This window comes from Phacochoerus africanus, chromosome 9 (genome assembly GCF_016906955.1).
Source record: "Phacochoerus africanus isolate WHEZ1 chromosome 9, ROS_Pafr_v1, whole genome shotgun sequence".
Classification (NCBI taxonomy): Eukaryota; Metazoa; Chordata; class Mammalia; order Artiodactyla; family Suidae; genus Phacochoerus; species Phacochoerus africanus.
In genome coordinates, this window is record NC_062552.1 from 75,828,433 (window position 1) to 75,929,395 (window position 100,963).

General features: G+C 45.5%; 4 protein-coding genes and 2 pseudogenes across 4 annotated transcripts; 2 read left to right on the forward strand and 4 right to left on the reverse strand.

Annotated features, from left to right (window-relative positions):
* The first annotated feature begins 3,342 nt into the window (after positions 1-3,342).
* Positions 3,343-7,239, forward strand: LOC125136510 (cathepsin G-like). Its single transcript, XM_047797358.1, has 5 exons — positions 3,343-4,615; positions 5,341-5,488; positions 5,953-6,088; positions 6,254-6,508; positions 6,955-7,239. The coding sequence occupies exons 1-5, from the start codon at positions 4,345-4,347 to the stop codon at positions 7,126-7,128; spliced, it is 984 nt and encodes a 327-aa protein (XP_047653314.1). The 5' UTR covers positions 3,343-4,344; the 3' UTR covers positions 7,129-7,239.
* An 11,314-nt stretch (positions 7,240-18,553) lies between these two features.
* On the reverse strand, positions 18,554-21,478 carry LOC125135551 (cathepsin G-like). The gene is made up of 5 exons (XM_047795809.1): positions 21,177-21,478; positions 20,304-20,451; positions 19,710-19,845; positions 19,290-19,544; positions 18,554-18,843 (listed from the first exon to the last, which is right to left on the reverse strand). The coding sequence occupies exons 1-5, from the start codon at positions 21,445-21,447 to the stop codon at positions 18,670-18,672; spliced, it is 984 nt and encodes a 327-aa protein (XP_047651765.1). The 5' UTR covers positions 21,448-21,478; the 3' UTR covers positions 18,554-18,669.
* Positions 21,479-27,229: 5,751 nt separating this feature from the next.
* LOC125136645 (uncharacterized) lies at positions 27,230-31,751 on the reverse strand. The gene is made up of 3 exons (XM_047797478.1): positions 31,558-31,751; positions 28,748-29,004; positions 27,230-27,898 (listed from the first exon to the last, which is right to left on the reverse strand). The coding sequence occupies exons 1-3, from the start codon at positions 31,749-31,751 to the stop codon at positions 27,705-27,707; spliced, it is 645 nt and encodes a 214-aa protein (XP_047653434.1). The 3' UTR covers positions 27,230-27,704.
* Positions 31,752-32,002: 251 nt separating this feature from the next.
* On the reverse strand, positions 32,003-35,085 carry LOC125135627 (mast cell protease 3-like). The gene is made up of 5 exons (XM_047795928.1): positions 34,928-35,085; positions 33,656-33,803; positions 33,053-33,188; positions 32,611-32,865; positions 32,003-32,280 (listed from the first exon to the last, which is right to left on the reverse strand). The coding sequence occupies exons 1-5, from the start codon at positions 34,980-34,982 to the stop codon at positions 32,119-32,121; spliced, it is 756 nt and encodes a 251-aa protein (XP_047651884.1). The 5' UTR covers positions 34,983-35,085; the 3' UTR covers positions 32,003-32,118.
* Positions 35,086-38,962: 3,877 nt separating this feature from the next.
* Positions 38,963-72,322, reverse strand: LOC125136646 (coagulation factor IX-like; annotated as a pseudogene).
* LOC125137055 (uncharacterized) lies at positions 67,582-67,691 on the forward strand (annotated as a pseudogene).
* Positions 72,323-100,963: the final 28,641 nt, after the last annotated feature.

Consider the following 100,963-nt stretch of genomic DNA (forward strand, 5'->3'; position numbering starts at 1 on the left):
CACAGTGCCAAAGGGGAGGGGGAGGGAGTGGGATGGATGGAGAGTTTGAGGTTAGTAGATACAAACTATTACATTTAGAATGGATAAGCAATGAGGTCCTATTGTATAGCACAGGGAACTATGTCCAGTCTCTTGGGATAGACCGTGATGGAAGATAATATAAGAAAGGGAATGTGTGTATATGTATGACTGCGTCACTTTGCTGTTCAGCAGAAATTGGCACAACATTATAAATCAACCATAATTTTTTAAAAATATGTATGCTTTTCCTTTTAATGGCCACACATGTGGCTTATGCAAGTTCCTCGGCCAGGGGTCAGATTGGAGCTGCAGCTGCAATCTGCACCACAGCCACAGCAACACCCCATCCTTAACCCACTGAGCGATGCCAGGGATGGAACCCATATCCTCACAGAAACATCAGGTCCTTAACCCACTGAGCCATAACGGGAACTCCTCTTTTAACATTTTGTTAAAATGCTGAAAATTAATCCTAGGAGCTCTATTGAGGATGCAGCTGTGTCCTTCAAGAAGCCAGTGACTCCTCAGGACAGTTCTTATCTCCACTTGAGAGATGAGGAAACTCAGGTTCTTTCTTGCCTGTGGCTGCATAATGTCCGTTTGTCCTGTGGCAGGTGTAGGATTTTTCTCCCCAAACCAGGACCTCTGCAACCTTCCTCTGTCACTTCCAGACCTTTGCTCCAGCTGTGTCTGGACCGGGAATAACTTTCCTCTGTCCCACCTGGTCTTTCTGGCTAAGCCCACTTCCATGTGAAGATTCTAAGTACTAGAGAAACAGTGTTAGACTTGATTTTGAGAGTGCCTTTGTAATTTTTGATGGTTAGTACTTTTATATCTTAAAATTTTTTCCCAATGGTAATTTTATAAAGATATTCCCATCTTCTGATTTCTTCCTTTAATTAATTTGTTATAGCATTAAATAATCATTTCATCTTTATTCATATTTACCCAACAAATGTTATGAAAAGTTATATTATTAAAAGTTATATTATTAATTTTGTACTCAATTTTTATTTCCATTATGACTTTTATTTTGACTCATTATTTACAGTTGAGCCTTGAACAATGCAACGTTAAGAGCATCAATCCTTTACTTAGTAGAAAATCCAAGGAAAACATAGAATTAGTCCTCCTGTTCTGTGGTTTTGCAACCAACCATGGAGAGTTTAGTACCGTAGAACTTACTACTGAAAAAAGACTGCCTATAAGTGGACCCTTGCAGTTCAAACTCATGTCATTCAAGGGTCAATTGTATTTAGGAGTCTATTTCTGAAGTTTTAAAAATATAAGGATATTCTGCTCATATTCTTTTGATGAGTTTCTAGCTTAAACTCACTGTGGCCTACAAAAAATAATGCATCATTTTAATCCTTTAAATATTTCTGACACCCAATACATGACTTCATCTGTAGTCAGCATCCACATGTTCTTGTAAAATGCGTAATCTACCTTTGTTAGCCAAGATGTTCTATTTATGTTCCCTTTTTCCATCAGCTATGCCTAACTTCTATGTCAGTACAAATCAATTTATTTTTATATTTAATTTTTTATTTTATTTTCCCACTGAGTACAAATCAATTTATAAGACGTGTTTTAAAATCTTCCCAAATGATAATGAAGATATTTCTTCCTGGGTAGCATCCACTCACTGCTGCTGTTGAGAATTCAGCCTTGGATCTGCTGTTCATTTGAAAGTAATCCTTCTTTCTGCAGGTGCTCATAACTTTTCTGGCTATGGATATTTGATTTCTCACTATGGATTTCCTTCTATTATTTTGCTTGAGATTTTTTTTTTTTTTTTGCTTTTTGCTTTTTAGGGCTGCACCTGTAGCACATCGGAGTTCCCAGGCTAGGGGTTGAATTGGAGCTACAGCTGCAGGCCTACACCACAGCAATGCCAGATCTGAGTTGCATCTGCGACCTACACCACAGCTCACGGCAATGCCGGATCCTTAACCCACTGAGCGAGGCTGGAGATCAAACCTGCAACTTTATGGATCCTAGTCGGGTTCATTAACCACTTAACCACGAAGGGAACTCTTCTAATTTTTAACTTCTGATTAAATGTTTTTCATCAGTTATACAAAAATCTCAGCCACTATCTCCAATACATTGTCTTTTTCTCATTCCCTCTCTTCTAGAATTTTAACTCAACATATGTTCAACTTTCTAATTCTGCTTTTTTCTATGTTTTTATCTTTATGCCTGTCTGTGCTTCCTGCATGACACTTCTTTCTGAGCTATTTCAGGTTAGAAATTCTCTTTTCATCTTTTTCTAATCTATTATTAATTCCATTTACTGAGACTTTAATTTTGCTTTTTCCATATTTTTCACTTTCAGAAGTTGTTTTAGTTCTCTTTCAAAAGTTATGTCATTTTTTTAAGGTTCATGCACCCTGGCGTACTTTTAAGGTATGTTTTTACTATTGTTATAATTGTTTTCCAACCTATATTTTGTTAATACTATACTAATAAAGGTTTTTAATCTCATCAATTTGTTTCTTAGTCATGGTATCTTATGTCTTTGAATGTTGAACTGTTTATATTTGATTATAAGCTTGTCATTATACTTGAAAAAGAATAGCTGGATGTAATTCAAATTCTGGAGTTAAGTGAATTTCCTCGAGATTTGCATTTGATTCTGCCAGGTACTTTGGGAAACAGTCCATAATCACATTAGTGGAAGTTCAAGGTATGAGAGTCCATAAAAAGACCAGGTAATTACAATCTTTCATCAACTTATTTGCAAGAATTCGCCCAATACCTCTTTGGTGTTATGCTGAGGGTGCAGACTCTGCAGTTCCCAGCTGATTGTGGGGAGGGCCTGGGGGACCTGCTTGTGTGGCCCCTGGTCTTTGACTTCTCCACCCACCTCTTCTCTGCTCATCCAAACAGAAGCGTGCATCTTGTGTGTTCAGCAAACTCCCTCCGAAAAATAGTTCTGTGCATCTGGATTCCCACAAGTCCTCCCATTTTTTTTTATCAGATCACCTCTCCTGCATTGGCAGTTCATCAAAGCTTTCAAGGTTTTCAGACATTCTAAACAGGTTTCTTTTGATCCTTTTTAGTGGGACGATTGGAACGAAATCTAGTCACTGTTAATGAAAGCCCCTCTCCACGTCTCTGTTAGGATCATTGGGGGCCTATAGCTTATTCCAATTTTTTCTATATGGACAGTCTGTTTTTTATGCTTTCCCCTTTGTTTAAGTGAGAGTAACATTTTAAAAACAAAATAAAGGTTTAAAAATTTAAGGAACAATAAATTGCCATTATCCAAATGCCCAGGCACTGGTACAGCGGTTACACCATTTTCTCCTTTTCCCCCGTTTTCTGCATATTACTTCTCAAGTGCACGAAGACCTGCCATGACGATGCAATCACAAAGCACACGGTAGAGAAAGGAACTGAGCTCCTTGCAGCTCTGAAAATAAGCGGTACCCTGTGTATGTTTAAGCACAGGGAGATGATCCTTAACTGTCACTAGACTTTCAGGTGGGTTATCACACCCATAAAAGATTGAGAATTGTATTCGTTCTCAAGTCGGACATTTCCGCAAAAGTCTGACTGCACTGTCATGCTTTCTGGGCCAACACTAGTCCCACAGGTATTTCTAAGCGCCTCTACCAGCCCGGTGTTGCTCTGCAGGACTCTGCCTGCGTTTCCCTCCGTGACTAACGCAGCTCACCTTCCTCACGGGTCACAGGCAGCACAGCAGTGATGTGCCTCCTTCTTGGCCCCCACGCCCGGGGCAGAGGTGGGGTTAGGTTGATGGGTCTCACACATCACAGATGCATGGGGCCTGTGGTGTCTGGCCACCAGGGTCTGACTGCTCTCCACAAAAGCAAGTCCCTGGGCCTTTTCTCCACGCAGGGCCGCTCCTGGGACCCAAACGTCTTCGCCTTGAGTAGGAAGCAGGACCCTAGAAGTCATCCATCTCGTTGTGATCTCCACTGAGAGTTTGTTGGGGCTCACGAGGGAGAGTAACAGGCGGTGGCAGAGCTGTGTTCCTCCCTCGACCTTCTCTGGCCGTGCCCTCCACCCACGCAAGAGAGAGCCGCTCAGTCCACTTGACAAATTCTAGAAAGAAGTGGGAGCAGCAAGGGTCTCAGCCGAGGGCCAGGGGCCACAGGGCGGGGACGGGCAGGCTCCCACCTCGCAGGGAGAGGAGATGAGGAAGTAGCTGCCAGCTTGGATGCTTGTAGGGATATTATTGAACCTGGTGGGACAGGTTTCGGGGACACAGCGCCCCAGTCCCCGGCCCTGCTGCCGGGGCCCCCTTTTCTGCCGCGCACTGACTCAGCAGCAGTGCGGGCTGTTGAACGGATGGCTTGGGTGCCTCTCTTTCCCGGATCACTGGCAGTTGGTGGGGAAGCCCCTTGGGCAGCCGTGGGTGATGAAACCTATCACAGCAGCAGGAGAATGGGACTGACCGCGAACTCTCCAGCCCCCCACGCCCTCCCCTTCCTTCCTCTCCCAGGGCCTCAAAGGCTGGCAGGAGGAAGCACAGGCAGCAACCGACTGGGCAGCCCTCCCGGGAACATGCAGCCACTCCTGCTTCTGGTGGCCTTGCTCCTGCCACCCGGGGCTCGGGCAGGTGAGTGACCGTCCCCACCCTCTCAGGCCCACCCCATCCCTGAGCCTCTGGAGCCAGACCACCCACGCACTTCAGGCGTCACTGAGCAGCTCCTAGGAGTCCCCAGTTCTCAGCTTTCTCATCTATAAAGCAGGAATGATATCAGTGCCGTCCTCATGGCCTCGAGAGGGGACTTCAGTTACTTAGTGCCCATACAAGTCCTGGACCTGCCCGGCAGGGAGCACTTCTCCATAAACGTGCTCTCTCAGCTCCTTCTGCAGCTCACGTGGCAGGGCCTAGGAGGTGAAGATGCAGCAGTAGCTGCCCCATCTGCTCAGCCCTAGACCCGTAAGGGTCATGCACTGGCCATGGCTGGACTCAGAGGGGCCGGGACAGTGGCTGAGGAAGAAAGCACATGGGACTTCAGGGAGGGGCCCCTGCAGAGGGCTCAGGATTGCCATCCCCACAGCAGAGACAGCCTCCTCCTTATGGAGGCTGCAGCTGGCCTTGCCTTTTGGGGGTGGTGGGGGGAAGCGGAAGCTGGGATGGGGAGCTGGCAGCGCATCCTGCAGAACCAGGGAGCCCTCTCCCAGTGCTGGGGCCCTGTGGACCTGGCTCTCACCGCCAGCTTTTCCTGGCCCTGCATCATCTCTCCTGCCTCCCTAGCTTCCAGCCTTTCTGGTGGCACCCAGCTGATGCCCACATCCCCGCCAGGGCTGAGCTAAGTGCCTGATGCTTGCTTCCAGGGGAGATCATCGGAGGCCAAGAGGCCAGGCCCCATTCCCGCCCCTACATGGCGTATATGCGTATCCAAAGTGCACAGGGTCATAAAACTTGTGGAGGGTTCCTGGTGCGAAAAGACTTTGTGATGACAGCAGCTCACTGCTTCGGAAGGTGAGAAACCAAGGAGCTTCTGGGCACCACTAGAGCAGGATCAGCAGAGTTTACCAGAGCAGCCATCTGAACACAGGGTGCTAGCAATGAAGGGGAGAGAAAGGACCAGGTAGGCCCGGGGGGTGGGCAGGGGACAGGACAGTGTAAATGAGGAGTAAGGAGGATGTGATCAAATCAGGGGAGATGGAAGGCTCGCACTGGGGCTCAAGATGTGTCTCCAAGGCCTTTCTCAATTTCTTCCGGGGGCGGGGGGGGGGGGGGGGCAACAGCTAAGGTCACCATGTCCCCCCCAACTCTCTGCTCAAGGCAGGGGAGATGGAGGACACAGCCCAGCCCCAGAGCCCTCTCATCCCTCAGAGGCCCCAGCAGCAGTCCTGCTGCCCTGGGCTGTCCCTCTGACCTGCAGACCCGGGGACCACAGACCCTGTAGCTCATACTACCTCCAGGCTCCCTTTCCTTTGCAGGCAAACAGTTGTCATCTTGGGAGCCCATAACATCAGGAGGTTTGAACGGACCCAGCAGCGCATACCTGTGCTCAGAGCCATCCCCCACCCCAGATACAATCCGCAAAATAACCTGAACGATATCATGTTACTTCAGGTACCGACCCTGTGGGTCTTCAGCCCAGGCGGCTCCCTCCCCGCTTGAGGGTCAGTGCCCTGGGCCCAGGGAGGAGAGAGCTGGGGGGACTCCTAGGGTGCTGGGGGGCTGGGTGGGGGTGAGCAGAGCACAGACAGTCCCTGAGGCCTGCACACTCCCCACCAGCTGGCAAACAGAGCCAGACAAAATCGATTCGTCAGGCCAGTGGCTCTGCCTCGGACCCAAGCCAGGCTGAGTCCTGGGGCCCGGTGCACTGTGGACGGCTGGGGCCTGGTGAACCTGAGCAGGAGAACAGACACACTCCAGGAAGTGCGGCTCACAGTGCAGAGGGATGGGGAGTGCCGCCGACGCTTCAGATCCTACAATGGCTGGACCCAGATGTGTGTGGGGGATCCAAGGGAGAGAAAGTCCGCCTTCTTCGTAAGACCACGGGCATCTACCAACTTTCCCGAGACAGAGGGGCCTGATAGGCGGGGCAGTACACACAGACCGCATCCCCATTGCCTCAGTCTGGGTCCAGGACCAGAGTGAGCGGGGCTTTTCCCCACCCATCCATTCTCTGGGGGAGCAGAGGGAGCAGCAGACACACGTGACATGCCTGGGCAGTGTTTTCCGGGGGAAGGTGAAGGCACCTTGAGCTGGGTGGGGCTGGACAGGCACCCATAGCCAGGGCTGGAGCCCAGTGATGGAACAATCCAGAAGCTTGACTTCTGCACCCTCTCCCACCCTCCCATCCCTCACACCCCCACCAATAGAAGGGCACCCCAACCCTGCCTTCTCTGAGGGCCAGGCCTTAGGGCAGCAGAAGTGGGGAGGCCTGGAGAAGGGAGGCCCGGCTTAGTGTCCCTTCCTCTGTCTGCCCACAGGGGGACTCCGGAGGGCCCCTCGTGTGTGGCCGGGTGGCCCAGGGCATTGTCTCCTATGGAAACAGACAGGGGACACCCCCAGCAGTCTTCACCAGGGTTTCCAGCTTCCTGCCCTGGATAAGGAGAACAATGAGTCGCTTTCAACAGCGGGGCCAGGCTGAGATCCCCCTGTGATTGACCGTCCTTCTCTGGGGCAGAGGCCGGCTCCAGGGCACTTCCAGAGGCTTAATAAATGTCCACATCTAGAGTGGAATATCTGATCTCTCGTTTGTTCATTAAACATGATTCGGTACACAACCAGCGTATGCCAGGCCACGTGTGAGCTCCTCCAGGGAAATGGGGTCACTTCCCCAGGACATGGAAACCCCTGTCCCCACCGTCTTGGGGGTTAGAATGAGCTTCTTCCCTCCTCTGAGCCATCCCTGCTTTGTTCCCCCTCCACCCACAGGCTGGAGAGTGATGGAAGGACAGCTCCTCCCCAGCGCAAAGTACCTCACTCTCCACTCTTCCAGAAACTCCTCGCTAGGTTTTTTGTTTTTTTGGTTTTTTTGGTTTTTGTTTTGTCTTTTGTCTTTTTAGGGCCACACCCTCGGCATATGGAGGTTCCCAGGCTAGGGGTCTAATCGGAGCTACAGCTGCTGACCTACGCCACAGCCATAGCAATGCCAGATCCAAGCTGTGCCTGCAACCTACACCATGGCTCACGGCAACACCGCATCCTTAACCCACTGAGCAAGGCCAGGGATCAAATCCCCAACCTCATGGTTCCCAGTCCTATTCATTCCCATTGCACCACGATGGGAACTCCTCCTCGCCGGGTATTAAAGTGCACCCCAAAACCGGGTGCCAATGGGTAGGACAGTCAGTCCAAAGGGACAGAATTGACATACTGTATGAGACCCAATTTAATAGATGGTAAAGAGGCAATTCGAATCATGGGAGACCATGGACTTTTAACACCTGCCATTGAAACAAATGGTCATTTGGGAAAAAAAAGATAAGGTTGGATCCAGGCTTCTCATCATCATCCAAAATAACACTCAAATGGGGTCAAAGATGTAAATGTAAAAAAATCAAACCATACAAGAAGAAGGGGAAAAGGAGATATACTTTCTTTAAAACAACTGACAAAACTTGTGTTGAAAGCCATGCTATACTCAATGGCCCAGAAATGGGAACATCCCAAGTATCTATTTACAGTCAGAGTCTTTCTCCTAAACCCTTACCCACAACAACACTCACTGTATAAAAACCAATATTCTCATTATCAATGCAATGAGGATTTCCTTCTGGCTTTGTTACATTAAAATTATACAAAACTCCACATGACATGTTAGCTAAAATAACTTGACTTTTACACTAAAGATCAGCCTATGACTAAATATATCAATATTATATTCAAATAAAAGATTTCTGGAGTTCCCTTCATGGCTCAGCAGTTAACGAACCCAACAAGAATCCATGAAAATGTCAGTTCAATCCCTGGCCTTGCTCAGTGGGTTAAGGATCCAGCATTGTGGAGAGCTGTGGTGCACCTTGCAGACGTGGCTCAGACCCAGAGTTGCTGTGGCTGTGGTGTGGACCAGCAGCTATAGCTGTGATTTGACCCCTAGCCTGGGAACCTCCATATGCCACGGGTGCAGCCCTAAAAAAATATTTAAAAAATAAAAGATTTCTGAAGTCACATCATTTAAAACCATGCTTTTAACACTTCAAGGTAACTGTGAAGAATCAGCTGGGAGGTTCTTCTATATCCATCAAAATGCTAACTACCCACAGTGACTTTTACCACCTGAATTTTTATAGTTTTCCCAATCTTCAATGGAATGATCCATAAACACAGAACAAATCCAACTGGCTATACACATACATGCTTTGGGAGTTTGTCCCTGATTTTATGTGTACTTGTCAGGAAGTCTTTTGCCCAGTATTCATTATAAGGATTTTGCAACACTCTTTTACTCAACAATAAATCTGTGACAATACTCAGTAATTCCTTCCTGTATTTGCTACCACCTGCCCATAGGAACTATCTCTTACTCATATGCTCACAGGGATAACAGTCTCATTATTAAAAGTTTGCACTAGACGATGGACAGAACGCTTGAAGGCGGAAAGGGGAGGAGAGAGCATGGAGGAGCCCCCATCCAGCCCCTCATCTCTGTGACATTTCCTTAGAGCCCAGAGCACCACCCAGGTCAGGACTTGGTCCCAGGAAACGGCTGGGACAGACCCATCTCTCCTCCACATCGTTCCCTGCCACTCAGCACGTCCAAGGCAGCTCTCTGCCTCCAGTGGCCCTGCTGGGAAGGTTCCTACAGACCTCACCTGCTCACCTCCAGAGCACAGTGCCCTTCATGACCATCCCAGGAGCCTGGCCAACACCTCTCACAGCTCGGCACCCTTCCCTATGAAGCAGAAGAGCTTTGGCAAGAAAGCAGTTTGCAGGGAGTTCCCACTGTGGCCCAGGGGGTTATGAACCCGACTAAGTATCCATGGGGATGCAGGTTTGATCCCTGGCCTCACTCACTGGGCTAAAGGATCCAGCATTGCTGCAAAGCTGTGGTGTAGGTCGAAGATGTGGCTCGGATCCTGCATTGCCATGGCTGTGGTATAGGAAGGCAGCTACAGCTCGGATTTGACCCCTAGCCTGGGAACCTCCACATGCTTCAGGTGGGCCCCTAAAAAGACAAAACAAACAAACACGCATTTTGCACCCTGAAAACTAGCACAAAGGGATACAATTCCTCTCACTTGCTTTCTCTACTTTCAACCTCTGTGCTTTGGAAGCTCTGCTGACTTGACCGGAAAGTCATAAAACCGTGACAAGCTCATGGACAGAAACCCCACCAGGGACTTCCCTCCTGGCCCAGTAGCCAGTAGCTAAGGCAGGCTTCCCATCCACAGAAGCCTGGTGCCTGTGCCCTGGGGCAGAGCATGGAGTTAGGAGGAGCTAGACACTGGCGATTCATCCTAACTAGAGCAGAATCACTGAAGGGAGGGCTGGTGACCCCGATAACAGTGGTCTGTGTTTGTCTGGGAAAAGCGGGTGTCCCAGGAGAAAGCCACCTCCACCCTGAGACACAGAAGAGGGGGGCAGCCCAGGGCCAGGCCCAAGAGCTCAAAGGAAATGTCTTCTTACACACACGTGAAACACTCTCCGAAGTCCACAAAATCTGCCAAGTACATTTGGAATCATTTCAAGATTTTAGGTGGCATAACCCCAAGAACAACTACAAGCTCTATTAGATTGATACCCTATCGTGCTTACGCTTTCCATTTTTCATTGAATTTTCAGAAGTTCCATTTTCTGGAGTTCCTGTTGTGGTGCAGCAGAAATGAATCTGACTAGGTACCATGAGGTTGTGGGTTCGATCCCTGGCCTCACTCAGTGGGTTAAGGATCCAGTGTTGCCATGAGCTCTGGTGTATGTAGGTTGCAGATGCCGCTGGGATCCTGAGTTGCTGTGCCTGTGGTGTAGGCCGGCAGCTGTAGCTCCCATTCAACTCCTAGCCTGGGAACCTCCATATGCGGTGGGTACGGCCTAAAAAAAAGGAAAGGAAAGAAAGAAGTTTAATTTTCCCAAGGTACATTATGAGTCAATGTTTTGTGTATAGGAAAGTACTATATCATTTCAACCATCCACAAATTTCGCCTTGTTAGTGTTTGAATATGCAATTACTATGCTGACTGTTAGAATGGGTTCAGTGGTAGTCAAGCTCTGATACAGCCTTAATGACCTCATCTTCTGGTAGTCACACTGGAGAGTGAAAGAAATTCCCGAGGCAAGGAAGGACCAGAATGACAAATAAAATCCAGGATGAATTGCAGCCACCTCACCTTTTCTACCATGAAGACGCGTCCACCACGGTGCCCAAAACATCACGGAGTAGGAGAATACCCACAGCAAATTCCATGGGCAATTACTTTCATTTTGTTTGCACATTACTTTTTTGTTCTGTTGTACAGAAAATGACCAAACCATTTCAACATCTGGAAATTGAACAGGCATCTCTCCACACACCCCACTCCAGAATCCCATACTCACTGTGCTCTGGCCCAAGCAGATCAGATGGTTCCTCTGATTAGCCATTGGCTCTCAGAAACCGTCCTGAGTTACAAGCCCTGAGATAGTATTAGGGGTTCCCAGAAAGACAAGACTCTTTTGTGCTCCTCACCTTCCATCACAGTGAGCCACCGTCAACATGAAGTTGTCTCCTACCAGGAATCTCCTGCACGCGCTCCAGCCTTGTGTGTTGTCAGGGCAACATACAGATGTCCTATAGGGCCTACAGTGTAGTCTGGACTCCGTTGCATTTGATGCCCCTGAAAGAAACAATTTCCCTGGATCTCTGTATTCATAAGAAACAGAGGATGGGCACAGCCTAGTGGCCTAAAACAATGGGATGTTCAGAGGAGGGGGAGTCTGCAGTGCTCACCCTGCACGATGAGATGGGGCTCCAGGCTTCCCTGGGCAGCCTGGTGGGCTTGCAGCAGGACCTGTTTCCTTGCTTAGCTCTGATCTCGCAATAGAGATGAGCTCAGCCCTTGTTCTGGAGCACTTCAAATATATGTCAAGAGGAAGGGGTCTGTCTTCAGGATATACCATCTAGAAGAGCTGGAAATTACTCCCTCTTATCTGCCCTGGTTACCTCTTTACCTCTGAGCTTTTCAGAGCCTCTGTGTCCCACTTACTTCCTGGAGGAGGCTGTTTTCTAAGGCCTGAGATTCCTGAGTTCCTAGAGCAGAATACTCTGGCTCCTTTCTCTCTCATCATGAGTCAGGCACATAGTAAATGTCCCACAGATGCTTGTTCATATGAGAATGAACAGCCCCCCAAATGGCTTTGCTCAGTCGCTAGGGAGGAGCAGTCCTCAAGCAGTCTGAACCGCAGCACAGACGTAGCTTTGTAAGGAATTTAGCCATCAAGGTAAAGACAGACAAGTGCAAAGGATTAGAAATCAGAGTGCGATGGAGAAACGGGAGGAGGGGGCCTGGGTGGGAGCCAGTCTCTTAGGGCCACGGGATCAGTGGTGAGGCGACACTGAGAGGCTCCCTTAGATTTTCAGCAGAGTGGCTCAAGAAGGCGGGGACAGCGAGAGGGTTACATCTCCGAAGCTGAGTGTAAGATAAGCTTTCATTCCTGGTCTAGACCGCAGCTCTTAGAACAGAGCAACCCACTCTTAGCTGTGGAGAATGGGAGTTAGACCCCTCATTTTCAGCTTGCCCTCTCCACCAGGATCCTGGGCCATCCTCATTATAAATAACTTTCCACGTGCAAAGGTGTAACCTATGGAAGGGAGCAGACCCACCAGCTCTCCATGAGAGAAGGTTTCTGTGATCTGCACAATTACGTATCCGGAGACGGACCTGGGGTTTAGCACATTGCTGGGAATGGACTGAGACAAGGAATGATCACAGTGGTAGTCTCATGGGGGCACTGTGGAAGTGTCACTGCTGGGGTAAGCCAGGCCTCTAAGGAAAGGGACAGTCACTTACCTCCCTCAGCCCTGGAGGTGAGAGATAGGCCGATAAGAACGGGAGCAGCGGCATCTTCTCTGTAAAGCTGACCAGGTCTGAAGTGGTGGGTGATGTCTCCTTCCAGGCTTTTTCAATCCTGTATTGAAAGGGCGGGTTCAGAGACCAATTTACTCCTGCTTCTATTGATTCTCAAGGCAGGAGCTTTCATCGCATCCCTCTTCTCCTCACACAGAAAGGTCTGTGCGGTGAGGGTGTTGCAAGAACCACGTTCTTAGGCCACCAGTAGTTCGCATGACCACATTCACCTAGAGAAAATCCTGGGCTCGCTGAATGGAGGAAGGGGCTTTGTGGGTTTTGGCATTAGCCAGAAATGGTGTCCCCCTTCCCCTAAGTCTGATCCTCCAAGACCATAAATATGACCCCACCATGCTTGAATTTGTCATTAGGTAACTGTCTACTTCCTTAAAAAAAAAAAAAAAAAGTGCATCCATTGGATTATAGTTTCTGCAGAGCTTCTTTTTTGGTGGCAGGTGGGTGGGAATAGCTGAGAGGTTTTTTGTTGTTATCATAAATGCAAGAGCACCAAGCACCAATCTTTCCTAAAACCCACTAGCCAGGAGTCTAGTCATCCATCAACTTTTCGGTCATTTCAGGCAGCTGCAAATGCTGAAGAATGGGGCAGAGGAACAGAGGTAGGAGAAGTGGAGACAGGGTGTTGATGAGAGTAACAGGAAGGTAAGGTAAGGAAAGAATAGGGGAATTTAAGAAGAGTGATTTGACAAACAAATACACCTGCATTTATTGTGTGGCCCAGTCCCCTGCAGCCCTTATAGAGCCAATATTATTCTCAACTTGTGGATATTTCAAAGATTTAAAAGGCCCCAATATTAAAGCAGTTCAGAGGCATGCAGGTAGAGACTGAAAGAGGATAAGCATATCTTTGCCACTCATTCTAAGTTTTCCAAGTCATTCCCGTCCCACCTGGCCCAAGTAATCTGGGCCCCAGGGAAGACCATGATGTGGGCAAAGTTTCTGCCCCCAGAGGCTCCTTGCCCCTGGTGAGGAACCAGGCATATTTTCTCATGCAGTTCTCTGCACACAAGTGGGTTGTCAGCCTTTGGAAGGGCAAATTCCAAGTTATGATTCTACTTAGAATACAGGCGATCAGCCTGCCAATTTGGATGACTTCCATCTGTTCTTTTATAATTTAATCTAGACCTGAGAAGATTTCTGGACCCTTATCACGAACAGGACATAATGTGTATGCTGCTTTTGCATCTGTTGGATTACCCACAAGGTGGAACATACAAAGTGTCTCATTTTCATTCTCTGCCCTGGGCGTGACAGTTCCTTTAAGGGGATCTATTGCCTCTTATTTTTGATGATTTACCTCTCCTCCCCAACCCCAATCTGCAAACCACAAGTATGTTCAGCAATATTGTAGTAATTTATTAAACATTCATGTTGATACATTGGGCTTAAATGTACCTATAAAATATTATTTATAATGTTTTGGAACTGTAGCAAATCAAAGATGATTGACTCTAATTTTAGCCCAAAGCAGGTGTTTATCATTTTAATGAATCTTCTCACACAGGATCACAAGAGTTTTCACAATTTCTGTAGCTGGTTTCATGTGCATTTGGCAATACTATCGCATCTTTCTGACAGATAGTTTTCCTCTGAGCTGTTTGGACTCTACTTGGATCCTACACATGGCTCAGGGCTCCCTTCTCCCAAGATTCCCCCAGATCCAGATAACACAGACATGTCTCTGGCTCTCCTTCCACTCCCCTCTGCCTCCCGTCTCACATGAACCACATCTAGCTCTGCTGCTCTGACCAAGGACAGAAGACACCTGTGCCTTAGCTTAGCCATTGTTCCAGGAGAGCAGCTAGCTTGTTTTGTGAAGTTATCACTAACAAATTTGTCATTGCAGGAGTTCCCATTGTGGCTCAGCAATAAAGAACCTGACTACTATGCATGAGGATGTGGGTTTGAACCCTGACCTAGCTCAGTAGGTTAAGGATCCGGCGTTGCTGTGAGCTGTGGTGTAGGTCACAGACGAGGCTCAGATCTGGTGTTGCTGTGGCTGTGGCGTAGGACGGCAGCTCTGTTTCGACCCCTAGCCTGGGAATTTAGGGCCGTGGGTATATCCCTAAGAAGAAGAAAAAATTGCCATTGCTTTAGGATGTTCAGTGACTAGAAATTAAAAAGGAAGACGGAAAATGAAAAGGGTGTTAGAATTGTGTGGGACACTACATGCAACACACCTGTAAGGGGAGACCCAGAAGGAGGGCAGAGAAAGAAGTAAAAAAATATTTGATTAAATAACAGGTGAAAAGTTCAAAATATGGATAAAAACCCAGACCATTGATCCCAAAGCCAAGAAGCTCAGTGAACTCCAAGTAGGAGAAAGTATCATAGCTGAATGGGCAAGATTTCCCCTATGCCTCCATCCCTTCCATCCTAGATCTCATCATCTCATTGCCAGCCCAGCCTCTCTTCAAATGGCACCCCTGGTTCGTTCTCTCCCACAAAATCTTCTGTGTTATGTTCACAAGCGGGAAATGCTGAGATGGAACTACTTCTGGCGTCTATGACATCATTCAGACATGATGCTTCTTTTTTTTTAACGTAGAAACCTAAGTGCTCGAAAAGGCAAAGTAATGCCAACACTGCTGCACATGTGCACGGGAGGTAGCTGCCCACCTTCTCCAAATAACATCATCTACATGAGAGCTTTTTTATTGCATTGTAAGTGATTCTCTTTTTTTTTTTTTTTTTTTTTTTGAACTTGATGGCCACACTCGTGGCATATGGCATATGGAAGTTCCCGGGCCAGGGATTAAATTCTAGCCACAGCTTTGGCAACGCCAGATCCTTTAACCCACTGTGCTGGGCCAGGGATAAAACCTGCACCTCTGCAGGGACCAGAACTGCTGCAGTCAGACTCTTAACCCACCGGTCCAGGGTGGAAACTCCAACAAGCGACTCTTTTTTCAATTAGTTTTAAATTGTGATAAGAATATACATAATGTAAAATTTTACCTATGAAATAATTTTAAATGTACAGTTCAGTGGCCTTAAGTCCATTCACACTGTTGTGCTCTTTTCCACCTTAAATTTTCATCTTCCCAAATTGAAACTCTGAACTCATTAAACAGTACCTCCTAATTACCCCTTTCCTCCAGCCCTGAGGAGTCACCATCATACTTTGTGTCTGTGAATTTGCAAGAGATTCTTACATAAATGCAAAAGCCTGAAGCATGGTCGTTTCTTCAGCCTTATACCTCATTTTTTACTTACCTTAATAAGGAGGCAAACCCCAGCAAAGAGAGACTGTAAGAAAAGTGGGAGGGATGAAGGGCTTGCTGGGGAGGGGGTAAGTCATCACAAATAAACCCACCTGAATTTTGTTCTGGGGGTTATGCCACCTAAAATCTTGAAATGATTCCAATGTACTTGGCAGATTTTGTGGACTTCGGAGAGTGTTTCACGTGTGTGTAAGAAGACATTTCCTTTGAGCTCTTGGGCCTGGCCCTGGGCTGCCCCCCTCTTCTGTGTCTCAGGGTGGAGGTGGCTTTCTCCTGGGACACCCGCTTTTCCCAGACAAACACAGACCACTGTTATCGGGGTCACCAGCCCTCCCTTCAGTGATTCTGCTCTAGTTAGGATGAATCGCCAGTGTCTAGCTCCTCCTGACTCCATGCTCTGCCCCAGGGCACAGGCACCAGGCTTCTGTGGATGGGAAGCCTGCCTTAGCTACTGGCTACTGGGCCAGGAGGGAAGTCCCTGGTGGGGTTTCTGTCCATGAGCTTGTCACGGTTTTATGACTTTCCGGTCAAGTCAGCAGAGCTTCCAAAGCACAGAGGTTGAAAGTAGAGAAAGCAAGTGAGAGGAATTGTATCCCTTTGTGCTAGTTTTCAGGGTGCAAAATGCGTGTTTGTTTGTTTTGTCTTTTTAGGGGCCCACCTGAAGCATGTGGAGGTTTCCAGGCTAGGGGTCAAATCCGAGCTGTAGCCCCTGTGGCCGGGGGCTATTGCTGCAACCTGTGGTGTAGTTTGTAGACATGGCTCAGATCTGGCATTGCTGTGGCTGTGGCACAGGCCGGCGGCTACAGCTCCAATTAGACCCCTAGCCTGGGAACCTCCATATGCCGAGGGTGTGGCCCTAAAAAAAAAGACAAATAAAAAAATAATGAACCTGTTATCCCTTCGAGAATATGAGTAAGAGATAGTTCCTATGGGCAGGTGGTAGGAAGAAATTACTGAGTATTATCAAAGATTTATTGTTGAGTAAAACAGTGTTGCAAAATCCTTATAATGAATATTAGGCAAAAGACTTCCTGACAACAAGTACCCATAAAGTCAGGGAAAAACTTACCAAAGCATATCTGTGTATAGCCAGTTGGATTTGCTATGTGTTTGTGGATATTTCTATTGAAGATTGTGAAAATTGTAAAAATTCAGGTGGTAAAAGGCACTGTGAGGGAGTTTCCGTGGTGGCTCAGTGGTTAATGAATCTGACTAGGAACCATGAGGTTGCGGGTTCAATCCTTGGCCTTACTCAGTAGGTTAAGGATCTGGCATTGCTGTGAGCTGTGGTATAGGTTGCAGATGCAGCTCAGATCCCGTGTTGCTGTGGCTCTGGTGTAGGCCGGCAGCTACAGCTCCAATTCAACTCCTAGCCTGGGAACCTTCATATGCCACAGGAGCGGCCCTAGAAAAGGCAAAAAGACAAAAAAAAAAAGTCACTGTGAGTAGTTCACATTTTGATGGATGTAGAAGAACCTCCCAGCTGATTCTTCACTGTTACCTTAAGGTGTTTTAACATAGTTTTAAATGATGTGACTTCAGAAAATTTATTTGAATATAATATGGATGTATTAGTCATGTGCTAATCTTTAGTGTAAAAATCATGTTATTTTAGCTAACATATTCTGTGGAGTTTTTTCTAATTTCAGGATAACAAAACCAGAAGGAGACCCTTGTCATATTGAAAATGAGAACAGTGGGGAGTTCCTGATGTGGTGCAGTGGGTTAAGGACCTGACATTTCTGCAGCTGTGGCATAGGTCACAGCTGTGGCTCAGATTCAATTCCTTCTGTGAGTACAAAAAAAAAAGAGAGAGAGAACATGAGATCATTTGTCTATACTAGAGTGAGATGCTCGTGGGTACGGGTTCAGGAGAAAGACTCTGGCTGTACATGGACATGTGGGTTGCTCCCATCTCTGGGCCACTGTAAACAGCACAGCTTTCAGTAAGGGTTTTGTTGGATGTTTTTAAGAAATTAAATACTTCTTTTTTTTTCTTCTAGTACTTGTATGACCTGATTTTTTACATTTACATCTTTGACCCCATTTGAGTGTTATTTTGGATGATGATGAGAAGCCTGGATCCAACCTTATCTTTTTTTTCCCAAATGACCATTTGTTTCAATGGCAGGTGTTAAAAGTCCATGGTCTCCCATGATTCGAATTGCCTCTTTACCATCTATTAAATTGGGTCTCATACAGTATGTCAATTCTGTCCCTTTGGACTGACTGTCCTACCCATTGGCACCCGGTTTTGGGGTGCACTTTAATACCCGGCGAGGAGGAGTTCCCATCGTGGTGCAATGGGAATGAATAGGACTGGGAACCATGAGGTTGGGGATTTGATCCCTGGCCTTGCTCAGTGGGTTAAGGATGCGGTGTTGCCGTGAGCCATGGTGTAGGTTGCAGGCACAGCTTGGATCTGGCATTGCTATGGCTGTGGCGTAGGTCAGCAGCTGTAGCTCCGATTAGACCCCTAGCCTGGGAACCTCCATATGCCGAGGGTGTGGCCCTAAAAAGACAAAAGACAAAACAAAAACCAAAAAAACCAAAAAAACAAAAAACCTAGCGAGGAGTTTCTGGAAGAGTGGAGAGTGAGGTACTTTGCGCTGGGGAGGAGCTGTCCTTCCATCACTCTCCAGCCTGTGGGTGGAGGGGGAACAAAGCAGGGATGGCTCAGAGGAGGGAAGAAGCTCATTCTAACCCCCAAGATGGTGGGGACAGGGGTTTCCATGTCCTGGGGAAGTGACCCCATTTCCCTGGAGGAGCTCACACGTGGCCTGGCATACACTGGTTGTGTACCGAATCATGTTTAATGAACAAACGAGAGATCAGATATTCCACTCTAGATGTGGACATTTATTAAGCCTCTGGAAGTGCCCTGGAGCCGGCCTCTGCCCCAGAGAAGGACGGTCAATCACAGGGGGATCTCAGCCTGGCCCCGCTGTTGAAAGCGACTCATTGTTCTCCTTATCCAGGGCAGGAAGCTGGAAACCCTGGTGAAGACTTCTGGGGGTGTCCCCTGTCTGTTTCCATAGGAGACAATGCCCTGGGCCACCCGGCCACACACGAGGGGCCCTCCGGAGTCCCCCTGTGGGCAGACAGAGGAAGGGACACTAAGCCGGGCCTCCCTTCTCCAGGCCTCCCCACTTCTGCTGCCCTAAGGCCTGGCCCTCAGAGAAGGCAGGGTTGGGGTGCCCTTCTATTGGTGGGGGTGTGAGGGATGGGAGGGTGGGAGAGGGTGCAGAAGTCAAGCTTCTGGATTGTTCCATCACTGGGCTCCAGCCCTGGCTATGGGTGCCTGTCCAGCCCCACCCAGCTCAAGGTGCCTTCACCTTCCCCCGGAAAACACTGCCCAGGCATGTCACGTGTGTCTGCTGCTCCCTCTGCTCCCCCAGAGAATGGATGGGTGGGGAAAAGCCCCGCTCACTCTGGTCCTGGACCCAGACTGAGGCAATGGGGATGCGGTCTGTGTGTACTGCCCCGCCTATCAGGCCCCTCTGTCTCGGGAAAGTTGGTAGATGCCCGTGGTCTTACGGAGAAGGCGGACTTTCTCTCCCTTGGATCCCCCACACACATCTGGGTCCAGCCATTGTAGGATCTGAAGCATCGGTGGCACTCCCCATCCCTCTGCACTGTGAGCCGCACTTCCTGGAGTGTGTCTGTTCTCCTGCTCAGGTTCACCAGGCCCCAGCCATCCACAGTGCACCGGGCCCCAGGACTCAGCCTGGCTTGGGTCCGAGGCAGAGCCACTGGCCTGACGAATCGATTTTGTCTGGCTCTGTTTGCCAGCTGGTGGGGAGTGTGCAGGCCTCAGGGACTGTCTGTGCTCTGCTCACCCCCACCCAGCCCCCCAGCACCCTAGGAGTCCCCCCAGCTCTCTCCTCCCTGGGCCCAGGGCACTGACCCTCAAGCGGGGAGGGAGCCGCCTGGGCTGAAGACCCACAGGGTCGGTACCTGAAGTAACATGATATCGTTCAGGTTATTTTGCGGATTGTGTCTGGGGTGGGGGATGGCTCTGAGCACAGGTATGCGCTGCTGGGTCCGTTCAAACCTCCTGATGTTATGGGCTCCCAAGATGACAACTGTTTGCCTGCAAAGGAAAGGGAGCCTGGAGGTAGTATGAGCTACAGGGTCTGTGGTCCCTGGGTCTGCAGGTCAGAGGGCAGCCCAGGGCAGCAGGACTGCTGCTGGGGCCTCTGAGGGATGAGAGGGCTCTGGGGCTGGGCTGTGTCCTCCATCTCCCCTGCCTTGAGCAGAGAGTTGGGGGGGACATGGTGACCTTAGCTGTTGCCCCCCCCCCCGCCCCCGGAAGAAATTGAGAAAGGCCTTGGAGACACATCTTGAGCCCCAGTGCGAGCCTTCCATCTCCCCTGATTTGATCACATCCTCCTTACTCCTCATTTACACTGTCCTGTCCCCTGCCCACCCCCCGGGCCTACCTGGTCCTTTCTCTCCCCTTCATTGCTAGCACCCTGTGTTCAGATGGCTGCTCTGGTAAACTCTGCTGATCCTGCTCTAGTGGTGCCCAGAAGCTCCTTGGTTTCTCACCTTCCGAAGCAGTGAGCTGCTGTCATCACAAAGTCTTTTCGCACCAGGAACCCTCCACAAGTATTATGACCCTGTGCACTTTGGATATGCATATACGCCATGTAGGGGCGGGAATGGGGCCTGGCCTCTTGGCCTCCGATGATCTCCCCTGGAAGCAAGCATCAGGCACTTAGCTCAGCCCTGGCGGGGATGTGGGCATCAGCTGGGTGCCACCAGAAAGGCTGGAAGCTAGGGAGGCAGGAGAGATGATGCAGGGCCAGGAAAAGCTGGCGGTGAGAGCCAGGTCCACAGGGCCCCAGCACTGGGAGAGGGCTCCCTGGTTCTGCAGGATGCGCTGCCAGCTCCCCATCCCAGCCTCCGCTTCCCCCCACCATCCCCAAAAGGCAAGGCCAGCTGCAGCCTCCATAAGGAGGAGGCTGTCTCTGCTGTGGGGATGGCAATCCTGAGCCCTCTGCAGGGGCCCCTCCCTGAAGTCCCATGTGCTTTCTTCCTCAGCCACTGTCCTGGCCCCTCTGAGTCCAGCCATGGCCAGTGCATGACCCTTACGGGTCTAGGGCTGAGCAGATGGGGCAGCTACTGCTGCATCTTCACCTCCTAGGCCCTGCCACGTGAGCTGCAGAAGGAGCTGAGAGAGCACGTTTATGGAGAAGTGCTCCCTGCCGGGCAGGTCCAGGACTTGTATGGGCACTAAGTAACTGAAGTCCCCTCTCGAGGCCATGAGGACGGCACTGATATCATTCCTGCTTTATAGATGAGAAAGCTGAGAACTGGGGACTCCTAGGAGCTGCTCAGTGACGCCTGAAGTGCGTGGGTGGTCTGGCTCCAGAGGCTCAGGGATGGGGTGGGCCTGAGAGGGTGGGGACGGTCACTCACCTGCCCGAGCCCCGGGTGGCAGGAGCAAGGCCATCAGGAGCAGGAGTGGCTGCATGTTCTCGGGAGGGCTGCCCAGTCGGTTGCTGCCTGTGCTTCCTCCTGCCAGCCTTTGAGGCCCTGGGAGAGGAAGGAAGGGGAGGGCGTGGGGGGCTGGAGAGTTCGCGGTCAGTCCCATTCTCCTGCTGCTGTGATAGGTTTCATCACCCACGGCTGCCCAAGGGGCTTCCCCACCAACTGCCAGTGATCCGGGAAAGAGAGGCACCCAAGCCATCCGTTCAACAGCCCGCACTGCTGCTGAGTCAGTGCGTGGCAGAAAAGGGGGCCCCGGCAGCAGGGCCGGGGACTGGGGCGCTGTGTCCCCGAAACCTGTCCCACCAGGTTCAGTAATATCCCTACAAGCATCCAAGCTGGCAGCTACTTCCTCATCTCCTCTCCCTGCGAGGTGGGAGCCTGCCCGTCCCCGCCCTGTGGCCCCTGGCCCTCGGCTGAGACCCTTGCTGCTCCCACTTCTTTCTAGAATTTGTCAAGTGGACTGAGCGGCTCTCTCTTGCGTGGGTGGAGGGCACGGCCAGAGAAGGTCGAGGGAGGAACACAGCTCTGCCACCGCCTGTTACTCTCCCTCGTGAGCCCCAACAAACTCTCAGTGGAGATCACAACGAGATGGATGACTTCTAGGGTCCTGCTTCCTACTCAAGGCGAAGACCTTTGGGTCCCAGGAGCGGCCCTGCGTGGAGAAAAGGCCCAGGGACTTGCTTTTGTGGAGAGCAGTCAGACCCTGGTGGCCAGACACCACAGGCCCCATGCATCTGTGATGTGTGAGACCCATCAACCTAACCCCACCTCTGCCCCGGGCGTGGGGGCCAAGAAGGAGGCACATCACTGCTGTGCTGCCTGTGACCCGTGAGGAAGGTGGCTGCGTTAGTCACGGAGGGAAACGCAGGCAGAGTCCTGCAGAGCAACACCGGGCTGGTAGAGGCGCTTAGAAATACCTGTGGGACTAGTGTTGGCCCAGAAAGCATGACAGTGCAGTCAGACTTTTGCGGAAATGTCCGACTTGAGAACGAATACAATTCTCAATCTTTTATGGGTGTGATAACCCACCTGAAAGTCTAGTGACAGTTAAGGATCATCTCCCTGTGCTTAAACATACACAGGGTACCGCTTATTTTCAGAGCTGCAAGGAGCTCAGTTCCTTTCTCTACCGTGTGCTTTGTGATTGCATCGTCATGGCAGGTCTTCGTGCACTTGAGAAGTAATATGCAGAAAACGGGGGAAAAGGAGAAAATGGTGTAACCGCTGTACCAGTGCCTGGGCATTTGGATAATGGCAATTTATTGTTCCTTAAATTTTTAAACCTTTATTTTGTTTTTAAAATGTTACTCTCACTTAAACAAAGGGGAAAGCATAAAAAACAGACTGTCCATATAGAAAAAATTGGAATAAGCTATAGGCCCCCAATGATCCTAACAGAGACGTGGAGAGGGGCTTTCATTAACAGTGACTAGATTTCGTTCCAATCGTCCCACTAAAAAGGATCAAAAGAAACCTGTTTAGAATGTCTGAAAACCTTGAAAGCTTTGATGAACTGCCAATGCAGGAGAGGTGATCTGATAAAAAAAAATGGGAGGACTTGTGGGAATCCAGATGCACAGAACTATTTTTCGGAGGGAGTTTGCTGAACACACAAGATGCACGCTTCTGTTTGGATGAGCAGAGAAGAGGTGGGTGGAGAAGTCAAAGACCAGGCGCCACACAAGCAGGTCCCACAGGCCCTCCCCACAATCAGCTGGGAACTGCAGAGTCTGCACCCTCAGCATAACACCAAAGAGGTATTGGGCGAATTCTTGCAAATAAGTTGATGAAAGATTGTAATTACCTGGTCTTTTTATGGACTCTCATACCTTGAACTTCCACTAATGTGATTATGGACTGTTTCCCAAAGTACCTGGCAGAATCAAATGCAAATCTCGAGGAAATTCACTTAACTCCAGAATTTGAATTACATCCAGCTATTCTTTTTCAAGTATAATGACAAGCTTATAATCAAATATAAACAGTTCAACATGCAAACAAAGATATAAGACACCATGACTGAGGAAAAAATACATCATACACACGGAGAAAAGACTTTAGCTATTGGGATAATATTATTAGTATAATGAAATACAGATTATAAAACAATAATGCTGAAATTAAAACAAGATTTAAAGGAGCACCAGAGAATATGAACCTTTAAAAAAGTGACATAACATCTGAAAAAGTGCTAAATACAACTTCTAAAATTAAAAAATATGAAAATCCAAAATCAAATAGTTAATAACAGATTAGAAAAAGATAAAAAGAGAATTTCTAACCTGAAATAGCTCAGAAAGAAGTGTCATGCAGGAAGCACAGACAGGCATAAAGATAAAAACATAGAAAAAAGCAGAATTAGAAAGTTGAACATATGTTGAACTAAAGTTCTAGAAGATGAGCAAGAGAAACTGGGGGAAAAGGTAATATATATTAAGGTAGTGGCTGAGATTTTTGTTTTTTAAAATTGATGGCAAAAATAATGGTAGAGATTTGAAAAGCCAACAAATCTCAAGCAAAATAATAAAAGGAAATCCATTTCATAAGTGACAGAAACCTTAAGAGCACCTAGAGAAAGAAAGATTACTTTCAAATGAATGGCAAATCCAAGGCTGGATTCTCAACAGCAGCAGTGAATGGAATGCTGCAGCAGTGAAAGGAAGAAACATCTTTATAAGTCATTTGGGAAGATTTTAAAACACATTTATAAATTGATTAGTACTGGTATAGAAGTTATGAATAGCTGATGAAAAAAATGAACATATATAGAACAGCTTACCCAACAAATGCAGAGTACGTATTTTTACAAGCGCATATAGATGTTGGCCATAGATTAGGTTTTACATTAGGTCTCAAAAATGTTTAAAGGCAGGAGTTCCCATCGTGGCTCAGTGGTTAACGAATCCGACTAGGAACCATGAGGTTGAGGGTTTGATCCCTGGCCTTGCTCAGTGGGTTAAGGATCCTGCATTGCCATAAGCTGTGGTGTAGGTTGCAGACATGGCTCAGATCCTGCATTGCTGTGGCTGTGGCGTAGGCTGGCGGCTACAGCTCCGATTCGACCCCTAGCCTGGGAACCCCCATATGCCGCGGGAAGCGGTCCAAGAAATGGTAAAAAGACAAAAAAAATATTTAAAGGATTAAAATGATACATCATTTGTTATATGACACATTGAGTTCAAACTAGAATGTCACAACAAGAATATGAGCAGAATATCCATATATATATGTATGTGTATATATATGTGTGTGTGTATACATATATATATATATATATATATATTTTTTTTTTTTTTTTTTTTTAGGGCTACACCTGCAGCATATGGAGGTTCCCAGGCTAGGGGTCGAATCGGAGCTGTAGCCACTGGCCTACACCACAGCAACGCCAGATCCGAGCTGCAGAGCTGCATCTGCAACCTATACCACAGCTCACGGCAATGCAGGATCTTTAACCCACTGAGCGAGGCAAGGGACCGAACCTGCATCCTCATGGATACCAGTCAGATTTGTTTTCACTGAGCCACAACAGGAACTCCTATCCTTATATTTTTAAAATTAAAGAAATAGGAGTTCCCTGGTGACTCATCAGGTTAAGGATCCTGTGCTGTCACTGCAGCAGCTTGGATAGCTGCTGTGGCACAAATTCAATCCCTGGCCTGGGAACTTCTGTATGCCGTGGGTGTTGCAAAACAGGAAGAGAAAGAAAGAGAGAAAGAGAGAAAGAAAGAGAGACAGGCAACAGCATTTTGAAGTGGACAATCCACTTACACACAGATTTTTTTTTTCAGTAGTAAGACTACAATACTACACTATCCATGGCTGGTTGCAGAACGAAAGGGCTGACTCTAAGCTATACATGGACTTTCCACTAGGTGGATAGTCAATGCCCCTAGCCCCATGCTATTCAAGGGTCAACTGTAAATCATGAGTAAGATCATAATGGAAATAAAAAATGAATTCAAAATGTTTAATAATGATAGAAAATAATTTATAGTAAAATTTGTTGTGTAGGAGCTCCCTGGTGACCTAGCAGTTAAGGAGCCAGCATTGTCACTAGTGTGGCTTGGGTTTCATCCCTGGCCCAGGAATTCTGCATGCTGTTGGCACAGCCAAAAAAATAATTTTTGTGTATATACGAATAAAGATGAAACTTAACCATTTAATACTAGATCCCAAATTAATATAAAGGTAAAAATCCAAAATTTTGAAGACACAATTTCTTTATACACTTAACTTTGGGAAAACAATTTTATACAAGATATAAAAAGCACTAACCACAGGAAACTATATTCAATATCCTACAATAGGCCATAATGGGAAAAAATATGAAAAAATAAAAGCACTGACCATCAATAATAATGGATAAATTGATCTATAGTAAAAATTTGTTGGGTATATATAAAGATGAAAATTCTAATTACCAAAGGCACTACTGAGATAGTTAAATGTAAAACCACAGGGTTGGAGTCATTTACAATAACTAGGAAAGGGTTTGTATCTGGAGAATATATGTTTATATCTGGAATATCTATATTATAGGTCACCAGGAAGATAATATTTTGAAAATCTACATGGATATGACAAATCCCTAGAAAATATAACAATGAAACATACTCAGAAAGTTTGAATTTTCCTATAAACATTAAATTGATTCAGTTTTCAAAAATATTCCATCAAGGATAAGCTTATATGGCTTCACTGGAAATCTGTAAAAATATTCAAAGAACATATGGGAGTTCCTGTTGTGGATCAGTGGATTAAGAATCTGACATAGAGTCTGTGAGGATGCGGGTTCAATACCTGACCTTGCTCAGTGGGTAAAGGATCCAGCATTGCCAGAGCTACAGTGTAGGTTGCAGACACAGCTTGGATCTGGCACTGCTGTGGCTGTGGTGTAGGCCTGCAGCTACAGCTAGGATTCAACTCCTAGCATGGGAACTTCCATATGCTGTAGGTGTGGCCCTAAAAAGAAAAAAAAAGAACACTATATGATTTCTCCTGGAGAACAGATGCTACCCAACTCCTTTATGAGACTAGAGAAATTTGATGCTAAACCCAATGAAGACAATATGGGAAAAGAACATTGCAGGCTAATATTATTTGAATATTGATGTAAGCCAAATCAGTCAATAAACAAAAATATTACATTATTTCTAATTTGTGTTTATCCTAGGATGGATGCCTTTTCATTCAAAACTCAATTGTTATAATACAACATACTGATGAAAGAAGAAACACCGTATGATAATTCAATTAAAGCAAAAAAAAAAAAAGCATATGTCAAAATTTACCCTCATTCATTTCAAAAAAATTATTAGCAAACAAGGAGTAGAAAAGAGTGCCTTTATTCTGATAAAAGGTCTCTGCAAATATCCCACAGAAATCATCATACTTAATGATGAAATGTAGAATGTTTTTTTGTTTGAGAGTAAAAGAACACAAGGCCATGTGGATAAACAAAATCATCATTTCTCTTTAACATTATACTGAAGATTTTAGCCAGTACAGTTAAGAAGGAAATAGAAGAAAGAGGTATAAGGACAGAGAAAGCAGAAATAAAACTGTGAATATTTGAGATACCATAGTGTCCATAGAGAATGCCTAAAACCTGCAGATAAATTTCTACAACCAATAAGACAGTTTGACAATTTGCTGGGCATAACATCAATTTAAACATTAGTCATGTTAGGATGGGGTTCCCTTCGTGGCTCAGGGGTTAACAGGAACCATGAGGTTGTGCGTTCAATCCCTGGCCTTGCTCAATGGGTTAAGGATCTGGCGTTGCTGTGAGCTGTGGTGCAGGCCAGCAACAACAGCTCCAATTAGACCCCTAGCCTGGGAACCTCCATATGCTGCAGGAGCGGCCCTAGAAAAGGCAAAAAGACAAAAAATAAAAAAATAAACATTAGTCGTATTAACCAAATAACTAAATAAAAGTCTTAAAAAAGATGTGCAAGACATCTTTTTGCACATCTTTTTTTTTTTTATAACAAAAGTTACAACATGGTATTAAGAAACATTTAAGACCTAAACATAAAGAGATATTTCATGCTGGTGTTTGGAAGAGAAAAAAATTTGTAAATGTCAATTCTCCAAAAAGTGATCTATAGATTCATTGCACCCAAGAGGTGTTTCATAGAACTTGAGATTCTAAATAGACGTGGAAAAACCAGTGGCCAACCATAGCCAAGACAGTCTTGAAGAACGGGAATAAAGTGGGAGGTCTTGCTTTAGCAAATGAAGTCAGTAATTATAATGAAGATAGTGTGGTGCTGATGGGGGCATAGAGACACACACTAGTGGACCAGACATAGAAGATCCCACACACATTTGGACACTGATAGGCACATAGTGATCACTTGATTTATGATGGAGGTTTCATGGCAGAGAGTGGGGGAAAAATGATTCTCTTTTTTTTCTCAATAAGTGGTGCTAGAATAATGTGTCTACGATGTCCTATAATGACACAGACCTCCTACGTGGAAAATAATCTTGACCCTGCTGTGTTCTCTCCAGCTTCTTGATGTTGTGGGCCCCCAGGGTGAAGTTGATTGAGCTGCAGAGAGCAGAGGCGGGTGTGGGGAGCATGGAGTTGCAGGAGATACAGCCCAGGAGCTGTGAAGGGCAGGTGACACAGGGCAGGGCTGCAGCTGAGGGGAAATTGAGGTGACAGATGGTCCTGGGGCTGAGTGACTCTGTGGCCTGTGCTTCTCAGTGACTGAGGGAAGGGCTTCTGGGAGCTTTCTCAGGCAATACGTGAAATTAACTGAGTTTGCATTGTGAGCTCATGGAGTTGGGTTTTCTAAAATCCTCCCCTCCTAGGGCCTAATACATCCTAGGATCTCAGGTAACATCTTTTGGTGCATGAGTGAATGGCCTCTGATTTGCTTTGCGCTGAGGTTTGGTGAGGATGGCGCTGGTGGGATTCAAGGCCACGGGCATGGGGGAGGGCACTGCCAGAGACAGTGGAGCAGCTGAGGGCCTGGGAGGCAGGGCCAGTGGCGCTCAAAGTGGGCTACTTGGGGCCTGGGGGCAGAGCCGAGGCACCCGGAGAGCTTTGGGTGCTGTCATCTAGCCTCTTCTGAGCAGCACCCCAGGCCCTGGGCTCCTCTCCTGGGCAGCACTGAGAGGTAGAGGACATGGAGAAATGCCACTGGTGCTTGAGCTCGGTCCACTGACAACCCCCACACTGTAGTGGGTCCACCTGAGCCGCCCTTTCCTGGGTTGGAAGGAGGGGTTTTAGTAGCTTGTTTCGGTAGCTTCCCATCCTCTGCCAAGCGCACAGCCCACCTTCCCAGAGGTCCCAGGCTAAGAGCCACCAAAGCGCTGGTGAAGCCCTGTCCTTCCTGCCATCCATCCCCGCTGAGTGTCTCTGCAGCTTGGAACTTGGGGTTTGGGATGGGAGCTGGGGGCAGAAATCGGAGTGGAGCGGAGGGGTCAGGAGTACAGGGGGGTTGGTGAGAGGGGCTCAGGCCTCAGGAATGGGGATTGTCACTTACCCGTCCCAGCCCGGGGGACAGAAGAAAGGCCAATGAGAGCAGGACTGGCTGCATGTTCCCTGAAGGTCCGCCCAGGTCCGAGCTGCTGGTGTTGCTTCCTCCCAGACACGGAGCCCAGGGGAACGAAGGAGGGGAGGCTGGGTGCCTCCCAGCCCTGTGCTCCCCTCGAGGAGGGTGTCCGCGTGCAACGTGGTTGTTCCCTTCTCTGCCATGGGTTAGGTGAGAACAGCACTGTCACCACACTGGCACTCCCACTGCTGTCACAAAGCAAGAAGAAAAGAACCTGAAGGCGAGGGCTGTGGTGCAGCCAGTGTTACCAAGTCCAAGCTCATACTGCTCCCTGCAGGACAGGCAGGTCGAGAGATGCATTGTTGGGGCAAAGAATCGGGAAAACCAGCAGCCCAAGAAGATGAGAGACTGGTGCCCCAAAGAACCATCTTGCCTGCATCAGAATTCAGGCTTCTTTCATACTAAAAGGAGAGGGCATAAAGTCAAGCATTTCCTGGTTCCCACCAGCCTTGGGGGTGGGGGTGGGGGGTGTTAATTTCTCCCTCCCTGAAGTCCCTCACAGGTGGACCCCATCAGGAAGTTTCCTGCAAGCTAAACACAGGTATTTTAGCTCAAGGCATATTACTTGGGAGGCAGGGTTCCCAGAGGTGGGCCATTATGTATAATTAAAACTTACAGGCAACACTCCTTTAGTGATTAAGTTCTAAGAGCATAAAAATGTTCTTCCCAATCACACCAGCAGAGGGCTTGGATCCCCAGCAGCCCCCTCCATGACTAAATTAAGAGTATCTCCATTTCTCCACTCCTGGCCCTTTTTCAATTCTGATGGAATCATGAATAACTATTTCATCGGCTAGGTTCAGGGATATGAGAGACACAGCCTGAGAAGTTGATGGTCAGCTGGATCAGACCTGGAATCTGTGGTTAGAGGACAAGAACGTAAGGATGAAGGTGAGGGGCCCTACTTGGTGCCCTTAGAGGTGAACTTGCTTTAGGAGTAGGCAGACTGGGCGCAGCCCCCAACAGCATACTCCGAACAGCAACTCCGTTGCCTGTCTTGCCACCAATCCAGCCTCATATTTTTGGAATATTTAGAATTGCCTCTTTACAGAGTTTTTCTTATCCCACAGTTTTTTGTTTTGTTTTGTTTTTTGTTTTTTTAGGGCCACACTGGAGGGATATGGAAGTTCCCAGGCTAGGGGTCAAATCAGAGCTACAGCCTCTGGCCTATACCACAGCCACAGCATCACAGGGTCTGAGCCACATCTGAGACCTATACCACAGCTCACGGCAAAGCCGGATCCCTGACGCACTGAGTGAGGCCAGGGATTGAACTTGTGTCCTCATGGATACTAGTCGGGTTCATTTCCACTCCACAACGGGATCTCCTCTTACCCCACAATTTTGAACAAAAGTCCTGGACTTATTTTCACTGGACCAAAACAAACCATCAATGGAGAGGCCTGGCTGTGCTGTGCTGAGGTATTTAGCACCCCTGGAGCTGAGGTGGGGGCTCTCCCACCCAAATCCTGGTGCCCCTGACTGGGGAGGGGCTTCCCCTCGAGCAGTGCTGCTCAGTCTGGTGCAGCATTGGGGGAAACAGAGGCCCATCATCCTACCAATGACTGCCCTGAGTCTTCTCTGTCCAGTGTCCAGAGAGCCACGTGTCTGGTGTCGCTGGGCCCAGCAGGCATACGCGTTTGCAGATTATCCCAACACTGTCACCAGGGTGAGGACAGAAGAAAGGGAGGGAAGGGAAGGCAGGAGGAGTTCTAAACAACCCAATCCCAGTGCAGCTGAAGAAACAGCATCTCATGAATAAATAGAAAAAGAGTAGAAGGAAACATGCTTAAGCATTAATGATAATGATCTCAGGGTGGTGGAATTCTTGGCAGCTTTAATTTTTTATTTCTATATACTATTTAGCCATCTTTCTATGAGGAATATGTGTTACTTTTATAACCCAAACTCACTTTCCCATAGTTGAAGCTCATTCATCAAATGCAAACATTCTGCAAACCACTCCTTTTCTTCAGCCTAGCCTTCTCCAAAGTTCATGTTTTTAAAATGAGGTTACTTTTCGGAATACATTCTAGTATTTTAAAAATTCAGAGACTGTTGAAAAATAGAAGTAAAATGTTTACTCAATAAGCTATAGGCTAAAAGACATTTTGAAATATTAAGATAAGGAGTTCCTATTGTGGCACAGTGGAAATGAATCCAATTAGTATCCATGAGGATGCTGGTTTGATCCCAGGCCTTGCTCAGTGGATTAAGGATCCGGCGTTGCCATGAGCTGTGATGTAGGCTGAAGACGTGGCTCAGATCCCACATTGCTGTGACTGTGGTGTAGGCCGGCAGCTATAGCTCCGATTGACCCCAAGCCTGGGAACTTCCATATGCCATGGGTGTGACCCTAAAAAAAGGGAAAAAAAGAAATATTAGGATAGCTTTGAGACCAATACTTTTCATTACAATGAGTTTCCTTTGAAGATAAATATATTTACACACACACTAATGCAGATACAGACACACACACACACGCAAGGGAACAGTGGAGGTGGGGAGAGGCTGGCTCAGACCAAGATCAAGAGCACCCTCAAGGTCACTTGGGCTGAAGGAGGATGTGCTGTCAGGTCACCAGAGGCTGCACAGGCCCCTGGGCCTTAGACTCCAAGACAGAGCTGGGACAGGCCCTCGAGTGGAGCCCGGGAATACTGAAGGCCTCCCTGAACCTCGCTCAGGCTTCCGAGCTCTGGCTGCTCTGATGTGGGGAGGGAGGGCTGCGTAGGGTGAGTTACATCGTTCCAAACCCTCCCCCCATTTCTGTTAGGGTGGAGAAGTGCCCCCCAAAACCCCAGAGCTTCTCAGGTGATCCTCCTTCCCGGTGTGGGTTCTCGTCTGTCGCCCTATGGGCACTGGATGGGGTGGGGTGGGGGTGTGGACCAGGAGGAGGGTGCTGTGCAGGTAAGAGGGTCCTCTCGAAGACGGTCATTTTCCCTGAGGAGGTGTCTCCCTTTTCTGATGACGCTCACAGTCAGCCTGGCAGCAGGAGTGGGCATTGGGGACGAGTGACTGGAGGGAGCTGGCTTTCAATGCAGCCTGATTTTTTTTTTTAATTCCAGATGTGGAAAGTGGGGTATGCTGGAGGGGAAGCCCGTAACAGACCAGAAATATGAACAGAAGGTTGCCAGACCCAGTAGGTACCTAACCCCTGTGTTAAGGTGAAGAAGGAAGAATCAGTGATTTCTGCTCCAGAGATGAAAGTTTATTAAGTCTGAGTCAGGCCCCCCACCGCCCTTGCCCAGTGCCATTCTGGCCTCTGCCCCAGAGAAGACAGAAGGACCCATCCTGGGGGCACCTCAGTCTGGCCCCTGCTGTGTATGGTTTCTCATTGTTTTTTTTATCCAGGGCAGAAAGCTCGAAATTTTGGTGTAGACATTTGGAGGACTTCCATCCTTTTTTCCAAAGGAGACAATGCCCTGGGCCACACCTTGGCACACAAGGGGACCCCCAGAGTCACCCTGAGGGCAGAGAGAGGAAGAGAGAGGAAGGGCTAAGCTGGACCTTCTTCTGGTCTGGCCCTCCCTGCCAGCGAGGGGGTAGGTGGTCTCAGCTAGGAAGCCCTAGCTGAGATCAAGGCCTTGATGGTCCTGAGGTTTCAGCCAGGCCTTGACAAACCCCCTTCTCCCCAGGAAGCCACCCATGTGTGGCTGTGGGACAGTCTCCATCCCCCCAGGGAGACAGGACCGGAGACTGGATATGTGGAAAGGCTAGGACACAGCCCACTGCCCCAGATCCTCACAGCTTGGCTGTGCCCAGGACTTTGCCTGCATAATGCTGGGGAATCTCACCAAAAAAGAATTATTCATCTTTATTGGGCTCCCGGCACATATCTGGGTAGTGGAGTTATACTTGAAGCGGCCACTGCATTGCTCATCCCTTTGGACTTGAACGTCTGTCTCCCGTAGTGTTGTTGCAAGGGGGCTGTTGACGCTGAGGCGGCCCCAGCCAGCCACGCTGCAAACTGTCCCTGGCATCACCAGTTCCCTGTACCTGGGCAGCTTAAGTACTCCCACAGCAGGACCCAGCTTGGCCGCCCACATCAGCTGAAAGAAGAGGAAAGAATTCTGACTTACTGACAGTCCGTGAAGACTCCAGGGACCATCATGGGGTTGCCCTCTTCTCAGCTCTGGGACAACTGAAAGGGTCATACTGGAAGCAGGGATAGGAACGAGGTCATGGGGGATGCAAAACCCTGGGATTAGAGTGTGCAAGGACTAGCACGTGCCCTACCTGCAGTAACATGATGTCGTTGGCATAGCTTTCATTATCATAGTCTGGGTGGCAGATGGCATTTTTCACCGGGATCACCTGCTGAGTCTCCTCCTTCTTTCGGATGTTGTGGCCTCCCAGGGTGAGTTTGATTGAGCTGCACAGACAGCAGAGGAGGAAGTGGAGTCACAGGGGTTACAGCCCAAGAGCCGTGAAGGAAAGCGCACAGCTCAGGGCTGGAGGGAAAGAATTCCAGGCGATGGGGTCCTGGCGCTGAGCATCTCTGCTGTCTGCTTCCTGGCCACCTGGGCTGGGTGACAGTTCCTGAAGCCCATTTAGAGTGTTCAGTCCTGCACAGAGGTTGACTCTCTCTAGGCAGAACCGTGGCCTTTTCACAGTTGCACTCTGCGCTCCAGGGCACAACCTCGGCTTCCTTCCATCCCACCTTTGATTGGTTCCTTCTCTCCATGGGCCACTCGCATTGACCTGTCCCTCTCTCCCCCAAGCTTACCTGTCCTCTGCAAGGCTCTTCTATATTATTAGGTGGCCAAGGTCTGCAGCCCCTGAGAAGCAGTTTCCCTGGGAGATGTCCACAGGGGGTGGAGGCCCAGTGCTTCTCCTTACCTTCCCCAACAATGGGCTGCTGTCAGAACAAAGTTTGTGCTCACAAGGAAACCCCCACAGACTGATGTCCTCCCTGAAGTCTTGAACTCAAAATATGCCATGTAGGGACGAGAATGAGGTGTGACTTCATGGCCTCCAATGATTTTCCCTGAAAGAAAAAGATTCCAGCCTGCCCAGTGCTCACAGAGCCAAAGGCTGGAGAGGGAAGGCAGGGACAAACTACAGCAGGGAAGGAAGGACATGGGTGGCAGACAGTGGGTCTGTAATTTGCCAGCAGCAACCAAGCTGGAGGTCCTAGGGCAGCATATCTGGCCCAGTGACCCACAGGCTAGATCTGCTTCTGACAAAGAGAACAGCAATCCTTGTTCCTTCATCCTCCTGCACACACATGTCAGCAGGTAGGATTTGTGTTGGGACCAAGCAGCGAAGTCCCTGTACATCCTGGAAAATCCTTTCCTTGACGACCCCTTGGTCCTCTCTCCTTTCTTGTTTCTAAAAATTCACTGAGCTGATGCAGGTTTTTAATTTTCAGGACATGAGCTGAAGATGCTGGGTTGTGTTTGATCTCTATCCTCTAGCACCTGACACATAATGGATGTCCAGGAAATGTCTTGGCTGCATGAATGAATAGTTCCAAACTGGCCTCTGGATGAGGGTTGGAGTTCTGGTTGGGGTTCAGCAGAGAAGATGTAACTGGCCAGAGCCATTGTGCCCATTGTACTGAAATATTACCCTAGAGAACTTGAGATTGAACCATCCATGCATGAATGTTAAGTGCACCAGGATGCCACCAACTACTCTGTGATCACCTGGATTCTCAGCTTCTTTCCTGGGCATCAAGGGAATGACAGACCTTAGAGAAGAGAGTGAAGATTGAGGGTATGTTGTATGGCATGGAGTTAGAAAGGGAGTGGGCCTTACTTTGAGTATAGAAGCCAGCCCCTTTATCCAAGTTGCCCTGACCTGAGAATTAATTACATCTCCTTCCTAGTTTTCATCTTCCTTCCAGATGCCTTTGTAAGAATTCTCTCTCCAGATGATAGGGCAGTAGAGAATAATACCCACAGAACCTTAAGGAGAAGAGCATCTACCTTCCATTCCTGCTGAGTTTTCATCCAGCATCAGATTAGCTGGTCAAAAAGGGAGTTGGCCTGAGTTCAGACAGTTCCTGGGGTTGGACCAGGGCCAGCACGTTTAAGAGTGTGGCATCTGAGCAGGTCTGTGCCAGTGGGGAATGGGACTGGGCCTCTGATGGTGGGGACAGTCACTCACCTGCCTCCCCAGGGGGGGATGGAAGAAGGGCCACTAGGAGCAAGAGGAGGAACATCTCTCCAGGAAGGCTGCCCAGATCTGAGCTGCTGGTGCTTCCTTCTGGTCTTTTACCCCTGAGTGTCTCCTCCTGTGTTGTGATCTTTATCACACGAGACTTCTCTGAAATCCTCACAGCACTTTTTATCAACTTCTTAGGTCTGAGTTGAGTAAGATGCTAGCAAAAGCTTCTGATAAGTTATCAGTGGGGTGGTTGGGGATGTTTCATCAGCCAGGCTCAGGTCCCTTACCCCCAAAAACCTGGATCTCATGATGAGAGATCAAAGAACATCCTCATTTCCGTGGTTCTCTTTACATCGCTAGGGCGATAGTTTAGGGAGGCCCCTTGTTCTGGAAGACTGTGGAAGACACTGGAGATGAGATGCCTTGATTCTGGTGGAGACAAAACCATCAGTGATCAGACAAGGATGGTAAGATCCCTAGTGTGGGATGGACGGAATGGTGTGAGAGTGATGCTGAAGAGTTTCCAGCTCCTAAAGAACTGAGTGGTTCAAAACAACATTGCTTTTACCTGTGAACCTGCACTGTGGTCAGGGTACAGTGTGGATAGCTCCCCTCTACCCTCACTGGTGTCAGAAAGGCTTGACGCCTGGAGGCTGAATCACCTGCAGACTCACTCACACACACCCCATGGTTGGTGCTGGCTGTCCACTGGGCACAATGGTTCTTTGCATGGAGGCCCCTCAAGTAGTCTCAGTCTGTGGGGTTGTTTGGCTCCCTTAAAACATGGCAGTCAGCTTCCCCAGAGTGAGACTCTCCTAAAAAGCGAGCCAGGCAGAAGCTGGGTTTGATCCCTGGTCCAAGGAAATTTTGCAAGCAAAAAAAAAAAAATTAAATTAAAAGGAAACCCATAGGCTTCACATATATAAACAACAACCAGCTTAAAGACATGATTAAAAAGAAAATTTCTTATAGTAGCAAAACAAAATGTAAGATGCTTGGCCCTCCCCAGCCACACTGCGACCTGACTCTTCTAGTGGGTCTGAGGGGAAAGAGGGAAGGGGATGGGATGGGGAAGAGGCATTTGGTGAGTAGAGGCATTTCCTTGGAGGTCATTACAGACAAATATTCTTTTTTTTTTAATTTTTTATTTCCATTACAGAGATCTTGAAGCCAGGGGAAGAGTCTTTCCTTGAAGGTGGGGACAGAGGATACTTCCACAGACAAGAAGACGTGAAGGAATGGCCATGTTTAAGGTGCTGGCCGCCTCCGTCCGAATGTGCCCGTGAGCAGACAGGCCAGCTCACCAGGAAGGCACCGTGAATACTTGTTGGGGAATGGCTGCTGGGGGAGCCAGAGGCTTGGTGTCCAGGGAGGTAGGTGTCTGAGCCGAGGCTGCCATCTTGTCCAGGGATGCCAGGAAGTCATCCCACGGTGGGGTCAGAAAACATGGAAGACTTCTGCTGGCCTGGCTCAGTCCAGGCTCTGTCCTAACCCCATGGTGCCTCTGGTCAGTCACTCCCCCTCTGAGACCTGTCTCCCGCATCTGTCAAAGGAGGATGAGGGTTTGCAGCAAAGACTCCCAAACTTCTTTTAAACCTCAGGACCATTTTCTCATAGTAATTGTTATACTCAAGCTGAATATGTATGTGTCTGGCCAACTTTTTAAAATACTATTTTTGTTTTACTTTCTGCATTTTCCTTTTTGTGTTTCTCAATCAAGAAGCTAGGTCCTCAGTATGTCTTAGATACAGGATAATTTTCCTGCTCCAAATCAGAAGCTCAGGGACGTCATTGCTCTTGCCTTATACAGTGCTCAAGATCATTAAGAGATTGTGCTGCTGCATGCTTCATGCACAGGATGTGAAAAGGCATGCCTTTGAGGGTTATGCGATCCAAGAGTATTGACCCCATGCCAGTTAAGAGCATAGTGGTATGCTGGAGGCAGGACAAAACCAATGCAGAGCTGGAATTCAAGCTCAGCTCCCAGGCACTGCGCCACAGTAGTTCAAGACCTTGGAGAGATGGCTGCTGACAGTGTCTAGAGAGGCGAGTCCAGCCCAGGGAGATCCTTGCTCAGCAAAATCACACACTCATTAAGTGGCCTCCAAGCCAAGAACTTCCCAAGGCTGAAAAGTCGAGGTCGTCTTGGACTGTTTGGATGCAGTGACCCTAGTGGCCTAAAGAGCAGAGAGGTTTCTCCATCTTTCCAGACACGTTGGCCTCCCCGATTCGAGACTGATTCTGAACAGGGACATGCACTAATGACAGGGATCATGTTTCTGGCGCATCCTCCCGGATGGGTGTTGAGAGACAGATTCTCATGGCCTTCCAGCAAACATGTCGTATGGGTTTTCCTACCATTTGAATCTATGCAATGACATTTACACCTGCTACTTTTGTGATTTTTCTTTTTCTTTTTCAACATTTCCTGGGGAATATATACAATGTCTTATTCGCTTCAGGTTTACAGCACAGAGAATCAGCTATAGATACACATATATCCGTTCTTTTTCCCCATGTAGGTTATTACAGGACATTGAGTCGACCTCCCTGTGCTGGGCAGCAGGTCCGTGTTAGTTATCTATTGTATATACAGTAGTGTGGACGTGTTAATTCTATCCTCCTATGGACCCCCCCACACACACACACCCGCTAGTTTTGGAGTAAATGAAACAAGGCTGCCCTCCCTGCCTTCCCCCTCCCTCCAGGGGACAAGGATGTGCCAGTGAGCAGAGCAGTATCTTCATGTCTAGAAACTGGACGACTGCTATTCTGGAGTCACATGTAATAACACCCCCACGGAGGGTAACCAGCAGTAAATATGCACACCAATGCTTTATCCCTGTGGCTTCCCACAGACATCTGGCCACACAGGTGGACTCAGGTGCAGCAGGGAAGGGAGCAAGACCATTTGGATAAAAGTCGACTCTGTCCGTTTCACCTGGATTCAGACGATGCAACCTGCATTGTGCCCACTGTCCAACCTCAATGTGGATCCTTGGTAGGTGCTCCATGGGCTCTTGTGTAGACTGATGCAAAGGCTGTGCTCTTCAGCCCTCCTGGAGAGAGGAGCCCTTCCTAATGCAAAAGGCCCCAGGTGGCCAGCCAGGAGGCTTAGCCTAGAGGCCAGCAGCGACAGAAGGGACAAGCTGAAAGGGCCTCAGGCGACTGAGTGACCAGGTGGTCAGTGGAGCCTGAGCACATGGGGGACCCTGGGCCAGATGGGAGGGGTTGAGCTGCCCCTGCCAGGTGAGAGATGGGACCAAGGGATCCAGAGAGACAGCCATCCATGGGCGCCCCCTGGTGCCAGCACAGGCCTGGTTCCTCGGATTCCCCTGCTGCCAAGACAAGAGCGGGGCTGGCATCTCGGTGGTGAGTCCCTGTGGGAACCACATGGGGCGGGGGGAGTCCTGCGTGGGGGGATATGAGGCGGTGGTCTGCTCAGAGTCCTGTGGTCTGGAGGGGGCTGGTGTTGGTGGCCTCTGAGCTGCGCAGCAGTGCGCAGAGATGGAGGAGGAAGGGCAGCCAGGACCCTGGAGGCAGAGCTGAGCTCTGAGCGTGGAGGAGGGCAGGGAAGGACCCTCAGCCTAGGTGAGATGTGGGGCTTCTCATCTCAGGAGACCCCCCTGCCCTGTGCCAGCTTCCCAGCTGTGCAAGAGAAAAAGTCGGCTCAGGAAGGCCCTGCCCTGCCCAGCTGCCAGGGGGTGGGACTCTGTCCTGAGCTGCCACCCAGCCTGTGCCTGCTTGGTGTCCAGGTCCCATGTGTGATCCCATCGCTGTCATATAACACAGGGCAAGGAGGGGAGAAGCTCCCCTGAGCCCAGGACCAGAGAGGCACCTGTTTTCTCCTGATGGTGCTCCGCTTCAGGTGTGGGTAACAGGGACGTGGGGAATGGCTCTGCAGGGGGTTTAGGGGACAAGATGGAGGGAGGGGAAAGAGGAGGAAGCAGAAAACAGCAGAAAGGTGTCATTGGCTGGCCAGGCACAGAGAGGGTGCCTGCCAGTGAGGGTCAATGAATAACAAGAAAGCAGTGCTTAGTGCTCAGCTAAGAGACATTTATTCAGCAGCCGGCACCCCAAGCCCCCGAGTGTGACTCTGGATCAGCTCCAGGCAGGACAGCTGGTCCCTGCAGTTAGAGGCTTTTCATGATTTTCTTTATCCAGGGCAGGAAACTTGAGACTTTGGTGCAGGCTCGTGGAGGTGTTCCATCCTTTCTTCCATAGGAGACAATGCCCTGGGCCACACTGTTACACACGAGGGGCCCTGGAGTCCCCCTGAGGACAGAGAAGGGGAAGGACTGAGCCAGCCCCCCTCTTGGTCCTGCCCCACCCTCCCTGCCATCCCCCCCCCCAAGTTGGCCACCCTGCATGGAGTCAGAGGGCAGGGCAGGCCCCCATGGGCCCCTCAGCTACCAAGCCCTGACCCAGATATTGTCACAGCTTAATTTCATGAAGGTGGCAGCTCCCTCTCCTCCCGCATGTCCCGGATCCTCTCCCTGTGAGGGTTCTGTGGGACTGATGGCTTCAGGCTGCTGTGTAGGGACACAGAAGCAGGGGGGTGGGGCTGACGCTCAGCATGAGAATGAGCCCATTAACCAAGACAGATTTCCTGCCACAGCAGCAAGTAACCAGACAGAAGCACCAGGGTGGGCTCCTTCCTGTGCATCAAGAGCTGTTCTATCCCTGGACTCTGGATTTGGAGCTAGTGTCTTGCTGCCCTCAGCAGGACCGACCCTCTCTAGTCTGTGCCTCCCCACAAATGCTGGGCATTGTTGATGTCACACAGACTACTGTGGTTTGCGGGCAGCCGTTTGTGGCTGTTGTTCGTGCAAAACGTGTGATGCTCTTTCCTCTAATCGGCCCCCTGTATCTGTTGTGCAGAAGTGAGTGAGGGATGATCTCTACATCTCAGATCGAAGCCCCACAGATGGTAGATCTTCTCTTATCAAGGTGGTCTGGGAGGAGGGCCCAGTGCAACGCCAACTGCCTCTCTAAGGCGGGCGTCTACACCCCTGCTTCCCAACCCAGGGTCATTCCTGCCCAACAGCTTCACGCCACATGCTCCCACTCCCCCCAGGGACACTAGCAATGCCTGGGGACGGTTGTGGTTCATCGCTGGTGGTGGAGAGGGGGCTGTGGCCCCTGGCATCTAGTGGGGGAGGTCAGGGATGCTGTGAACATCCTTCCGTTCACAGTGTTCTCTGTGATTCTGGTCAGTCAGAATTGATGTCGCGTGGACGATGAAGGCAGGCAAGGGTCTGGTGTAATTTCTTGTCGAAGTTGGAAATATGGGTCCTGGCTCACCGAGGAATCCCTTTCTCTTCTTTCTTTCCCTATTTTTCTTCATTATTTCCTCTGCACGTCTGTCTCTCTCTTGAGACACACACACACCACACATGCACCCCCGACAAGGCTTATGGAGTGCCCGATGCTGCGAGGAGAGAGCAGCGGAGAGAGGAGACACACACTCAGTCTGGAGGCCCAGTCTTTCCTGAGAATTACTGGGATTTCTGCGATCTGGAGGAGCCTTCTTGAAGCTTAGGGACCTGGCGGGACATCAGCAGGACCCGGAGGCAGATCCAGAGTGAGTGGCAGGAGAACCGACTCAAGTCCAGTGGTAGGTCTCCGCTCAGGCTGGCCCAGGCTCCAGGTTAATTCTCCTTCAGGACCTTCGCAGTCCAGGGCCCGTAATGGGAGATCCGGGTGAAGACAGCAGGGGGCTTTGCATCCGACGGCCCATAGGAGACACCCCAGAGCACAGAAGAGGCCCCCGAGTCTCCCTGTGGGGCACAGAGGGAGAGGGAGAGAAGTGAGCCAGGGACACCACACACTCCTTCCCACGGCCCCAACTCTGAGCTGATCAGACCCAGCATCCGACCTGGGAGCCCTCATTCCTCATGGGGTCCTGTGTCTCTGTCTGATGCTGCTCCTGCCCCTCCTTCCTGTCATCCCATGAGCCCCATGCCGCAGCCTGGGTGGGGTGGTCAGAGACTGCATCGGGCCGCAGGAGGCCAGTCTGCAGAGGCACAGACAGTTCCAGCTCCTCAGTCCTCACTGGCTGATACGCTTCTGACTCCGTCTCCTTCCAGGAGATCTCTGAACCCTGAACAGGGATTTGTGCAGGAGACCCTCGTCTGAGGATCACCGTCAGTGCAGGTTTGGTCTTCTGGGGATTGCCCACGCACAGCTGGAGACTGTAGTCAAAAGCAGTGAAGTGTCTACAGGCCTGGGGCTCCACAAGTCTCAGCTTCCCTCCTGCAGAGTGCGGGAGGCCGATTCCTCCCCAGTTGTTCTTCCCCAGCCAGCCCCCAGCACAGTCTCCCAGGTGGGACGATGCTGAATTGGGGTGGAAGGGGGAGCGTCCCCATGGCCAGGGTCAGGGTGGCTTTCTCCTTCAACTGGGAAGGAAACGAGAGCTGTCAGTGCTACAAGTGGGCTTTGGGGCAGTTGGAAGTACTCATGGAGGGACAGGGCAAGTGCTTCTCGTTAGAGCCATGTCCAGAGGGGTGAGCTGCGGGGGAGGCAGGTTGGGGAAACGTCAGGGCAGTGGGACCTGAAGGCGAAGCCCTGGAGAAGAGGAAGTGGAGAAGGGGAAGGAGAATGTGTACCCTCAGTACCATGCTGTCATGGTCAACAGTGGCATCATGTTTTGGGTGAGGGAACTGTTTTACAACCTCAAGCTTCGGCCATGTGTCTTCTTTCTTTTTTATGGTATGGGCTCCAAGGGTGACTGTCACAGACCTTTGTGAGGGAGAAGGAGGACAGGGAGAAACAGGGACCGTTTGGGTTTTTCCTGAGACACACCCATTCTGAGAAAAAGGGATGGAGTCTCTCCCAGGGTCAGTGGTCTCTACCTGCCCCCTCCCCACGTTTTGTGGGCGATTGTTTTGGAGGGGCTAAGGTTTTACTCAGGAAGGAGCTTTGAGGGAACAGAGAGAAGTTCCAGGGCTCCTGGGACTTGCTGGAGACTGAGCAGGCCATGGAGGACCCAGGGGACAGGGTTGGTACTTCCTAATCAAGGCACCCTGATGAGAGAAAGCCCTGTGGAGGAGTTCCCGTCGTGGCTCCGTGGCTCATGAACCCGACTAGTATCCATGAGGACTAGGGTTTGATCCCTGGCCTCGCTCAGTGGGTTAAGGATCCGGCGTTGCCGTGAGCTGTGGTGTAGGTCACAGGTGCAGCTCAGATCCCACCTGCTGGTGTAGGCTGGCAGCTGTGACTCTGATTCCATCCCTAGCCTGGGAACTTCCATATGCCACTGGTGTGGCCCTAAAAAAGAACAAAAAAACCCCACAAAGCTCTCTGGAGCCAGAGGTGCCAGAGGAAAGGGGGGAGTGGTGAGGTCTCAGGTAACCCTGTTCGCGGCCTCTCATGGAGAGGATGGGTTCAGGTCCCTGAGACTTAAAGCTTAATGTCCTTGAAAAGGGTCTAGAGGAGGTGGCCCAGAGAACTGGGGAGGACCCTGAAGAGTGAGGCCACATCCCACAGTGTTGCGGTCAGGGAGAGGGGGCTACTTCTAGAAGAGGGATCCTGGGATGGGGCTCCTTTCCTTTGTAGGGGAGCTGAGCTCACAGTGAGTGAGGGTCAGGCTGTGTTCAGCTGAGTTCTTTCTCCTCAAGGCTTGCCTCTCCTTAAAGAGACCCAGGCCCAGGAGCCTCCCTCAGGCCCTGCTGGGGTGTCCCTGGTGGCTCCCATTTGGAGAGAAACAGGCCCTTGTTGTCTCACCTTCCTGCACAGTGAGCAGCTGTCTGCACGAAGCCCCTTCTTATCAGGAAACCACCACGAGCCAGCAGCTTATCCTGGGGAGTGACAGTTTCCAGGTGGGCCATGCAGGGGCGAGAATGTGGCTTGCTCTCTGTGCCCCCGATGAGTCCCCTGGAACAGAGAACCCCAGGGCGTGAACACCGAAGGCATAAGCTGGGTTAAAACTGGGGGAGGCTTTTTTTGACTCCACCCTCAGCCTGTGTTCTACCCATCTTCCCTCTCGGTTGGCTCTGGATTCTGCTTTCCCCACCGGCAGCCCCCACAGAAGTTCTCATTCCTTCTCCCAGACAAGGCAGCCAGCTTGGCCTCAGACGCCATGCTGTCACTTTTCACCATGGATTTCCCCCAGTCCATGCTGGCCTTGCTCAGCCCTCCTCTGTCACATGCAGGACAAGCTCTCCAGGTTCCTGTCTCGACCGTCTCCATATCCGTGAGCACTCACACATCAGCCAGATTACAAGGACTATAAGCGGAGGGTCACACATGATTTGAGGAGCAGACACCCTCTTCCTCCCACCTGCTCTGGGCTTTCCCCCATCAATGTGGGGTGCCTCGTTCCTGGGAACTACCATAGGCTGCAGAGAATGGGGGCGGGGGGCAAAGTCCAAGTGGAAACTACACTCGGGGCTCTTGGGGAGAGATCCTCAGGTTCTGTTTATGAGTCAGCTGTCTTCAGACCAAGCTTTTTCTTTTCTTTTCTTTTTTGGCCACCCCGCAGCATATGGAGTTCCCTGGCCAAGGATCAGATCTGAGCCTCAGGTTCAACCTACAGCAGCTGCGGCAATGCCAGATCCTTAACCACTGTGCTGGGCCAGGGCCTCAACCAGTGTCCCAGCACTGCCAAGATGCCACCGAACCCACGGCGCCATAGTGGGAACTCAGTCTTCAGACTAAACTTTGTTTTAGGGGCTGGTCCTGCATCTTGCAGTGGGAAGGATCCCGAGACTCACCAGCTTTAGCTCTGGGGCATAGAAGGAAGAGCAGCAGGGGGAGAGGAAGACAACACATCTTGTCAGAGAGGCTGCCCAGGGCAGGGGCTGCTTCTCTTTTCCAGGCTTGGGTTTATAACTCCCAACAAGCGAGGGCAGGGCAGGGCTGGTAACCACAGGAACTACGTGGTCACATTTTCCTCCCTCGTGCTGGGCTGGCCGTCTTCCTGATCAGAAATTCCCCCCCAAAGATGCCGTCTGATTGACTAGGGGTGAAGCTGAGTTCTGAAGGCCCAAGCCTTGGCTTCAGGGATGAGCTCTCAGCCACGGTGCCTCGTCTGTGCTGGGCGATGGAGGATCTGTCTCTCCCAGGTAGAGCAGCTAATTACGGTCCCATGAGGGACATGGGTCGGGGAGAGCCTTTACACTGAGCATTCAGAAGCATATGTGCTTTTATGGCCACAGCCCGCAGTAGGAAACACATGTTGCAGAAAGACCCAATGCACATACCTATGGATGTGTGAGTACACGAGCACCCACTTACACACGGGCAAAGGAATCAAAAGTTTCAGGAGACAGTATTTATCCTTGTCATGTGCAGTGCTCTCTGTTAGTTCCCACTCCATTCCATTCCACTTGATTCCACTCCATCATGAGACGGAAGCCACACTCCACTTAAAGGGTGATTGCCATAACTTGACGAACATTCTCCTGGATCCCCCTCTTCCCCTGAAGAGTCACTGGCCAAAGAGAGTGATCCAAGGAGGGTAGATGGGGAAAGGGATCAAACCCTATACTTGGACTTCACATACATTATCAAAAGAGCAAATGGCACTGGAAATTACCAGTGTTGAGAGCCTGTGCATATATCATTTATTGCTACACTGTTAGATTCAGTATTATTTTCACAACAATCCTGCGAAATAGGTACTGTTATCTCAGTTTTATGAATCTGGCTATTCAGGCTTATGGCTCAGAATTACACTTTCCTCATTTCTAATCAAGGGCCCTTTCTGCTCTACCACCAGAGACAAGCAGAGAACAGGAATGTAGATGTAGAAGGATGGTTTGCTCTAGGGCTGTTGGGGTTTCCTACTCTCACATTAGGAATCAAGTTTGTTTGACTGAAACAGAACATACAGAGATATCATATCTTTTTTCTCACCACACTCATGGGTATTAATTACTGTCATCTTACAAATTTAGAATTGAGACTCAGACACATTAATGTAATTCAGAGCACACAACTCATAACTATCATAACTGACCTTTCAAGCACATCTGTTTCTTTCTAGACTTGAGATTTCTAAAAAAAAAAAAAAAAAAAAAAAAAAAAGCAAAACCAATGTCTAACTTTGTGGTGGCTTGCACCATGTTTTGAATTGTCTGGCTGGCAAGATCTCTCATATAAAGTTAAGGCATTATTTGGGACTCTGAAAATTGGTCCCAAATATACTTTGGCAGATTGGTGAGAATATACTTGAGCAGATTCTGACGAAGCTGGAACCTTGAACTCCTAACTTCTTCCAGCCCTCCTATGCAGTAACAGCAGTCCATCTTCTCCAGTTTGAGATTAGTCTTTCCTTATAGTGGGATCCCCTAAGGTAGTCACTTTGGAGGTTGCTGATAGCTTGCTTAAGAGACTAATAAATTTGTCAGTAGTGATCATGTTTAAAACCTTGAAATGCTGCCAGTCTATCAGCAATCAGTATCAGTCAGCCAACAACAGACAGTTCTGCACATCTTAGAACCAAATCTGTCAATGGTGATCTTCTCATATATGGTGGACTGTTGGAGGAAGCCTGCATTGTTCTTTTCATGTGCTCCCACAAAGATTGTTTCATTATGGTTCCTGCCAGAGATGGAGTCAGGCAGTTGCTTTGAGCAAGTGTGGCAAGAGTCAGAGGGCCTAGACTCAGAGTATCTTTTAGGCTCTCCCATCTGCTGAGTTAATGGAGGGGATGTTATGCGGGACGCTTCATTCAGCCCTTCAGGATGTGAAATCAATGCTTTCTCAGGTGATGATTCTTCCTTTTAGTTGCTCCTGATTCCTGCATTTCCTTATCTCTTAACACAACCAACCAGGAATAGCTTTCTCTTTCTCCTACACACCACATGTGATTGATATAATTGTGGACATCTGGCTGGTCTGTTGATGCCTCCATGTAGAGGGATCTAAGCACCAAGATCTCTCTGAAGGGCTAATGTTTCAGTTCTTGTAAGAGCAATGTTAAAGGGAGAGGAGAGGATTGGATCTCCTAGGACAAATATCTAAAAAGCAAAGATCGCATTGTCAAGGCCTGGCAAAGGGCTATCCTTTTCTTACAGAACCCTTATTCAGACCATGCATTTGGGAGCTAGGTGGATTAAGAGCATAGTTAAGAGCTCAGGATCGAGCTGCATTGGAATCCCAGTAGGATCCCTTACCCGCTTTGTGTTTGGGGCAAATTTCTTCACCTCTCTTAGATCCCCTCTCCCATTCACCTGTCAAATGGGCACAAGAATGGCGAGGCTTAAATAAGAGATGGGGGTGTGAAGTATCAGGTATAGTAAGTATTCAAAGTTTACCCATTATTAGTACAGGCATTTTATTAGCCCCCAAGATCATGTACCTCTTCCAACAGTTTGTGAACCAGAATTGTCTTCCCTTAAGTTGTATCAAAACTCTAAAAAGCCAAAAGAAATAAAAAGCCCTTTCTAGCACTTGGAACAGCCTCCAGCCTGTCCCAATCCTCTGACAGTATCTGAGGGATTCTGGGACCCTTCACTCTGTTCCCAGAGCAGTGGTAGTTCTGTGCCCTGGGGTTTCCTAGCCCTGTGAGAATGCCATCCTGCCATTTTCATTATGCTCTGGGAGCTGAGGGCTGCAATGGTCAGTCCCATCTTCATTTTGTATTCCAGGATGTCACAAGCCATCATTTCGGTATATTCTTCCAGTTGTTTAACTCCCCATCCTGATTTCAAGGCCTTTTCTATCCAGTCAGAATGAATCCCTTGTTAATCACGAGACACATGATTGTAACTATCTCCTCCAGTTCTGTACCTTTTCTCATATGAGTGCTTTCAGTGACAATGCTTGTTGTCTATCTGGGTATCAAAATTACCTATTCCTCTCAGTCTCCAGGTTTCTGGATAAACTGCCACTCACTCACTTTATCACTCAAGAGTAGTTTGATGGGCACTTACTAGGTGCCAGACCCTGGTGATAGAAGATCATAGACTGCCAGCTCATAATCACTTTACCAATAGCAAAGTGCTGAAATGGAGAGAGAGATGTGGGTGGTAAGAGAAGCTGTCAAGTCTGTCCTGAGAAGGCAGCGACAGCTTCATTTGAACTGAGATCTCAAGGGCAGGTTATATTCCATCACTGGACAAACTGAGACAGGGCTTTATGAGCATAAGCAGCTATACATCCAAAAAGGGCAGAAGAAAGGATGGTGCTTGGGGAACGCCAAGTCATTCAGCATTACCAAAGCATAAATTCAAGAGACATCTGTTTTCTGTTTCAACAGCCTTTTCTCTTGCCTTCATTATTTCAATCATTCTACTTTGGTTTAATTAGTATACTATTTCTAACATGGTGGATATAGGTAATAAAATTGTATTGACTTTTCAGCTTTTTTTGGTAACAAATGAAATACAAAAATGTAAATTTTCCTCTTGGTATGGTTAGCTGTTTGGTTTTGAGGTGATATACTTTTACTACTACTAATTTCAATTTTTTTTCTAAATTTTTGTTGATTTTCTTTTTGACCCAAAGATTATTTACTGTTTATTTTCAACACATCGGTTATTTTCAGTTATCCTTTTTTATTATTATTTCTAACTGAATTCCACTGTGGTCAGAGCAATAAATACTCTATGAATTTGATACTTTTGAATTTTACAACTTGTCCTTCACTTAGCATATATTTAATGCTGATGAATGTTCCATATACACTTGAAAAGATCATAGATTTTACATTGTTTGGGTGCAATGTTTTATACATGTCAGTCAGGTCAAGTTTGCTGGTTACATTGTACAAATATTCTATATTCTTAGTGTATTAGTCTCAAAAGCAGAGTCTGAAACAGTTTGCGTGCAGATATTTTATTTTGGAAAGTAATTCCAAAGAACAGGAATTGGGAGCTGGGAGAAATGAAAAGGGAAAGAAAGAATAAATGACAATGCAATGGAATATGATTCAACTGTCCACTTCTATGAGCACAGGCTGCTCAGTTTCACTGGAAATCCTCTGGTAATCTGTTTAAGATATATCTTAGAATTGTGCACTTGAAATAGAAATAAAAAAACAAATAAACAAATGGCACCTAATCAAACTTACAAGTTTTGCACAGCAAAGGAAACCATAAAAAAAAAAAAGACAACCTATGGAATGGGAGAAAATAGTTGCAAAGGATGCAACCAACAAGGGTTTAACCTCCAAAACACAAAAACAACTCATACAACTCAACAATAAACAAACAAACAATCCAATTAAAAAAATGGACAGAAGACTTAAATAAACATTTCTCCAAAGAAGACACATGGATGGCCAGTAGGCACATGAAAAAATGCTCATCATTGGAGTTCCTGTTGTTGCACAGCAGAAATGAATCCAACTAGTATCCATGAAGATGCAGGTTCAATCCCTGGCCTTGCTCAGTGGGTCAGGGAATCCAGCATTGCTGTGGCTGTGATGTAGGCCAGAAGCTGCAGCTCTGATTCAACCCCTAGCCTGGGAACCTCAATATGCTGCCAGTGCAGCCCAAAAAAGCAAAAAAAAATGAAAGAAAAGAAAAGAAGAGAAAAAGAAAAAAATGCTCAACATCACTAATTATTACAGAAATGCAAATCAAAACTATAATGAGGAACAACCACACACTGGTCATAATGGCCATCATTAATAAGTCTACAAATAACAAATGCTGGAGAGGGTGTGGAGAAAAGGGAATCATCCTACACTATTGATGGGAATGTTAATTGGTACAACCACCATGAAGAACAGTATGGAGGTTCCTCAGAAAACTAAATATAGAAATACCATTTAATCCAGCAATCCCATGCCTTTGTATATATATCCAGACAAAACTGTAATTCAAAAAGATACATGCACCTGCAGGTTCAGAACAGTACTTCACAATAGTCAGACATGGAAACAACCTAAACGTCCATCAACAGATGAATGGATTAAGAAGATGTGGTATATATACACAATGGAATACTAATCATCCATAAAAAATAATAAGATAATGCCATTTGCAGCAACATGAATGCAACTAGAAATTCTCATACTAAGTGAAGTAAGTCAGAAAGAGAAAGACAAATACCATATGATGTCACTTATATGTGGAATCTAAAGTATGGCACAAATTAACTGACCTACAAAACAGAAACAGACTCACAGACATAGAGAACAGAACTGTGGTTGCCAGGGGGCAGGGGGGGTGGACTGGGAGTTTGGGGTTAATATATGCAAACTATCATATTTAGAATTGATAAGCAATGAAGTCCTACTGTATAGCACAGGGAACTATATCCTGTCTCTTGAGATAAACCATGATGGAAGATAAAATAAGAAAGGGTGTGGGTGTATGTGGGTGTGTCGGGGGGGTGGTGTGTGTGAGAGAGAGAGACTGGGTCACTTTGCAGAAATTGACACAACATTGTAAACCAACTATAATAAAAAAAATTTTTGAAAAAGAATTGTGCACTTGAGATACAGGAGAATAATTATCGACTGGCTCCTGTCTTTATTGGTTGAGGGCTGCCCTGAGTGGCATTAATTCACTTGGCATATAACAAAATGATTGAGCAAATTCTTGTAAGGGTTCCATGTATAGGTAGCAGTGAAACTCCAGGGAAGAAACGAAGAGATACATGATGCAGTTGTGACAAGGAGTTGTCCAGTTACACCTGTGTAGAGCTGACTGATACGGCAATAACTGCAGTAAAAATATGGGCCAAGAGATGGAAGACAGGGTACAAGAGGTGTCCAATAAAGGTACAGATATTTTCGTCTGCCTGTTCTATCAGGCACCCCTAAAAACAGAGATGTATTTAATTGTCCCACCGTGACTGCGGATGTTTCTATTCTTTCAGCTTTGTCAATTTTTTGTTTTATACATTTTGAAGTCACATTATTATGACTTGAGACAAACCATATGTGTATATATGGTTTAGGATTATTAAAACTTCCCAATGAATTGATCTTTTAGCATTATATAATGTCTTTTTTAATATCTAGTAATACTATTATCTTTAAAGTTTGCTTTGTTTTTTATTAGTACAGTTAGAGCAGCTTTTCTTTTCTATTTTAGTGTTTGCAAGCCACATCTACTTTCAACTTGAAAGAGCTGGAAAGGAAATTTTCAATATTTCTATGTTGTTATATTTAATAAGAGGCTTCCCTTGTAAGCAGTGTATAGTTTTAAAAATCCATTCTGATAATTCTGTCTTTTAATTACACTAACTGTGGGTACATTTTAGGTAGTAATTGACATTTTTTTTTATGGCCGCACCCACAGCATATAGAAGTTCCCAGGCTAGAGATTAAATCAGAGCTGCTGCAGTCTACACCACAGCCATGACAACACCAGATCCGAGCCGCATCTGTGACCTATGCCACAGCTTTGCGGCAATGCCAGATCCTTAACCTACTGAGTGAAGCCAAGGATCGAACCTGCATCCTCACAGAGATACTGTCAGAACCTTAACCTGCTGAGCCACAACAGGAACTCCAACTTTAGGTTTATCACCCTACTACACGTTTTCCATTGTTTCACCTGTTTCATGTTATTTTTCTTTCCATTCTTGCCATCTTTTAGATTAATGAAGTATTTTTTAAAAATCCATTAGCTCATCTTTCAGCCGGTTAGTTATACATTATTTTTCTAATCTTCTAATTGTTACTCTAGAGAATAAATAATAAAAGTACCGCTATATTAAATGTAATATAAGTTAGTAGTTTTACCCCTTCTGGACAATTCAAGGACTTTAGAAAATTTAACTCCAGGCCAAAGTGTGTCCGTCTGGGCCAGGAAGGAAGGAGGGCACAGGGTACCACTGTCCAGTTTTCCCAGCACCACTTACTTGACAGAGACAAGACTATGGCATAGAAGGACTCGGGCTCACCTCCTCTCACAAAAAAAGCCAAAATTACAACTAACTTTTGAATAGCCAAAACACACTGGAAGCTACCAAAAAAAGATATCCTTTACCCAAAGACAAAGTTGTCACATCAAGAAGGTAGGAGGGGTGTTTTCATGATATAAGCAATCCCATAACCATTGGGTGGGTGACCCACAGACTGGAAAATAACTATATGGCAGAGGCTCTCCCACATGAGTGAGAGTTTGGGGCTCCACATCAGGTTCCCACGCCTGGGGGTCTGGCACTGGGAGGAGGAGCCCCTGAAGCATTTGGCGTTGAAAGCCAGTGAGGCTTGAGCACAGGAGCTCCACAGGACTGGAGGGAACAGATTCCACCATTGGACGGCACACAAAGGGTTTCTCATGCACCGGGTTCCAGGGCAAAGCGGGGACTCCATAAGAATTTGGATCAGGCCTACCTGTGGGTCTTAGAGGGTCTCCAGGGAGAGCAGGGGGTGGCTGTGGCTCACTGTGGGGACAGGACAATGGACACAGAGGTCCCAGGAATAATCATCAATGTGAGCTCCCCTGGAGGTTGCCGTTTTGGAAAAATCTGGCCCCACCCATCAGGGCTGAGAAGCCCCAGGCGAAGCAACAAACAGGGTGGGAACAAAGCTCTGCACATCAGCAAACAGGCTGCCTAAGGTCCTCCCAGGTACACAGCTGCCTCAAATCACACCCAGAAACAAAGCCCCACCCACCAGAGGGACAAGACTCAGCTCCACCTACCAGTTGGCAGGCACCAGTCCCTTCCATCAGGAAGCCCACCACAAGCCCCTGTATTAACTTCACTCACAAGGAGACAGACATTAGAAGAAGAGAGGCTACAACCCTTACAGCCTGCAAAAAATGAGACCACACAAAAAGCTATACAAAATGAAAAGTCAGAGAAAGATGAGCAAGATGAAGGAAAAAGACAAAACTCAAGAAGAATAGCTAAGTGAAGTGGAGATAAGAAACCTACCTGAAAAAGACTTCAGAGTAATGTTCGTAAGGATGATCCAAGATCTTGGCAACAAACTAGAAGCAAATATCAACAAATTAGAAGAAACCTTTAAAAAAGGCAGAGAAGATTTTTTTGATACCATATATTTTAATATATAGAAATATTTAACTGGGTGGCATATAACTCTCTCCTCAATATTCTGTAAACCAAATCAGACAATTTTAAAAAATTAACTTTTTTTTAATCAATTCATATTGAGGCAGGAAAGATAGGGCTGGGCCCAAGAACAGCCTCCTTATCTATAGGCAGTACATAAAAAGGTAAGGCCACCTCCTTGTTTTATACTTAATGAGATTACAAAGCATGCAGGAACAGTTTCAGGAACATAAGTTAGAATTTTACTAAACTTTTTGACAACTGAATAGTATGAACAGGAAATTGGCACTTCGTTCTGCCCTTTAAAAAAGGCAGAGAAGATTTAAAGATTCAACAAGCAGAGATGAAGAACACAATAACCAAAATTAAAAATTCACCAGAAGGAACCAATAGCATAATACAGGAGGCAGAACAACAAAAAAAGCGAGGTGGAAGAAGGACTGGTGGAAATCACTGACATGGAACAGAATAAAGAAAAAAGAATGAAAAGAATTGAGGACAGTCTAAGAGAATTCTGGAACAACTTTAAACACAAGAACATTTGCATTATAGAGCAATCAACAATCTTCTTGTGATCTGGACTAGATTGTAGGAGGTTGGGAGGTGATAAGCAGGAATCATAATATCATTCCTGAAGTCTTTAGGAAATTAATACGGCTGGTGGGGAGTGTGACCTACATTTTACCAAGCTCAGGAGATAGGAAGAAACTGAAACAACAGGATGGAGGGTACAGAACAAGGGAATAGAGATACAGTAATGCTTTAGAAACCAGACCCCAATGCTCCAAAAGAGTATCCAGAATTGCTAGGGGAAAGAGATAATGACACAGAAATAGACAAGGGTCCTGCCCTTCAGGGACCCTGTGCATATCAGGTCTTAGGAAAAAGAAGGTTTTGTGAAGACTCAGGTAGAGTTGGGTGTTGGGGTAAATCAATTAACTACTATCCTCCTTTTCTTCTTTTTATTTCTGGGACTCCACCAGATAAATTCAAATACTCTTTAAGCATTTTCTCCCTAGCAGGTGAGGGTGGGTAGTAAGGTCTGGATTTTTTTTTTTAAATCTTTTTAGGTCTGTACCTAAACACCTTGGCCTGGCAGTTGGGAGAGCAGGGTTCCAATTGTGACTCTGGGGCAAACTCTCAGAATGGCCCCATGTGGCCACTTGCCTTTCTTTGCCTCAGTTTCTTCACATTTCAGAGGAAGCTGTTCTAAAGTGGGTTTCAATTTTTTTCCTTTTTAAGACCAGGTATAATTTCGTTCAAGGGAAACTTTGTAACTACCCCTACCTAAAACAGATAATGTGTTTTTCTAATTGAAGACAGGGACTAGAGATCTGAGAATACTTCATTTATTGCCCTTGTCTCAACTGTTTCCTGCAACCTTATTATAACCGCCTGTTAGTTCCATCAGGGTATTTTTTCTCAGTTTTGTCAGATTTTCTATGTAGATGGTCACATCATTTGCAAATAAAGACAGTTTTTTATTCCTTCCTGATCCATACACACTTTATTTCCCTTTCTTGTCTTATTACATCAGCTAAAACATCAGGTGAAAAGGAGTGGTGAGAGAGGACATCCTTGCCTTATGCTTGATCTCAATGGGAAAACTTTGTTTCTCACCATCACATATGATATTAGCTCTAGGTTTTTTGTAGATATTCTTTATCAAGGTGAGGCTGTTTCCTTCTATTTCTAGTTTTCTGAGAGTTTTTGTTATAAGTGTTAGATTTGTCAAATGCATTTTCTACATCTTTTGCTAGGATTATGTAATTATGCTTTTAACCTGATGATGTGATGGATTATTTTAATTTATTTTTTCACGTTGAACCAGCCTTGCTTGCACACTAGAGCTAAATCTACTTAGTTGGCATATATAATTTTTAAAGATATACTTTTGGATTCAAATTGATGCTCTGCTGAGTATTTCCGTATCTATGTTCATAGGGGGTAATGTTTGGTGGGTTTTTTGTTTTTTGTTTTTGGTACTAGGGTAATGCTGGCCTCTTAGAATGAGTTAAGAAGTAGTCCCTCTGCTTCTATCCTCTAAAAGATATTTCAGAGAATTGGCATAATTTCTGCCTTAAATGTTTGAGAGAACTTATTAGTGAACCTATCTGGTGACGGTGCTTTTCTGTTTTGGAAGGTTATCAATTATTGGTAACTTCCTTAACAGATATAGGCCTATTTAGATTTTCTATTTTGTCTTGCTTGAGTTTTGACAAATTCTGTCTTTCAAGAAATTTATCCAGTATTCTTTAATTATCCTGATTGACCGGATGCTCACGTGTTCATTTCAGATATTAGTAATTTATATCCTTTTTTTCTTGATTAGCTAGAGACTGATTGATGTCATCCATCTTTTCAAAGAACCAGGCTTTGGTTTCATTGATTTTTCTCTATTGATTTTGTTTTCAGTTTCATTGATTTCTGCTCTAGTTCTCATTATTTCTTCTCTTCCGCCTTCTTTGGTTTACATTTACTTTTTCTAGTTTCATAAGGTGAAAACTTACGATTATTTATTTTAATATTTCTTCTTTTCCAATATATGCATCACTGGCTCTAAATTTCCCTCTAAGCATTGCTTTAATTACATCCCATGGTTTTTATACGTTGAATCTTCTTTTCGTTCAAAATACTGTAAAAAATTTTGACCCATGCATCATTTAGAAGTGTGTTGTTTAATCTCCACATATTTTGGACTTCTCCACTTATCTTTCTGTTATTGATTTCTAGTTTATTTGTGGTCTGCGAGCAGACATTGTATAATTTCTATTCTTTTAGATTTGTTGAGGGGATAAAGTAGTCTATCGATGTCTATTACATACAGTTGATTCATGGTGTTACTGAGTTCAGCTATGTACTTATTGATTCTACCTATTGGATGTCTCCATTTTGGAAAGAGCTGTGCTGAAATCTCCAGCTATGATAGTGGAGTCTCTTTGCAATTCTATTAACTTTTTCATCATATAGTTTGATGCTCCTGTGGTTAGGCACATACACATTAAACTTATTACATCTTCATGGAGAAATGGCCCCTTTATCATTATGTAATGCCCTTCTTTATTCCTGATAACTTTCCTTGCTTTGAAGTCTTTCTTAAATTAACTACGTCTGCTTTCTTTTGTTAGTATTTAACACAGTATGTGTTTTCCCATCCATTACCTTTTAATCTACATATTTGTTTGTTTGTTGCTTGTTCTGTCTTTTTCAGGGCTGCACCTGCAGCATATGGAGGTTCCCAAGCAAGGAGTCGAATTGGAGCTATAGCCGCTGGCCTAAGCCATGGCCACAACGCCAGATCCGAACCATGTCTGCAACCTACACCACAGCTCATGGCAACCCAATAAGGAGGGCCAGGGATGGAACCTGCATCCTCATGGATACTAGTCAGATTCATTTCTGCTGAGCAATGATGGGAAGTCTTGTTTTTATATTAAAAGTAGGTTTCTCAGAGAAAACATAAGTTGAGTCTTATTTTTTTAATAGACTGACAATCTCTGTGTTTTATTTGGTGCATTCATTTAGACGACTAACATTTGAAATGAGTATTTATAGTGGGATTACTATCTACCATACTGTTACTGTTTTCTATTTGTTGCTCTTGTTCTTTGTTTCTATTCTGTCTTTAACTTTTCTGCTTTTTGTAGTTTTAATTGAGCATTTTATATGATTCCATTTTCTCTCCTTTCTTAGCATATCAACTACACTTCTTTTTTTAACGGTTGTTCAAGAGTTTGCAGTATATTTACAACTAATCCAAGTCCCCTTTCAAATATAACTATATCACTTCATGGACTGTGTGAATACGTTATGAAAACAGAACGATCCTAATTTCTCCATTTCATTCCTTGTATCATTGCTGTGATTACTTCACTTTTTTTTTCCTTTTTACAGCCACACCTATGGCATACAGAAGTTACTGGGCTAAGGGTTGAATTGCAGCTGCAGCTGAAGACTATGCCACAACCACAACACCACCAGATCCAAGCCACATCTGCAACATATGCTGCAGCTCACAGCAACATTAGATTCTTAACCCATTCAGTGAGACCAGGGGTAGAACCCATACCCTCATGGAGACCACGCTGGGCCCTTAACTTGAGCCACAATGGGAACTCCCTATTTTATATAATCTTATATTATATAATGTATATAATACTCAGCTGTCTATGCTTATGTACATATAATATACATATCATGTATATATATGTATATACACAATACATCTATAGATATTGTGTATATACATATATATACATGGGATCCCACTACAGATCCCAAAGATATTAAAAGGATAATCAAGGAATACTATGAGCAATTCTACATCCACAAATTTGATAACCTAGATGGAATGAACCAATTATTCAAAAGATACAATTTGCCAGAAATGTGTGTAACTGAATGCATTATATCCATTTTGCCATAATTTGCCAAAAGCGTGTGTGTGTGTGTGTAACAGAATGCCCATTTTATTGGGCAAACTGCTTTCTGTCAGTACAATTAATAAGAAAGATAGAAAGGTTTTTGTTTTATTTTTACTATTCCTTCTTCAATGTCTTTTCTTTATTCATGTAGATCTGCATTTCTGATTTACTTTCCTTCTTTCTAAAGAACTTTAACATTTTTCGCAAGGCTGGCCTAGTGGCAACAAGTTCCCTCAATTGTGTTTGTTTTAGAAAGTATTTCTCCTTCACTTTTGAAAGATAATTTCACAGGGTACAGAATTCTAGGATGGTGGCTTTTTTTCTTAATGCTTTAAACATTTCCCTTCATTTTCTCCTTGCTTGCATGGCTTCTGAGGAGAAGTTGGATTTCATTCTCGTCCTTGTTCCTCTATAGGTAAGGCTTTTTTTTTCCCCCTTGGGTTTCTTAAAAATTTTTTCTTTTTCTTTGATTTTCTATAGTCTGAAAAGAATATACTTAGGTGTGGTTGGTGAAGGGTGAGGGTGTGATTTATCCTGCTTGGTGTTCTCTGAACTTCCTGGACCTATGACTTCATGTCTGGCATTAATTTGGATAAATTCTCAGTAATTATTGTTTCAAATATTTTCTTTCTTCAGCCACACCCCCAGCATATGGAAGTTCTCAGGCCAGAGATCAAATCCAAGCCACAGGTGAAGCAATGCCAGATCCTTAACCCACTGTGCCTGGCTGAGGATTGAACCTTCACAGCTGAAGAAACAATGCCAGATCTTTAACACACTGTGGCACAGCAGGAACTCCTCAAACGTTGCTTCTATTCCTTTCTTTCTACTTTTTCTAGTATTTCCGCTTCTCATGTTACACCTATGTAGTTGTGCACCTTTGTTTGTAGCTGTCCCACAGTCCGTGGATATTCTGGTTTTTTTTTTCAGTCTTGGTTCTCTTTGCTTTTCAGTTTGGGAGGTTTCTACTGAGATATCCCTAAGCACTGAACTTCTTTCCTCCACTGTGTCCAGTCCACTAATGCGCTCATCAAAGGCACTCTTCATTTCTATTGTTTTGATTGGTAGCACTTCTTTTTGACTCTTTCTTAGTAGTTCCATTACTCTTCTTACATTGCCCATTAGTCTTGCACACTACTTTACACATTAAAGCCCACAGCATATTAATTATAATTGTTTTAAATTCGTGATCTGAAATTTCAATATCTTTGCCATGTCTAGTTTTTTGATGCTCACTCTGTCTCATAATTATGGCCTTTTGCTTTTTAGCATACCTTGCAATTTTTTTTCTTCTTGATAGCTGGACCTAATACACTAGGTAAAAGGAACTGGAACAGGTTTTCAGTAATGTGGTGGTGCTGAGGTGTGGGTGTGGAGGGGGGAATTCTCTATGGCCCTGTGATTAGGTCTCAATCTTTGAGTGAGCCTATGCCTCCGTATTGTGAACTTCACATGTGCTTCTCAGGTCCCCCCCCAACCCTGTCCCCTGGGTGGGACAAGATAGCTAGAGGTGGCTGGAGTTAGGAATTTTTCCCCCTGTTGGTTAGACTCTGATAATACCCCAGCAGGTTAGGTTCTGGTTAACTAGGTTTTTCCTGAGGGCAGGCCTTGTAAAGAACAGTGTTCTGTTATATTTCAAAATGGTTCCTTTTCACTTCTTCTGCCAGAGCAGGAGGGGGATGTTCCTATGATATTTACTGTGAAAACCTGTTTGAACTCCTGGCAGAAAATCTCCCAAACACCAGTCAGTGTTTGAGACCACTCCCCATCTCCTGCCTCTGCAAGTACCAGCAATGGCCACCCTTGCCATGTTCAGATACCATGCCAGGGTCCAGCTGGCTCTGTTCCCTACAACTGTGCATTCAGCCACCACAGCCCTAACCCCAATGTGGAGCTGCGCTGTGAAATACATGGGACTTGCATATACCTTAAGTATGGATTAAAGGAGGTAAGCATATAATTATCTTGAGATGCTGAAAAATAATTTGATAAAATGTAATATTAAGATTTCTAAAAATGTTTGTAAACCAGGATTATAAGAAAATTTCCTTAATACAATAAACATATAACAAGTATTAATAAAACATTTCATCTGCTAAAAAAAAAAAGGAATGCATGGGACTTGAACAGATACTTCACTCTAGCTGAGACATGGGCTGGGGCAGTTGCAGGAAATGGGCCAGAGTCCTGGTAGTTTCGATATGCTTCCTCTGCCTTGTTTTGGGAGTAGGCAAGATCTTTATGAGTGGAGTCTAAGGTTTCTTACAGCCCTGCTGTCACTCCCACTGGCTTTCAAGTCAGATAAGGGACTCATCCTCCTGGTGTCAGATCTCAGGGTTGGGGCATGCCCAGCATGTGGTTTGTACTGCTCACTCACCAGGGAGCATCCCTCTCCTCTCCTGTGTCCTCTCTAGGGGTGCAAGCTCAATCAATTTTCTTCCCTTCCGACCTGATTTTCTGTGGATCTTTCTCACAGCCTTGGCAGAATAAGAGTCTTCCTGTCGGTCTCCCATTTATTTTCAGTGAGAATTTCTCTACATGCGGATGCATTTTTGACGTACTCGTGGGGGGAGGTGACCTCTGTATACTCCTACTCTGCCATCTTGATCTCCATTCATAAATAAGTATCCTTAATTGTACTATATTGTGTAGCTGACTTCCTATAAACAAAGCTCCAGATTCAGAAGGCTTCACTGGCGAATTCTACTAAACATTTAAAGATCGAATAATACCACTTCTACCAAACCTTCTTAGAAAATAGAAGAGGAGGACACATTTCCCAACATATTCTTTGAGGCTGGTATCACCCTCAAAGAATATCGAAGAATATCAAAACAAGACAAACACATTACAATCAAAGGAAACCATGGACAAATATCCCCCATGAATACTGTATTATCTATTGCTGCATATCAAATTACCCTAAAACTTAGTAATTTAAAACATAATTTCTGTGAGTTGGGACCCCAAGTGTTACTTAGCTAAGTCTTACTGGTCCACTTTCACCTATGAGGTTAGGTTGCTGAATGGGGCTGCAATCTCATCTGAAGATTCAACTGGAACTAAAGAAGATTCTAAGCTCACTCATGTGGTTGCTGACTGGCTTTGGTTTTACACAGCTAGGGGCCTCAGTTCCTCATAATCTATGGAACTGAGAGCCTCAGTCCATCACCACACTGTGTGGGCAGCCAACAAGGTTATGCACAACATGCCATTTTGCTTCTCCCAGTGCAAAGGAGCAAGGAAGAAGACAAAAAGTCCTCACTAAAGAAGCCACGTTCTTTAGCAACCTAATCTTGAAAGTGGCATCCTATCATTTCTAGGATATTCTATTAATTAACAATGAGTCAGTCAGTCTGAGCCATACTCAAAGAGAACAGATTACACAACTGCATAAGCACCAAGAGGCATGGATCATGGAGGGCCATCTTAGAGACTGCCCATTGCAATAACAGGTGCAAAAATTCTTAACGAAATTTTAGTAAATCAAATATAACACCCATAAAAAGGAACAATGCATCATAATCAAGTGAAGTTTATCTTGAGGTTGTAAAGTTAAACATTTAAAACTCAGTATAATTCACCATACTAACAGACTAAAAATGAAAAACCGTAAGATCATTGTAATCAATGCAGGAAAGTCTTTTTGTTTATTTTTGACTTCTAAAGCTAGTTTCTTTTTTACTGAAGTATAGTTGATTCATAATATTATATTAGTTTCAGGTGTTCAGCATAGCGATTCTATTTTGGTAGATTATACTCCATTATAAGTTATTATAAAATAATGGATATAAGCCCCTGTACAAACGATATGCCCTTGTTGCTTATCTATTTTGTACACAGTAGTTTGTATCTCTTAATTCCATACCCCTAATTTGTCCCTCCCCACGTCCCTCTTCTTTTTGGTAACCACAAGTTTGTTTTCTACGTCTGTGAGCCTGTTTCTGTTTTACATTTACATTCACTTGTATTATCTTTTAGTTTCCACATAAGTGATGTCATACAATATCTGTCTTTCTCTGATGTATTTCACTAGGCATAATATTCTCTAGGTACATCCACATTGCTGCAGAGGTTTCTTTTTTTAATAACTGGGTAATACTGCATATATTTAATGTACCCATATATATATCATGTATTTATCTGTTCACCTGTTGATAGGCACTTGGGTTGCTTCCACAGCTATTGTAAATACTGTTCCTAGAAACACTGGGGCACATTTATCTTTTCAAATTAGTGTTTTTGTTTTTTATGGATATATAGCCAGGAGTGGAACTGCTGAATCACACTGCAGTTTCATTTTTAGTTTGAGAAACTTTCATACTGTTTCCTATAGTGGCTGCACCAAATTTATGTTCCCACCAACAGTGTACGAGGACTCCCTTTTATCCATGTCCTTTCCAACATTTGTTATTTGCAGACTTTTTGATAATAGTCATTCTGACAGGTGTGAGGTCATGCTGCAGTTCTTATTTTCATTTATTCAATAATTAGTTATGTTGAGCATATTTTAATGTACCATTAGCCATCTGCACGTCTTTGTTGGAAAAATTCTATTCAGGCCTTCTGCCCATTTTTTGATTGGATTGCTTGGTTTTTTTATATTGATTTGTATGAACTGTTTATATATTTTGGATATTATCCCCTTGTCAGTCACATCCTTTGCAAATATTTTCTCCCACCCTGTAGTTTGTCTTTTTGTTTGTTGATGGTTTCCTTTGCTGTGCAAAAGGCTTTAAGTTCAATTATTTTTGCTTTAATTTATTTTGCCTTACTGCTAACAACCTTAAAGGACAAATCAACAATAACACAATAATAGTGGGGGACTTTAACACCCCACTTACAGCAATGGACAGATCATCCAGACAGAAAAATCAATAAGGAAACACAAGCCCTGAATAAAGCATTAAACCAGATGGACTTAAAAGATATTTATAGGACATTCCATCCAAAAGCAACAGAATACACTTTCTTTTCAAGTGTACATGAAACATTCTCTAAGATTTATCACATCCTGGGCTACAAATCCAACCTCAGTAACTTTAAGAAAATTGAAATCATATCAAGCATCTTTTCTGACCACAACACTATACGACTGAAAATCAACAAGAAAAAAACTGCAAAAAACACAAACACGTGGAGACTAAACAACATGCTACTAAACAACCAATGGATCACTGAAGAAATAAAAGAGGAAATTAAAAAATACCTAGTAGCAAATGACAACAAAGACACAACACTCCAAAACCTATGGGATGCAGCAAAAGCCATTGTAAGAGGAATGTTTATAGCAATACAAGCCTACCTCAGGAAACAAGAAAAAGCTCAAATGAATGAACTAACTTTACATGTAAAGCAGCTCAAGAGAGAAGAACAGATAAGACCTAAAGTTAGCAGAAGGAAAGAAATCATAAAGATCATAGCAGAAATCAATGAAATAGAAACGAAGAAAACCATAGAAAAGATCAATGAAACAAAAAGCTGGTTCTTTGAAAAGATCAAGAAAATTGATAAACCCTTAGCCAGACTTATCAAGAAAAAAAGAGAGAGGACTCAAATCAATAAAATTAGAAATGAAAAATGAGAATTAACAATGGACATCACAGAAATACAAAGTATTATAAGAGACTACAATATGCAACTATACCCAATAAAACGGAAAACCTAGAAGAAATAGCAAATGCTTAGAAAAGTACAATCTTCCAAGACTAAACCAAGATGAAACAGAAAAGATGAATGGACCCATCACAAGAACTGAAATTGAAACTGTGATGAAAAAACTTCCAACAAACAAAAGTCCAGGACCAGACGGCTTCACAGGCAAATTCTATCAAACATTTAGTGAAGAGCTAACACCTCTCCTTCTGAAACTATTTCAAAAAACTGCAGAGGAAGGGATACTCCCAAACTCATTCTATGAGGCCATCATCACCCTGATACCAAAACCAGACAAAGATACCACAAAAAAAGAAAATTACAGGCCAATTTCACTGATGAACATCGATGCAAAAATCCTCAACAAAATACTAGAAAACCATATCCAAAAATATATTAAAAGAATTGTACATCATGATCAAGTGGGATTTATCCCAGGGATGCAAGGGTTCTTCAATATCTGCAAATCCATCAGTGTGATACACCACATTAACAAACTGAAGAATAAAAACCCTATGATCCTCTCAATAGATGTGGAAAAAGCCTTTGACAAAATCCAACACCCACTTCTGATAAAAACCCTTCAGAAAGTGGGCATAATGGGAACCTACCTCAACATGATAAAGGCCATATATGACAAACCCACAGCTAACATCATTCTCAATGGTGAAAAGCTGAAAGAGTTCCCACTGAGATCAGGAACAAGACAAGGTTGTCTGCTCTCACCACTACTCTTCAACATAGTTTTGGAAGTCCTAGCCACAGCAATCAGAGAAGTAAAAGAAATAAAAGGAATCCGAGGAAAGGAAGAAGTAAAACTATCACTATTTGCAGATGACATGATACTATACCTAGAGAATCCTAAAGACTCTACCAGAAAACTGTTAGAATTCATCCATGAATTTGGCAGTCACAGGATACAAAATTAATACACAGAAATCGATGGCATTTCTATACACTAACAATGAAAGAGCAGAAAGAGAAATTAGGGAAGCAATCCCATTTACCATCATATCCAAAAGAATAAAATACCTAGGAGTAAACCTACCTAAAGAGACAAAAGACTTTTACTCTGATAACTATAAGACACTGATGAAAGAAATCAAAGATGACACAAATAGATGGAAAGACATACCATGCTCTTGGATTGGAAGAGTCAATAATTATCAAAATGACTATACTACCTAAGGCAATCTACAGATTCAATGCAATCCCTATCAAATTACCAAGGACATTTTTCACAGAACTGGAACAAAGTATTTTAAAGTTTGTTTGGAAGCACAAAAGACCCAGATTAGCCAAAGACATCCTGAAAAAGATAAATGGAGCTGGAGGAATCAGGCTCCCAGACTTCAGACTATACTACAGAGCAGCAATCATCAAAACCATACAGTACTGGCACAAAGACACAAATACAGATCAGTGGAACAGGATAGAAAGCCCAGAATTAAACCCATGCACCTACAGCCAACGAATCTGTGACAAAGGAGGCAAGAATATACCATGGAGAAAGGACAGCTTGTTCAATAAGTGGTGCTGGGAAAACTGGACAACCACATGGAGAAGAAGGAAATTAGAACACTCCCTAACACCATACACAAAAATAAACTCAAAATGGATTAAAGACCTAGATATAAGACCAGATAGTATCAAACTCCTAGAGGAAAATATAGGCCAAACACTCTCTGACATAAACGACAGCAACATCATCTCAGATCCACCTCTCAGAGTAATGACAGTAAAAACAAAAATAAACAAGTGGGACCTAATCAAACTTAAAAGTTTCTGCACAGCAAAGGAAACCCTAAACAACACAAAAAGACAACCCACAGAGTGATTGCAAATGAATCAACTGACAAGGGATTAATCTCCAAAATTTATAAACACCTTCTGCAGCTCAATACCAAAAAAATAAACAGCCCCATCAAAAAATGGGCAGAAGATCTAAAAAGACAATTCTCCAAAGAAGACATACAGATGGCAGAGAAACACATGAAAAGATGTTCAACATCACTCATTATTAGAGAAATGCAAATCAAAACCACTAGGAGGTACCACCTTACACCAGCCAGAGTGGCCATCATCCAAAAGTCTACAAACAATAAGTGCTGGAGAGGCTGTAGAGAAAAAGGAACCCTAGTACACTGTTGGTGGGATTGTAAATTGGTGCGACCACTGTGGAGAACAGTATGGAGATGCCTCAGAAAACTAAACATAGAACTGCTATTTGACCCAGCAATCCCACTCCTGGGCATCTATCCAGAGAAAACCATGACTCCCAAAGACACATGTACTCCGATGTTCATTGCAGCACTCTTTTCAATAGCCAAGACATGAAAACAACCTAAATGTCCATCGACAGAGGAGTGGATCAAGAAGACGTGGTGTATATACACAATGGAATATTACTCAGCCATTAAAAGGAATGAAATACCAACATTTTTAGCAACATGGATGGACCTAGAAATTATCATGCTAAGTGAAGTCAGCCATACAATGAGAAATCAACATCAAATGCTTTCACTGACATGTGGAATCTGAAAAAAGGACAGACTGAACTTCTTTGCAGAGCAGATGCTGACTCACAGACTTTGAAAAACTTATGGTCTCCAGAAGAGACAGTTTGGGGGGTAGGGGGATGTGCTTGGGTTGTGGGATGGAAATCCTGTGAAATCAGATTGTTATGATCATTATACAACTACAGATGTGATAAATTCATTGAGTAATTAAAAAAAAGAGACAAAAAAAACTTCTTTTGCCTTAAGAGACAGGTCCAGAAAAAGAATTGCTACAATTTATGTCACAGGGACTTCTGTCTATGTTCTCTTCTAGGAGTTTTATGGTTTCAGGTCTTACCTTTAGGTCTTTAACCACTTTGAGTTTATTTCTGTAATGGTGTGAGGAAGTGTTCCAATCTTATTGCTTAACATGTACCTGTTCAATTTTCCTAGCATCATTGCATATTCTTTTCTTCATTGCATATTCTTTTTTCTTTTTCTTTTTTTTTTTTTTTTTTTTTTTTTTTTGCTTTTTAGGGCCACACCCACGGCATGTGGAGGTTCCCAGGCTAGGGGTCTAATTGTAGCTACAGCTGCTGGCCTACACCATAGCCACAGCAATGCGGGATCTGAGCTTCGCCTGTGACCTACACAACAGCTCATGGCAACACCAGATCCTTAACCTACTGAGTGAGGTCAGGAGTCAAACCCAAGTCCTCATGGATACTAGTTGGGCTCATGAACCACTGAGCCATGACAGGAACTCCCACATATTCTGAACTTCTTTGTCACAGATCAATGGACTGTGGGTGCCGTGAGTTTATTTATGAGCTCTCTATTCCTTTCCATTGATCTATGTGTCTGTCTTTGTGCCAGTACCATATTGTTTTGATTACTGTAGTTTTGTAATAGAGCCTGAAGTATGGGAGGTTATACCTCCGGCTTTGTTCTTTTTTCTCAAGATTGCTTTGGCAATTAAGGGTCCTCCAGGATTCTGTATGGATTTTAGGATTATTTGTTCTAGTTCTCTGAAAAATTTCCTGGGTATTTTGATAGGGACTGCATTAAATCCAGAGATTGCTTTGGGTAGTATGGCCGTTTTAACAATATGAATTCTTCCAATCCAAGAGCACTAAATATCTTTCCATTTCTTTGTGGCATCTTCAATTTCTCCATCAATATTTTACATTTTTCAGAGTATAGATCCTTCACTTCCCTGATTAAATTTATTCTTAGATAGTTTATTCAACTAAGGCTTCAGGAGAATGCCCATATATTTCAGTTCTGCGACACTATGACCAATCAGCCCAAGTCAAAGACCTCTATTTGTCAACCTCTCTTGAGTTCAACCTCAACTCTGATACCCATTACAGTAACCAAAACCCATCTTATCGGTGGTGGCCAGGCTTCTCCTACCCTGGGATCCTATCATCACCTTGGACCTTAGGGATCTCAGTTTAATAGCAGTTCCCAGCATCATTCCAGGCCTGCAGCAAATATCCACTACACTGCTCTTCAAGGATGCCAATGCTGCCCCCCAATGTATTTTTCTTTTTTTTTTTAATCTTTTTTTTTAATTTATTATCAAATCATGTTTTTGTTTTTTGTTTTGTCTTTTTGCCATTTCTTGAACCGCTCCTGTGGCATATGGAGGTTCCCAGGCTAGGGGTCGAATCGGAGCTGTAGCTGCCAGCCTACGCCACAGCCACAGCAACACAGGATCCGAGCCGCGTCTGCGACCTACACCACTGAGCAAGGGCAACGCCGGAACCTTGACCCACTGAGCAAGGGCAGGGATCGAACCCGCAACCTCATGGTTCCTAGTCGGATTCGTTAACCACTGCACCACAACGGGAACTCCCCCCAATGTATTTTCAAAGTTAGTGGAAGTAGTGTTCTCGCACTCTCCTAAGACATACTTATGCCTCACTTAACAACCCTACTTATCAACCCTACTTTTGATTTCCCTAAGCTTCGGATACCTTCCTGTACAAGTATAACAAAGGAGTTCTGGTATCTCAACTTCACTTAGTATAGGCCATTTTTATGTCTATACCTAACAAACTAGGCAAACAGTTGACACCATTTTGATATGCTTGATCTAATATACTGACATTACAATCTCAACTTAATGCATCCTATCAACAAAGAAAGCCTACCCCATATAAGTATATAAGTACTACACTTCTTATATCATACATGGACACCCTTAAGATCCATTCCCGTTCCTGTCTCTGTTGATGTAAATTAGCAATAATCTTGCAGTAGTTTTGGTATATACTGCAATTACTCATAAGTCACAATCACCTCTGAGATCTACAGGGACTTGGGTCTAGTTATAGATCTAGAAGCAATATAAGGCAGTGCGAGGAGGTTAACAGTTCCCTGCAAAGTAACTAACTCAGGGAATCCCATTACAAGGAAAGACTAATCTCCCACTGGAGAAGATTAGTCTTCTGTTACTGCAAAGTAGGACTGGAGGAAGTTAGGAGTTCAAGGTTCCAGCTTCGTCAGAATCTGCCCAAATACATTCCAATTCCAATTTTCAGAATCCCAACTAATACCTTAACTTATTTAAGAGACTCTGCCAGGTTGGAAATTCAATATGTGCTATAAGTCACCCACAGGATTTACATGTTGACTTGGTTGTTAGAAATCTCAGACATGAGTTTATTAAGTTTCTTTTATGGCGGTCACAGAAGATTTGGCAAATGTAAGCTTGCAAGGTAAAGCTCATCATTGTCTCTTCCTAAGTTCTTTAGTGCACTCAGAAGCAATTGATTAACCTTATTATACTCCTTATTTCCACTACTATATTCTACAGCAGCAAGTACTTGGTCATCTAAAGTCTTACCACTGAGTACAGATTATCTACTGGGAATAAATTAAGTAACGGATTTGCTGCCGTATGCCATAAATGATCATTTATAACTTATAACTAATATCTATAATCACTTACAACAGGGCACGTGTTACCTTTAAATATATCAAATTACAGAACAGACAACCCGGGCCAAGTTTCAAAACCTAAGTTTAGGTTCCCCTGGATCCCCTTCAGAGAAAATATCTCTTTTATTTTAGTGTTCAGTCATGGAAGCAGAAGCACTATGAGTGATGTACAATAAGTGATTTATTCTAAAAATTGTATCTTAGGGTGTGCTCAGGAGACCTCTGTTTACAACACACACAACAGAACTTTGGGTTCACTGTGACAAGGGGCACAAAACTCATGGCCTTCTTAGGAATAAATATCCAGCATGTGTCCCCCTGCACCTCCACATGGCTACTGGGAAGGGCCAGGGGGATGGGGCTATTAAAAGAAAAGCTGCAGCATTTGGTGGGGTAGTTTGCCACCTAGATCCTGTCCAGTCTATGCATGGGTGGGCCAAGAGTGGTCTTACAGACATAAAGGCTTTGAACCTCTCTTTTCAAGGAAAAAAAAAAATAGGTTCCCCCTATATGCCATTCTGGAAAAGGCAAAATTATGGAAACAGTAAAAAGATCAATGGTTGCTAGGAGTCTGGAGGAGAGGGGAAATGAATATTCACAGAATATAGAAGTTTTTTAGAGCGATGAATATACCTTGTATGACATTAAAATTGTTATGTTCAACCTTGGTTTAAAAAAAAGGGAAAAAAGGGGGAGCACTCTGGTGAATGATGCTGATAATGGCCTTGCATGTGTGGGGAGGGGATATATGGGGAATTTCTGTCCTTCCTGGCAATTTTGTTGTAAACCTAAAACTGCTTCCAAAAAAAAAAAAAAAAAACTCTTAAAATAAAAAAAAAAAAAGAACACTCAGGGGTAGACATTTTTGGGGAAAAAAAATGTATCTTATAAAATTATGGTAACCATGGAGTTCCCGTCGTGGCGCAGTGGTTAACGAATCCGACTAGGAACCATGAGGTTGCGGGTTCGGTCCCTGCGCTTGCTCAGTGGGTTAACGATCTGGCGTTGCCGTGAGCTGTGGTGTAGGTCGCAGACGCAGCTCGGATCCCGCGTTGCTGTGGCTCTGGCGTAGGCCGGAGACTACAGCTCCGATTAGACCCCTAGCCTAGAAACCTCCATATGCCACGGGAGCGGCCCAAGAAATAGCAAAAAAGACAAAAAAAAAAATTATGGTAACCAGTGAAATCCTCTCTAGATACTTCTTGATATTGTTTTCTTTTGGTTTATTTTTACAGTCCAGGAAAGCCAGATGTTATATGGAAGATTATGTGATTGCAGTCAAACAGATATGGGTTTGACACCTACTTCTAATATTTACTGGCTTTGAAGTCTTGTCAAGTAACTCAAATTCTCTGAGCTTCAGTTTCCCCTTCCATAAAATGAAAACACTATTTCTCAGGGTTGATGTTGGGGTGAATGCATCCATGTGCAATACCACATTTTCTTGATTCCAAGATACACAATATTTCACCTTTTAACCTCTTTACAACAAGAACAAATCTTGTAATCAATGGCATGTTATTGTCTAATTAAGAACAGTTTTGGGGAGTTCCCATTATTTGGCGCAGTAGTTAACGAATCCGACTAGGAACCATGAGGTTGTGGGTTCGATCCCTGGCCTTGCTCAGTAGGTTAAGGATCCAGCGTTGCCGTGAGCTGTAGTGTAGGTTGCAGACACAGCTCGGATCTGGAGTTGCTGTGGCTCTGGCATAGGCCGGTAGCTACAGCTCTGACTAGACCCCTAGCCTGGGAATCTCCATATGCTGCGGGAGCGGCCCTAAAAGAGGCAAAAAGACAAAATAAATAAATAAGAACAGTTTTGGAGTTCCCATCATGGCTCAGTGATTAACGAATCCGACTGGGAACCATGAGGTTGCAGGCTCAATCCCTGGCCTCGCTGAGTTAGTTAAGGATCCAGCGTTGCCATGAGCTGTGGTGTAGGTCGCAGACACGACTTGGATCCTGCACTGCTGTGGCTCTGGTGTAGCTGCTGCTACAGCTCCGATTAGACCCCCAGCCTGGGAACCTCCACATGCAGCAAGTGTGGCCCTAAAAGGACAAAAGACAAAAGACAAAACAACAACAACAACAACAACAGTTTTTCCCCTTTCTCAGTGGCACATAAAATAATGAAAGTCCAGAGTAACATCTCAAATGATAACAGGTGCAGGAATCATTTTATTATCACACCAAGTGTGACCCTCAGTGCGTAAGTGGAAAACCCCAAGACCCCCTAAAGAACGTAAGTGTTTTCCTCTATACATTGCATTCCTTTCCCCACTCATTGGATTAGCCCTTCATCTCATATTCCTTATTATTCAGATTAGTGGAATGGAAAATAGGAGTTTCAGAATCTGACATATTAAATGTTAGATCCTACTGCTATGTGACATTCTGAGCTTCAGTTGAGTGCTCTCTAATTATGTATAATAATACTTACCCAAAAGGACTGTTACAAAGATTAAATGAGATGATGCATTTAAAGTCCTATCAGTGCCAACTATATTGTGGGTAGTCAATAAATTCTCCCTTATTCCTTCCTTCTCTCACTGCTACCATCTATTCTCCTACTAATTATTCGGACTAAAGGAAAGGTTGATCTTCTAGATCAGGGGATACAGAACTATGGCCCTCAGGTCAAATCAGCTTACCACCTGTTTTTGTAAGTAAAATTATATTGAAACACAGTCACACTTATTTGTTTATATATTGTCTATGGCTGTTTTTTGCTATAACAGCAGAGGGGAATAGCTGCTAGAAAGACAGGATGGCTCAAAGATGAAAACACCATCTGGCTATATACAGAAAAAGTCTGCTCATCCCTATTCTAGATCCCTACAGCATCTAAAAATTCTACCTCCCCTCCCTCTGCATTACTATTCTGGCTCTAGGGAGCTGTATTAGATGAAAAAGGTGAATGCCTCATTCAAGGAGTCAGGATTCTTAGGCTCTAACTAAAGCAGAATGGAAAGTTGTGAGAACTGCTGATGAGGAAGATAACCAGGCCAGAGTGAAGGGCAAAAATGTGACTATGTCATTTCTGTGGTTTGCAGCCCTCCCCCTTCCTTTTAAGTCTAGAGTTATAAAAGCAGGGCAAGGGAGAGGGTGACAGAAGCAGCTAACAACAGGCAGCATCACTGGGAAAATGCAAACCCTACACCTTCTACTGGTTGTTCTCTTGCCTCCTTAAGCTAGAGCTGGTGAATCTAGGGTGGAACTCTCTGTCCGCTGGGTCATCAGCTCCTATTCTTAACTTACTGAGCTGAATCAAAAAGGACCCTAAATTAATACTGCAAGACCCCACTGCAAGTGTTCCAGGGGGAAACCTCTGTCTGGGAGTCACACTCTTTCCCTGCAGTTGATAAAAGTGTCCCAGGGATGAGAAGTCTTGGAAGAATCAGAAAACTGGCTTTGGAAGTTCCTCTTGACCTTGCCACAAAATATCCCCAATTCTGATTCATGGTCCTTCTCTGAGCTTGCTCTAGTGTGGAAGAGGTCAGGGGACATGAAGAGATGTTTCATGGCAACTCAGAATCAAGACTAGTCACTGTGTTCTTAAAAGGAAGATGAGGATTGACAGGGTGGATCAGGGAACGTAAAGCCAACAAAATAACACATGGAGGGGTCTGAGCTACTTTCGAGGTAAAGGTGAGGCTGGAGGGGGTGGTCATTCATCGTTCGCCTCACTTTTCTGATGTAATGCTCTGTCTGAAGGCTCAGTGAAACTGTGTTTGAGCACCTGGGATTCCCTGTTTCAGAGAGTATCAGTGGCATTAAGACGAAGCCACACTCCCACCCCTACATGACCCATCTGGAAATCATGACTGACAAGGGGTATGTTGCCAACTGTGGTGGGTTTCTCATAAGTCAAGAATTTGTGCTGACAGCTGCTCACTGCAAAGGAAGGTAAGAAAACTTTGGACTAGTTCTCTTCTCATCTGAGGAGCTGTAGGAACGAGAGTTATACATGACAAAGGAGGGATTCTTCTGCCTGCTCATCTCAGGGTAATGAGTGCTATACATTGGGAGGAATCAGGCCAGTTTCATTTATCATCCCTACCTCTACAGGCTGGGACAGAATTCAGGGCAGCCCAGGCTAAGGCAGGCCAAGCCTGCCCCCTTGTCCTGGTGCTGGCAGAGCCCTATCAGTCTGTGTAGCTGCCCAGAACTGGCCCTTCCTGAAACGGCTATGATCCCTGGGGTTGGGGGCCGGGTGGGGGGAAGGCTTTTGTCCTGAGCAAGATCTGAGTTCCTCAGGTAGCCCTGCACCTTTTCCTGTTTCTCTCCTCCCTCTCAATAGGAACTTTAGTGTCACTCGGAGTGAAACATAAACAAACAGAAAGAATCCACATGGCAGAAGCTGGACGTCAAAGAACAAATCATCCGCCCAGAATACAGCTTTTCCACCAGCCTCAATGACATCATGTTACTGAAGTTGCCTTATCTTCCTCATCCTCTACATGCCAACCTAATTCCTTCAGGCCCCCTTCACTCCATTTATTGGGGAACAGCTCCAGGCTCGGCCCAGGGACCCTCTACCACACCACTTGCTCCACTCTCCCTGGGACTGGCAATCCATCTGCTCTCCCTCCCTCACAGCTACAATATGAGAGCCAAGCTGACCCATGCCATGGGCAGAGTCCCCCTGCCTTAGCCCATCCACTTTTATTCTCCCTGGGAGGATGTGCCGTGTGGCTGGCTTGGGGGGACAACAGTGACAGAGTCAGTGCCGTATACTCTTGAGGGAGGTGAAGCTGAGACTCATGGATGACAAGGCCTGCAACCACTTTCTTTTCTATAGTCGTAACCTCCACATCTGTGTGGACAATCCCAGGAAGAGAAGCTCAATGTACCTATACTTCCTCCTCACAACTCAGTCCCTGGAAGACAGCATCCTCCTGGAAGGGGCTGGGGTTCAGAAAGTCCCCAAGTACAGTGAGCATGTCTGCGGTCAGGGGTTTCTAGGTCCATGGAATGGGACTCCTCCTTTTGGGTGCCGTCCTTGCACAGCCACATCCTGCCTTGAACCTTCCCATCAAGCCTTCCCTAGAGGGCTCCAGGAGAAAAGTAAAGAAAATGGAGGGAACAGGATCTAGACTTGTGGTTCCATGCCAGAGAGAGAAAGACGACAATAAACCTCCGGCTTAGGATTCTATGAGGAGCCGGGATCCCTGGCCAGACTCTGGGGTCTCTTAAGGATAGCTAGGGTGCTAACAAAACCAGGATGAGGTCACAGTAGAGAAAGAAGGACGGTCCCTGCTCAGGATCTGCCTTCTCTAACCCGCAGGGCAATTCTGGGGGCCCCCTTCTATGTGCAGGGGTGGCCCAAGGTATTGTGTCTTATGGACGTACAGATGCAAAGCCTCCTGGTATCTTCACTCAAATCTCCCCTTTCGTGCTCTAGATTCATAAAGTCCTAAACGGCAAGTAGCTGCCACAGCCTGGCCAGCCTGAGGGAGAATCCCAAAGCCAGAGCCCTCCCTGGGTAGCCCCTGGATTCCACAGGAGCCTGACCCTGCCAGAGCCTAGGAAGGCTCTCAGAGGCACACAAAGCCCTGCTGGTTGTATCCCAGCAAACTTCAATAAAGATGCAACCTCCAGTGTGAGTGTGAGGCTCTTCTCTCTCCCCCAGAGCTGGTCTGCTCTGCAGGGAGGGGTCCAGATGCTCCTTTCTAGCTTGAACGAAGACTAGCACTGGGCCCCTTTCTTGCCAGATTAATAAACTTGTCTACCAATTCCCTGTCCATTATGTGGTATTATGAATTATTAGAGACAATATTTTCACCTGCACAACAGGATTTAACATCAAGAGTAATACTAGCACTGACTTGTTTCTTTCTTTCTCTACTGCCCTCTCTTCCTCCATCTCCTGCCCCTCCTCCTCCTCCTCCCATTCCTCCTCTTCATACAAACCTTGTGCCTCATCCACCACAATTCAGGGCATAGATCTGCCAAGCAACCTCCCCATGACTATGTCTGGAGATGGTCCCAGGCCTGGGCTGTTGATACATTTCATCCTTACACTCATCTCTGCCCCATCACTACCATCCCCCTCAATAATGTATCTGCAGGTCAAGGGGCATCTGCCAAGCAAGAAAGAGGAAAATTTCCCACGCGTAAGAGGTCAGGATGGGGAACGGGGGGGAGGGACGAGGCCTGGAAGTCCTCAGGATGGTTTATCAACTGCAGCAGTCACAATGAAGCAGGGCCATTCAAGTGCAGAAGAGAGTATCCCAATCATGTCAGAGTGAGTCTGGCCCCCAAACTTCAAAGCCAACCAGTTCAACTGTCAACTTCCTGCAAAAATGGCACGGTGTCTCTAGGTCTTCCAAAATAGAAGTATGAGTTAGGTCAAGTTCTCCAAAATTTCCTCCTCCAAGTGATCTGCAAGGCTCTGAATCCCGTGCCCACCAGCACCTGATGAGTGCACTCACAGCCATACACACCTAAATGCAAAGGAAATGGGGCATAAACTCCAGCTAACTCTCAGGAGCCTGCCATTAAAGGGCCCTCATACAGGTTTTACCACAGTCTCTACAAGGCCTAAGAAGATAGGCCTGACCCCATGCAAGAAAGAGCTACTACTGCTGCCCCCAGACCAGAGACCCATAGCTCCATCTTCCCCAGTTCCCGTCAGCCTACAGATATGGGTTCCAGCTCTGCCACTGATCAATGTAGATACAGAAATCATGATAAACACATCTGATTATAAACTCTAATTCTATTTTTTTTTGGGGGGGGGCACATCCACGGCATATGGAGGTTCCCAGGCTAGGCGTCAAATCAGAGCTGTAGCCACTGGCCTACGCCACAGCCACAGTCACGCCAGATCCTTAAACCACTGAGCAAAGCCAGGGATCAAACCCACGTCCTCATGGATACTAGTCAAGTTCATTAACCACTGAGCCACAACAGGAATTCCTAAAAACTCTAATTTTATGTGAAAAATAAACATATGTACAAAATTTAAAAAAAAAAAACTTGGATCTCAAAAATAAAAGAACTTATGCTGGAATGATAATAAAATGATCTTTTTTTATTTTGCCCTTTCATTTTATATTTGTATAATTAAACAAGAGTTTTAAAATGCAAAATATAAGAAGCAGAGGTTCTATGTATAATGTTTGCTTGGGAGACCAATGTGTACACTGAGCTCAGGCCCCATACACTCTTGACCCCAGACCCTGAGGAGAGCACCTCCACAAGGCAGCCCTTCTTTCCAGGGAGCTGGACAACTAGAGACACAGAGAAAGCAATCAGCCTACCCTGCCAGCCTGGCCCCTAAGAAGTGGTGGGGAGTTCCTGTCGTGGCTCAGTGGTTAACAAATCTGACTAGGAACCATGAGGTTGCAGGTTCAATCCCTGGCCTCGCTCAGTGGGTTAAGGATCCAGTGTTGCCGTGAGCTGTGGTGTAGGTCGCAGATGCAGCTGGGATCCCGTGTTGCTGTGGCTCTGGTGAGGCCGGCAGCTATAGCTCCGATTAGACCCCTAGCCTGGGGACCTCCATATGATGTGGGAGCATCCCCAGAAAAAGCAAAAAGACATAAAAAAAAAGAAGAAGAAGAAGAAGTGGTGGAGCCAGTGGAGACTGGGGAGCTGGGCTGGGCCCACAGGATGAATTGGACCCCAAGTGGTTAACAGGCACTGACTCCAACTTGACCACTACTGCAGATCAAACAAGTACCACATGGATCCCTAATGTGGAAAGAGCAGTTGGTGGCCCAGCCTCCCAGAGAGGATAAGCACATCAGCATCGCCATTTATTCTGCAATGCAGAGGATAGAGTTCATGGAAGGGCCCACCTGACCAACACTGAGAACAATAAGAGAGTCTCAATATCACAGGGTCAGAAGGAGCAACAGTCTAGGTAAGACAGCTTTGCCCAAACTCAGGGAAGAGGGCCTCTGGACAGCTGATGGTGGCACACAGGAAAGTGCTAAAGAGCCAGTTCCTCCTGGGGTCAGAGTTGTCAGGGCGCAGGTCATAAAGTCCAACAGGAAAACATCAGCTCATCCCCACCCCAATGTTCACCCCTTCCTTGGGAACCTGGGGATTGTGTCTCCCATACCCACAGTTCCTCTGACAACTTTTACATTCACAAGGTCATGCCCTGTGTGGTGGCTAGGCATGTGGGTGCACTGAAAGAGCAGTCACAGTTACACTGTGCCCTTCCAAAAATACAGAGATTGAAGTCCCAACCCCTAGTTGTACAGAATATGAACTTATATGTAAACAGAGTCATTGTGAATGCAATTAATTAAGATGCAGTCTTACCGGAGTAGGATGGGCCCTTTATCCAGTATGGCTGGTGTCCTTCAAAGAAGAGGCGAGAGAAACACACGGGGAGAAGGCCATGTGAAGACAAAGGCAGAGACTAAGTGAGGCATCTGTAAGCCTCAGAATACCAAGGACTCGCAGCTATAAACAAAACATAGGGAACAGGCGTGGGACAGATTCTTCCTCATAGCCCTCAGAAGAAACCAACACCTTGATCTCAGACTAGCCTCCAGAACTGCAAAAGGATAAATTTCTGTTGTTTTACGTCATCTAGTTTATGGTACTTTGTTATAGTGACTTTTGGAATCTTATATAGGAGTCAAGGCAGGCTTCAAGGAATTTTAAGATTTTTTCCAAAAACTGCCATTTATTTTAATAAATGTTTTATATTAAGAGTAGGCTTTAAATTCATAAAAAGCTTTGCCAGTCAAACATATCAAGTAAAGAATCTGGGATGAGTGGGGTAAAGAGTCATTAAAACTGCATTTATAGGGTGTAACTCTAGCTTGCTTCAGAATAACAGGTCTGGGACTTTACACTTGCCTTGTCCTCACAATCCACTGCTCCCTGCCCCTGAGCCCACCCCATGGGCTGCTCCATCGCCAAGACCTTTCTCTGCAAGAAACCACCTCCCTGCTGGAAAGCTGACTCAGAGTTAGGCAGGAAAGACACCTGCATGTGACCTGAAAATCACAAAGCTGACAAATTACGTATCCAGAATATTTCAGTAATACATTAAGTACTGAAAAAAACTCAATTAAAATATGAGCAAAATACATAAACAGACACTTCACCAAAAAAGAATTTACAGGTAGAAAATAAGCACATGAAAATATGTCAACTTTATCAGTCATTAGGAAAATGGAAATTAAAAACACAGTGAAATACCACTATACCTCTATTAGAATGGCTAAAACTAAAAGTACTGAAAATACCAAGGGCTTGCATGTTTGTAAACCAACTAGAACTCTCATACCTTGCTGGGAGAAATGCAAAACAGTACAACTAACTTTAGAAAATAGTTTGGCAGTTTCTTACAAAATTAAACATACATTTATTACATAACCTAGACAACTATCCCTAGATGTTTACCATATATAAAGGAAAACTTCAGTTCACACTAAACCTGTACACAAATGTTAACAGCAGTTCTATTCATGATTACAAAAATCTGCAAACAACTCAAACGTCTTTCAATAGGTGAAGGGATAAACAACCTGTGACACATGCATACAATGGAATATTATTCGGCACTAAAAAGAAGCAAACTTCTATTCATGCAACAACTTGGATGTACATTAAAGGCGTTATGCTGAGTTTAAGAAGCCAGCCTCAGTAAGTCACACATTGTATGACTCCATTTACATGGCATTGCCAAAAAGACAAAACTATAGTGATGGATAACAGATCCTGCCTGTGCTATCTGGACTATTCATTTGAATATTCAAGGCATGCAGCAATCAAAAGTGCAAAGAATTTGAATGTTACAATTAAATAAGCCTGTGTTTGAATCTAGACTCTTCAGTTTGTGCCTTTAAGAGCCCAATTTCCTCATCCATAAAATGACAGTGAACTACTGTGAGAAATTTTTTAAATTATTATCATTTTTAGGCATTCCTGTCATGTCTCAGCAGAAACGAATCTGACTAGCATCCATGAGGATGTAGGTTCGATCCCTGGCCTTACTCAGTGGGTTAAGGATCCAGCATTGCTGTGAGCTGTGGTGTAAGTCACAGACACAGCTCAGATCTGGCATTGCGGTGGCTGTGGTGTAGGCTGGTGGCTTCAGCTCTGATTCGACCCCTAGCCTGGGAACCTCCATATGCTGCAGGTGTGGCCCTAAAAAGCAATAAAAGAAAAAAAAGAAATTATCATCATTTTTAAATTATGACTTCTTTTGGTGTACAGTGCTATGAGCTTTAACACATATTCATGTAACCTCCATACTGAAATACTCAACAGTCTCATCACCTCCCCCAAACTCCCTCATGCTATTCTTTTATAGTCATATCTCCCCACCCTCAACCCTTGTGTAAAAGAACTTCAGGTTTGAGGATAGAGAAAGGAAGTAATGGAAGGAAGGAGAGGGAGCATAAAAGAGAAAGGAAGCAGGAGAGAGAAGTTCAGAGAGAAGCTTTTCTTAGCAGAAGTTCATGTAACACACAATGAGATACAAGGTTATGTATACATCTCTCCCTGACCACCTGACACATGCTACCTATTCTGGAGCTGCAGTTCCACCCTCCACACCTCTGCCAGTTGCCAACCCATTCTCTCTGAACAACTTGGCTTTGGCCCCCAGGAAAAGAAAGGCTTGTCAGGAGTGGGAATGCTGGATCCTGGACATATATTCAGACAAAACATTCACTGAAAAAGATACATGTACCCCTACGTTCACTGCAGCAATATTCACAATAGCCAAGATATGAAAACAACTTAAGTGTCCTTCAACAGATAAATGGATTAAGAAGATGTGGTATATACACAATGGAACACTATTCAGCCATAAAAAAGAACAAAATAATGCCATTTGCAGCAACATGGATGGAACTAGAGACTTGTACTAAGTGAAGTTAGAAAGAGAAAGACAAATACCACATGATATCACTTATATCTGGAATCTACTATGTGGCACAGATGAAACTACCTACGGAAAAGAAACGAACTCATGGACTTGGAGAACAGACTTATGGTTGCCAAGGGGGAGAAGGAGGGAGTAGGACAGACTGGGAGTTTGAGGTTGGTAGATGCAAAATATTGCATTTGGAGTGAATAGGCAATGAGATCCTGCTGTATAGCACAAGGAACTATATCTAATCACTTGTGATGGAACATGATGGAAGGTAATGTGAGAAAAAAAAAAATATATATATATATGACTGGGCCACTTTGCTGTACAGCAGAAATTGACAGAACACTGTAAACCACCTGTAATAGAAAAAATAATTTTTTTAAATGAAAGGCTTATCACTATCCAGAGTCCTGATTTCCTCCCTCTACCCTTCTCCAAATGTGGTTAGACAAAAGTTCTATTTTTAAAAATCCCTAAACATACAAACAACTTATACAACTCAACAGCAAAAAAGCCAACAACACAATGGAAAAATGGGCCAAAGACCTGAATAGATATTTCTCTGAAGCAGATATACAGATGGCCAATAAGCAGATGAAAAAATGCTCAACATCCCTGATTAATAATTAGAGAAATGCAAATCAAAACTACTATGAGGTACCATCTCACACACCAGTCAGAATGGCCATCATTAATAAGTCCACAAATAACAAATGCTGGAGGGGGTGTGGAGAAAAGGGAACCCTCCTGAACTATTGGTGGGAATGTAAACTGGTACAACCACTATGGAGAACAGTATGGAGGTATCTTAGAAAACTATACATAGAACTACCATATGACCCAGCAATCCCACTCCTGGGCATATATCCGGACAAAACTTTCCTTGAAAAAGACACATGCGCTCGCATGTTCACTGCAGCATTGTTCACAATAGCCAAGACATGGAAACAACCTAAATGTCCACTGACAGATGACTGGATTAGGAAGATATGGTATATATACACAATGGAATACTACTCAGCCATAAAAAAGAACGACATAATGTCATTTGCAGCAACATGGATGGAACTAGAGACTCTCATACTGAGTGAAGTAAGTCAGAAAGACAAAGACAAATACCATACGATATCACTTGTATCTAGAATCTAATATACAGCAGAAATGAACCTTTCCACAGAAAAGAAAATCATGGACATGGAGAACAGACTTGTGGTTGCCAAGAGGGAGGGGGAGGGAGTGGGATGGACTGGGAATGTGGGGTTAAAAGATGCAAGCTATAGCCTTTGGAATGGATAAGCAATGAGATCCTGATGTATAGCACTGGGAACTATATCTGGTCACTTATCATGGAGCATGATAATGTTAAAAAAAAGAATTATACATGTATGTGTGACTGGGTCACCTTGCTGTACAGTACAAAATTGACAGAACACTGTAATGGAAAAAATTAAAATTATAGAGGAAAAAATAAATAAAAATCCCTAAATGACACCCAGAGAGTTGGCCTGACCCTCTGATTATTGCAAATGAACACTACCTGACTGATTAGTCTTACCCAAGTTGCCCCAACAGCCCTACCAAAATCATATCTGCAGTTGAGCAGCATTTGCCATTCTAGAAACAAAAGAAATTCTTTGCAACCAAAGATGTAGGATGTGGAGAAAAGATTAGACAAAGAAGTCATCCTCATAAGGCCTTAATCCAAGTAGGAGCACAGCAATCCCAGCAGAAGAAAGATAACAGGCCATTCTAGGACCATCGAGAGGACAAGTCTCTCCCAATCCAGGGAAATCCCATGTTCCCTGAGCTTGGCCCATAAGAAGCAGGACTATAGACTGTAAGCAGTAGGACTGAGCCTGAAACAACCACTGGCAACAAGCACAGATTTTAAAGTCATGTGGATCCCTGGAATGGAAATAAGAGTTGACGCCTCACCAGTATCGCCTATAGTCCATGCAAGAAAGCTAAGACCATCATAGCTACAGTGTGTATAATTCTGAGGTGCAGAAGACAACAGCCCACGGAGTGGGTCTGCTTGACTGATAGTAAGAACATTAAGGGGAGTGGTAGCATCACACAGTCTATAGGAGGAGCCCGACACTTTCCTTTCCACTAACTGTGAATCTTAAACAAGACTCCATCCAGCTTCTACTTGAATTATCTTCATCAATGGGGAAATCACCTTTCCTGACCACACATTCATGTTGTAACAATTTATTATTAGTAAAGTCTCCCTTCAACATAGTCAACATCTGCTTCCTAATATGCTACAGAATAGGACCTAGAGACTACCTAACCAGAAACAACACCCCAACTCCACCATGAGACTATTTGCCAAAGGTCTCACTACTGGTTGGCTTGACCCAGGCATTGTAGGCAGCACCAGACAGCTGAGTCATAACTAATTCTTCCCCTCAAAGCCAGACTTATGAATCTGATTGCAGTGGCCTGGGTTGCTGCAGAGGTGCGAGTTTGATCCTAGCCGGGCACAGTGGGTTAAAGGATTCAGCATTGCCACAGCTGCGGCGTAGTCCACATATGAGGCTCAGATTTGATCTCCGGCCCAGGAACTTCCATATGGGCCTAGCCTGGGAACTTCCATGTGCTGCATATGAGGCCCTTAAAAAAAATTTTTTTTAAAGTGGTAGATAGTGCAGGGCCCAGATTTGAAATGAGGAAAGTGTAATTCTGAGCCATAAGCCTGAATAGCCAGATTCATAAAACTGAGATAACAGTACCTATTTCGCAGGATTGTTGTGAAAATAATACTGAATGTAGTGTAGCAATAAATGATATATGCACAGGCTCTCAACACTGGTAATTCCAATGCCATTTGCTCTTTTGATAATGTATGTGAAGTCCAAGTATAGGGTTTGATCCCTTTCCCCATCTACCCTCCTTGGATCACTCTCTTTGGCCAGTGACTCTTCAGGGGAAGAGGGGGATCCAGGAGAATGTTCGTCAAGTTATGGCAATCACCCTTTAAGTGGAGAGTGGCTTCCGTCTCATGATGGAGTGGAATCAAGTGGAATGGAATGGAGTGGGAACTAACAGAGAGCACTGCACATGACAAGGATAAATACTGTCTCCTGAAACTTTTGATTCCTTTGCCCGTGTGTAAGTGGGTGCTCGTGTACTCACACATCCATAGGTATGTGCATTGGGTCTTTCTGCAACATGTGTTTCCTACTGCGGGCTGTGGCCATAAAAGCACATATGCTTCTGAATGCTCAGTGTAAAGGCTCTCCCCGACCCATGTCCCTCATGGACCGTAATTAGCTGCTCTACCTGGGAGAGACAGATCCTCCATCGCCCAGCACAGACGAGGCACCGTGGCTGAGAGCTCATCCCTGAAGCCAAGGCTTGGGCCTTCAGAACTCAGCTTCACCCCTAGTCAATCAGACGGCATCTTTGGGGGGGAATTTCTGATCAGGAAGACGGCCAGCCCAGCACGAGGGAGGAAAATGTGACCACGTAGTTCCTGTGGTTACCAGCCCTGCCCTGCCCTCGCTTGTTGGGAGTTATAAACCCAAGCCTGGAAAAGAGAAGCAGCCCCTGCCCTGGGCAGCCTCTCTGACAAGATGTGTTGTCTTCCTCTCCCCCTGCTGCTCTTCCTTCTATGCCCCAGAGCTAAAGCTGGTGAGTCTCGGGATCCTTCCCACTGCAAGATGCAGGACCAGCCCCTAAAACAAAGTTTAGTCTGAAGACTGAGTTCCCACTATGGCGCCGTGGGTTCGGTGGCATCTTGGCAGTGCTGGGACACTGGTTGAGGCCCTGGCCCAGCACAGTGGTTAAGGATCTGGCATTGCCGCAGCTGCTGTAGGTTGAACCTGAGGCTCAGATCTGATCCTTGGCCAGGGAACTCCATATGCTGCGGGGTGGCCAAAAAAGAAAAGAAAAGAAAAAGCTTGGTCTGAAGACAGCTGACTCATAAACAGAACCTGAGGATCTCTCCCCAAGAGCCCCGAGTGTAGTTTCCACTTGGACTTTGCCCCCCGCCCCCATTCTCTGCAGCCTATGGTAGTTCCCAGGAACGAGGCACCCCACATTGATGGGGGAAAGCCCAGAGCAGGTGGGAGGAAGAGGGTGTCTGCTCCTCAAATCATGTGTGACCCTCCGCTTATAGTCCTTGTAATCTGGCTGATGTGTGAGTGCTCACGGATATGGAGACGGTCGAGACAGGAACCTGGAGAGCTTGTCCTGCATGTGACAGAGGAGGGCTGAGCAAGGCCAGCATGGACTGGGGGAAATCCATGGTGAAAAGTGACAGCATGGCGTCTGAGGCCAAGCTGGCTGCCTTGTCTGGGAGAAGGAATGAGAACTTCTGTGGGGGCTGCCGGTGGGGAAAGCAGAATCCAGAGCCAACCGAGAGGGAAGATGGGTAGAACACAGGCTGAGGGTGGAGTCAAAAAAAGCCTCCCCCAGTTTTAACCCAGCTTATGCCTTCGGTGTTCACGCCCTGGGGTTCTCTGTTCCAGGGGACTCATCGGGGGCACAGAGAGCAAGCCACATTCTCGCCCCTGCATGGCCCACCTGGAAACTGTCACTCCCCAGGATAAGCTGCTGGCTCGTGGTGGTTTCCTGATAAGAAGGGGCTTCGTGCAGACAGCTGCTCACTGTGCAGGAAGGTGAGACAACAAGGGCCTGTTTCTCTCCAAATGGGAGCCACCAGGGACACCCCAGCAGGGCCTGAGGGAGGCTCCTGGGCCTGGGTCTCTTTAAGGAGAGGCAAGCCTTGAGGAAAAAGAACTCAGCTGAACACAGCCTGACCCTCACTCACTGTGAGCTCAGCTCCCCTACAAAGGAAAGGAGCCCCATCCCAGGATCCCTCTTCTAGAAGTAGCCCCCTCTCCCTGACCGCAACACTGTGGGATGTGGCCTCACTCTTCAGGGTCCTCCCCAGTTCTCTGGGCCACCTCCTCTAGACCCTTTTCAAGGACATTAAGCTTTAAGTCTCAGGGACCTGAACCCATCCTCTCCATGAGAGGCCGCGAACAGGGTTACCTGAGACCTCACCACTCCCCCCTTTCCTCTGGCACCTCTGGCTCCAGAGAGCTTTGTGGGGTTTTTTTGTTCTTTTTTAGGGCCACACCAGTGGCATATGGAAGTTCCCAGGCTAGGGATGGAATCAGAGTCACAGCTGCCAGCCTACACCAGCAGGTGGGATCTGAGCTGCACCTGTGACCTACACCACAGCTCACGGCAACGCCGGATCCTTAACCCACTGAGCGAGGCCAGGGATCAAACCCTAGTCCTCATGGATACTAGTCGGGTTCATGAGCCACGGAGCCACGACGGGAACTCCTCCACAGGGCTTTCTCTCATCAGGGTGCCTTGATTAGGAAGTACCAACCCTGTCCCCTGGGTCCTCCATGGCCTGCTCAGTCTCCAGCAAGTCCCAGGAGCCCTGGAACTTCTCTCTGTTCCCTCAAAGCTCCTTCCTGAGTAAAACCTTAGCCCCTCCAAAACAATCGCCCACAAAACGTGGGGAGGGGGCAGGTAGAGACCACTGACCCTGGGAGAGACTCCATCCCCTTTTTCTCAGAATGGGTGTGTCTCAGGAAAAACCCAAACGGTCCCTGTTTCTCCCTGTCCTCCTTCTCCCTCACAAAGGTCTGTGACAGTCACCCTTGGAGCCCATACCATAAAAAAGAAAGAAGACACATGGCCGAAGCTTGAGGTTGTAAAACAGTTCCCTCACCCAAAACATGATGCCACTGTTGACCATGACAGCGTGGTACTGAGGGTACACATTCTCCTTCCCCTTCTCCACTTCCTCTTCTCCAGGGCTTCGCCTTCAGGTCCCACTGCCCTGACGTTTCCCCAACCTGCCTCCCCCGCAGCTCACCCCTCTGGACATGGCTCTAACGAGAAGCACTTGCCCTGTCCCTCCATGAGTACTTCCAACTGCCCCAAAGCCCACTTGTAGCACTGACAGCTCTCGTTTCCTTCCCAGTTGAAGGAGAAAGCCACCCTGACCCTGGCCATGGGGACGCTCCCCCTTCCACCCCAATTCAGCATCGTCCCACCTGGGAGACTGTGCTGGGGGCTGGCTGGGGAAGAACAACTGGGGAGGAATCGGCCTCCTGCACTCTGCAGGAGGGAAGCTGAGACTTGTGGAGCCCCAGGCCTGTAGACACTTCACTGCTTTTGACTACAGTCTCCAGCTGTGCGTGGGCAATCCCCAGAAGACCAAACCTGCACTGACGGTGATCCTCAGACGAGGGTCTCCTGCACAAATCCCTGTTCAGGGTTCAGAGATCTCCTGGAAGGAGACGGAGTCAGAAGCGTGTCAGCCAGTGACAGAGTTTGAGATCACAGGACTGAGGAGCTGGAACTGTCTGTGCCTCTGCAGACTGGCCTCCTGCGGCCCGATGCAGTCTCTGACCACCCCACCCAGGCTGCGGCATGGGGCTCATGGGATGACAGGAAGGAGGGGCAGGAGCAGCATCAGACAGAGACACAGGACCCCATGAGGAATGAGGGCTCCCAGGTCGGATGCTGGGTCTGATCAGCTCAGAGTTGGGGCCGTGGGAAGGAGTGTGTGGTGTCCCTGGCTCACTTCTCTCCCTCTCCCTCTGTGCCCCACAGGGAGACTCGGGGGCCTCTTCTGTGCTCTGGGGTGTCTCCTATGGGCCGTCGGATGCAAAGCCCCCTGCTGTCTTCACCCGGATCTCCCATTACGGGCCCTGGACTGCGAAGGTCCTGAAGGAGAATTAACCTGGAGCCTGGGCCAGCCTGAGCGGAGACCTACCACTGGACTTGAGTCGGTTCTCCTGCCACTCACTCTGGATCTGCCTCCGGGTCCTGCTGATGTCCCGCCAGGTCCCTAAGCTTCAAGAAGGCTCCTCCAGATCACAGAAATCCCAGTAATTCTCAGGAAAGACTGGGCCTCCAGACCGAGTGTGTGTCTCCTCTCTCCGCTGCTCTCTCCTCGCAGCATCGGGCACTCCATAAGCCTTGTCGGGGGTGCATGTGTGGTGTGTGTGTGTCTCAAGAGAGAGACAGACGTGCAGAGGAAATAATGAAGAAAAATAGGGAAAGAAAGAAGAGAAAGGGATTCCTCGGTGAGCCAGGACCCATATTTCCAACTTCGACAAGAAATTACACCAGACCCTTGCCTGCCTTCATCGTCCACGCGACATCAATTCTGACTGACCAGAATCACGGAGAACACTGTGAACGGAAGGATGTTCACAGCATCCCTGACCTCCCCCACTAGATGCCAGGGGCCACAGCCCCCTCTCCACCACCAGCGATGAACCACAACCGTCCCCAGGCATTGCTAGTGTCCCTCGGGGGAGTGGGAGCATGTGGCGTGAAGCTGTTGGGCAGGAATGACCCTGGGTTGGGAAGCAGGGGTGTAGACGCCCGCCTTAGAGAGGCAGTTGGCGTTGCACTGGGCCCTCCTCCCAGACCACCTTGATAAGAGAAGATCTACCATCTGTGGGGCTTCGATCTGAGATGTAGAGATCATCCCTCACTCACTTCTGCACAACAGATACAGGGGGCCGATTAGAGGAAAGAGCATCACACGTTTTGCACGAACAACAGCCACAAACGGCTGCCCCCAAACCAGCAGGAAGTTGAAGGCCTAGAGCCTGCTCGGGGACCCAACTCTTGCTGGTTGAGCGACTGGTTGGAGGAGAGAAAAAGGGCAGCACAGGGACAGACACAACAGGAGCCTGCAGCCAATACACTCCTCACTTCTGAGGTCACAGTGATTCCCTTCAATTAAATGAACTCTTTCTAAAAATCCATCTCTAATGAATAATCAGAAAAATACACAAAAGTTCATGAACAAAGATTCTTTGGAGAGTGGCTTAAACACAGAAATTTATTTCTCACAATTCCTTTTTTTAATTTTTTGTTTTTTGGCCACCCCAGAATAAAGATTTTTAATCTCAGCATTTTTAATAGCAGAAAAACTGGAATCCCAGCCATGGAACAAAGTTTAAATAGTAAATTCATGTCATTGAACATTTTGAATTCACTAAAAATTTCAAAACATTGAATCTATACAGGAATATTCAATGTAATGTAATGCTTTTCAAAAGCAATATAAAAAAATCTCCCTACAGTAGAATCTCAATTTTATAATTACGTGTTTCATGTATGCATAGAAAAAAACTGGAAGTAATTACATTGACATAATTATGGTGGCTATGATAGAGGTAAGGATCAATAGCTATATATCTTTATTTCACTTATTTCTGATTCCAAAGCCCAGATAATTTAACTGCTGCTGGCTCAGCACCATGTATCTATCTACCAGTAGAAAAGCACATATACCCATTCATTCACCACTGGTCAAGTTCTGTTCAGTGGGGAGTAAACATCCTTGTACTTCCAGATTGTGTCACTCAGGCCATCCAGGAGGCTGCTAAGAAGTATTAGGCTCTATGGGATTCCTTGGATCACTGCACATGCATGGTGGTCTCTCCTTGTTAATTAGCACCTTGCATGGAAGTTCTCTGGTCTTCAGCAAAGGTAGTGGTAGCCAGGGACTTATACTCATGAGAATGCATGAGCTGGGAAGTAACAGTGACTAAGCTGACCGGAAGTACTGGATAAAATGGTCCTGACTAAGCCTTCCCCTTATGTCACCCAAATCCACTTACACCTTCTGACAGTATCTGGATCCTGCCTGAGAACAAGATGCCCATCCTTCTTTCTTGAGAAGGAAGGTACAAGTTCAAACCTTCAATTTAATAGCCGATCACAGCTGTTAAAGACTTAAACAGCTGAAAAGACTGAAAGACAGTTGGCAAACCAAGTTACAGGGTCCTCTATGCAGCTGGCCCCAAGGTCTTAATTTATATTTCTCGTCTCACTCCTCCACCACCCATTCTAGATTTCCCTCCCCTTTGGTCAGCCCTTGAGTTGGTCTGGGTTGTGTATCTGGTGCGGTGACCACCCCTGGGAAGACTGAGTCTCTAGTTGCCTTATACTTGTCAGGTCACAGAGCACAAAAGCATGAGGGATGCCCCCAGTAAATGCCCTGGGTTCAAGCCATACTCTTCTCTTTCTGCATCATACAGCAGCAACCCTAGCTTCTCAAGGGAATCAAGGTCAATTACTCCAGCCTGTACAGTAATTCTTTTCCTTGCCTGATGGTCCACTGATACGAGGAGCCCAAAATAGCTGGGTGATAGTCACAACTTCCAGTTCATGGAGCCTGGACCACCTCCTTCAGTGAAAGCATTTTCTTCCTAGAAATTTGGACCCATTTAACTTTACTTGTCCCATCCAACCCCAGAGAAAGATGCTTCGTGTGTGTGCCATCTCTCTTTCTCCTTCTTTTCTAACTCTTCATCCACCTTCTCCTCTGCTTTCACCTCTTCCATCATCCCCACACCTACCCACACCAGGCCAGGTCACAGATAAACCAATATCAATTCATCAGAAGTGTCCCTAAGGGCGATCCCATGGCTTCTGGAGGTCTCTACCCCCAATACCCACTTATCTATACCAAAACCATGTTTGTGACTAAAAATCAGAGAATTAGGACAAAGTGGGAAGCATCACAGGCCTGCAGCACTCCGGACTGTCAAGTCTAATTAAGTCATCCACAGTAAATGAAACTTATCAGGCCAATGAATGAGAGGTCAGTCCAGGGCAAGATCTCTCAACCCAGCAAAGGGACCCATAGGCCTCAGCCAAACCCCGCCCCAAAACCACCTCTGAGTGCACCTGAAATCTAGCTATTACTAACATCAGAGTGACCCCAAATTTCTAGAGAATTCTAGTCAGAATTTTTTAAATTAAGCCAAGCCTCCCAACAAATACCTTTCTTAAAATTCTTTGCCTCATACTTTATACTCATCACCACCTGCCACTGGAAACAGGATCAGGAAACTAATGCAAATATCCTCCAGTCTCAAAAAGCCTAAGGTGACTACAGGCCACAGTTCTGAGATCATCAGACTTCATTCTAATTTATAGGAGACAAGAAACACAGGCCTTCCTGCTTGGCTTTTAGTTTATAAGTAACTCTCCTGCCTCCACAGCCACCCACACCAGGACTCCCCACAGCAAGGACCAACAATAACCCCTCCTACCTCCTGCCTCAGAGCTCCTGAGTCCAGCTCCAAATCTCTTTATTCTCTTTAAAATTACTTATATATTTTTATAAATTACAAAAAAATGAAAAAATACAAAGAAGCAAAAGTGCTTCCTGAAGCATCTGCTTAAATGCTCAGCAAATGATCTTATCCCTGTTATTCCCATACACAGCCCAGTCCCTAGGTAACAGGGAAACCACAGGACATGGTACCATGATGCCCAGGAAAGAAGACGGGGGAGGAAGGACAGCCTCAGGAGTGTTCAGAAGCTGTGCTGAAAGGAAGAACCTATGGGAGAACTTTAAGGATGCCCTAAGGCCAGTGTCTGAGTCTGCCCCAGGCTGTAAGCCTAGAGGAAATAAGCTCTTCCCGGACACAAGATGTGGAAAGAGCTGCTGATGTCACACAATCTCTTCAACCAACCCACCCGGAAAGGATAAGATCAACCACCAGTGCAGATTTGAGTCAGAGATGCAAAGAATATCCTCCCCCTGGCTGTCGAGTGCTGGGGTCTGATAAGAGGAGAGATGTCACAACATCTGCAGGAGAATTAGCCCAGATATAAGATGATTTCCCCATGCCATGGGAAAGAATAGCCCAGGACCTGCTCTGCACAAACACTAGATCACAGTCCAAAGCAGCCAGCTGCCCTGGGTTCTACCAAAAAGTCAAGGACAGAAGTGAGGAGGCTTCACCTCCTATGTCCTCAACACTCAAGAGTGCTTTCCTTTCCTCCTGCTTTTTCCTTCTGCTGTTTGGCCTTTGCATTCACAGAACCCAATTCAAGGTGAAAAACTATGATTCTGACACCAAACTACCCCATGAGTCTCAACAAGGGCACTCAGTCACTCGCTCACAGACATATGTGCTACTGACCTATCTCCCAATAAGTACTGATACTAAAATATTATAGTATATCATTATGATTACTATCATCATATTGAGCATCATCAACATTGTTAGTCATCATTATTGTGGTTGTTACTGTTGCTATTATTACTGACTGTTGTTGTCATAAAATATGGACTAAAGTTTCTCTATCCATGACAAAAAAAAAGTCAGCCTTGAGCCAACAAAGAGTAGGCTTGACGCCAGGCAGAGCTGGGCAGGCAGCCCTCAAGATCCCCAGGTGCATCAGAGTCCCAGGGGAAGCACCAGCACACTCTCCCCCAGACTTCACACCACACCAGTGCTTAGGCCCAAGTCTGTGTGACCTTAACAATGCCCAGCACGTGTTGGGTGAGAAAAGAGAAGTCAGTTTTTGTTGAGGTCATTTGGGCACTAGCAGGGCACTATCCCCTGCCCTAGCTGAGAGGAGACCAAATCTCTGATTCAGGTAGAACCTCTTCTCCAAAGCTGCTCAAGCCTTCACATCCAGCCAGCCTTCCTCTGGACTAAAAGCCCCACTGGATGCCCAGTTACTAGGCAGATTTGGCTTCCTTCAGCTTTCCTGGACTTGGGGCTAGGACTCCCTCAGCTGGCCGCCTAGAGCATGGCACCTTTTGAGCAAAAAGATTCCTCTCTGTGATGGCCCAGCCATCAATCAATAAACAAATCCTACTGTGCACCCAGAATGTCCCAAGCACAAGGAGACAAGAGTGAATAAGACAGGCTCAGTGCCTATCAGAGCTCACAGTCTATGACACTTTGGCCTAATGTTAATATCCAGGACGGGCATTCCTGTTGTGGCTCAGCAGGTTATGAACCCGACTAGTATCCATGAGGATGCAGGTTCAATCCTTGGCCTCCCTCAGTGGCTTAAGGATCAGCGTTGCCAGGAGCTGTGGTGTAGGTCGCAGATATGGCTCGGATCTGGTGTTGCTCTGGCTGTGGCGTAGGCCAGCAACTGCAGCTCAAATCTGACCCCTAGCCTGAGAACCTCCACATGCTGTGGATGCAGCCCTAAAGAGACCAAAAAAAAAAAAAAAAAAATCCAGGAAGAACACAACTTGTCAAAAATCTGTTTGAAAAAAAATGTAATAATTTCATTAAAAAAAAATACAGAGTGACAGGATTAAGATGGGGGAGTAGGACTGGAGCTCACCTTCTCTCATGAAAACACCAAAATTATAACCAACTGCGGAACAACCATCAACAAAATAGACTGGAAACTACCAAAATAGCCTACACCAAAAAAACAAAGAAGCCACATCGAAACAGTAGGAAGGGCACTCACACGATATAAGCAATCACATACCCACCAGTTGAGCAATGCACAAACTGGAAAATACCTATCGCAGAGGCTCTCCCACAGGAATGAGAGTTTTGAACCCCACGTCAGATTCCCATGCCTGGGGGTCTGGCATTAGAAGGAGGAGTCCCTGGAGCATTTCACTGAAGACCAGCAGGGCTTGTGTGCAGGAGCTCTACAGGACTGAGGAATCAGAGACTCTACTCTTAGAGGGTACACATAGGTTTTCATGTGCACTGGGTCCCAGGACAAAGCAGAGATTCCATAAGAATCTGAGTCAGACTTGCCTGCGAATCTTGGTGGATCTCACGAGGGCAGCTGTGGCTCCTTGTGGGGGAAGGACATTGGAGGCAGAGGTCTCAGGAATAATCATCAGCACAAACTCCTTTGGAGGTGGCCATTTTGGAAAAATAGGACCCCTAATATAGGATCACCCCAACTGCTAATAGCCTTAGAAGGATAAACTGACAATAACACAATAATAGCTGGGGACTTCAACATCCCACTTACAGCGATGGACAGATCATCCAGACAGAAAATCAATAAGGAAACACAGGCCTTAAATGATGCATTATACCAGATGGACTTAATAGATATTTATAGAATAATCCATCTAAAAGTAGCAGAATAGGAGTTCCTATAGTGGCACAGTGGTTAATCAATCCGACTAGGAACCATGAGATTGTAGGTTCGATTCCTGGCCTCACTCAGTGGGTTAAGGATCCAATGTGGCTGTGGCTGTGGCGTAGTCTGGTGGCTACAGCTCTAATTCAACCCCTAGCCTGGGAACCTCCATATGCCACAGTGCAGCCCTAAAAAGCAAAAAATAAAATAAAATAAAATAAAAGTAGCAGAATACACAATCTTCTCAAGTGCACACAGAACATTCTCTAGTATAAAGCACATTCTGGGCCACAAATCAAGCCTCAGTAAATTTTTTTAAATTGAAATCACCTCAAGCATCTTTTCTGACCACGATGCTATAAGACTAGAAATCAACACAAAAAAACTACAAAACACACTAACACATGGAGGCTAAACAATGTACTACTAAACAACCAATGGATCACTGAAGAAATCAAGGAGAAAATTTAAAAATACCTAGAAGCAAATGACAACAAAGATACAACAATCCAATACCTACAAAATGCAGCAAAAGTAGTTCTAAGAAGTTTACAGCAATACAAGTCCACCTCAGGAAACAAGAAAAAGCTCAAATAAATAATCTAACTTTGTACCTAAAGCAACTAGAGTAAGAAAAACAAACAAAACCCAAAGTTAGCAGAAGAAAAGATATCATAAAGATCAGAGCAGAAATAAATGAAATAGAAATGAAGAAACTCATAGAAAAGATCAATGAAACTAAAAGCTGGTTCTTTGAAAAGATCAACAAAATGGATAAATCAAAAAAAAGAGAGAGAGAGGACTCAAATCAATAAAATTAGAAATGAAAAAGAAGTTACAAAGGACATCACATAAATACAAAGGATCACAAGAGACTACTATAAGCAATAATATGCCAAGGAAATGGAGAACTTCAAAGAAATGGACAAATTTTTAGAAAGGACTAAAGCAAGAAGAAATAGAAAATATAAACGGACCAATCACAAGTACTGAAATTGAAACTGTGCCTAAAAATCTTTCAAGAAGCAAAGGTTCAGGATCAAGAGTTCCCTTTGCGGCACAGCGGAAACAAATATGACTAGCATTCACGAGGATGCAGGTTTGATCCCTGGCTTCACTCGGTGGGTCAGGGATCCTGCACTGCTGTGAGCCATGGTGTGGGTCACAAACATGGTTCAAATTCTGCATTGCTGTGGCTGTGGTATAGGCTGGCAGCTGTATTTACAATTCAACCCCTAGCCTGGGGAATTTCATACGCCTCAGGTGGGGCCCTAAAAAAGAAAAAAGAAAAAAAAAAGTTCAGGATCAGATGGCATCACAGGCAAATTCTACCAAAAATTTAGAGAAGAGTTAACACCTATACTTCTGAAACAATTCCAAAAAAATTCAGAGAAAGGAACACTCCCAAACTCATTCTATGAGGCCACTATCACCTTGATACCAAAAACTGACAAATACACTGCAAAAAAAAAAAATCTACAATCCAATATCAGATGCAAAAATCCTCAACAAAATACTAACAAACCGAATCCAGCAATATAGTAAAAGGATCATACACCATGATCAAATGGGATTTATCCCAGGGATGCAAGGATTTTTCAATATCCACGAATCAATCAGTGTGATACACCACATTAACAAACTGAAGGATAAAAACCATATGATCCTCTCGACAGATGCAGAAAAAGCTTTTTGACAAAACCCAACACCCATTTCTGATTAAAAAAAAAAAAAAACACCAAAAATTGGGCATAGAGGGAACCTACCTCAACACAATAAAGGCCATATATGACAAACCCACAGCTAACATCATTCTCAATGATGAAAAGCTAAAAGAATCCCAGCTAAGATCAGGAACAAGACAAGGATGTCCACTCTCACCACTTCTATTCAACATAGTTCTGGAAGCCCCAGCCATAGCAATTAGAGAAGAAAAAGAAATAAAAGGAATCCAAATTGGAAAGGAAGAAGTAAAACTATCACTGTTTGCAGATGTTTCTGGGACATGAGACTATTCCCAGAAAATCCTAAAGTTACTACCATAAAACTGTTAGAGCTCATCAATGGATCTGGTAGAGCTGCTGTATACAAAATTAATATACAGAAATCAACTGAATTTCTATATACTAACAATGAAAGATCAGAAAGAGAAATTAGGGAAACAATCCCATTTACTATCACATCAAAAAGAATAAAACACCTAGGAATAAACCTACCTAAAGAGACAAAAGACCTGTACTCTAAAAACTATAAGACACTGATGAAAGAAATTGAAGATGACACAAACAGATGGAAAGATATACCATCCTCTTTGACTGGAAGAAACAATACTATCAAAATGACCATTATTACCAAAGGCAATCTCAGATCCAATGCAATCTCTATCAAATTACCAATGACATTTTCACAGAACTAAAACAAAATATTTTAAAATTTGTTTGGAAACACAAAAGATCCCAAACAGCCAAAGAAATCCCAAGAAAGAAAAATGGAGCAGGAGGAATCAGGCTCCATGAGTGAGTTCATACTATACTAAAAACCTACAGTCATCAAAACAGAATGGTACTGGCACAAAAACAGAAATATAGATCAGTGGAACAGGATAGAAAGCCCAGAACTAAACACACGCACCTACAGTCAACTAATCTATGACAAAGGATGCAAGAAAATACAATGAAGAAAAGACAGTCCTGGGAATTCCCATTGTGGTGCAACAGAAATGAATCTGACTAGTATCCATGAGGATGCGGGTTCAATCCCTGGCCTCGTTCAGTGGGTCAGGGATCCAGCGTTACTGTGAGCTGTGGTGTAGGTCGCAGACATGGCTCAGATCCCAAGTTGCTGTGGCTGTGGCATAGGCTGGCAGTTGCAGCTCCAATTCGACCCCTAGCCTGGGGACTTCCATATGGCAATAAGTGCAGCCCTAAAAAGCAAAAAAAAAAAAAAAAAAAGACAGTCCCTTCAATAAGTGGTGTTGGGAAAACTGGACAGCTACATATAAAAGAATCAAATTAGAACACTTCCTAACACCATACACAAAAATAAACTCAAAATGGATTAAAGACCTATACATAAGATACTATAAAACTCTTGGAGGACAACATAAGCTGAACACTCTCTGACATAACCAAAGCAATATCTTCTCAGAGCCACCTCCTAGAGTAATGACATAAAAACAAAAATAAACAAATGAGACCTAATTAAACTTAAAAGTTTTTGCACACCAAAGGAAACCCTAAGCAAAACAAAAAGACAATCCACAGAATGGATTTGCAAATAAAGTGACTGACAAGAGATTAATCTCCAAAACATATAAACACCTCCTGCAGCTCAATACCAAAAAAACAAACAAATCCATCAAAAAATGGGCAGAAGATCTAAACAGACAATTCTCCAAAGAAGATACACAGATGGCCAAAAAAACACATGAAAAGATGTTCAGGAGTTCCTGTCGTGGCGCTGTGGTTAACGAATCTGACTAGGAACCATGAGGTTGGGGGTTCGATCCCTGCCCTTGCTCAGTGGGTTAACAATCAGGCATTGCCGTGAGCTGTGGTGTAAGTTGCAGATGTGGCTCAGATCCCGTCCGTGTTGCTGTGGCTCTGGTGTAGGCCAGTGGCTACAGCTCCAATTCAACCCCTAGCCTGGGAACCTCCATATGCTGCGGGAGCGGCCCAAGAAATGGCAAAAAGACAAAAAAAAGAAAAAAAGAAAAAGAAAAGATGTTCAACATCACTAATTATGAGAGAAATGCATATCAAAACTACTATGAGGTACCACCTATACCAGCCAGAATGGCCATCATCAAAAAGTCTCCACACAATAAATGCTGGAAAGGGTGTGGAGGAAAGGAAACCCTCTTACACTGCTATTGGGAATGCAAACTGGTGTAACCACTGTGGAAAACTGTGGATTGCTGGATCAAAAGGTAATTCTATTTTTAGTTTTCTGAGGAATCTCCATATTGTTCTCCACAGTGGTTGCACCAATTTACAATCCCACCAACTGTGTAATAGGGTTCCTTTTCCTCCATACCCTCTCTAGCACCACCTTACACCAGCCAGAATGGCCATCACCAAAAAGTCTACAAACAATAAGGAGACTTTTAATAGGCTGTCTCTTTCAGTGCTACCATTCTTCAACTGATGTGATTCATGAAAGCAGCAGTTTGGTTTCACCCAAATGAGCATTATAGGAAGGGAAGATCCAAAGGTTGGTTTGGCAAGTGAGGTCCAATAAACATTTCCAACAGTGAAAAAAAAAAACACAAAATATGAAGATGTGTCATTTATATAAAATAATGCAAAAATCACAAATGGTATTCCATCTAATCTCAAAACCACAGTATGTTTAGAGCTGGAACACTAAGACTTATCTCTGAAAGGTTGTATGGTTTAGTGGTTAAGCATGCCTGCTCTGGAACTGACTGCCTGGGTTTAAACCCCAGCTCTACCTCTTGGTAGTTGTATGATGACCATAAGCAAAATACTTATTGTCTCCCTGCCTCAGTTTCCTCATGTCTGAAATACAAATATTTATAGTTCCCATCTCATACAATTGTTATTAGCATTAAATGAACTAATGTGCTTCTTAAAACACATAAAAGCTCAATATAAATTAGCTATCACTACTGTAACCTAATCCAAAATCCCACTGTAGGAGTTCCCATTGTAGCTCAGCAGGTTACGAACCCAACTAGTATCCATGAGGATGCTGGTCTGATTCCTGGCCTCACTCAGTGGGTTAAGGATCTTGCATTGCCGGAGCTGCAGTGTAGGTGGGAGACGTGGCTAGGATCTGGCGTTGCTGTGGCTGTGGTGTAGGCCAGCAGCTGCAGCTCTGATTCAGCCACTACCCTGGAAACTTCCATATGCCTCAGGTGGGGCCCTTAAAAGAAAAAAAAAAAAAAATCCTATTGTATAAGGAGGACTCAAAAAGGCAAAAGGATATAAAGTTTCATACATACATAATCATACAAAGTTTCTGACCCTTAACCAAGCTTCTATTCTTGGTGTCACTGATCTTTGGAACTAGAAAATTCACTCAAAGGAACTTAATTAATTTACACTCAGGTTAGAAAGCTCTTTTTTTTTTTTTTTTTTGGTCTTTTTGTTGTTGTTGTTGTTGTTGCTATTTCTTGGGCCGCTCCCACGGCATATGGAGGTTCCCAGGCTAGGGGTTGAATTGGAGCTGTAGCCACCGGCCTACGCCAGAGCCACAGCAACGTGGGATCCGAGCCACGTCTGCAAACTACACCACAGCTCACGGCAACGCCGGATCGTTAACCCACTGAGTAAGGGCAGGGACCGAACCCGCAACCTCATGGTTCCTAGTCGGATTCGTTAACCACTGCGCCACGACGGGAACTCCAGAAAGTTCTTGAACTAAAATCTGCTTCTTCGTAATTTCTACCCAGAGATCCTAGATCTTCATGCTGTGTTCATGCAGACTAACACTTCAAACCTAAGGCCACCCTCCAAATGGTTGACCATAGCTGTCATAAACTCTCTGGTTTCTTCTCTTTGTCTGCCTAACAGCTTTCCTCCCTCCAACTACACTACTTCTCTCTAGACATACCCCTCCGTGTCAACATCTCCCCAAAACAAATGTTTACCCCACACATCCAGCTGTTGTGAGACACCACACGCATGAAGAGTAGGGAAAAGACCCCAGTCTACCTCGACTCCTCACAATAAAGACAAGGACAAGATGAAGTTTGGATGAAGGCCCTGAAGCAGGGGAACCAAACGTACAAATTAGAACTGGGTCACTCCCCTGACCTGAGATCCATATGTTCAAGTGTAAGGGCCATGGTAGCTGATGAGAGTGCCTGTAGATGTCTGAGATTCGCTTCAAAGTAATGGAGGAGCAGTTCCCACTGTGGCAGAGCGGGTGAAGATGTGGCATTGTCTTTGAGGCACAGGTTCGATTCCTGGCCTGGAAACTTTCATATGCTGCAGATGCAGCCAAAAATTTTAAAAAAAAATAAATAATGGGACAGGGAAGGTGAATGAAAGGTGTAAATGAAACAAAATTGGTCAAGTACCGATAATGGCTGAAGCTGAGTAATGAAGACATTGGATGCACAGTACAATCCTCCCTACTTTGTACATTTTGAGAAATTTCATTTAAAAAAATTCTTTAAATGTTTCTGACACAACACCTAATACAAGAAGATGATCCCTTTCTTTATCCTTAAATAGAATTCTTCCCTTAAATAAGAAAGGGAAAGGCTCAAGCTCTTGAAACCCCTCCTCTCTCCCATATGGAGCCATTGTCTTGCCTCTAGTGAAATGTAATGTTGAGGCCAAGAAAAAAATGTATATGCACCATACCTATAATAATGTGATAATGGTACACTTATTTGTGAGCCTGTAAGTGATTCGGTACTTTTTAATTAATTTTAAAGTTAGTACATTGATTTTTCTTTTTTTTCTTTTTTTTTTTTGTCTTTTTGCCTTTTCTAGGGCCACTCCCGTGGCATATGGAGGTTCCCAGGCTATAGGGGTCTAATTGGAGCTGTAGCCACCGGTCTACGCCAGAGCTGCAGCAACGCAGGATCCGAGCCACGTCTTCGACCTACACCATAGCTCAGGGCAACACCAGATCCTTAACCCACTGAGCGAGGCCAGGGATCAAACCCACAACCTCACGGTTCCTAGTTGGATTCATTAACTGCTGCTCCACGACGGGAACTCCAGTACATTGATTTTTCAATAGATATGTAAAACATGAAGGAACAGAAGACTTTCTGAAACATCTCCACAGAGGTTCAGTATATAAACTGAGAGAGCTCACATATACCAGAAAAACCTTCCCAGAAGGCTGTGGAGCCAGAATATATAGGACCCAGATCGCAAGACAGAAAGCAGAGCAGAGACCCATGACCTTCCTGACCCATTGCTGAAGGAACCACTTGTGGGAGCAGCCATAAAGGGACCCCAAAGCTGGACACTATAAATCCTGCCACCCAGGGCCCAATGCCCCGATTCAGTCCATGGCAGTGACCCCATCAAGCAAGTTCCATGTGGGCCCAGAGTCAGGAAAAACAAGAGCACCCAGCAATAGAGACCTGATTCCAAGATGCTGGGGGTGGCTGCCTGCTGTTGCTCCAGCCTGGCTGGTTCTAAGAGTCAAAAGCAGGGAGTTGCCTGAGGTTCATCCCTCAGCACAAGAGGCATCATCCAGTCCATGGAAAGGGACAGAGGCAGGCCTGTCCAGCACAGGCACCGACCAAGTTGAGTCTCCTACGCCAAGAGAAAGATGCTAACACCACTCAAGTGAAAACACACTCTGAGCACTGACTATGTGCCAAAATCCAGCAGCACATGTGTAGTGAAAGGGGAGGGGTATGTGTCAGTATGGGGGTTTTAAGGCAGGTTTGTTTTTCCTGGGAAGACCCTGAACTTCTCACGTGACTGAATGCCCCATCTCAGTCCACCAGAACAGACAGAGGTGGAGAAGAAGCTAAAAGATTTCTGGCCAGGTTAGGTGATCTGCAGCATTATTTACTGAGCCTATGTTTTTGGTTAAATGATCAAAGGTTTCTGTCCTTAACCTTTCAGTGGTTTCAACTTCTTTAGAAGGACCTGTTGTTTGAGGGGTTTGTTTTTATTATATGGCTTTAGGGCTATGCAACACCATGACTCCCCCAGAAGTGTAGGTGGCTGCATTACTTGGGGTTCATTTCCTCATCAATAAGTGTATCATTAGGCAGGAGTAGGCAGCAAGACAAGATCTTTGCTAGTTTTTTTTTTCATGACAGTTTTCCTGACGAAAATCTCTGATTTTTCATCTTGCACGAGTTTATCTTTGCTGGGACTGCTGGCTCTGAAAGATGCACCATAGCCAACAGTATGTTTCTGTCACCAACCCCACCTCTAGGCTGTGGAGCAATCACATCAACCTGTTCTCAAAGGGTGTGTCTGTCAGGTCCCAGCAGTGGCAGATGGCACGATCACACAGGATAATTTAGGAAAAGTTCAAGGGTGGGTCTGTTTGCAAAGAGGCAGGGTTCCAGGAAACCAATAGGGGTGATGACACACCCCAGGGCTGGCAAGAGTGAGAAGCCACCACTGCCCCTTAAGCATGAGGGAACCTGGGGGAGGAGTAGTTCCTGGACCCCTGAAGGTTGAGGCTCTATCTCCACTAGCTCTAGCTGTGGCTGCAGGACAGGAAGAAGGACTCACAGCCAACCGGTGGTCTGGCACAAAGCAGCTGAGTGAGAAATTCCACCATCTCACTCTCCCCTTGCCCCCCACCCCCCACCCCGACTCCTGCCAGTGCCCCCAAATGGCCAATCCAAATGAAAGCCAGAGAAGAAAAAGAGCTTTTGAAGCAGCCCAAAAGGTGGGTCCCAAGAGCAGGGTGGAGAATAGGGCCTTCTTCCTGGGTGCCCCCAATCCATGAGAGAACTTTCCACAGGAGTCTTTGGCCTGTTCTGTCTCTCATGTTTTTGGTTGACAGTCCTAAAGTCACACCCCTTCCAGGAATCCCATCACAAATAAACTACTTGCACTCCAATCTTTGTATCAGGGTCTGTGTCTGGGAAAATCCAATCTAAGATACCCCCAAAATCAGGATTTATTATATCTACTATAATTAATACATGATATTGATGCATGATCAATTAGCTCCAAGTCCAAAAAAAGACACATTCATCAATGGACACTTGCTTTATGGCAAAGGAGGAAGTGTAGAGCAGTGGGAAAGGACACTCATTTCAGTGCACACTGCTGAGCCAAGTGATTATCCATGGGGAAAAAGAATTTGACCCCGATCTCACAAACACACAAAAATCAATTTCAGGTGATCCACTCATTAAAGGTAAAATAATAAAACCTCCAGGAGTTCCCGCGTTGCTGTGGCTCTGGTGTAGGCCGGCGACTACAGCTCCAATTCGACCCCTAGCCTGGGAACCTCCATATGCCGCGGGAGCGGCCCAAAGAAATAGCAAAAAAGACAAAAATAATAATAATAATAATAATAACATGGATGAATCCCACAAACATAATGTTGAGGGGAGGAAAAAGGGGGTCAGCCTATTTGCATAAAGTTCAGAAACTGACAAAACTAACCTCTGGTGTTAAAAGCCAAGATAGCCATTACCTTTGGTGAGGATGGAGGAGGCAGGAACTAGGACAAGGTGTGTAACTGGGAAACGGGGGGGGGCTTTTGGGGGCTGGTGATGTTCTGATCCCTACTGGGATAGTGGTTGTTACGTGGATGTGTTCACTCTGTGAGAACTCACTGAGTCATAACTGTGTTAGACTGCAGTTAAAGGCTTGAGGAGGTTTTGTTAACCTAGAGTCCCTCTATGTTTTTTGGTTACCTTATTTCTAGTTAACATCTAACATCCAACTCTTGCCATTCAGTAACTTTTTTTTTTTTTTTTTGCTTTTTAGGGCCACACCCACAGCATATGCAAGTTCCCAGGTCCAGTCAAAGCTACAGCTGCTGGCCTACACCACAGCCACAGCAACGCCAGATCTCTAACCCAATGAGCAAGGCCAGGGATGGAAGCCACAACCTCATGGTTCCTAGTCGGATTCGCTTCCCCTGAGCCACGATGGGAACTCCGATTTTGCCATATTTTTAAAAAGGCCTATTTTCTACCTGTAGCAGCCTCTTTGACTATGCTGGTTAATTACAACGGAAGACTTTTTTTTTAAGTGCCTGAAAACATTAATTTAGAAATTTATTTCCTTTTTGTTTTGTTTGCTTTTATCTCATAATTTTTAATTTTTCCATTACAGTTGATTTTAGAAATGTATTTAATTTGTAGGTTCCTGTGCCTTGTTGCCTTCTGATATTCTACCCTTCAATTTTTCATTACCTAATCTTAGTATTTTATCTT

Excerpts from the sequence above, each read along its gene's own strand:
- LOC125136645 (XM_047797478.1), bottom strand. The coding sequence starts at position 31,751 with ATGACCGTCTTCGAGAGGACCCTCTTACCTGCACAGCACCCTCCTCCT. Across the intron at positions 29,005-31,557 it reads GGGGGAGGGTTTGGAACGAT|CAGTGGGAGTGCCAGTGTGG; the intron begins GTAACTCACCCT and ends GCTTTGTGACAG. Across the intron at positions 27,899-28,747 it reads TGTCCCCCGGGCTGGGACGG|CTGCAGCCCTGCCCTGTGTC; the intron begins GTAAGTGACAAT and ends ATTTCCCCTCAG.
- LOC125136510 (XM_047797358.1), top strand. The coding sequence starts at position 4,345 with ATGGCTTGGGTGCCTCTCTTTCCCGGATCACTGGCAGTTGGTGGGGAA. Across the intron at positions 4,616-5,340 it reads GCCACCCGGGGCTCGGGCAG|GGGAGATCATCGGAGGCCAA; the intron begins GTGAGTGACCGT and ends GCTTGCTTCCAG. Across the intron at positions 6,509-6,954 it reads AGAGAAAGTCCGCCTTCTTC|GGGGACTCCGGAGGGCCCCT; the intron begins GTAAGACCACGG and ends GTCTGCCCACAG.
- LOC125135551 (XM_047795809.1), bottom strand. The coding sequence starts at position 21,447 with ATGGCTTGGGTGCCTCTCTTTCCCGGATCACTGGCAGTTGGTGGGGAA. Across the intron at positions 19,846-20,303 it reads GCAGCTCACTGCTTCGGAAG|GCAAACAGTTGTCATCTTGG; the intron begins GTGAGAAACCAA and ends TTTCCTTTGCAG. Across the intron at positions 18,844-19,289 it reads AGAGAAAGTCCGCCTTCTCC|GGGGACTCCGGAGGGCCCCT; the intron begins GTAAGACCACGG and ends GTCTGCCCACAG.
- LOC125135627 (XM_047795928.1), bottom strand. The coding sequence starts at position 34,982 with ATGTTCCTCCTCTTGCTCCTAGTGGCCCTTCTTCCATCCCCCCCTGGG. Across the intron at positions 32,866-33,052 it reads ACGACATCATGTTACTGCAG|CTGATGTGGGCGGCCAAGCT; the intron begins GTAGGGCACGTG and ends CTCTTCTTTCAG. Across the intron at positions 32,281-32,610 it reads AGATGAATAATTCTTTTTTG|GGTGACTCTGGGGGTCCCCT; the intron begins GTGAGATTCCCC and ends CTCTGCCCTCAG.